Raw genomic sequence first — 130232 nt, 5'->3', positions numbered from 1 at the left:
TCCTGGGAAAAGCTCTCACTCCTCTGACACCATCCCTCTTTTTTAATGCTTTCCGTGATTTTTTTCTGGAAACTTTCTCTGCCTCATTCCCATTTCTCTGCATTCTGCCCATTTGTACTTATTCTGTCTCTTAGGGAACTTTCCAAAGTTAACCTACATTACAGGATGCAACACCCACCTTCTCCCCCCTTCTTCCCCGGAAGTTCTATGTGCTGATTAGCATGACGTTTTCATGCCATGGTTGCTCAAACACTTTTGACTTGATTTAATCCCCTCTGTCCTTCCCTTTTGAGGAATGAGAGCTAAGTTAACTTTCTCTTCTTTGGGGGAGAAGAGATACTTATGTGTCGGAGCCATATCTGAGTCCCAGGGCTCAGTTATGGAGGAATAATGCAAGGACTTCCTCAGTGACACTGGACTGCTGTGTTGAGGATTGAACACAGGTCTAAGCCAGAATCCAGGTGCTAGGCCTGGAGCTTGAGATCAAAGCAAGCTCAGCCATGAAGCAGACTTGATGCCACAAGCCCATGATAATCCTGCTGGGCCGCCATAAATCCTTTTGGCTAAGGACATGCTTGTTCTCAGGGTTGGGGAGTGAAATTATGCTCACAAGTGTGACATAGTTAGAGGGACCTGGTCCTTCTCCTAAGACTTTCCAATCAGTAGAGAGCTCTGGACTATGGAGTCTCTTGATGACAGTGGTCTCTCTCCTTCCATCTACTGTCCAGTGATTCTTATATGGCACCCTGAGGAAAACATTTAGGTTCAAATAGTTTATTTGAGAGCTAATTCCAGGAAACTCAGAGAAGAGTGAAAAACTAACATAGAAAGAAGACAGCCAATAGTGTTTTCATGATCAGATTACTCTTGTGGGCAACAAGGTCTCAGAACTGTTTCACTGAAGGAAAAGGATGAGGATACTGAGGTTTGATCTACCAGTCTCACCCCTCAGAGCCTTCAGAGAAGACTTGTCTAACTCTTCATTCCCCCCAGAATTGCAGTGCACTGTATATAGGTGGTCTGCGGGAAAAGCAATGCTGGTAAAATTTCTTCCATTGAAATGCATTTGCCAAAAAGTATGGAAGACGCTAACATGTTTTATTGTTCTTTTTATTATGTAATGGAGTGCTTTTAAGAAGTGACATGGGCAGATAGGTAGAGGAGAAGGCCCAGCTCCTGTATACACAGCTGCACTTGCCAACTGGGAGTGTGCTGTCTGCTTGATGCTCTCCAGCTTGCAGCATATTTCTATATAGTTTTTTGTTTTGAATAAAATAAATTATTTAATTTTTCTAATTGGTTGCTTATTTCTTCTAATACAAAGTTTTTCTTTAAAAGAATCATATGAATAAGATTTTGATTATTTCTTCAGACAATTGATTCCTGAGCCCACTTTTGCTGTTCATTTTAATCTAAGTGCACCAACATCTCCTGAGAGCCTGATGACTTAACAGGTCATGATGATTTTAAAATTTTTCTCTGCGGGTGGCCGGTTAGCTCAGTTGGTTAGAGCACGGTGCTCCTCACAACAAGATTGCCGGTTCAAACCCCAGATGGGCCACTGTGAGCTGTGCCCTCCACAACTGGATTGAGACAACTGCTTGACTTGGAGCTGATGGGCCCTGGAAAAACACACTTAAATAAATAAAAAAAGTTAAAAAAAAATAATAAAAATAAAATAAAATTTTTCTCTGGTCCCATAAATTTGCAAAATCCTGACCTAACACATGGTCTCTAATGCAGCCAGGTAGGGTCTCTGAGGCTGGAAGATGCTCCAATGACTCCCTAGGTTTTCTGTGAACTGCAATGTTCTCAGGACTAGGACTAGTCTGGAAAAAAACAGGATGGCTTGCCGTCACAGATGGGTAGAGCAGTATCTCTGGGGCATTTTCCTTACTTGCCCTATGGAAGCTAGATCTGAAGCACTAACAACAAGCATCTATCTTCTTAGTTCTCTGCAGTAACCACTGGCTCTGTGGACAATGTCATTTTCCTGCCTGCTCTAGTGCAGAGATCTTCAAATACCGGTTCACAATTTGGATCTGGGCTGGCTGCATCACAGTCACAGAGGGAGCTAGTTAAGATGTAGATTCCTGGACCCTGCCTGCAAAGATTCTCATTCAGTAGGTCTGAGGTGAGGCCCAGGAAGCGTCATTTTTTACAAGCTCTTAGCTGAAGCTGCTGAAAGTGTTGTGCATTTGAGAGGCACTGGAAACCTCTGTGGATGTGAGATTGAGTGTAGGTCAAGGTTACAGGATCAGGGTAGGATCTGATGACTGAATCCCATAGCTCTAAACCTTCAGCGAAATTCTTCCTGGATTCTGGAGGCAGGTCAGAAGCTAGTGTTGGGGGAAGAAGAGACCTGGCAGCAAGTGACGAGGTGGTCTTGTTGAATGACCATCCCAAGAAACTGACTCCTCAGAGGTTTTTGTGGGGACAGTTCTTGGGACCTCTTCCCTTCGATTGTCAGAATTAGGGCAACTGCTGGATAACAACCTCATCAGGAAGCTTACCCTCAGGTCACAGAAACAAAGAGTGGAATTTGGTTGTTTCTGAGGATCAGGCTTTTGTAGGTATTTGCTCTGTGTCTGGGATTGCTGGGCTACAAGAGGACCCGCTGGGGCCATAGAAGCATCTCAACATGGATTTCTGAGCCCTGGTGAGTGAGCAATTTCTAAGAAGAGACGAGATAAACTTAAGGTGATTGAACAGAAAACAGATGTTTCACATTCATTATTTCACTGGTGATGGAAATAGCTTTGCTTGGTTTTTGGTCAAGACCTACAGTCTGAGAGCGCCAGCAGACTCAGGGCTGTTACATGGAGCTGGATATGAATAAAGATGCAAGTGAGGGTCTCCCTGAGACTATAATGGGCAGGGCAGGTGTGATATGATGATTTATAATAAGAAAGATGTATTTGGTCTTTGGCCCTGTTTCTGGTACAGAGCTCCTAAAACCCTTGGAATTTCCTAAGTGATGAGGGCCGTAAAAATGTCTTTTGTTATGTTAATGAGTTGACTTTTGGGACTCACCTAAGGATGGGGGGCTGGTTGCCAATGGAGCCAACCATGTGACTAGAGGGTTAGAATCTTCAGCCCTACCCCAGACCTCCAAGAAGGGGAGAAGGGCTGAGATTGAGTTCAATCACCAATAGCCAATCATTTAATTAATCATGCCTATGTGACAAAGCTGCTACAAAAACTCCAAAGGACAGAATTCAAAGAGATTTCGGGTAGGTAAACATGTGACAGTTGGGGAGACTGGTACCCTCCGAGAGGGCATGGAAGCTCCAAACTCCTTCCCCCAGGCCCTGTGCTATGACTCTCTTCCATTTGGCTGTTCATGAGTTATATCCTTTTATAACAATTCGGTAGTCTAGTAAGTGAAATGCTTGTCTGAGTTCTGTGAGCAAATTAACTGAACACAAGGAGGGGGTCATGGAAACCTTTGATTTATAGCCAGTAGGTTAACAACCTGGGCTGGCGATTGGTATCTGAAGTTAGTGTGTGTGTGTGGGGGGGGGGGGGGGGGCAGTCTTGTAGAACTGAGCCCTTAATCTATGGGCTCTTACGCTGTCTCCAGGTAGATGATGTCAAAATTGAGTTGCATGTAGGACAGCAGCTGATGTATGAAGAATTGCTCCTTTGTGGTGTGAGGAACACCCCTATTTTCCTCCCTACACATTGGAATTGGGTATTAGAACATCTTAGCAGGACAGGGGTCCTTTCTCCCAGCTTCTGTTGTTCTCAGGAAAAATGTCTCTCTGATCACGTAGCTAGTCTGAGTTGGTCACAAAGATGGCTGAGCCTCATGAGAAGATCTACTCAATTCATTAATCCACAGCAACAACAACCGTGGGCGTAATGATCTCTTTTAATCCCCACAGAAATCCTGTAGAGTAAGTAGAAGGTATTTTCTTACACATAAGAGAACTAAGAACCAGAAGCGTCTGTGCTTACGATAGGCTATAAAGATACTAACTGGATTAAACAGGTTTGTCTCTGAGTCTTGTGATTCCATATGCAGTGCTGCCCCATTTCTCGGATGGGTCTGGCTGGCTGGAGCAGCCCTGGAATCCCACTGACTGGGTCACCATTGGACGGCTCTGGGACTTGAGAGAGGCAGAGGCTGAACCGTATAATGCAGACGTGGTGAGATTCCCAGGGCCTCAGAGAACAGCCTCTTTGTTTTCTCTAGCTCGTTGACGCTCTTAGACTCCAATAGAGGACTTTCCCCACTAATACAACATTTGGCTCTGTATGACATATATGACAAGAGCAAACAGGTAGTTATAGTTTTTTCAGAGCCTGATTAGTATTTGAAAGTGTGAGCCCCCTGCCATCCCATGTACAATAACATCTTCTCGTGCTTCTCATGGTTGTCCTCATCTATACAGGCGAAGTTATCATTTTCGTGCAGGTGACTCCTAAATCTGAACCTTTCTTCTGAACTCCAGACCCACTAATCCAAAGTCTTTGTGTATATACCCTTGAATGCTCCATAGACACCTCAACATCATTATTTCTCATGATCTCTCCATTTTCTCCCATCTCAACGTCTCCTCCTATGTTCTCTATCTTAATAAATTGCATCACCAATTTTCTAAGATGGAAAGGTAGAGGTCTTCCTTTATGGCTCCTCGGCCTCAAATCTTCCTCCCTTCTGCCAGACATCGTTTTAGACTCTGTAGATACAGTAGTCAATAAGCTACAGATCGATGACGTTTGGGAACATAAATGTAGCTCTGGGTCTCCGACAATGTTTTTGGCTAGCTTTCCAGGAAGACACTTTCCAGAGGAGAAAAAGACTAAAGTTCTGATGACAACATGGGTAGTCTGGAGTCACATTTAAACAAATATAATTTTCATCTCCAGCCTAGGCCTTTCACCTACATTCTAAATTCTTATATTGAACTGTCCTTCCATCAGTCCTCACCTGGATGTCTGATAGATGTAAAAAGCCTATTAACTTCTTTATCCCAAATGTGCTCTTCCCTTAGTTATCTTCGTTTCAATAAATCAAAACTTCCTCCTGCCGGCGGCTCAGGCCCCAAGTCTTGAAATTTTGGAATTAACGATTACTTCTCTCTCAAATCTCACACTTGGCCCCTCAGAAAATTCCAGTGACCCTGCTTCTGAACTGTTTGCTTCTCATCACAGCCACTGCTGTCACCAAACCACTACCACCCACCTCCATTACTACCGCCATAGTCCAATTCACCATCATCTCTTGCTGGGGCTACTATTAATGTATGTTCTCAGCATGTCTCAGTGCTAGCATTCTCTCAAATCCTTGCAGTCTATACTTTTTGAAGCAATGAGTATGATCCTCTCAGAATATGCCTTCCAGTGTGTTCCCATAAACTTGATCTCTGAGCTCATCTCATATCACTCTCTCCCTTGCTCTCTGCAACCTAGTCCCATAGACTACCTTGCCGTTTCTTCAACACACCAAGAACACTCTTACCTCAAGCTTTTTGAACTTGCTATTATCTCTACCTGGTATTCGCTTCCCATTTATAACCATGTGACTCATTCAAATACCACCTTGTTAGGGAAGCCTCCCCTCACCATCCTTTCCCAAACAGCAACCCCTGGCCACTCTCTATCCCTTTACCTTTCTTCATTTTTTCTCGTAACACTTTTAAGCAACTAATATTAGCATTTTAATTTAATTTACTTACGATTTATCTTCTTCAACTAACATTGTTGCTCCCTGAAACTATGGATTTTGTCTGTTTGGTTAACTGCTGAACACTTAACGCTGAAAACACTGCTTGGCACATACTAGGTGATCAACAAATATTTGCGGAATAAATGAATGAATAAACTCAAGGGATCCTGAATAGGTATGTATCAGATATTTATGGAACACTGCTAGAGCCTTTCATCTGCCACCAGGATAGAGTTTGGAGAAAACAGGACACAGAAAACACAAGTGCCTGAACTGTGAGACCAGGGTGGGTAGAAACTGACCATATCCCACGTTACGAGAAAAGTGTCTTCTCTTTAATAGCAGTTTAAGGCTTAGGGTTCCCCCAAATCCACCCTGATTTGGATACATGTTGTTCTCCACGGTGGAAGGAGAGTATGGTTGGGCTCTCTAGTTCATGTAATGAGCAAGCAAGAGCTAGGTTTAGCACTGGAGTTATTGCTGAGCTCTCCATGTTAATGGGAACATGGAATTAAATGCCCCTGTTTTGGGGGATGTGGACAGATTGGTCAAGACTTAGAGAAGTCCCTGAGATATCAGCATTTCAGATAGTCAGTGATGCTGACATGTGTGTAGCTGAGCTGTCCACTGCCTTGAAACTTTTATTATTAGGTATCTGATTGGAGTAACAGGGCACTGGACATATTGCAGGGAAGAGATAGAGTTTAGAGTAGCTATGCCACTGGGAAAGTGTAATACTCTGTTTGTGATGATGAAAGTAAGACCACACCATCCATAATCCTGCCCAGTAGTCAGAGATTGAGACTTAGCTATCTGTGGCACCAGAAAAATATCACTGAACTGTCTTTGAATTTGAATAGACCTGACTTGCCCCTGGTGCTAAAGGAGTGGAGGCAGGGGAATCCTTGCTGAACACAATTTACCTCCGAATGATCCAGAGATAACAGCTAGCCAATCTGTTGTCCAGGGATGGAGTACAACCAAAGTACTTACAGTGTGAAGGAAAGTGTATGCTCTGCCTGTGGTTCTGAAGGAGCAAGGCAGTGTCTGGGATGGCGTTGAGCTGTCCATGGTTCTGAACAAGAGCTTTAGGTGATGGATGAAAGCTGAGTGGGAATGGTTTTCTGTGGGGCTTGGTGAATAACTGATGTAGTGCTGAATGAGCATACCAAGCTGAAATGCTGAGAATAGCCACGGTTCTGTGAGGGCTAAAGTGGAAGAAGGGAGTAATTCAAGGAAGAAAGAAATCTGCAAGTTTGGGGAAGAAAGTGCCTAAAAGGCATTAAATCAAAACATCTCTGCCCACCCGAATGGAGATCCAAATGAAGTTGAAGAGGAGGAAGGTATTCCTTTCTTAAGGGTCTTTGCCTACCATCTCCCAAACCTATTGAAAATGGGATCCTGAGGAGGGAAAATATTTTTGTCACTAAGGAAGAAAGCAAGTGCCTCATCACATGGTCTGGAAGTGTTGTGGACCCAGAAACTCAGGATGTTTGATTATGTCAGCTCTAGAGACTCTGAGTTATAATTATTCAAAAAAACCCAGAGAGAAGGTGTGGGTTTTATCAAAATTGTACCGTGCTTGGTGACAGGAAGCTTGATTTCTGACACTCACTTGGTTTTTGAATCCCTCTGACCCTCACTTCTATGATTTGTAAGCTACACGTGATAACATCAGCCTGGCTAATCTGACACTGTTTTGAAGAGAATCAAGTAATGTACATGAAAGCATTTTGTAAGCTAAGTGCTGTACAAATGCACAATATAGACTTTAATATTTCCCATTACAATGCTATTTAATAGCCGGTAGCCACTTAGCCTATTTCAATTCCACACCACTAGCTCTCAGCATATAAGCTAAATAAACATATGAGATCATTTGCAATTAAATACAATATAAAAAAACTCATAATATTTCCACTCTCTTTCTCCATCCTCCATCTTTATTTAGTGCGTGAATACCTTTGAATGTATTTCAGCTGCCCAAAATAAAAGTTTATTTAATGAGGTAATACAAATTACAATAGATTCAAGAATTTGAAGGGGATTCATGCTGTAGGTAAGAGTTATTATTTAAGACATATAGAATCTACTTCCTTTCTCCTATTCCTAATACCCTCTCCCAACAGAATTCCTGTCCTATTCAGGACCCTATCAAAATATCCCACTAACAGACCTTCAGAATTCTTGGGAGGGTGACTGGAAAGCATTGTGAGTTCTTATAATTTTTAAAACTGTGGCTTAACATTTTCAGGTTTATTTAAGTTAAGCCAAAGGTTTTGTAAAGATAAAGTGCAAGCTTGATTCCACAAGAATATTGAAATCAGTATATAGACAATTTTTGCCATTTGTAAAGTCCTGGTGGACAATAAAATTTAGGTGGTCAATTTAATAATCAATTAAGGATTTTTAGGGATGCTGGGGTCCCCTAGCATCAGATTTAGCTAAATTTAACTAGATGACATAATATCACAAAGCAGGTGCATGACAAATGCTTCCTTTAATATGTGTCATTACGTCGCAATACTCTAATACGTCTCTCCCAGCCCTTGCACGAAAGCTTTTACCAAGTTATAAATGACCTCCAGGGTACCAAATATAGACAAACTTTTAGATCTTGACTTACCTGACTTCTCAGCAGGATTGGACACAGTTGACCACATACTTTTATTGAAATCCCCTCTCTTTGCTCCATCTGAGACTTCACTGAAGGTTTCTTTTTTATCTGGCCATCAAATATTGGAGCTTCTTGGGGTTCTGTCCTAGCCCTTCTTCTACATCCCCTCGTGGAAATCTACTCTTCTCCCATGGTTTTCCTTCCATGCAAACCTCTCTTCTGTGCCAGACCTGCTCCCTGCTGGTTCTTTTTGGATATCTCCTCCATCGAAATGAGCTTTTTCCCTGTTCCCTGTTTTGTTAAATGGCACCATCAAGCACCTAGTTGCTCATATCATAAACCCATCGACACTCTCTCCCTCACCCTCCACATGTGCTCCAACCAGCAAGCCACAGCCATCTCTTATCTGGCCTCTATGCTTGCTTATTAACTGGTCTCTCTGCATACTGTCTTGCCTACATACATAGCAACCAACATAATCTTTTACAAATGCAAATCTGGTCATATCACTCCTCTGATTATACCTTTGAAAGGCTTCCCAAGCTCTTCAGACAATGTCTAAACTCCTTCACGTGGCTCATAGGCCTGGTGTGATCAGGTCCCTGCCGGTCACCTCCTTCTACCTCACTCTTTCCCTGGCTTTTTCCCCAGTAGTTACCCTGGTCTTCTTTCAGTTTCTCAGATTCACCAAGTTCCTTTCTGCTTTGATAGTTTCACACATGCATTTTTCTCTCTCAATAATACTTTTTCCATCCCTTTCCCCTGACTGTCTTCTATTTCTCCTTCAATTTAGTTTAAATATCACTTCTTCAGAGCAGCCTTTCCTGACCTTCTGAACTAAACTAGTTTTCTTTGTTGCTCATGTGCACCTTTTTCATGGTGACCACTTATTTCAGTAATTATCTCTTCAGTGTCTGCTGCTATGCTAGAGAGTAAGCCGGGGATCCTGTCCCTCTTTTCCCCTGAGGTATCCCTAGTACCTGGGACAATGTGACACATGTAAGTGTTCGATAAATGTTTGCTGAATGAGAGAATAAATGAATGAATGACGCTGGCTCTCAAAGACAGGCTATTTTAGAGCATCACCATGAAGGTGACCCATAACTCTTCAGTCCAGTGTTTCTGTGGTCAATGTGCCTGATTGGGCCTTAGGGGGAAAGCTTGTTCCCACTTCCTAAAGATGCTGAGCATGCCTGGGCTTCTCTGGTGTACAAAGAGGAGCCTGGAGGTGAGAAGACTGAAATGGGGGCGGCGACTGAAGGAGAATTCAGTGACATTTACTAAGAGAGAGTCATTGCAATGCAATGAAAAGAACTATGATTTGGGAGTGAGGTGACCTGGGTTCAGCCCTTCTGATGACTTGTTCTCTGATGTTGAGTATTTTTTGTTTTTGTCTCCGAGAAGCTGTTAGCACACAGGAGAATGACAAAGTGCTCTGAGGTGACATTTGTGAGTTCTGATGCCTTATGAACCTGGAAGAATGCTATGGCTTTGACTCATCCTGAGTCTGATCTTGTTAAGCAACTAAGGTTTTGTCTAACTAAGGGCAAAGTATGTTCCCTAAAGACAGGCTGACTGCAATAACAAACCTCAGGACTGGGTTTGATCATGTACCTGGCAGAAGCATGTCTCTCTAACATGACTGGTCTGTTCAGCAGCCTTCCGGATGCAGTAAGAGGATTGAGGGTTAAGAGGATTACTCTTCATATTTTGGTTCTTGGCTCCCTAGAGAATGAGAAGCAACAGATCTGTGTTCTCTTGGCTACAGTCAAATGTGAACATGGCCTTGTGCCTTTAAATGTTCAGGGGCTTCTCTCTTGAAACTACCACAGCCTGGAAGTGCCCAGCTGAGCTGCTGGAGGTTGCAGGGTGATTCGTGAAGACTTAGCTAATCCTCGTTCTGTCAAATACTCAAAAATGCTTTCGCTCACAGCAATTGCTGAAGGTCTACTGTGCATTTAGCACCATTAGGTGTTGTGGAAGATGGTGTGGCGAGGAGGAATGAGCACAGGGCTAGAAGTCAGGAGACTGGAGTCCCCGCTCCAGGTCTGTAATAACTCACGTTCCGTCTTTGGTATTAGTTTTAGTTTTCTCATCTGTGCAATGAAGGGATTGGTCTAGGTGTAAACTGAGGCCCTTCCATCTCAACAAGAAGCCATGTCAAGAGGCCTCTGAGTCTTCTCAGGGACAAAAGAAACCCTTACAACCAGGAAATAATTAGAAAAACAAAGACAGACTAAACTGTGTGGTTCTGACCACTGGGGGTTAAGCAATAAAGACAAATGCCTCAAGGTTTTGAAGAAGGGAGGGATCAATAAATAGGAGAGAAGCTGGTGAAGGCTTCCTGGAGGAAGCTGTTTGGAGGGTGCTTTTAGCACTGTATGTGTCACAAGATGAAAGCCACAAACTCGAGCTGGGAGAGGCACAGTGTACTCTGGGCTCTGGTTCTCTGAAGAACACTCAAATGCACACCCAGGCTGAAGCCTCCCCCTGGGGCCCTTGCTCTCTCTGTCTGACCTTGGCTGAACACATACTGAAAGCAAGGGCACCTATATCGGGCCCCTTTCCATAAGGCAATTCTATGGTTGTTAATCTTCTTCTTAAACATTAATTATTTTAGAGCCAAATATGTCTCTCCGGAACAATAATCCCCCTTTTTCTTTTTTAAGTTTCTAAAGAAAAAATATGCAAATTCTGACAGATAGAAAAGAATTTTGGACAAGGTTCCAAGGCGAGAGCACTGTGAATATCATGTAAATGACAAACAATATAATGCAGCCCATCAGTTTATTCCAAGGAAGCAAAGGGTACTCCGAAAATCCAGGGCTGCTGCATGGCTCCTGACGTTGAAAAAATCTGTCTTTTGTCCACAAGTCACATTCTTATTTGGCCTTCAAATTTGGCTTCCAAAAGGAAAACTCTGACAAAAATAGTATCTCCTTTTAGGTCACTGCTTACATGTCGCTTCCTCGGAGAGGCTCTCCTTGATTACGCCTTCCCAAGTTAGGGGCCTTCAAGATGATCCCCCAGAGAATCCTTCTCTTTGCGGACATTTAACACAGCTTATAATTACATCTATTTCTGTGTTTGCTTAATATGTGTCTGCCCCACGAGATTGTAAGTCTTGTGAGGGCAAAAACAAAATTTATTATGTCCCCATCTCTGTGCCCTCCATGCCTGGCACAGTATACTGTGTGAAATATTGTCATTAGGTAAAAAGGGTGTCTCAGTGGAATTGTCACATTTTAAAAACGATGTGGCATATGCTTAGTGTTTCCTATCTTTCAAAATGCATTGTGTGATTGCATCTAAATCTTCTTTACACATTTTTACACTGATCACATCTCTCCCCACACAACAAAATCGTTCCCATTGGTTAAGAAACCAATGTGTAGAGAGGCAGCATAGTGCAATGGCTATGTTCTTGGATTCTGGAGCCAGACTATCTGGGTTTCGATTCCCACACTACAAATTACTAGCTGTGTGACATTGTGAAGTTTACACAACTTCTCTGTTCTCAGTTTTATCATCTATAAAACAGGCATAGTAATAGTACTATAAGGTAGTCATGAGAATGAAATGAGTGCTTAGAACAGTGACTAGAGCACAGAAAGCATTATATTACTTTCGTTTGTAATATTATTCCCCAAGGGAACATGATGGTTAAGTACTTGTTCTGGATGTGCGACACAAGCTGTCTGATTTCACATCAAACCATACAGTCTCCCTGGAGTACCGCTATCTCCAGTTGACAGGTGAAGAATCTGAGACCCAGGGAGATGATGGGTCTCACCAAAGGACTCTAGCTAGAAACAGGCAGAGCTGGCACAACCCAGGTATTCCCGTGCTTTTTCTCCTCCAGCACTGATGCTGTCAGTTTCCCCAGAATTCCCTTTGTCTTGTGTTCATATGATATCCCATAAAGCTAGAATAGACTGGAATAGACTGCAGCAGGAGATAGAGTGCAGGGCCTGGGTGAGCACTGAACCAGACAGCCAACCAGGACGTTCTGAGCCAAACCTACCATTAACCCATTTCTACAGAAAAGGCGTTAAACCTTGAGGCTGGCTTAGCCCGGTCAGAGCCTATTGGACACCTGAGTCCTTATCCTTCTCTCTCCTGCCCCGAAGGTAAGGAATAAAAATATTCGCACTGATTATTCTTGGGGAGTGGTATCATTGGTGATTTCTTTAAGAGGGATACACGAAGTGTAGAGTGCACTAGCCTCGAAGTTTATAGCTTGATGGGTTTTCAGCCAGGCTGAAAACCTGTGTGACTGCCACCCAGAACAAGATGTTGAACATTTCCTGCCTCCTAGAAGACCCCCATGTCCCTTCCCAGTGGCTATCCTGCCCCCCTATGGAGGTAACCACTATTCTGACTTCTGTCATCTGAGTCAGCACTTTCTAGGTGTCACTAATCTTGTGTCACTGTGCCTGGTGCGTAGTAACCTCCCCTTCTCTTCTCCATCTATCTAACCCACCCTCTGTTCAAGGATTCCCTCAATTCTCCTCTCCCTGAAGCATCCCTGAATTGTCCTGCTGGTCAGCTCTGTGAGTGCCTCAAAATAATAATAATAATAATAATAATAATAATAATAATAGTAATAAATACTCACTTTACCTCCTTTCTCCTAGGACTGCGTTTAATGCAAGGTCAAGTTCACACTTGCTGACGCATTTGTGTTGGGTTTAAGTGCCTCCGTCCCTCCCTACAGAATGTGAACGCAGTATCTCCAACAGGGGCCCCTTCCTGTCACCTTGGAGCCATGTGGTGCTCAGGGAACACCTTGAATCGTGGGCAGGGGACATGGGTCCTGCTCCTGTGCCAGTAACCAGCTATGTGACTTTGAATAAGTCACTGAAACTAAACTTCAGGTCACAGTTTCTTTATCAAATGAGGGCATCAGACTAAATAATAACAGGAATAGTAACTAAAAGACTGGGCGAAGCCCTTTATACATCCCCCTGTTTAAACCTTGCAATCATCTTGTGAAGTAGGTATTAGTATGGCGATTTCGCAGTTGAGGAAATAAATGGATGGGGGGAGAGTTGCTGAACATGTCAATAAATAGCGTAGCTGAGAGGATAATCAAGGTCCGGCCCAATGCACAGGCCTGTGCTCTTAGCCATTGTCCTCCAGACCTGGCCGTAAACACTGTGACCTCTTCCTGTTCTTCTGAACCAGTTCATAAAACACGGCTTTAGTGCTGTTCGGAGAGCCAGCGAAATGCACGACAATGGATAGTGAAGTAAGAAGAGTGTGTCTGTGGGATCTAATGAGCAAGATGGTCCAGAGCGACAGCCTCCCCGAGGACAAAGAGTTCTAAGCCTCTCAGAATTGATGCCAGCAGGCGAAGGAGAGAACACATTTGCTTGAAGGGAAAGGAAAGAGAAGGCCCTGTCATGTTTGAATCTTCTTCCCATGTGATCCAGACACCAAGCCATGATGTTTATTCAGGAAGCACTTACTGAGCTGCTAATGTGTACCAAGTTTTGATGGGGGTACAAAAGTCAAGGAGACTAAGACCCTGGCACTCATAAACTCACACTGTGGTGGGAAGAGAGACAAATAGATGCACCACTCTAACCGGAGACATGCGTCATACAAATGAACATAAATGAAAAATGAAGAGGCGAGGCAGAAGCAGGGGTAGGGAGAGAGGGCACTGCGCCTTGTGGGAGAATGCCCTCTAACCAGGACTTTGTAGGATCTGGGCAGGAAGTGACGAGGCAGAAAGGGCGAGTCCGTGGATGAGGAATGTAGGCGAAAATGCACAACAATCCCTGAGGGGGAAGGGATAGTGTTTCTTTCATGGGCTCAGGAGGCGTGGGCTCCAAGCTCATGGTATTGGCATGTACGTAGGACCTGAGGACCAGTCTGTGTCCTGAGGAAGGGGAAGCTCATGAGAAGCGTGGGGCTGCTGCTCACTAAAGAAGCTGAGGTCTCATGAGTCTTCTTGACTTGATCGGGCTCTGACAAAGGGATACATGATTGTATATGTGCTCAGAGTCCGTGGTCACTGTTTTTTCTCCTCCTAGAATAGCACTTCCTGGGCAGTATTTATTTGTGAAAGACTCTTTATCCACTATTTACCATCACAGGCCACTCTCAAATTCCTTTTCCATTTCCTTCTGCAAATGATTTTCTCAAAACCATCCTTGCAGATATATGCTCTTTCATATGCCTATGAAAAAATGCTGATGTCATTTTAAATGTTTGTTCATTATTGTTATCGTTACTAGTGCCATTACTTAACTGCCAAGTGAATGGACGGGGAACCAGCAAATTACTTTTTAAGACCACTCTAAAAATCTTCCTAACATTTCAAGCCAACTTTATACCATTTCAAAACAAATTTTTCTGTCAGACTAAAAGCAGTTCATTTCCCTGTGTCATTTCCACCTTCCTCCCACACCATGTGGCTAGAAAACCCAACCTTTTAGCTTCTATTACTCAAAATACATACACGTGGTTGATTCTACCTGTTTATTTTGCAAGTCCAGTAAAGCTGACTCAAACTACGTTTTAAAATCTTTTCTTTTTCTGGCACCAATGCAATCAGATCATCTTAAAGAGGAAATTATGATCAAGAATCAAACTTACAATAAGCAGGCTTGAGCTATGGGAGAAAAAAGGTCAAACAGAGCCAGAACCACAGAAACTTCTGAGTCATTCTTCTGGATTTGGGGCTAAAAACAAAGCCTGGGTGGCTTTGGTCCTGCCTGTTGCGATCTTTCTGAACATGTATAAATGCCCCACTGTAGCTTGGAAAACACCTGGAGCCCTGCGTCTGTCGTTTTCACTACAATCTTAAAATAGGGGTTTCTCCATCTTGTTGCCCATCAGAATTTTCTGGAGAGCATTGAACAATTATATAGTTCCTAGCTGTCACTCCTAGACATTCAGATTCAGTAGGCCTAGGGTGGGGTGCAGGAATCCGTGTTTCTAAAAAGTTCTCCAGTTTATTCTGATGTGTGACCAAGGGTGGAAACCTCTGCCTTCAACCTCACCCTTACTTCTCTAACAAGAGTACTTGTTACCTCGAGTCTGAGGCAAAATTGATCTCTGAAGGAGTGTATCATCTCCTACCCAAAGACCACGGATTCTTTACTTTCTATGTCCATTTTTAAAATTTAGTTTTATCATTTTCATCAATATTCCTGGGATATTTCACCTCTGTTACCAAAATTTCTGAAATCACACCTGCTAATAATACGTCTCGTTATATCAATGAGACTCTTTGAAGAGCATAAACTGGACATTGCTGTGGCATGTAGAAGTTGAGTTTGTGGGTTTAGTCTTCTATACAAATAGGTTAATAGCAATTATTTTTCTAAGAACTATGGGTGTTTTGCAAAGGTCACCTAGTCAAACAGCCTACAAAATGTGCCCCATTTTTGGCTCATACAGAAAACTGGTAGTTCTTCCCATAGAACCCCAAGCATGTATCTTTACACCATTAGCCATAGACCGGGTCCCGAGTCCCACAGCCAAACCTTTGCCGTTCAGACTTGCTTGTCTTCCAGGGAAGAGATCCTCTCTTCTATCCCAGCTCGCCTCCACTGGAAACCATGAGCTGCTGGAACACCCGCTCAGCTTAATTTTCAAGAAACTCCATCCGACGCCTGTTCTGCCGAGAGACTAGTGAGCGGCTCTCGTAGGGGAAGCCAGTCTGAGACCCCCAGTGTGGCGAAGACTTCCACTTGCTCGTCCTCCTCAGTTCAGTAAAGGTGGTGAGGCCTGTCTGATGGGCACCTCACGGAACTACAAGAAATCGTGTTTTCTTGGGTGCCATTTCCATTTCCCGTCGCGTGTTCCACCCAGGCTGTGGGTGCTCCAGAAGTGCACTCCTCGGATGGAAGCAGGGCGGGGGTTGCGGGGGAGAAGCTGATGTGTGATTAGATGGTAAAGTAACAAATGTGATTTTAAATGATCTCATGGGAAATGCTGAAACCTGAGGAAGCAAAGAAGCTGCACTTAGATAACAACGCCTCCCGCATTCACAACAGACTCTCAGCCTGGAGCAAGGCTGCTGTGGACCGCAGGACACGCAGCTTCCTACCAGCCACCGATGCACAGGTGCCGTCCCAGGTCCTCTGTCCACGACAAACATTCATGTTCAGTCAAATGTGTTGGTGCCCCTTCCACAACGAAAACCTGAAATTTTTACTTTTTGACTTTTGGAGAAATTTAATTGAAAACCATATTGGAGTAATTTTCATATTCTTGATGCATACTCAGTAATAGGCCAGGTCTTATGAAACAATAGTTTGAAGTGAAATTACAAAGAAAAAAAATGTCTGAAACCTGAGATTTGTTTTAAGAAAAGAGCAGGAGAAAATAACCCGTGCACATGGCCACGGATGGGACCCAGAGGGAAGGGGAAGTGATACAGAGGGGTCACAACCCATCCCGACACCTCTGTGCCCACCTGGTTCACTCTGGGCTGGTGGCATGGGAGTTTATACTGCAGAAAACTGTCTGGATGCTTGATTGAATTACAATTTATTTATACGAAACCTCCCAAATCAAGCAAAAAAGAAGCTTCTTCTGGTCAGGATTCAGTTCTTATGATTTGTTGACCTCTCCTTGTAGAGACAGCTTTCCAAGGGATGGGCCAAGAGCAGCCAAAACCCCTGCTCCAAGGCATAGCTCAGTGGAAAGGGTAGATAGAGGCTGCAGAGCTCCACGGGGGGTGGGGAGGGAGGACAGTGTTTCTTTCAGTAAACTCTCCACACAGCGGCTAGAATGTTCTTTATAATAGACATCTGATCAGAAACCCTGTAACTATCTGCCCATTGCTGTCAAAATGAAAGCCCAAATCCCAGGAGTGGCTGATGAGCTCTCCGTGACCACTTAGCTTTGTGGCAACAACCCCCCCACCCCACCCCCATTTCTATGCTCCAGTGATACTGGGCTACTTTCAGATGCTTGAACACACTGTGCTCTCTTCCAATTCAGAGACCTAGCAGATGATTCTTCTTATTTGCTTATATTTAATTTCCTCCCCTCCCCTTCACTTTCTAGCCATCCTTCACTCCCCAGACTAACCATCACTTCCTTGTTGAGATATTTCTGGGCCCTTCAAACCCAGGGGTAGATATTCATATTACACCCTCACATGAATTACTTTTTTCATTCATTCCACACACATTTACTGAGTACCACCTATGTGCCAAGAGCCCACATTCCAGTTGGGGAGACAGAAACTGAACAAAGAATTCTGAAAATGACCATGATAATGTGTCTTGTGATGACATACCCTGTAGTGATGCAAATTAAGACAGACAGCAATCAGTGATTGGCTCTCATCCTTGGCAGCTGGCTCACTTCAAGCCTCATGATAATGCAACATATTTTACACGATTGAACTTTTTCGGTCTCACTTAAGGCATTATGGCAGGATTTTACTGGGCGACCAATCGCAACAGGAAAAATAAAGGGAACGAAATACTTGTATCGATGAGGGTATAAAACACTTCTCCGAGCCATTTGTTTAAAGCCTATCTTCCCTACTATTTACTTATTTAACTAGCACTTAATAAGAAACTGCTATGTGTATTGATGAGTGCTGAGATTACAGAAATGCAAAATGAAGTGCTGCTCTCCTGGAGCTTACATTCTAAAGGGGAGGGTGGTAGAATATAAGCAGTTAAAAATTAATAAAGGCAAATGCGATGTGATTTGTAATATATATTTGGTCTTTGTCTACATTCCCGACACAGAGCTCCTAAAACCCTTGAAATTTCCTGTTAAGGGAGTACGATGTGATTTGTAATAAGAAATATTTATTTGGTCTTTGTCTACATTCCCGGCACAGAGATCCTAAAACCCTTGAAATTTCCTGTTAAGGGAGTGATGAAGGTATCTCTTGTTATGATAATGAGGTAACTTTCAGACCACACCTAAGGAGGGGGACTGGTTGCCATGAGAACCAACCACGTGGTTAGAGGGTTGGAACTTTCAGCCCACCCCCCATCACCCACCCCCAGCTGGAGGTTGAGTCAATCACCAATATCCAATGATTTAATGAATCCTCCATAAAAATCCAAAAGGACAAGAGTTTGAGGAGCTTCCAGGTTGGTAAATATGTGGAGATTCTGGGGGAGAGGGTGTGGAAGCGCCACCGTTTTCCCCTACCTTGCCCCCTGCATCTCTTCCATCTGCCTGTTCCTGAGTTATACCAGTGATATCCTTTCACAATAAACTTGTTATCTAGTGAGTAAACGGGTTTCCTGAGTTCTGTGAGCCACTCTAGAAACATTAATAGAACCTCTGATTTATAGCCGTTTGGTCAGAACAGGTTACAACCTGGGCTTGCGACTGGGTCTGAAGCAGAGAGCATTCTTGTGGGTCTGAGCCTTCAGCTTATGGAATCTGACTCTATCTCCAGGTAGAGTGTCAGAATTGAGTTGAATTATAGGACACTCAGCTAGTATCAGAGAATTGCTTGTTGAATGTGAGGGAAAGCTCTCCCCCCGCCGTCCCCCACACACATGCATGTTGGAATTTGTGCTCAGGATACTTTTAGTATATTAGGAAAATAATTATTTCCAGAAAGCAACATATTTTGCAAAGATTTCTTTTGATCTAGGCAACCACAGAATTTTATGACACAGACCAATTTTCATCCCCTTTGACTCAAGCTTCTCGTTTCATGTTTCATCTCAGGAAACTTCCTGTGACAAGTAAAAACACCCATTAAAGTCTTCCCCATTAAGTTACAACCTTCCTTCTATGTTTTGTAGATACATGTCTTGTGTTTCATCTCTCTAAGAAGTAGTGTTTGTGCTCCTGGAGAAAAGGGTGACCATGCTTATTCTGGCCAGCTTCAGAGTGCTGGACACACAGTAGGTCAACAAAGAATCCTTTTTTGAGGCTGGAGTCCCTTCAGGGCAGGGTCCATGACTTATCCCTGGGTCTCCAGCCCCTGGCACCGTGCCTATCTAGATAGAAAGGTGATGGGGAAACTGACCTTAAAATGGTTCCCTGCCATGTGGAACCGACCTAAAATGGTGGCCTGAGTGGAGAGAGAAGTCCCCAGCCTAAGCCCCAGCCCACTTCTGCATAACCCTCTCCAAGCCACACCTTGAGCCAATCACCAGATGACATCTACCCCTTCCCCGACTTAAGGAAGTCCCCAACCCATAAAAACCTGCTCAAAACCTTGCTAGGGGCTCAGTCTTTTGGGAAGGATCCCGCTGAGCCCACCAGTGTAATAAAGCTGACTCTCCTAACTCTCTGAGTGCCGCTTGGGTTCTTTCTGGTCTTGGATTCTGCAACAGAGGTACTGAGCTAAGACTTATTGAAGGAATAAAGGAACTGCTCCTTTTAATTCATCAGCACTTGGATTTATCTAATTCTTTTGAGTACAGGTTATGTTTTCAGCCTGCTATAGTAACAATCCTCCATAAGCACGAGGACTTTATTTATAGCTTACACTTTCCCTTTGAATAATGATACCTGACGACTATCTGGTGGATCAAATTGTCCTTATTTTCTATGCGGGAAAACGAGGCTCAGTGAGGTTGGAAGGCTTCACTAATGACACCCAGCTATGAAGTCTGAGGACAAGGAGAGAACTCAAGTTCTCCTATTCCAAGGCTCTTGACACCAAAAATTTCCCAGATGTGGGCCGGCACAGTAGTTCAGGTGGTTGGAGCTCGTGCTCCCAACTCCGAAGGCTGCCAGTTCGAGTCCCACATGGGCCAGTGGGCTCTCAACCACAAGGTTGCCAGTTCAATTCCTCGAGTCCCACAAGGGATGGTGGGCAGCGCCCCCTGCAACTAGAAACGGCAACTGGACCTGGAGCTGAGCTGCACCCTCCACAACTAAGACTGAAAGGACAACAACTTGAGGCTGAACGGCACCCTCCACAACTAAGATTGAAAGGACAACAACTTGATTTGGAAAAAAGGCCTGGAAGTACACACTGTTCCCCAGTAAAGTCCTGTTCCCCTTCCCCAATAAAATCTTTAAAAAAAAAAAAAAAAAAAAATTCCCCAGATGTGACTCTTGGCTTCTGGGTTACTGCTCCTTGAGTAAGCCATCTGCTTCCAGGCGGTACCCATCCCCAGGAACCATCCCCAGGAACCACTGGGTCAGCTAAGGTGGAAGGGAGAAAATCATTGTGGACCCTCTAAGCCCCTGTCATCCGTCTCTGTGCCCATGATGTGCCCTGGACACAGGCTGAGAGGGCAAGGAGGGGCCTGGGGTAAGGGTGTTCTGTGGAGTCTGGCTCCCTGTCAGAACTCCAAGCACCAGGGAAGTAGAGGAGCTTGGTTTCCATGACAACCTACACACCCGGTCCCTGCAGCTGCAGCCCCTTTTGGGCCCCTGAGGGGAGGGCTGTGGGTGGCCTGAGCCAGCCCTGTGCCCACGTAGGCCCCCACCGGGTTCAGGCCTGAGGCAGGCTGCTTGTTCTGAGCTGGAGCTCTGCCTGACACGGTTCCCATGGGGACGGCTGTGGGCGCACGCTGCTTGTGGTCAGATCCCCAAATCAAACCTGCCCTGCAATTCAGGCAGCTCCTCTGGGGCTCAGAGTCTTTGGAAGAAACATCGAGTTTCAGGTGCCCTAGTCCCTCAACTTACCCCCCCACTCCCAACCTAAGAACTTGGGACTGGGGTGCTTTCTGTGTCATACATGGGGCATATCTTCTGTGCCAGGACCTAGGGACACCCAGAGGACTGAGGCACAGTCCCTACCCTGAAGGAGGGGCGACGAGGACAGCCCATTGAGCTGATACAATGCAGCATGGCCTGGCAATGGTGGAGCACGTGAAACTCGGAGCTAGAGACAGGATGCACTGATAAACTCCTGGAAAATTTCCTCCAGGAGGAATGGCCTCCTTCCTCATTGCAGCTCCCACAGCTGTGCCAGGGTTGCAGGAAGATTTGGGGGATGAATATGTGACTGTCATGCAAATATGGGTCTGTCAACAAGGCATCTCTACCTGCCAGGAGCTCCATGTACCAGGGATGAGGCTGACAGCACACCCCCTTGCCCCACTGACCCATTGCCTACTTAAGCTTCCATGTCTAGGGCCTGGGACTGTCCTCACGGCCTCAGGGCTAGAGTGGTGACATATAAAAGAAAACACACTGCCCTCAGTCTTGAGAAATGCACCCATCTGGTTGACAAGCAGAAATCTGTTCGGTGAAAGTGGGGGAGGGGTGGGGAGTTGGGCTGTAGGACCTGAAGCGTAATTCACTTGACTAATTTTCCTCTGGTGCCTGCATGCCCTTCTCTTCCCTTGTAAATACTGTCAGGAGGTGGACTCTATTTCTTCCTCTCCACCTCCTGACAGCTAATTCCTTACCAATATGGTCATCTCCATTCACTGAGTAGCCTGGACATGACAGGCAAGTGCCAGAAACTCATCTCACCCCCATAACAGTCCTGGGGGATAGGTGCTGTCATCCCCAATTCACAGAGGTATAAATAGAGTCTCAAGTGTATTAAGTCACTTGCCTGGATCACACAGCCATTGTGGGGCAGGACTTGAATTTATACTCATCCATCTGCACAACCATGGTGTTAGGGGATTAGGAGAAGATCCAGAAAAAGGGACCAGCATCACACAAAGACAGAAGGATGTAGTCCTGTGGGCTCCAGCTGGGAGGAGAGGGAAGTTGTGCAAAGCCAGAGGGATGCTGGGGCGTGCTGTTCTGGAAGCCATGGCATGGGGAGCTCCTGAAGCAGAATCTTGCGAGGGGAGTTGTGGAGAGGGCAGTGTAGATGAGCTGGCTTCGCGATAATTACAGGGGACCTTGGAGCAGGTTTGAAAGGCGATGCTGAATGACACCCCACAAGAGACCCGGAGACCTGGTCTCTCGGGTCTACGTCTCAGCGTTCCTTGGTACAAAATGACTGGGGTGGGGGGTAAGGTGAAGATGAAATGGAATGCTTTAGGACAGTGCTTCTCAAACCTCAGTGTGCATTAGAGTCACCCGGAGAGCTTGTTAACACACATTCCGGGCCCCACGCAGTGATTCTGAATGCAGAGGCCACTGGGGTGGGGTGAGGTTCTCCATTCCTAACAAGAGCAGGTGTGTGGGTGCTCTGGTCCCGGCTGTGCTGGGAGGAGCACAGGGTGATGGCTGCTGCGGACCCCTCCCACCCTGGCAATCCAGCTTTCTGAGGCTCTGAGATCTGCTTCCTCAGCAGGGCTCCTCTCCCTAGGGATAGCCACTCCTAACTCAGGCAGGAAACATGGGGTCCCTCTTCCTCCCGGAACCATGACTGAGAGTGGCTGCCTGCCATTCTTAATATGCTTTTTGCGCCCTCTGACTTTATAGATAATAAGCCTGGAGCTCAGGGAGGTGATCCCAGAGGTTACAGCTAATAAGTGCTAGAGCCAAGAGTCCTGGTTAGCTGAGACCCAAGGAGATGACGCATAGCCACTAAGGGGACTTATCTGAGACCCTTCAGGACCTGGACTGCCTAGTACTCTGTGGAAAGTTATAACAGGATATTTTGGGGGGGAAGCCTGGGACTCTGCAGGCATGAGATTCATTGAACCACCTCCCACCCCAAATTCCTGAGACAGGAAGGTCTCTGGGATGAGAGAGAGACACTCTGCATAGAAGACAAAGTCATCTAGAAGGAAATAGACTTTTCGCCTTGGGATTGGAAATGGATGGGCCAAGTGTAGTGAACATCATTCGGATTCTTGAACTTGGCATGAGCAGGTGGCACTAGGGAAGAAAGACACCCTTACAGAGAACAGATCAGAGCTCATTAAAAGAGACATGATTTCATTTTCTGCCCCAAGCTCCTTGTTACAAAAGGATAAGATGGGGGGGGGGGTGGGTGGCAGGAGACATGCACTATTGCTCACATTCTCTTTGGAATAGATTCCCATTCGTTTAAATGACAATTGTTTTAAAGTCATAATTGATACCTGTTTTCATAATTTCGAAGAGAAAAAAAAAAAACAGGTAGAAGAAAAGATGCCTACACCAGCATTGGCAGTGAAATCTGAAGGCGCCATCCTGAGACAATACCTTTCACTTTTCAGAGCGCTGCTCAAAGGAAAATGCATTGCCTGATGTGCATTCAGCAGAAGTTGGGCGAAGAGATTTTTATAAGAAAAGAAAGCATTTGGGATCGCAAACCTCTTAGCCCTCAGCAGAAGGAAAACTCCGGGATGGCTGACAGCAGTAGGGTGTGCACTAAGAGCTGTGCGGTGCCCTGCCCAGGAGAGTCGGAAGCTCGCAATACAACTGAATCTAAATGGACAAAGGAAACGCGGAATGGCTGTTAATGGGTCTTTCAATCCAAGATGAAATAGGAGTCCAAGGAACATTTCAATATAATATATATTTAATTGAAATCAACATGTAGTTCCATGCAGAGTGACAAGTGCTCTGGGACCTTTATTTTCTCCTTTTTTCATGCTGTTTTGGGAGAGAACTGTTACCTCAAGTATTTGCTGAATGAATGAATGAATGAACGAATAAATGAACGAATGAAATTGAAATCAGCAGAAGAGGTTTTTTGAAAATACACTTTTTATTTTTATTAGTTTCAGGTGTACAAAGCAACATAATAGTTAGATATTTACATCCCTCACAAAGTGATAACCCACCGCCTCCAAGCTACTACCCCTTAATATTTTATACAATAGCATTGACTGTCTTCCTTATGCTGTACTCCACATCCTATGACTATATATATTTAATTATAGTTGACATACAATATTATTTAACTTCAGCTCCAGGTGTATAGCACAGTGGTCAGGCATCTACACGGTCTGTGAAGTGATCCCCCTGATAAGTCCAGTGCCCGTCTGGGACCTCACATAATCTTTACGACATTGTTGATTATATTCTCCACACTGTATTTCATATCCCCATGACTACCTTGTGTCTATTAATTTGCTCTTTCTAATCCCTTTACCTTCTTCCCCATTCCTTCCCCTCTCCCGTCTAGCAACCAACAGTTTTTTTTCCCTATATTTCTGAATCTATTTCTGTTTTGTATGTTCATTTATTCTGTTCTTTAGAGTCCACACATAAGTGAGATCATATGGTATTTGTATTTCTCAGTCTGACTTATTTCACTTAGGTCCATCCTTATTCTCAAGGTCCATCCATGTTGTTGCAAATGGTAAGATTTTGTTCTTTTTTATGGCCAATACTCTATTGCATAAATGTACCCCAGTTTCTTTATCCAATCATCTATCGATAGGCATTTCAGGTATTTCTGTATCTTGGCTATTGTAAATAGTGCTGCAATAAACATAGGGGTGCACATGTTTTTTTCGAATTAGTGTTTTGGATTTCTTTGGAAGGATATCCAGGAGTGGAATTGCTGGGTCATAAGGTAGTTCCTTTCCAACTTTTTGAGGTACTTCCAGACTGTTTTACATGGTGGCTGGACCAGTCTGCAATCCCACCAGCAGTACATGAGGGTTCCCTTTTCTCCACATCCTCGCCTACACTTGTTATGTGTTAATTTATTGATGATAGCCATTCTGACAGGTGTGAGGTGATATCTCATCGTGGTTTTTATTTACATTTCTCTAATGATTAGTGACATTGAGCATATTTTCATATGTCTGTTGGCCATCTGTATGTCCTCTTTAGAGAAATCTAAGTCTCTTCATGTCCTCTGCCCATTTTTTAATAGGGTTGTTGAAAATACACTTTTAATAATGCAGTTCATTTCCTGTGCTTCCCAGGTTTTCTACTGTGAAAAGATATTACTTTGATAATTAGAATAAGATTAGAATTAGGTAGGGGAGGGACTGGTTAGGAGTCTGTTCTCTTGGGGGAGAGTTTCTGAGGGGGCAGTGAGGCACCTGCTCTCCTGGGTCCTCCTGACCCATAAGCCAACCCCGGGGTGAGAGATGAAGACAGATGCTGGAGAGTAGTGCTGGGACAGTGAACCAGCGGGGACCGAGTCTCTTTGTACCAGCTGTGCACGGAGCTGGCATTCCAGGGGAGGGCACTCAGATGGCCTTTCCCTCGACAGGCTCACGATTTGGGCTGTGAAGGTTCATGCACTTGGCACATGTAATTCTAGAATAACCTGTCTGTACCTGTGACCAATAAAGATGGCAGTGCCAGAGCAGAGCTGAAGGATAGCTGGCAGATGGGTGGGAACAGTGTCTGTTGAGAAACTGCCGTCAATGCAAAGAGGTGGACCTCCTGGCCCACGACCCTGGTCAGAAATGACTGGAACATGGCAAATTGTCTCAGAGCTCCCTAGGGTACACTTCCTGGCACTCAAAGCAAAAGATTCCTCTGAGGATTTCACTGGAGGGGGGTTAGGTTGGACTGGAGCTGCATCTGGGCTCTTCCGAGGGGGAGGATGGAGAGTGGAATGAAGAAACCCAGCCATGGATGGGCAGAAGGGCAGCCAAATGTCATGGGCAAGAGTACCCTGTGTAGTAGCACCTGTGAAACTTCGGGAATTGCCTGGGATGGTCCTAAAACGCACAACCCAGACCCATATTCCCAGCAAATATTCTTTCCTTTTTCCTCTCCTACCCTTTCTTTTTCCTTTTCCTTTCTTTTTTGGGGGGGCAGGGGGTAAGTTCGGAGTTGATTCCGATCATCTGTTTTTCATACGTACTCTGTGTGGCCTGACGCCAGTGGTGAGCGTTACACTTTGGATACCGTATTCGCATGGGCTGTCACAACAAAATACCACAGGCTGGGTGACTTAAATAACAATCGCTGATTTTCTTATGGTTCTGGAGGCTCCAAGTCAAGATCCAGGTCCAGCAGGATTTGGTTTTTTTGTGAGGACTCTCTCCCTGGATTACAGACAGGCACCTTCTTGCTGTGTCTTCATGTGGCCCTTGTTCTATGCACACACAATCTCTGGGGTCTCTCTTCCTATTCTTTATAAGGACGTCAGTCCTATCAGATTAGGGCCCCACTCCTATGACCTCGTTTAACCTTAATTATCTTCTTTAAAGGTGCTGTCTCCAAATATAGTCACATTGGGGGCTAGGGTTTCAAACTATACCTTTTGGGGAGACGCGGTTCAGTCTGTAGCAGGTCGCACTGCTGTGAAAGGAGAGTGGGGCCTGAGTACCTGGCAGAGGATGCTCAGTGATGGGGCCAGGATGCTGGTGAGGGATCCTGTGCAAGGTGACAGATGCCAGTGCTGTTTCAGATCATTTCAGGATGTGCATGTAGCCGGCAAGGATTTCACTGCACCACAATGCTCAGGGGCAAGTAATACTACATCGCTTTATTTTTGTAAAATCAAATGACATGTCTCTGTGATCCGCCATGCCTCCAGGGGATGAGAACTCCATCTCAGTCATCCCTGGGGCTCTTCCTCTCTCCACCTCCTCCCAGAGATGAATGAAGCTCTCCAGGCCTTCCTCACAGGGTCAGGAATGCTCTGGAAGGCACAATAGTCATGCATTCACGTTGCCACTTGATGCCCTGCTTGGCAAGACATCTTTTGCAAGGGCTGGGGCGCCCAGGGCCTCGAATGCAGCTTCCCTTTAATATCCTGAAACTGTTTTGCACTGGTTCTGACCTCTCCCGTCAACACCTCTATACTCCTAGCTCAGAACTTCTCTCCAGCCAAACTAAATAGAGTGCACAAAGCACCGCGGTCTCTGGCAGGTAAAAAAATCCACTTTCTAGTTCCAGGGAAAGTCTACTTCATGCTTAGACCTGGCAGCTGATCTTGCACCACCCTGTGCCTTCCAGATCCCAGACTCCAGCAGGCCTGTGATGGAGCACTGCTGACTCTCCTGAAATACCAGTGCTTTTATCTTTCCCATTTGAACATCAAGGCAACTGAGTTAGGGACAAACTTTTTCAAGTCACAAAGAGAAAGGCCAGGAAAGACACTGGGGTGACTCCAATGCCTCTGCACTGTCGAATGCACTGGAGAAACCCTTTGAGAAACCACCTTCAGAGTCCCTGGGGACCCTGGGATGAGGACTCCTGGGAGAACATCCACCCAGAGGCTTGTGGGCCTGGGCCCCAGGATACAGGCTCACCCATGGGTTCTTTCCATGGCAGCATCAGAATGATTTCCTAACAATCAAACACATACAACAGGAAGGAGACCGGAGGTTCCTTGAAGGGGTGGGAATAGGACTACTCTTTTATCATCTTTGTGTCCTCATCTCGACTCTTCAAAATCTAGCAAATATATGTACACTAAGTATTTAATGCATGGAAATAAAATCAGTACTAATTAACCTGTATCTCCTCTAAGGATCGCAACTACCTCAAGAAGTAGGTGTTGTCACCATTGTCTCCATTTTATTATTATTTTTTAGATGATTAGAGCCTCTAAGAGACTGACAGATGGGTCCAAAGTCACCCTGCTGCTATTTGTTACTGTGGATTTGGGACCCAAGTGGCCTGCGTTGCCTGCCATGTTTTCAGCCCCCAGAGAGCCTCTGCCAGCATCCTTGCAATGAGGATGGTACAGGGCTAGGAGCAGACGCACTCACAGACCCAGCAGCACCCTCTGCAGCTCTCCCTACCCAAATACATCCACTTCTGGTCATTTTAAACCCCATTTAAATTCCATTATTTCGTTCTGGCAATGGAATACATTGCATCACCCTTCAAGGTTGATGACAGAACCAGTGTGTTAGTTAGAAATTTCCCACAATTGTTTGAAACACAGACTCATTAAAGAGTGGCTTAAAGAATACGTGGATCTTTTCTTTTCTCTTTTTTGCTAACATAACATGATACGTAGAAGTAGGTTGTTCAGAGCTCGTGGAGCAGATCCATGATCACAGCAGCTGTCACACTCTTTCTGCTCTGCCAGCATCAGGGTGTGGCTTGCATTCTTTCGTGTGCCTCCCAGTCACAAGACGGCTATTGGAGCCCCAGCATTACATCTGCATTCGGGTAGGAAGAAGGAGAAGGTGGTCAAGGAGAAAACGGCATTTATCAACTGATTTGGCCCCTTCTTTTAGGGAGCTTTTCTAGAAGCCTCATCCAGTAATGCCCACTTAAAACTCATTGGCCAGAACTTAGTACAAGTCTACTCTTAGCTTCAAGGGAGGATTGGAACTATACTTGTTTTTTTAAAGTGAGCACTTTGAAGCCTCTACTAAAATCAGATTTCTTTTATGAAGGAAAGAGGAAAGTAGATATTGAGTGAGCCCCGCACCCCTCTGTGATAAATTTCCTTTGCCTTGGCCTGACTTTGGTCCCAGTAGTCAAGGCAGCCCTGAGGCATTTTCAGAGAGACCAAGCTGTAAGTGGATTAACCATCAGAAACCTTGAGGTGAGTCTGGTCCTGCTCTCAATTTGACGCAGCAGCCTCCACAGCATAGCCTGTCTCTGGGCTGGCCTCAGGTAGGAATGCACCTATATATGGGGAGAATAAGTGCCTTTGGCGTGGCTGTGCCCCAAGGCTGCTGTGAGCCTCAGGGGATTTGATGCAAGGAATAGTACCTAACAAACTGTGATGTACTAGGCGCATGTCTGGGATCTCACTACTAAAATGGGCTTCAAGAACCAATGGTATTGGCATCATTTGGGAGCTTGCTAGAAATGAAAATTCTCAGCCCTACCATAGCCCTAGTACACCAGAATCTGCATTTCACCAAGGTCCCAGGTAACTCAGGTGCATGCTGAAGTTTAAGAAGCACTTTCCTGAACAGCTGTGGGCCTGTAGCCCAAGGTGATAAAAGACAGGTAAGCTCACCTGAGACACTTACTACATCCTGGCTAAGTATTTTGGGAAAGTCACTCTTCCCTTCTGGGCTCAATCTGCCCACCTGTTATGAAAGGGGTGTGCCCTAGATCCTCGCTCCATAAAAGTGGTCTTGGACCAACAGCAGCAGCATCTCTCTGTTAGGAATGCAGACTACCAGGCCCCACCCCAGAGTGACTGATAAGAGTCTGCATTTCAGCAACCTCCCTAGGTGATGCATCTGTACCTTGAAGTTTGAGAAACCTGCACTAGATGCTCTGTGTGCCTTGAACCCAGAGAAATCCAAGTAATTTGGGCAGCTGGTCCCAGGGTCCCAGACTGTGATGTGGATGATGGGAGATCACTGATTCTTGCAGCTGCGTGAGTCGGGTGGAGTGGAGATAAACTCCCTTTGAAAGCTCAGTGACTGGCAGCCCAGGGTCAGGGAGCATGGTGAGCCACTTGGCTGGTATTGTAGATGCCAGGGCTAGGTCTGGAGTAGGGATCAGGCTTGGCGAGTTCCTCATCTGACGTTTCTCCTCTGGAACGGGATGGGTGCCTAGACACAGAAGCAGGAGCTGCAGGTGGGACCCTGGCAATGGCTCTGAAGCATGCCTTCCTCCTCCCTTCTCTGTCCTCAGAGGTGCGCTGGGGAGCTGTGAGCGTGCCATCAAGCCAAGGCCGCTGGATTTCAGCAGCAGAAGGAGGCAGAGCCTTCCTTACCAGTCTTCTTGCCACAGAACACTTGGTTATTAAAAAGAATCCTTTAGGACTGGTGTTTTGGACTAAATAAAGCTGTACTCCCCACTCCAATTGAGCTTATAATGGAGTCTAATTTTATAAAAAGGCCAATTAATGGCTTTGTAAATATAAAAGAATCCTTGCTTTTTTTCTTGACCAAAAGGCCCCAGAAGTTAGTCCTAGAAAAATGTCAAATCTTGCTTTAAAGAATGGCAGGATTTCGCTGAGCAGAATAACAGGAAATGACTCATGAAGGGTACCCCAAGGCCACTCAGCTGTACAAAGGGGCCCCCTGTGCAGTAATGTGAGGCTGCCGGTGCCCTGTGGGGTGGAAAGTGCCCCGCCTTTGAAGGGGAGCTGTCTTCTCTAGGCTGGGGCTCTCTGTGGGGCCCAGGGACTGCTGGCATGAGGACTCACAAAGACAGAACAGCACGCTGAAGCTGAGAGTCCAGCAGTCGGGATTTGGCATCGCAAGGAAAACTCACCTAGAACTCATGCTAACTTAACCACACAAAACTGTCAGTCCAGGGGACTCTTCCTTGGACTAGACTCGCCCTGGTTCTCACCTTGATCCCATCTGATGCGCAGGTGAAGACTGGGAAGATGCCTCTCTTGGTTTCTTGTGGCCTCTCAGGCCTGCGTCTTCTATTCTGCCATCCAGCTTCCTATCGGCCTCCCCCTCACTTCCCTGCTTCCCCTCCCCCTTCTTCTACCTCTGTCCTATTCCCTCCTCAATCCCTAGGTTTGCCCTGTCCAAGGCCCTCACTCCTGGATCTTCAGGTGATGGATGGGTCAGAAGCTATTCAGAGGGAACACGCCAGTACAATCACAGCACTGTTAAGATATTAAACTTTTTTCATGTCAGTTGGTAAGTGGCAGCTGCCTTGAGCCGCTGTTAGTCAGGAAGCAGAAGCCACCTCAGATGGTTCAGGAAACATAAATGATATAACTGTTTACAAAACTATGGATGTAGTTGTATCAGTTATCTGTTGCTGTGTAACAAATTACCCTGATATTTTTTTCAGTTTAAACCAACAAACATTTATGACCTCATGTAGTGTCTGAGGGATGGGAACCTGGGGGTGGCTTAGCTGTGTGGCTCTGACTCAGTGTCTTTCATGAGGTCGCAGCCACGTTGTCTGTGGGGGCTGCAGGGTCTGCTTCCAAACTCATCCAGGGTATTGTGGGCAAGCTGTGATGCTGGCTGGCTACTAGTTAGAGACTTCGGGCTTTTTTGTCATGTGGGGCTCTTTGTAGGGCTGCCTCCCCCAGAATGAGTGACCCAGGAGAGAGCAAGGCAGAGGGAACTCAAGACAGAAGCTGCAGTCTTTTGTAACCTAATCCCCAAAGTGACATACTATCACTTCCGCTGTGTGCTATTTGTCATACACAACAAACCTGGTATAACGTACACAGGAACTACTCAAGGGAATGAATTCCAGAAGGCAAAGATCACTAGGGGCCATCCTGGAGGCAATCAGACCAGCAATGGCAGAAGCATTCCCAGCCTTAGTCATGAAGGGGCCCCGGGAAGCTAGTTTTCCTGGAGCACAGGGAGAGCTGGACTTACGGAAAGAGAGCGTAACAGGAGCTGTGGCATCAGAGGAATGCAGCCGCTGTTAGAAAGAGTTCAGAGTGAGCACAAAGCACGGAAAATGCCCTGACTGCTTCCTCTTCCTTCTCTTCAATCTCCTGCTGGTGCCTCTTGCTGGTAAAGCCAACTGGAAGTCAGGTTGCAAGCAAGTCTCACTGAAGCAGCTTGAAAGGACCCCAGTCAGGGACGAGGGCAGAGAAGGGATCTGAAGTGAGCGTGTGGGTAAATGGATTCTAACCAGTCCCCCCAAATGTTCTCTGGCTGCCCAAGCTGCCCTGCCCCTGTCCCTGTGACCCCCATCCGCAATATGTCCTGTGATCCAACAACTAAAGGGTCGCACTGGCCATACCTCTAATCCCCTCTCCTGCATACCCTTTGACCACGCCCAAGAGCCTCTCTGGCACTCGGTGACATCCCTTCTGTCTGGTCAGCACCCAAGCCTTACCAGATTACATATTTTGAATACCATCTCTAGTCGGAATAAACAACAAAGGAAATAAAATGTGAACCAAAGCAGAGGAAGATGGCCCAAATAAAATTAAATGAGGGTGTTCTATCTAGAAAGGGGGGAACCCCTAATTCACATACCAGGAGCTGAGTTGGTCTCTTGTGTCCCATAGGTAAGGGCTCCCCTGTCTCAAAAGAGCCGCTTGTTGGATTTGGAATGAATCTCTCAGGGCCACCAGAATTTTTAGGCACCAGTGGCGTGATGGGGGCAGGGTACAGACTTTGGAGAAGCAAACAAAGCCCAAGTTTCTGGACAGAGCCTCCTCCACATGGTGTCCAAGGTTTTTCCTGCATAGAGATCAGATAATATAGGTTTTGAGGGAGGGCAGGAATCTTCTAAGTCATCTCCGAGTGAAGGGAAGCAGAGAAGCTTCCAGAGCTACTTTGGGAAGGGAACAAGAAGGGGAGAGCATCCCAGCGGAGGGAACTGGAGGGAAGAGGATGTAGGGCCGGGAACCACCAGGATGATGCAAAGCCCAGCCTGAGGGATGGCAGGCCCTGGATGGGGAGTAATGAGTGGGTAGATTAGAGGGAAATTGCCTATCACCGCCTGCACGGGAAGACCCGCTCACCTTCGTTCTTTCTCGCCCTGGGGGCTGCCCGAGCCATTAGCCCAGGCCCAAAGCCAGCTGTGGCACACCTGGGGCCAGCTGATAAAAGGTCTGGAATGGGGGTGGGTGCAGTTGGGTGCCTACAGGAACGGTGGCCAGGTCACTATAATCTGGACTGCGCGTTGCATAATTCTTTGCCAATGTCAATTAAAATGTGTTTATTCACTCTGTGAACAGAACCCATCCAGCATTTCTCCACCTTTTCCAACACCTCTGTTTTTTGGCATTTCTGCCCCGGACCATTCCCCTACAGACCTCCTACCTGGATGTGGCCTTCTGTTTTTGCTGTGTTCACCCAGAGACGAGGGACTGTGAAGATGGGCAAGCCTAGCACAGGCCTCAGAGAGCATCTAAGGTAGCCCTTCCATTTTATTAAGGTCAAAGTCAGGCCCATAGAGGGGAATGGGCCTCTCTCAAGATCACACAGCAAGTTGGTGGCAAAGCAGAGATCAGGCCCCCACTGTACTGTGAGGAAGGGCAGGAAGGTTTTCTCAGCACAGGATAGAGGGAGCGGGAAAGCAGCTGCAGGCCTGAATAGCTTTGAGAAAAGGCTGTTGTAGGGCTCATCAGAGCATTCTTCAGCATAATTGACTTTTAGGCATTAAACTTTTACCAGAATGAGCTCACAAGGTCTGTAGGGAGAAGGAAAGTGCCTGGCATTTCCTGCCTCTTGGGGCAGAGCCTGGGGTGCAGAAAGCCCATCCTCCAAGCTGCAGGATGGTGCCTTCCCCTGGGAGGGAAAAGAGGGGTGAGGCCCCAGGAGAGAATGCAGGCCAGGATACAGAGTGTTCAGTGGCAAGCTGGTTCTCACTAATTCTGGGTGGGTGGGGACACAGAGGCTAAGACCACCCACCCAACAGCCTGTGCCTTTGCAATGAGTGAGGACTGCAACGGTAGATAAGAGACAGAGAATTAATTCAGTCCCTGTTCATAGCATTCCTCCCCTCTCAGGACAATGCTCACTCATTATTTTGTCCCTAAATCTGTCCTACCATCAATCACAGGCCTTGTTTACATGACTACCAATCTCTGAGCATCAGTTTTCTTGTCTGTATGAAGAGGGGCTGGGCAAGATGGCATCTTGACATTTTTTTGAGCTTTGTCACTCCCTAATGAGGGAGTTATCCCAAGTCTTCTTCCAAGGGCTTCTTTCCTAATATTGAGGCAGCCTCTGCTCACCCCCAGGCAAGGTATTACCTTTGTTTGATGTGTCTCCCTAGGTAGGTGGGCGGGTGCCATGGCTTAGCTGCCATCTCTGTAAGAGCAGCAGCCTCTCCCTTCATACTTTAGTTCTAAAATAAGAGATCCAGAAGCTTATTGCGAATTCCATTTAAAAAACTCAAGGGCTGGACTTTTTTTTACAGGCTTATTGAAAGATAATTGACACACCATGATCTGCACATATTTAATGTATACAATTTGATAAATTTTGACACGTATTATTCATTTACTAAAAAAAAAAATCCATGAATACAATCAAGGTAGTTAACATATCCATCATCCCCAAAAGTTTCCTAAAGCCCCTTTATCCTTTTTGTTTTTTAAACAACACTTCCCCCATCCCCAGGTTACCACTGATTTACTTTCTATCACTATATTTTAGTTTAGGTTTTCTAGAGTTTTATATAAATAAAATCATACAGTGTGTGCTTGTTATCTACTTCCTTTCACTTAGCATAATTTTTTGAGAATCATTCATATCATTGCATGGACCAGTGGTAAATTCCTTTGTACTGAGTAGTATAGCATTGGATGGACAACCACAATTTATTTATCATTCACCTATTAATGGACATTTGGGTCATTTGCAGTTTTTGGCTATTAAAAATAAAGCTATTATTAATATTTGTGTACAAGTCTTTGGGAATATGCTTTCATTTCTATTGGTAAATACCGAGGAGTAGAATGATTGGGTTGTACCATAGGTGTATGTTTAACTTCATAAGAAATAACCGAAATGTTTTCCAAAATACCTGCACCATTTCATACTCCAACCAGCAGTGTATGACCATTCCAGTTGCTCCACATTCTCACCATTACTTGGTGCAGTTAGTCTTTTTCTTTCCTCTTTTTTCCCTCTTTTATTTTCTTTTAGCCATTTTAATAGGCATATAGCAGTATTTCACTGGGTTTTTAATTGCATTTGCCTAATGACTAGTGAGGCTGAGCATCTTTTCCTGTACATTTTTTGCCATCTCTTCAAATATTTTACCCATTCTTTTATTAGATTACTTTCCTTCTTGTTATTGAGCTGGAAGAATCCTTTGTATACTCTAGATAAAAGTCCTTTGTCTGATACATGTTTTGAAAATATTTTCTCCTAGTCTGTGGCTTGCCTTTCCATTAACAGTGTCTTTTAAGAGCAAATGATTTAATTTTGAAATCTGAGAATACCATACCCAGCAAAACTATTCTTCAGAAATGAAAGATAAGACTTTCTTAAATAAACACAAGCTAAAGGAGTTTATCACCACTAGACCTGACTTACAAGAAATGCTAAAGGGAATTCTTGAGGTTGAAATGGAAGGATGCTAAGTACCAACATGACAACATATGAAAGTATAAAACTCACTGGTAAACACATAGTCAAACTCAGAATGCTCTAACCTTGTAATGATGGTGTGTAAAAAACTTTATCTCTAGTATAAAAGTTAAAAATCAATATTATTAAAATAACTATAGTTATAATAATTTGTTAATGGATGCACAATATAAAAAGATGTAGAGTTTGACATAAATATCATAAAATGTAAAGGGAGGAGAAGTGAAAGTATGGAGTTTTTTATATGATTGAAGGTAAGTTGTTATTAGCTTAAAATAAACTGTTATAAGATGTTTTATGTAAGCCTCAGAGTAATCACAAAGAGAAAAAACTCTAGTAGATACAGAAAATATAAAGGGAAAGGAATTAAAGCCTATCACTACTAAAAATAAATCACAAAGGAGGAAAGCAAGAGAGAAAGAAAGGAACAAAAGAACTATAAAACAGTCAGAAAAGAACAAAAGGGTAATAGCAAATCCTTACCTGTCAATAATTACTTTAAGTACAATTGGATTAAATTCATTACATTCTCTAATCAAAAGACCGAGTGGCTGAATGGATTAAAAGGAAAAAAGATCCAAAAATAAGCCACCTACAAGAGACTTTAAACACACACATAGGCTAAAAGTGAAGGGATGGAAAAAGATATTGCATACAAACAGTAACCAAAAGAGAGCAGGTGTGGTTATACTTATGTTAACCAAATACACTTTCATCAAAATTGGTCACAAGAGACAAAGAAGATCACTATATAGTGATAAAGTGGTCAATTCATTAGGAGGATGTAAGAATTGTAAATATATATGTGCCCAACATTGGAGCACCTAAGTCTTTAAAGCAAATATTAACAGAAGTAAAAGGAGAAATAAATAGTAATACAGTAACAGTAGGAGCTTTCCACACTCCACTTTTAACATTGGATAGATCATCCAGACAGAAAATCAATAAGGAAACAGTGGACTTGCATAACACTATAGAGCAAATAGACCTAACAGACATATATAGAACATTTCATCCAATAGCACTTGAATACACATTCTTCTCAAGTATGCACAGAACATTCTCCAGAATATATTATATGTAGGGACACAAAGCACGTCTTAACAAATTTAAGAGTGAAATCATATCAAGTATCTTTGTGAACCATAATGGTATGAAATTGAGAGTCAAGAACAGGAGGAAAATCAGAAAATTCACAAATATGTGGAAATTAAACAATGCACTCCTGAACAACCAGTGGGTCAAATAAGAAATCAAAAGGGAAATAAAAAATTATCTTGAGACAAACAAAAATGGAGGCACAACATACCAAAACTTATGTAATGCTGCAAAAACAGTTCTAAGAGGAAAGTTTAGAGTGATCAATGCCTACATTAATAAAAACTAAAGATCTCAAATAAAACCCGACTTTGCACCTCAAAGAACTAGAAAAAGAACAAACTAAGCACAATATTAGCAAAAGGAAGAAAATAAAGATTAGAGCAACAATCACTGAAATAGAGCCTAAAAAGGTAATAGGAAAAAAAAATCAACAAAACTAAGAGTTGGTTTCTTAAAAAGATAAACAAAATTGACAAACTGTTAGCTGAATTAACCAGAAAAAAAGGGAGAGGACTCAGATAAATAAAATTATAAATGAAAGAGGAAACACTACAACTTATACCACAGAAATGCAAACCATCATAAGAGACAACTATGAATAATTATAAGCAATAAATTGGATACCTTAGGAGAAATGGATAAATTCTTAGAAACATGCAATCTACCAAGACTGAATCATGAATCAAGAGAAAATCTGAACAGACCAATAATTAATAAGGAGATTAAATCATTAATCAAAAGTTTCCCAACAAAGGAAAGTTCAGGATCTGATGGCTTTAGTGGTGAATTTGACCAAACATTTAAAGAAGAATTAATGCCAATCCTTCTCAAACTCTTCCAAAAATTTGAAGAGGAGGGAACACTTCTAAACTCATTCTAGAAAAGCCAGCATTATTTTGATACCAAAGCTATACAAGGACACTTCAAGAAAGAAAATCACAGGCAAATATCTCTGATGAACATAGATGCAAAACTCCTTAATAAAGTACTAGCAAACTAAATTCAACAGCACATTAAAAGGATCATACACCATTATCAAGTGGGATTTATCACTGGGATGGAAGGATGGTTCAACATATGTAAATCAATAAACTTGACAAAGCACATTAACAAAATAAAGGGTAAAAATCATGTGATCATCTCAATAGATGCAGAAAAAGCACTTGAAAGATTCCACAGCCTTTCATAATAAAAACTCTCAACAAATTATAGAAGGAATGTACCTCAACAGAATAAAGGTCATATATGGCAAGCCTACAGCTAACATCATACTCAATAGTGAAAAGCTGAAAGCTTTTCCTTTAAAATCAGAAACAAGACAAGTGTTCCCACTCTTACTATTTCTATTCAACATAGTATTGGAAGTCCTATCCAAAGCAATTAGGCAAGAAAAATAAATAAAAATCATCTAAATCAGAGAACAAGAGGTTAAATTATCTCTGCAGATGACATGATCTTATGTATAGAAAATCCTAAAGACTCCACCAAGAAACTGTTAGAACTAACGAATTCAGTAAAGTTGTGAAATCAAAATAGAAAAATCAGTTGTGTTTCCACACACTAACAACAAACTATCCCAAAAAAATTAAGAAAATCCCATTTATAACATCAAAAACAATAAAATACTTAGAAATAAATGTAACCAAGGAGATGAAAGAACCATACACTGAAAAGTATTAGACATTGATGAAAGAAATAAAAGAAAACACAAATAAATAGAAACATCCTGTGTTCTCAGATTAGAAGAATTGAATTAGACCCTATCTCATACCATATACAAAAATCAACTCAAAATGGATTAAGGACTTAAACATAAGACCTGAAACAATAAAACTCTAAGAAGAAAACAGGGGGAAAGCTCTTTGACATTAGCCTTGGCAATAATTTTTTGGATATGACACCAAAAGCAAAGGCAACAAAAGTAAAAATAAACAGATGACACTACATCAAACTCAAAAGCTTCTGCACAGCAAAACCAAAACAACCAACCAACAAAACAAACAAAAAACCAGAAAAACCCAAACCAACCAACAAAAAGTAAAGGCAACTTACGGAATGAAAGAAAATATTTGCCAACCATATAACAGGTAAAGAGTTAACATCCAAAATATATAAAGAACACACAACTCAACAGCAAAAACCCAAAGAATCCAATTTAAAAAATGGGCAGAGGATCTGAGCAGATATTTTTCCAAAGACGACATACAAACGGCCAACAGGTACATGAAAAGATGCTAACATCACTAATCACCAGGGAAATGCAAATCAAAATCACAGTGAGATATTAACTCAAACCTATTAGAATGACTATTATAAAATAAACAAGATAAAACAAGTGTCGGTGAGGGTGTGGAATAAAGGGAACCCTTGTACACTGTTGGTGGAAATGTAAATTGGTACAGCCATTATGGAAAACAGTACGGATTTTTCTTTAAAAATGAAAACATAGAAAACCATACAATCCAGCAAACCCACTGTTGGATATAGTATATCCAAAGGAAATAAAATCACTATTTTGAAGATACAGCTGCACTCCAGTGTTCATTGCAGCATTATTCATAATAGACAAAATATGGAAACAACTTCATTGTCCATCAATAAATGAAGAAAATGTTATATATACAGAGAGTGCCAAAAAAAGTATACACATTTTAGGAAAGGAAAAAGCTGTATTAAAATTACGCTGTGATGGTAACCACTTTGAGCACCTCTTGTAATCGCAGAAGTCAAACATGACTTGTATTCATCTTTTGTTATCGGTATATATTGAGTATTACAATTTTAATACAGTTTTTTCCTTTCTTAAAATGTGTATACATTTTTTGGCACCCTCTGTATACATGTATATAAAGAAACTGTTTTATATATATATAACCTGGAGGATGAAACTGGAGGATGTTATGCTAAGTGAAATAAGCCAGACACAGAAAGATAAATACTGCATGATCTCACTTATATGTGGAATCTAAAAAAGTTTAATTCATGGAACTAGAGAGTAGAACAATAGTTAACAGAAGCTGGGGGTTGGGGAAATGGGGAGATTTTGGTCAAAGGGTACAAACTTTTGTTATAAGCTGAATAAATTCTGGTAATCTAGTTACAGCACGGAGACTATAGTTAATCATACTTTATGGTATACTAGAAGTTTGCTAAAAGAGTACACCTTGTTTTCTCAGCACTTCCCCCTCTCCTCCCCCCCAAAAAAGTATGTGACATGATGAATGTGTGAATTAACTTGATTACGGTAATCACTTCACAATGTACTCGTATATGTATATCAAACCATTATACTGCACACCTTAAACATGTACAATTTTTATTTGCCAATCATACCTCAGTAGAGCTGGGGGGAAAAATAGAGTATGAGCCATCAGTGTGATTTGGCTCCAGAAGCAATTTTAAAATATAGAAAGCGCTTAGAGTGTGGAAAGGAGATAAAGGGATTTGACGCTGTAATGGCAGAGCCGACACAGTGTTTCTAGTTAGATCGTACGCTCATTCAGGGTGACTTGGGTTGAGGGACTGATGGAGATTAAGGGAAACTAAGTCGGCGTCCCCATCATGCCGCTCGGTACCACCAGTGTCACACTAGCACATTTCAAGTTTACGTGAATAGAAGTATATTGTCCAGAAGGGACGGATAACTCCTCCAGCCTCCTAGGTACCAGGCGCTAGAGGAGAAAGATGAACCAGAGTTTGCCTGGAAAAGAAGGTAGCGAGTGGTAAAATGATGGAAACTATGGCAAAATATTAGGGAACTGAGTACGTCAACAGAACCGAGGATGTTACATTTGGAGAGAAAGCACAGCATCTCCCCATGTAGAGGATGTTTCCACAAAGTCAGAATTTTGAAAGCAAGCATTATCACCAGAGGAAAAGAAATGGATGGTGAAAAGTGTGCAGAGATTACCAGGAAAACTCTGCACCCTCCCTTCAACTTTGATCCCACTACCCCTTTTCATCTGGGGGCAGTGCGGTGTAGTGATTGACAGCTTGAGCTCTGGAACTAAACTACTCGGGTTCGAATCCTGCCAGGGCCATTTACTGGCTAGGTGGCCTTGAACAAGCCTCTTATTTCCTCTACATGCCTCAGTTTTCTCATCAGAATAACGAAGGTTAAAAATCATCTACGTCTAATAGAGCCGTTGTGAAGATGAGGAAAGGAGGTACCACTGGTAAGTGGCTACCGAGCCCAGAATAAGTGCTCAGTGAACGTCAGCACTTGATTCCTCACCGCCTCTCTGATTACTCCTTGTGCCTTAATGGACAGGATTGCCCACTGAATGACCCTGGAGGTTCTGTCTGGGTTGCCAGGCAACAAACTATCTGGAACTAGAGGCTCTCCTTCCTTGAGCAGGAGCAGCTGTACAGGATTTCAACCCCTGCAAGGGCACCACTGACATTCCAAGACAGCTCCTGGAACAGCTGGCTCCTGAGCCTGGGTCCTTTATAAGGCCAGCCCTCACCCTGGCTCAACGCAAAGGTAGAAGAGCAGGGAGTGGGATCCTTCCATGGAACACAACCACACTGCTTCTTGGTGGAAGGCACGTAAGGGTGGGACCGTGTATCTATCTCATCTTGTTGGCTGTGAATTTTTCATGAAGCCTGCTCTGTGGCTATACTGCGTACTGCGTGCTATGGTGTTTACCTTCAGCTACCTCTCCACATCCTCCTCTGAACTGCCTCACTCCTTCTCATCTCTGTCCTCTGAGAGCATGTCCTCTGCTTCCTTCTAGATGTGGGTAGGCTTGTTGCTGTACGATTTCATCTGCTCTTGGGCTGAGGACTCCTGTCTATGCCATGTCCTCAAGTTCCAGGCCTGGCCGGACACTGTCACTTCGACCTGGCATATTAAACCTTCAAAATGATCAAAACTGAATTAATTTTTAAATTTTCTTTTCTCTTAGCCATGAAAATAAACATACATACATACCTTGCCCTTCCTATACTCATTAACTTGGTAACTTGTCCTGTCCTCTATCTTGTCACTCTGACCCCAAATCTTAAGGTTCCCCCTAGACTCCTCCCCCATGGCCAGTCACTTGGCACAAGCCTTCTATTCCCTCCACATTGCCCTCTGCCTCCTTCCTTACTCAGTGTCTCTTCCCCACCAGGACCAGTATTCTGGGCTCTTCCTCCTCTATTCCACCCTGCGTCCTCTGTCTGATTAATTTCCCTCCTCTGTTCAACCACCTTCAGTGCCTCTCTAGTACCTAAATATGTTCTAACTCCTCACGCTGGCTTTTCAGGCTCTCCACACAGTCCATGTCTAAGATTTCCGCTGCTGCTGTTCCACTATCTATACTCTAAGTCCAGTCCACTGGGGAGCTCGTCCTTCACTTTCTCCACTCCGGACACTCCATGGACTGTCTCCTCCACGTTGAAGACCCTCCTGCACCATCTCCCCCCTGGTACAATCCGACCCATCTACCAAGCTCTCCTCAGAGGCCCCCTCTCTCTTGTGAAGCCTTCCTGTGAGCCTGCCTCCACTCACGCTCTCAGAGCAGAGGTGTGTCCCTGGTTTATGGCACTTGTCATATTGCATTGTATTATCATCACATAAACACTTATCTAATTTTCCTCACAAGTAGCACACATGCTTTTGAGGTGAAGGGCCGTTGGTTAGGAGCAATTTACACAAGGTGGTACCACGTGGGCCTCGGGAACATGTCTGTGGATTGAATTGAACAGGGGCTGATTGGCCTGGAAAAGAGAAGACAAGAGGACAAGGGGACTGACTTCATGTGCCTGTGGGGCTGTTTGCCATGGATGTTTAGCATGTCCTCATGAGGACACAAGTTCAGACCAACCTGTCTCTTGTGGGTATCCTGAGTCCTTGCACAGTGCGAGCTATCTCTGGGGAGTATGAGCTTTCTAGCACCCATCCAGGGTGTCACCACTTCCTGCCTTGGTTCTCATCGCCTTCGCCCTCTGTCTCTTTGAACATTAGGCTCACCCACAGATACTGTGCAATTCTCGGAAAAGAACATGTCGGGCATTTGCTGCCATCTAGTGAAGGAAGCACGGCTCAGCTTCTTGCAAAAGCCAAGCAGATCCTGTGCTCTCCCTAGGAGTTGGCTCCAGGAATCTAGCCCTGGCAAAAAAGGGGAGGGGGAAACAGTTATGTGTGGGAAGGGCCAAAGCTTTAGCACAGAACAGGTCACATCCTAGCCCCTAAGTTGTCACCTGGAATGGGCAAGACCTCCCCTATCTCCAGCCAGGATGTATCCCTACTGGAATGATGGCTAGTCATCTTTTTCGGAAAACTTGGCAGGGATCCATAAAACACCTAGAGCTCATAATCAGAGGCATCTTTTAGGGAAGACATAGGTCATCCCAGTGCCTTAAGGAGAACTGCTGATTTCCACCAGGCCCTTGCAGCCCTACATGGGAGCCCCATGTGGTTGGGTCTTGAAGGATTCCTGCTTCTGGGACACCCACACCCCCTCTGTAACATGGCACAAAGGCTCAGTGACCTCACACGCCCTGGGTTATTGTGAGGTATAAATGAGATCATTCATGACAAATGCTTAGCCAGTGCCTTATGCACAGCAACCAGTAAATAAAACTTAGATGTTGATCATAATTAGATAATAATATTATTACAAAACTCACGAAACTCAGGCCCTAGACATGAATACATCGAGACACGGTTCGATCTTGTACACATGGAAAATGATCACCCCTCAGTGCACTACTGCCCTCGGCACTGGCCTTCCTTCCAGGACAGTCAGGAGCAGGTCAGAGGCTCGGACCTCAGAATCCAGGCTGCTGACATGCACATCAGCTCCTCCAGCCGGTGTAAAGACAGGATTCCAGGGCTACTTCTGCAGGGTTTCGCCCCATGCCTAGATAATCACAACGTAGGTTCTTTGCCCCCACTCCCGTCTTTGGGGGCTGACAGCCTAATGTTTTGTTTGGCCTCTGAGCATCTCCAGTTTTTAAGGAGGTCCTGGGCTACTCCTGGGCCCAGGCCCCCTTGATAGGCCTCGGTTGTGCTCTGGCTGCATTTTGTGCAGACATTCAGCCAGAAGTGAATGCAGGGCTCATCAAATAGCTAAGATCACTGGCTGACCAGTATGTCCTCTGACTCCCCCACCGTGGGGTCCAGGTGCTGCTAAGCGGGTGCTGTATCCATCGAAGGTGCCCACTGCAGATTTTTAACCAGTGTCAAGTGAGACCTTCCTATTGGTTCCAGCCAGTGGTGTGCTGCAGCCAGCTCGGGCCCGTTCACAAGACCTGATGGTAGAAATTGCTTCCCAACTCCATGTTCAGAAACATCATTTCGGTAGCTTGAAGCACACCCCTGGCTTCCACCTTTGATTCCAAGCAAACCATCGCATTTAAACCACTACTTACACAATCACCGAACAAGAGGATTTTTAGTGTAGTATCTGAATAAAATGCTAAATGAAAGTCTCATTTATTTATTTATTTTTTCCAAATATATATAACAGAGACTGTAGGTGGTAAAAGATAGGGTAGTAACTGACAAGATCATGCTTTTAGGTTTGAAATAAACCTCAAATATTTAATGTTGGTAAAAACATCTGCAATAAGGTATTTATTCATTGGCAAGTTTTGAATTTTCATTCAGCATGCAAAAGAGTTATATGTGATAAGCCACATACTTGCATTGGGGAAAACATTAAATAAACATATTGGATAATGTACCTAGAAACGTGGAAAAACATAACTTAAAATTTTAATTTTTTAAAAAGTCTTTTGACATAATTTGAACTGTGTTTCAATCCTAACATTAGTGTGTCCTCTACAGCCCTTTCTAGCGTCTTCTTCCTTATTAAAACAGTACCAGTGGTTATAGTCAGGCAGGGTTATCTTATAGCTCTATAAAAGTCATTTGAAGTGAGCTTTGAAATATCCCTTCTTTCAGCCAGAAAAAAAAAAAAAAAGGAATAGCTAGTTCAGTGAGTCCACTGTCTGTTCATACACTGAGCTGTGGATCCCTGGAGCTCAGAGGCTGGAAGCAAGGCTGCGAGGCTGTGAGGTAGGGGTGGAGGGGAGGGGCTCAGTCATAGTGGGCCTTGCCCTCCGCCACCCCGGAGCCGGACAAATCTCCATTGCAGAGTGTCTGGAGTGGTGTATGAGGCCTGTCTTCCAAAACACTCATGGTCATCTTCAGGTACTTTCGAAAGGCCTTTTGAATAACAGCGGCACATCTCTCCTCTTCCTTCCTCTTGGTGGTGGTGACGATGGGTTCATATAACTTCCTGAAAGGGTTGGCTTCCATGAACTTCTCCTCCATCATTGTTTTCATGTTATCCAAACCATCGGAGTCACCGAGTACCCTAGTGGTGAAAGCAAAAAGAATATCCAGGCAGTGCAGGCGATCTCCAGTCACCATGGGCAAGTCCATCACTAGAAACTGAAATTTATTTGGCTTTGCCACACGCAAAGGCTCAGGCAGGGCATCAGCAAAATCAGAAAGGGAGGAATATTTGATAAACTGTGTTGCTTCTGGGTCAAACTTTTCCCAGACTTCATAGAATATTTCGAAGTCATCTTCCCCCAAAGGGTCCTCACTCTCTTCAGTGGCCGTATTAAAGTTCTCTAAAATCACAGCAATATACATGTTGACAACGATGAGAAAGGAGATGATGATGTAACTGACAAAGTAGGCTATGGCTATGGTAGGGAGGTGACGATTCTCTGTGTTGGAGTTACATGACCTTTTTGATTGCAGCATGGGTTTGAGGAGGGTATCCCAGCCTGCTGACGTGGTTATCTGAAAGAGACAAAGCAAGCTGCCTGCAAAAGTTTTGAAGTTGAATATGTCATCAATTCCAGAATCTTGCTCCACATCGCAAAAAGAGCTCATACCAAAAATGGCATAAATAAACATAACCAGAAAGAGCAGAAGACCAATGTTGAATAGAGAGGGAAGGGACATCATCAGAGCAAAAAGGAGAGTCCGGAGTCCTCGTGCTGCCCGAACAAGCCTCAGGATTCTGCCGATCCGAGCTAAGCGGACAATTCTGAAGAGTGTTGGAGGGAAAGGAATGTGCTCCTGTTTTTCCAAGGTAGCAACCATTGTACCTTAGGAGAAGGAAAATAGTCAATCAATTTCTAGCAGGCACAGTGGTTTCAGACCCAGACTGTGTCTCCTGCCTTGGATCTTAGTGGGATCAACTTTTATCAATACTTTTTTTTTTAAGATTTTATTAGGGAAGGGGAACAGGACTTTATTGGGGAACAGTGTGTACTTCCAGGACTTTTTCCAAGTCAAGTTGTTGTCCTTTCAATCTTAGTTGTGGAGGGCGCAGCTCAGCTCCAGGTCCAGTTGCCGTTCTTAGTTGCAGGGGGCACAGCCAACCATCCCTTGCGGGACTCGAGGAGTTGAACCGGCAACCTTGTGGTTGAGAGCCCACTGACCCATGTGGGAATCGAACTGGCAGCCTTTGGAGTTAGGAGCACAGAGCTCCAACCACCTGAGCCACTGTGCTGGCCCCAATACTTTTTTTTTTTAATTAAAGTTTATTGGGCTGACAATTGTTAGTAAAGTTACATAGATTTCAGGTGTACAATTCTGTATTACATCATCTATAAATCACATTGTGTGTTCACCACCCAGAGTCAGTTCTCCTTCCATCACCATATATTTGATCCCCTTTACCCTTATCTCCCCCCTTACCCTCTGGTAACCACTAAACTATTGTCTGTGTCTATGAGTTTTCGTTTCTCATTTGTTTGTCTTGTTCTTTAATACTTTTTAATTTAAGCACAAAATTCAGAATTTTATTTTTCCATGTAAGGGAAAATATCTATCTGTGCCTTAATTTGGAAAATAATTTCGAAGGACCATAGTTTTAGATGGGACTTTAGATGCAATAGGATGTCTAAAATATTAAAGACTCAAGTAAAGGAAAGAAAATGCAGCTTATGAAAGGCTATTTTGTGAGTTATCGCATGCACTTGAAGTACGTTATCTACGTTGGGCATTTAAAGTCATTCATGTGGTAACAATATAATAGTTTTTCATATTTATTGCATATGTAAAATGGAAAACAGATAAACTGTAGATGGTGTCTTTTAGAGTAGAAGGGGAAATTTCTGCGAATGAAGGTTGGGCTCTTACTGGAAATTGTGGAACTCCTAACCTTGAAGTTCCTTAAAGGGACAGACTCGTATAGAGGCATTTGAACACAGCCTGCCATGATATGGTCAGGGCTGAGGGAGATGGCAGTTAATATGCTCGTCTTTGGGCTAAAGGTGCCACAGAACACTCATATTTGTTAGTATGTTCATTCTAAGGACTTCTCAAGTCCAGGCTAAAAAAGCTAAGGGACTCAAATGGAGATACCTTCTCTTTTGTTGCAGACACCCCAGAAATGGCATCTCAAGCAGAGGTTTCTGGAAGCGGCTGAATATTTGGCCTAAAATGTCACCCTATTCTCTCATTAACTGCAGGCAAGTGAAACAAAGATGTAAAACAACTCCCATTTTGGCCCAAATAGTACAGAATGGCAGGAACATATTTGCCCTGTGTAGGCATGGCGTTGTTCTTGCCCTGGGTGGACGGGGTGGGGGGGGGTCCCCTAAAGTCTTTTGGAGTGATAGACAGCCAGAATTATCTGCCATCCCCTAATGATTCAAGAGAACTAGTTGATGATATACTCCACCTACTGCCCAATTATGCCAAAGAAGTTTAATTCATATGTTAATCGGGCAGCCAACCTTGACAAGATGTGGAATTTATTAAGTAGGAATTCAGCAACAACAGGAGGAGGCCCACCCTGTAAGGACCTCCTCCATGAGTCTTTCCTTGAGCAATCAAGGCCCCAGTAATCTGTCCCATCTCTGAGCTCAGTTCTTCCGGGTACCATGTGATTTGGTGTTCAATTAATTTCTCTATCTTGTTCTGGTTCTTTAAACTGGATTATTAAGTCCTGGAGAGATTCATATGGACACACACTCATTTTTGTATTTCTCTAAAAGCTTAGGAAAGAGCTTGAGGAAGGGCAGACACTAATTATTGAATGGCAGACCTACTCGCAAAGGCATATAAAAGGCCAAATTGGTGAGTAGGATTTGGTTCCATGTGTGTATTTCCTCAATCACTGGAGCGAAATGCTATCCAGGGCTATGCAGTGTAACTGCAATTGCCTAGTATCTGTTCAAAAGACAGAAGTCGGAGATATTTCCACAAAGTACGATTCCTGGCACTGCCTGGAAGGAGTTCATTAAATAGTGGAAAGAATTAGCTGCTTTCTGCACATTGGAGGAAGGGCTCTCTAAGTTCTCAGAGGGCTGCCCCAGATGCATCCAATACCATTTTCTAACGTGATTGCTTCTGTCAGTTTCACCAAGATTTGTGATTGGAATTGACTAATAAAGGTTACAGGTCTATTTAACTGTAAGCATGTGGAAAGATCTATTTCTAAATTACATCTACATAAACTTTATCACTTAGAAACCAGAACAGCCTATGAACTATACCATTTTCTTGCTCTCTGTAACATCTGCATTGCTGCTGTAGTGATAGGAACCAAAATATTTTGATCCAATACATCTGTTTGATGCATCCTGTCTGAAATAAAACAAAGGCTTCCACCTGTGAAATCAGTTTTCATTGTCTTCATTGTGTTTTGAACTATGAGAAGGGCCCCTGGGCAGTTTTACATAATTATAAAAAGTTCAATTTTCAGTTTAGTGAAAAGCAGACTTCAAAAACCCAGAGTATGGGCTGACCCGGTGGCTCAGGCAATTGGAACTCCATGCTCTTAACTCTGAAGGCTGCCGGTTCAATTCCCACATGGGCCAGTGGGCTCTCAACCACGAGGTTGCCAGTTCGATTCCTTGAGTCCCGCAAGGGATAATGGGCAGTGCCCCCTGCAACTAAGATTGAACATGGCGCCTTGAGCTGAGGTGCCTCGCGGATGGCTCAGTTGGCTGGAACATGTCCTCTCAACCACAAGGTTGTCGGTTCGACTCCCACAAGGGATGGTGGGCTGCGCCCCCTGCAACTAACAACGGCACCTGGACATGGAGCTGAGCTGCGCCCTCCACAACTAAGACTGAAAGAACAACAACTTGAAGCTAAAGGGTACCCCCCACAACTAAGATTGAAAGGACAACTTGACTTGGAAAAAAAAAAGTTCTGGAAGTACACACTGTTCCCCAATAAAGTTCCCCTTCTCCAATAAAACCTTAAAAAAAAAAACACCCAGAATAAACTCTTATGCATGAAGAATAAAAGTATATGGCAATAACCCTCCTTTATTCCTAGTATTCTTTTATAAACATTATAATTAATCATACCCGTGGTTAGGGAAAATATACTGATTATAGACATGCTGGTCCAAGCAACTGAGACAAGCACAGTTCACGCTGTGGTTTAAGTTAACACAGGATACAGAGTAAAGAAAAAGTACTGCTTGGCCTATGGCACACTGTGGAAGCCCAATCTAGGATGGGCCACAGGGGCCTCATACAGGAGGTGAAGGAAGGCCTGACAATGTCACAGGGGAATAATAATTGTGATCTGACATGCACCTGGATTTTGAACCAGAGAAAAACATGGGAATTAAATGCCAAATCCTTAAAACTATAAAATGTTCATTAGGGCTTCTAGTTGCAAGGGAAAGGTAGAACTTTGACTCAATTACCTGATAAACAAGGTGTCCCCACAGAAACCTTTAAGCCATCTTAATTTTGTTTATCTCCATTGAATAAATGATCTACCTTATTATTTAACTCTCTGTTTTAATTGTGCAGACAGTTATGGGCACGGAAATGACTCTGTATCCCCTAGCAACTTCCCAGTGGAGAATGGCAGTAGGTCTGCTGTTTCAGAAATCATATTTGTTGCTTTGCAGAGAGTTTGCACGTACTTCCAAATCAGAAGATTTACAAGTTTCCGTCTGATGAAAACCCGTCTGGCTGCTGATTTTACTTACTAACAATGGAAAGGACCACGATCACACAATCAAATAAATTCCAGCCATTGGTGAAGTAGTATTGCCTCAAAGCAAAGATCTTGATGAGACACTCAATTGTAAAGATGACTACAAATGTCAGGTTGAGACAGTCAAGGATGTACGTCACGGCTGCAGGCTGATCAGACGACTCGGCCATCATGCTGACCATGTTGAGCAGAATGAGAGCAATGATGACGATGTCAAAGACCTGGTGTGTGACCAGGTCAAACACGAGGCCCTGGCATTTGTTCTGAGGAGAAAAGAAAAACAGAAGAATCACAGATCATTCTGAGTTGCAAGGATGAACTCACATAAATAAAAAAAAAGGCATAGACAACAGAATGCATGCGATTATTCTCTTGAAAAATGCGCGCAGACCCTTTTCAAAGGGCAAGAAATTCTTGTGTACATATTTTCCTTTGCATTTAATTAAAATCACTGATTTTCAGCTGTAGGCTTATAGCTTTTATTTTAAAATGAAAATGTGTACATAAAAAAAATTCTTAGTAACAACATACCTTTGATGTGGTGGATGATGCTTTGCTAAAGTAAAACAGCTCATGTTGGATTTAAAAATAAAAAGATAAACTTTGGTCTCTATGTTTCATCTGTTTCTGTATTTTGACTTCAATGACATTAATGCAGAGAAAACCTGCTCACGTAATTATGTTGGACAAAGCGGAATCATCATCTCCAAGGCTCCATTTGTCAGAATAATCAAACCTTATACTTAACCAAAACTCCATATTCAAGCAATTCTTAAATGCCAACTTTCTAATTCTTGTTCACTTGAAGATAAAGCTAGATAAATGGGATTCTGATCCAATGATTAGAAAAACAGACACAGAAAAACTGATTATTTCATATTATCACTGATGGTGACCTTGAAAAGTGAGTATGTGCTAACAGCTCTGGTGTAGATTCTAATTCAAGTTTGTATGCCTAACCTATCCTGTGCAGTGAAACGGATGAATTTTTCTACTATTTTCTTTCATCTAACTGCTGTGAAGCAGTATTTTGTTTTTTACCTAGTAGAAAACTGTTCTTAAAAACAAACTCATACACTGATATTGTATGGTATTCTTGGCTATACATTGGTTTTTAAAAAATATGTTGTATATATTATATTATCATTTAATCAAAGTATACGGACACTATTCTATTTAGAGAAGTCATAGAGAATTCATCCTTAGGACCCCAGGCATCAATTATGGTAATTCAGGCAACAGATGATGTTGGTTTGTGGTGGTTAACTGTGGAGAAAGACTTAAGCATTTTGATTTAAGAGCTAACGGAGTCAGGGAGTGTTTGAATGGAGGGGCTACAGGACAGTTAAGACGGAAACTATATCCTTTCTGGTTGGTGGAGCCATTCAAACAGCTAGAGAACGGAGGATGAGAAATTTTGGAGGGAGATGATGAGATCTGTTTTGAGCATCTTGAGTGTGAGGTGCCCGTGGGGCATCTAAGGACCCTGGGTAAGTAGAAGTGTGGGTTTGGCGCTTAGGTAGAGAGCTCGAATGTAGATGTGACGTTCATTGGTATCAATACTGATATGAATTAACACCAGGAAAGTGAATGATATCGCTCAGGGAGATCCAGGTCAATGAGAAGAAAGAAGGGACAGCCTTGGAGCAGCATTACATTTACGTTAGTATCTTTCAAACTTTGTGCCAGGAGCCCTACAGCTTTTAGCAAGATGTCTAGAGAAGCAACTTGAAAGTCAAGTGCATTTCCTATGTGAGAATGCGTCCAGAAAGTCAGACAGGACCTGGAGAAAAAAATATTTTTAAGGATACTCTGCGGGGAAGCAGAATGAGGGGTGACAGTAAACATGACAGAGGGAAGCCATTGGCCTTACAGTTCAACTCTAATATGTGGACAAATGGAGGAGATTAAGAGTATAAGTTACCTAAAGTGGTGGACGATCAAAACTATTCTCTGTCACTTTGGAATGTACAGTGACCCCTAACACCTCAATATGATTTTTAAACCCAGTAATGAAGCCACCTTGTAGGCTCGCTTCAGGAAGAATCAGAAAGGATTCCAATCCCTTGCTCTACTTACTGCTGGAAATGAAATCTGTCACTGCTCAGGTTCAAACAGCTGTATCCATCCTCCTTCCATGCAACTATTATTCATTTGTTCCAAAGGTCAAAAGATAGTATTTAGGTTATAGGGATTAAAAAAAAAATCTTTGGGGAGGTAAAGTTGTGAGTAAAGAGCTAACAGCTGATGTGAAGTCTTAGCTCCAATTCAGGGACATCTGGGGATATGATGCTGGATTTATTTCATGTAACACTGGAATACAGAAGTTAAGATAAATGTGCAACATTAATTGGTGAGATTGTACTCGGTTGTCGGAATCACTCATTGTGAATCTTTGACTAATGACTGATAGCTACCCAGGGAGAGCTATAACGTGGCACCTACTCCCAGATGAGCCACGTGACAAACATGCTATAAAAGGTGGTTTAAGGAATGGAGGTGGCAGCTTCCCTGTGGGAAAGCAGTCTATGTCCACTTCATGTCCAATGCAGTGGAGAGGCCTAGAAGCTGCGTCTGTGTCTGTAACTTCTGTTTGGTTGTGTGCTACATTGCTAGCTTCATATCCTTTATTAAATAAACTGGTAAACATGAGGGACCGTATTGTGTCTCGAGAGTGTTACTTAATTCCAAATCTGGGACCAACTGGTGTTGAGCCAGTGGTTGCATAACATGCTCATGTAAATACAAATTCTCATTGTCTTTTTTGTTGGCTCAAGTTCAGACAAGAATTTCAAAGTGAAATCAGTACTAGAAAGTGAGACTGGTACTTAAAAGCTAAATTTGACTTAGGTAGATTAAAGTTTCACATTCTGTTGACAGATGAAACCTCCCCGGATATAATTTTATCATTAACTCCTTGGTCAAAAATTCTTAATTTTATAAATTCTAAACACTTGGCCCTGACATTCACAGACATTTTTAGTGCAAAGCAAGTATTTAATCCTAGTGGGATGGACTCTGTGTGTATCCTAAAACTTATTCTTTCATTTGAGAAAAAAATACACAGAACATGCTGTATGCCAGGCTTTATCCTGAGTGCTGAGAATAGCAGTAAATTTAACACACTTTTGATAATTCTGGTTCTCAAGTTTGAATGACAATCTCCAAATCCTCCACATGCTTCAGATACCAAGCCCTTCTCCCACACTGCTTTCCCAGACTTTTTAGCCCCCACTGACTCTCCCTACCTTGAAATCCTTCAAACACTTGTCAGAGCTACCAACGGTACCTGTTGTATTACTTTATAATCTTATGCTTTCACATCCCAGCTCTTCATTTAAACTGTAAGCACAGAGCAGCCCTCTAATGCCTAGTAAAGGAGGATTCGTAGAAAGCAGAGGTTAGTTAGCAAACTATGGCCTGGAAGCCAAATCTGGCCCACCGCGTGTTTGTGTAGCCTATGAGCTTAGAATGGATTTTACATTTTTTCAAACGTTTGGGGGAAAACTCAAAAGAAGAATAAAATTGTGACATATGAAAATTATACGAAATTCAAACGTTAGTGTCTCTAAATCAAGTTGCATTGGAACACCGCCATGCATGTTTAGTCTATATTGTCTGTGGCTGCTTTTGTGCTACAAGGGCAGAGCTGAGTAGGGGCAGGAGAAACCATATGGCTTGCAAAGCCTAAAATATTTACTGCCTGACCTTTTTCAGAAAAAGCTTGTCAGCGCCTAATATAGAAAGTTTATCATAAACGCTTGTAAAGTGGACGTGAGTAGGCATGACCTCAACTTCGCAGTAGGAAAAGTTGACAAAAGACATTATACATATAGTTTAAACTGGTCAGGATTAGGTTAAAACAGACTGTTACATTCACGTCACTGCAACAAGTATATACGAAGCACCTATTGTGTGCTCACTAAGAAACAAAGTTGTTGACCAGGCTCCTGCAATGGAACTTGAGTGTCTAATTTTCCGAAGGACTTGAGCCAGACGTATATGGGAGTTTACTGAGTTCTTGAATAATGTCTGTAAATTTAAAAAAGCAAATGAGAAGGGCACTGTAGACATCTGAGTTCATCATAACCCCTTCACGCAGCTATGTATTTAGAATCAATCAATTGCTCTCACCAGGGGCCTGGGGATGGGCTTCAGAGGTTTTTTGGATCCTAATTTTTTCATTGCGTTATAGTATTTCTTCTGTTCTTCTGTCATAAAAATGTCTTGGCCACCTAAGTATATGAAGAAGATGATAGTTCATTATTAACAGATTTTTGGAAACAAGTTCTGAGTTGTCAGAAATAGTTTTAAAGTTGTATTACACTTCTGTCCCCGATTCCTAAAATTCCAATGGGAAGCAAAAGAGGCTGGACTCTAGGAAAGGGATGAAAAGAAATAGCGTTTAAATTAAGGAATAAGGGAGAAACGTTACTTTTATCACTTGCATTTCCACTTTTCATAATATAAACAGAAGTTCTTTGCAAACATCTACATAATCTTTACAAAACTTGAATATATTTCAAGTTGCATAAATCAAACCACAATGCAACAAAAACAGAAATTAGTAACAAAAAAAATTTTTTTTAATAAATTTTATTGGGGAATATTGGGGAACAGTGTATCTCTCCAGGGCCCATCAGCTCCAAGTTGCCATCTCTCAATGTAACTGTGGAGGGCGCAGCTCAGCCCCAAGCCCAGCCGCTGTCTTCAATCCCAGCTGCAGGGGGCGCAGCCCACCATGCCATGTGGGAATTGAACCGGCAACCTTGTTGCTAGAGCTCTGCTCCAACCAACTGAGCCATCCAGCCGCCCCAGTAACAAAAATTTAAACAACAAAACATCCCACAAACTGGCAACTAAGATTCTCCTAAATAAATGAATGCATAGGTCACTATTATTAAAATTTCATAACAGCTATCCAGAGCCATTCTCTAAAAAAAAAAGAAATTAGAGACCTTTGAATGTTTTCACTACTGAACAAGAAAGAATAGAAAAATGAGCTAGGATTTTCATGTCTGGAAATTTGGGGGGAAGTGAAATACCTGAAAATGCTAGATAATAAAATAGAATAGAATTTCTTTAAATGTATAGCTGAACTTGTACAAAAGTAAGGAAAATCAAGAGAAATTAAAAAAAGACAGAGCAGTAAGTTAGCCCTGAAGCCATGGTTGGCCTAAGATCATTTGCTAATTTCTGCACAAACTAGAATCTTGGGCTTTAATAACCACAAGGGGACATGGGGGGGGGGGGGGGGGGGAAGGCAGTGGGTTTATGCCAAGATCCCTGCATGAATCAGGGACTCTCCCAGTGCTGCCATTGCAAGGGTGATAAAGAAAGCAGAATCTGTCTGTTGGCATTGAAAGACAATTAGGAAACTGTCTCAGTCTGTACTATGGGTAAAAACCCAGTCTTCCCTGATAGTTAGTGAATCCAGGACTGCCTTGATGAGGGTATGGGGTTTGAATTTACACTACCAGTATGGACCAAAAATATACAACCCTAGGACAGTCTTTTCAAAACATGGTGCTGGGAAAACTGGATATCTCCATGCAAAAGAATAAAGGTGAATCCTTACCTAACACCATATATAAGAATTAGCTCAAAATGGATCAAAGACATAAATGCAAAATCTAGACAACAAAACTCTTAGAAAAAAATGTAAGACAAAAGCTTCATGACATTGGATTTGGCAATGATTTCTTGGATATGACACCAAAGGCAAAAGAAAAAATAAGACAAATTGGACTAGTGCATCACTGAAGGACTCCTCAGTTGTTTCCATGTCTTGGCCACCATGAATAATGCTGCAATGAACTTAGGAATATATATATATCTTTACAAATAAATGTTTTCAATTTTGGGGGGTAGATACCCAAAAGAGGGATTGCCAGATCATATGGTAACTCTATTCTTAATATTTTGAGGAACATCCATACTGTTTTCCCTAGTAACTGTACCAATTTACATTCCTTCAATGGATGATTGGCTAAAGAAGATGTTGTACATATTTGCAATGGAATACTACTCAGCCATAAGAAAAGATGAAATAGTGACATTTGCGACAACATGGATGGATCTTAAGAATATCATGCTAAGTAAAATAAGTCAGATGGAAAAAGTCAACCATGTGATTTCACTCATATGTGGGATATGAAACAGAAAGCAACAAATGAACAAACTCAACAAATAAACAAACAAAAAACTCATAGATACAGACAACAGTATGGTGGTTACCAAAAGGAAAGGGGAGTGGAGGAAGGTAGAAGAGGGTAAAAGGGGTCAAATATATGGTGATAGAAGGAGACTTGACCTTGGGTGGTGAACACAGAATGCAATATATAGATGGTATATTATTGAGTTGTATACTTGAAACATCTATAATCTTATAAACTAATGTCACTCCAATAAACAAAATTTTTTTAGAAAAAGAAAAATGTAGTGCATCAAAAGGCATTATCAGTGGAGTAAAAAGGGTAACCCAGAATGGGAAAAAATATTTGTAAGTCACGTATCTGATAAGAGATTTATATCCAGAATATATAGAGAATGCCTAAAACTTAGCAATTTAGGCATTTTTGCTAATCAGGTTGATTCAAAACAACCTGATTCAAAAATGGGTAAAGAACTTGAATAGACATTTCTCCAAAGAAGATATACAAGTGACCAATAAGCACATGAAAAAATGTTCAACTTCACTAATCATGAGGAAACTGCAAATCAAAACCAAAATGAGATATTACCTCACACCCATTAGGATGGCTACTATCAAAAACAAAACAAAACACTCCCCCCACCGCCATCCCACCCCACCCCACCCTCTCCCCAAAAAACTCAGAAAACAAGTGTTGGTGAGGGTGTAGAGAAATTAGAATCTTTGTAAACTGTGGGTGTGAATATGAAATGGTATAGCCTCTGTGGAAAACGGTACGGAGGTTCCTCAAAAAATTAATACTACAGCTACCTTATGACCCAGCAATTCTACTCCTGGGTATATACTCAAAATAATTGAGGTCTCAAAGAGATAGTTGCACCACCATGTTTGTAGCAGCTTTATTCACAAGAGCTACAATGTGGAAGCAACCAAGGTGTCCATTGACAGATGAATGGATGAGCAAAATGTAGTATATTCATACTATAGAGTATTATTCTGTCTTAAGAAGAAATTCTACAGTGTGCTACAACATGGATGAACCTTGAGGACATTATGCTGAAATAAGCCAATCACAAAAAGACAAATACTGTATCATCCACTTATATGAGATACTTAGAGTAGTCAAAATCGTAGAGACAGAAAGGTGGTTGCCAGGGGCTGGGGGTGAAGAAAAATGGGAGTTACTGTTTAATTGGTATAGAGTTTCTGTTTCACAAGGTGAAGAGTTCTGGAGCTGGATGGTGGTGATGGTTGCACAACATTATGAATGTATTTAATACCACTGAACAGTATACTAAAAATGGTTAAGATGGCAAATTTTGTGTTATGTGTACTGTACCACAGTAAAAAAAAAAGAAGGAAAAAACAGAGCTCTAGAAGTTAACTAGGTTGTTTCAGGATGCGTGGCAGACATAAGTGTCTTCAGTAATCGCGCGCATTATGATAGTATTAGTACTATTATTCTAAGACTGTCCTATGTTGTGTTGTAGGATAAAGAAAAATCAGTATTTATGGAAAATTGCAGTGCTATCATTTTCCGTACCCATGAGAACCAGGTTTCTCAGTGTGACAAAGAAGAGATACAGTTGTAGCGGTTAAATGAAAATCTCATAGCTCAGAATCTGAATGATCAGTATTCATACTTCCCCGTGTATCTTTCCCAGAAGTCTAAATATTTTTTTTTTTTTTTTTTTTTTTTTGAGGAGGGTTCAGCTCACAGTGGCTCATGCGGGGATCAAACCGGCAACCTTGGTGTTATCAACACCACGCTCTAACCTACTGAGCTAACCGGCCACCCCCAAGTAGTCCTAAACTTGAGGTAGGTCTATCTGCTGTTAAAGCCTTGAAGCAATAACAATGAGCACCCAGACTGTGCTCTTGGAACGTCATCGCACGTAACAAAACTAGTCCTCCTTAGAGAAATGGCTGATTCCAGATCTGGGGCAGGAAAGGTCTGACCTCAGCCTGGAATGGCTCATCATCCAAAGAGCAAGGAATCTGTCACATGGGAGGATCTTATTTGAATCCTGATTTGAAAAGAAACAAACTTTAATATCAAGTCATCAATCAATGGAAGAATGAATTAATAAAGTATTTGAAGAAAATGAAAGACTGGAAGACATTTGAACATGGACTGGGTATTTGACAAATTTAAAGAATTCATATGCAACTTTTTAGGTGTGATAATGGAATTGTGGTTATGCTTAAAAAGAGTTCAGTTTTCATATATCTGTGGATGAAATGAGATGATGTCTGTGATTTGCTCTATATATTAAAAAAAAAACATCCAGTGGCAGGATTGGGTGAGGGCATAGACGGCATAGGTGTTAAATCAGTAAGCGTTTTGATGGGTGATAGGTATTTGGGGTTCATTTTAGTTTACTCTTGTATATGTTTCAAATTTTCTGTAATAAAAAGTAAAACAAAATTGTTAGGGGCTGATCAAAACAGTGATTTCAAATGTAAACTGAAACCTAAAATCACAAGGCCTGACATCCAAATGGCAGGTACTGATGGCAATCAAGTTGCGTATTACAGAAGTGACTCCACATAGCACACCCCCGGGTGACAGCAGTGATACAGCTGTATATGGACAGTGACTGGCTCTCCCACAGACAGCAGGAAGGCTCACCAGGACCAAGATACATTTGGGATGGGCTAAAAGAGTTCCACAGAAAAGTGGAAAAGAGCCACAAAAAAATCAGAAACCAAAGGTGAACGTTTAGTTCCCTAGTTTTAGGTTGAAACACACCTTCAGTTCATAAATGCAAGAGAAGTCAAAAAGGACAAGATTCGGAGTTTTGACTCCATAAAAAGATGAAATATCTACAAGTCAAAAATGTCATTACAATCATGTCAGAAATGAGTCACAAATTGGACGTACTATATACAAACATAAGAAAAAGATGACAATCTCGATTTTAAAAAGAGACAAAAGCTAAAGACATAATTCTTAAAGGAGAAATACTTATGGCCATCATCCTGTGAACCTCACAAATGATCAAGTAAATGAATATAAAACAATGTGGTAATAGTTTTACCCACCAAGCTAGAAAAGACAAAAGATTATAAAAATCAGAATGATGAGAAAAGCTTTTAACAAAGAGGCATTTTCATCTCTTATAAAAGGAGGGTACCCAACACCGTATTTCTGAAAGGTAATTTCACAATATATCTTTAATGCCTTAAATTCCAAGAACTTATTCTGAGGAAATAATCAGAGATACACAGAGAGAATTTCAGGAATGTTTGGGATAGTTTTAGAATAGCAAGAAATCTAGAAATGACCTAAACGTCAAAAAAAGGCGGGGCACGGTGGGTAATGCTTAGGATAAATTATGATCTATCCATAATATGGGATGTAATTCAGCCCTGACGATTCCTACAACAAAGATGAGTTTATGACATGGGCTTATAACTAATGGGAAGGAGGGGAAGCTACAAAATTAAAAATATTGTGCAATATCAACTGTGTAAAAGGAATACATATTTAAGTAGGAAGTAACCGGAAGGGATTGTACCAAAAAGGTGAGGCTTAATTCAAAATGGTTATCATTTGGTGATCACCTTACGGGCGATTTAAATTTTCTTTTTATCTTCCTTTATTTTCTACACTTACTATGGATGATAGAATCAGAAAAATAAACATCTGTTTATTACAATGCTTGGGGTGAGGGGACATCTCCCGAAAAAACCTGCCTCTTCTCCAACCGTCTTTTTTCCAAGTAAGTTCGATAAATCTGCTCTGCTGAGATTTGGGTGTTGGGAGTCAGGATACAAGTTTGCTGAAGGAGGAGAGTTTGTTCTTTGTATCCTGGGTAACAAGGTACGCTTGAAAGGTCACTAGAATACGACTATAGTGTCATAAATACTAATCCTGGTGGTCGCTTTTTCATTAAGTTTCAACAATGTCCTTTGTGGAAGAGGGTAGAACAGAAAGGAAAAACTGTGAGTTAATAAAACCCAGCTGTTTTCCGTACTTTCTTCAGCCACATCTTCAAGAATCTTCTCCAGGTCGCTCCCTTTTTGTTCTCAGGCAGATGGAACATCTACTTTGCACAACAATCTAGACCAGAATTATGTTTCACTGAAGCACTTTGGAGAAGAGAGGTAAAACACCAAATCAGGACAACCCAATACTTATCTTTTTCTGCTGTTGGTTGAAGTTATCAATAATAACACCAATGAAGAGATTCAGGGTGAAGAATGAGCCAAAGATGATAAAAACTACGAAGTAAAGGTACATGTATATGTTCGTCTCAAACACTGGCTGCTCTTCCTCCTAAGAATTTTTTAAATGAGAAAAGAAAACAATTACCAGAGAAACATATAAGCCATATTAACTACCTTATCTAGAAGACCACGTGTTTCTCAGCTGCAGCATTAACTTCTCAGACTCTACCAGCCAGCCATGGCACCTGCAGGGAGCCCCTCTTTCAGTTTCCCCTGGGGGGGACGGGGGTACCATGCAGTGGGGAGGGAGTGTGGCAGGAAGATTAGGCTTTTTCTTCTAAGCAACAGAGAATCACTGAAGGTTGTAAGAGAAGGGAGGGGCATGACCACATGTGTCCTTTGAAAAGGTCTCCAGGATGTCGATATGGACACATAATTGGAGGGAGCCAAACTGGAGACGAGGCCACCAGGGGAGGGCATGTTCACCTCAGGCAGAGGTGACTAACGACCAACTCTGGTCCACTGACTGCGTCCCTCATACGGAGCCCACGTTTTATTTAGTCTGTGCTTGTGTCCTATCATTCTTGAATCCCTAGTGCCTAGCATACCTTGCGACATGTAGCACACCTTGAATGAAGGAATGTATGAATTCATGAATAATCAAGCTCCAGAATGGAGACGAATGGACTACAATCAAGCTCCCCCAGCTCAAGGTGTGACCAAAAGCATCAGAGGCCGGGGTAGCATCATCAGACAGAGAGAGGTCTCTCAAACCTTTTTCATTTCTCTTGCCATGGGGGGATTAGTAGCAAGGAATGGGAGTAGACTGTTGGGCCAGCGGACCATGTGGCGAATATGGCAGAGAGTCAGTATTTGAGGCCAGGAGTTGTTGAGGGGGGAGAAAGGCCCATGTTTTAACCAGTTGTAACTTCCATATTTGGAACTAGCAGGAAGCTCCGTGACTATACAGACAAGGGCCATCGTGCTAGAAGCCAGCAACACACCAGCTAGAATGTCCCCGGACCAGCACCAGGACAGGTGCCTGATACGGGAGTGATATGTGGGAACCTATGCAAGCCACACACCTCTCCTATCACACATCGGCATGGGATTTCCTCCCCACCCCCCAGCTCCCCTCAAGGCAGATGGATGCCCAAGGTAAACTAGGGTAAGAGTCTTATACTCAGACCAAAAAAAAAAAAAAAAAAAGATGAGCACAATAATATTTTAAAGTATTTCCTTTGTTATAAATTGCCTCTACTGCTGCACCTCTACTCATACCAACTCTACTGCTCCTACAAGCTCACATGTACCAAACACCTACTATGTGCCAAGCATCAACTCTGAAGACTCTCAAACAGAACAACACACACGAGTGTGATGATAGGAAAAACAAACAATGCTGATTCCACTCTTGATTCAACCATTCGCTCACACCATGGCTTTGGGCAACACTCTTCCTTTCTATTCCTCTGTCTTCCAACTAGGAAATAGAAATGGACTAGACTGCTGAATATTCTCCTAACTTTGGGAATCCATGGTCACTTTTTATGTAACTAGAGTTTAACAGTTGACAATCACCAGAAACCCCTGTCGTCTCTAGGGCTTCCTGGAGCCTGCAGCCACGGGAGGTTGCTCTTGCTCACACCTAGTCCAATCTTAAGGTTTTCCCACAGCCAAGGGCTGTGAAAAATGGCTTCTGCCTCTCCATCCATTTGGGAAAGAGGTGAGAGAGGAAAATCAAGACATCCTGTGATTCTGTTTTTGCTTCTGGCTCCATCTCCTACATGAGTGGTTTCTCTTTGGTCACTACGGAGAAGGAGGACTGGACTTTGGAGCATGTTAGGATGGGATACTCACAGGAGGATGAATAAGAGCGCTTTTTAATCCGTATTTCATAGTGTTTAAGGAAAACAAAAGAACCCCGGCCACTGGAATTATGATGCAGGAAGCTCTGGACGATCCATGTGGTCACAATATCCCTGATTTGACCCTCGCACTCTAGAACATGGTGGAACATAAGCTCACCTCTCTGGCATCGACAGCTGCATGCATAATATCCGTCCAGCCCTTAAATGTTGCCTGCAACAAAAGCAGAGAAACATGAACACAATTAAAGACAACATCAACAGACAGGTACCAGGCAAAAGCAAGCAAGTTCAGTGTGCAGATGCACGTAACGTGATGCCCCGCCCTTCCAGGACAGAATGTCCAGATAAAAGAACTGTAGAAGGGAATTCAAGGATGGGTGTCTTGGATTTTGTTTTAGCTTCTTCCTCATTTGCACAAGATAAAAAGTTTAAAAAGAAAAGAAAATGCTGCCTTAAAAATTCCTAGAGAAGCTATGGATCAACTGCTATTAGGTCGGTGCAAAAGTAATTGCAGTTTATGAGGTTAAAAATAATTACAAAAACCTCAATTACTTTTGCACCAACCTAATAGAAAGAGCCTGGTTAAGGCTCTTTCCTAATGTCCGCACTGTCTGTCCAAGACCCGGTATCTGTGGTTTGACCTGGGACTGACTTCCGACTGGGAACTCTTACTAACAGTGTCACTTGGCATCTGAGGCTCCACTCCTCTCTGATTGGAGCTCCGGAAAACAAGGCACCATATTAGGACAGGGTGAGATATACAGACCCTTACAGGGGTATACCCCTTGGGGGTTGAGTCTCAGGAGATGACAAAGTTGGAGAAACTCAGTGCAGAGCAATTCCAGAGAGCATTGGCTCTACATGTGGAATTGGGATGTGATTTTATTATCTTCAAGGAGTCACAATATTTTTACTAGTTGAGAAATAATGTATCACTCTCCTCAGAGTGGAAAACATGCCGACAGCACTTACCACTTGCAGCAGGGCAAGGTAAGCCATCCCCACATTGTCAAAGTTGACTGGCAGGATGACCCAGGATAAATTTGTCATTTTACATAGACTTCGATTTGCGATAATAGTGTAATTCATTAAGTTCGAGTCATTTGTTTCATTCACGCATTTTCCAAATTTTCCAGAAAACAAGTTTACCCCCAGGATACAAAATATGAGCCAGAAAATGAGGCAGACAAGCAACACATTCAGAATGGCAGGTATGGCGCCTATGAGAGCGTTGACTACCACCTTAAGGCAAGAAAAGAGAAGAAAAACACAGTCGATGTGAGAGGTTCACCCAGCGCTTCATCTTTCCAGGAAAGGCCTGATGGGTGGGGCTGGATCTCTCAGAGATCGGTCTTTACTCTCCACTCCCACCCGACACCGTAACTCTCAGCTCCATACGTAATGGGTCCTTTCTGGTGCCACTGAGTATCACTTGAGGCGTGTCCTCTGATTTGGTGTCACAGACTTACGGGACACCTGCCCTAGGATTGAAGGGAAGCCAAAGCCCACCCCAGCTGTGGCAGAAGCTCTTTTAGGATGGAGAGTACATCTTAGACTTTTCTCCATCTCTCAAATTCTAAGCAGTGGGCTGGACGGTACAGGAAAAACTTGGTAATTTCAGGGCAGCCAGTCCAGGGAGAAAAGCTCCGCCTTTTCCTGCTAGCTGGACTTCCTCCCATTCACCCAAAGAATGTACCTTCATTCCTTCAAATTGGGACAGAGCTCGCAAGGGCCTCAGTGCTCGTAGAGTCCGGAAGGACTTAAAGTTCCTTATGTCGACGAGAGTGGGCACAGACACCTGGTGGGAAGAGAAGCCACAGTCAGTGGACCTGACTGGGGTGCTGAGAGGCCAGGTGGATTGTCCAGACACAGAAACCAGCCAGACACTGCCGGCAGGTGGAGAGGCTCTTTCTCTCCTTGCCTGGCAAATCTATAGTCCACACAGGTGAGAATGATGTATTTACATTCTTTGTTTCATGAAAGACAAAGAAAAGCTGAGAAATTGTTCTGAATTAAAGGAAACCAAAGAGACATGGCAATGGTATGGCACGTGGGGTCCTGAACTGGATCCTCGATTGCGGTGGGGTGGGGTGGGGTGGGGTGCAGACGGTGGTGGGCGGGTAGAGAGAGGTAGCCATAAAAGACTTTGTGACAATTGACAAAATTTAAAAATGGATGTGTGTTAAATTTCCTAAGTTGAATAATTGTACTGTGACAACGTGAGACAATATCCTTGTTCTTAGCAAATACACATTTAAATGACGAGGGGTAAAGAGCCTGGTGCCTGCCACTTAGTCTCAAGCAGTTTAGGAAAAAAAAGAGAACATGCCAAAGCAGGTGAGGTGAAATGTTAATAATTGGTGAATCTGGGGAAAAGACAAGAAGGGGTTCTTTTCACTATTTCTTGCAACATTTCTGTAAGTTTAAAATAATATCAAAATTAAAAGTTACAAAAAAATAATAAATTATTTGTTTGCTGATGTTTCCCCTCACTCTAATAGCTCCTTTTGGGGGAATTAAATCCTTTTTTTCTCTCCCAATATACTTCTTCCCAATAAGACAAGACTAAGAATTGGAAAGTTCTGTAAATACAGTAAAACTTAATTTTAACAAAATTAAACAAAGATGCTGAGCTTAAGTTGAAGACCGCTCTTTGCAGATCTTCAGCCATTCTTACTAGTTAAGCAGAGCGTTCAGTAGCTCACCTTGAAAGGGGAATTGCTCAGCAGGACAGGAGGCGAAGTACGACACTGTTGACTAAACTGATGGCAAAGTTCCTTATTATCTAAAACATACCCCACTAATCCTGCCAATCTCCTTGTGGTCGTAAAATATTTTCAAATTGAGAGATATTAAGTGAGTTCATGTGACAGTAACCAGATTTTAAAATTTTAATCAATTTCTTAAAATAAAGACAACAAAAAAACCCATTAATTCAAACTGTTTTTATTTATAGTCTCTTTCTTTTTTTTTAAATAGGCTCTTTGTTTGTACTAGTATTGCCTGTTGCGAGAGCAGCTTCTCCACAAATACTTGTTCGTAGCCAGACGGAAAAGGAGGGCAAAGTTTAGCAGCCATTCAGCGTTACCAAACGACTATTATCATTGGTGGGGAAGAAGTGTTCCCAGAGGGACGCTATACACCTTTTCACCTGGAACCTCACCCCCAGTCTCTGTTTCACTAAACTGGGAAGCATCAATGACACACGCAGACGTGAAGACACCCACATTCTTCCCCACTCCAAGCATTCTTCAGGGTAGGAAGTCTTCCACTAGTTTTATCTTTTTTTTTTATGTCTACCTAACTTTCACTTAGCACTCTGCACTATGTTTTTGAGATTCATCATGTTGCTATGTCTTCTTACAGTTCGCTCATCTTAACTGTTGTGGAATATTACAGGATATAAATATTCATATTTTATGGATTCATTCCCCCTTGGTGAACACCTAGGTTATTCCCATTTCTTTGCTATTATGGACAACAGCAAACTAGACAGATTGGTGCAGTTTTTCTAGGCACATACGCAAGAGTTTTCCTTAGCTGTATAACTACCATGTTTTCCCAAAAATAAGTCCTAGCCAGAACATCAGCTTTAATGCGTCTTTTGGAGCAAAAATTAACATAAGACCCAGTATTATATTATATTATACCCAGTCTTATATTAAAATAAGAGCAGGTATTATATTATATTATACCCGGTTTTATATAAGACTGGGTCTTATATTAATTTTTGCTCCAAAAGTCACATTAGAGCTGATGGTCTGGGTAGGTCTTATTTTCGGGAAAACACGGTAGAAGTGGTATTTCTGGACTGCACATTGGGCTCATTTGTAATTTTACTTAATGGTGCAAAACTTTCCCCAAAGTGACTGTAACCAATTAAATTGTTAGCAGTGATTAGAGATTCCATTTTCCTACATCTTTTTTCAATGTTAGATATTCTCCAACTTTAAAATTTTTGTCAATCTGACAAATAAAAAGAAGTTTCTCATTTTAATATGCACTCCTGTGCTAACTGGTGATATGACTAACTGTGTTTCTTCACCCATTTATTAGCAACTCAGCTTCCTTCTGTGACTTGCCTGTTTGCATCCTTCTCCCATTCTTACATTGGGTTATCTTTGTCTTGTTGATCTGCAGGGAGTTTTTATACACTGTGGATAATAAGTAATGGTTATGTCTACGGCAACAGCTGCCCCTAGGCTCTGGCCTGTCTTTAACTATAATTATGGTATTGTTGAATAGAAAAACAAAAGTTTTACATTTTGATTTAGTTGAATTTATATATATTTTTTGTAGTTGTATCTGTATTTTTCTACGCCAAAATTATAAAGATCATTTTATACAGCCTTGATTAACAAGCAACATGAAAGGATTATTCACATACAGTCTCTCATTTAATTCGCACTGTAATGTCCTGACTTAAGCATCATTCTATGTCACCTACCACATTACCACCTGAAGCTCAGAGGATCAGCACCATGTTTCAGGTGCATTTGGGATTCTCACCTTGGTCTTTATGATGCTAAGGTCAGTAATAGTGAGAGTGGACCACACTTGCCGAGGGTTTTCTCTAGGATTTATAAAGACGCATAATTATAAAATTGTTTTCTTTTCTTGTTCCACTCATTTTTGTTCTATTCATTTTGATATCAAGGTTATACGTACTTGTCTCATTAAATAAGTTTTGAAGCATCCCCGCTTTTTCTATTCTTTGTAACAATTTAAATAAGGTTGGGGTTTACTTCTTTTGTTAGTCAGGTCAGGCTGCTATTAACAGAAAACCTTAGCCTGGGTGGCTTACAAATAACAAAACTTATTGCTCACAGTTTGGAGGCTTGGAAAACCTAGGATCAAGGCACTGGTGAGTAAGTGTCTTGTTGGGGTCCAACTTCTTGGTTGGTAGACAGCTGTCTTCTTGCCATGTCTTCACATGGCAGAAGAGGTGAGGAAGCTCTGTGGGGTCTCTTTTATAAGATCACTAATCCCATTCATGAGGGCTCTCCCCTTACAGCCTAATCACCTCCCAAAGGCCCCAAATACTAACATTGGAGATTAGATTTCAAGATATGAATTTTGAGGCGGGAAGATTGACATAAACATTCAGTCTATAGCATTGCTCCTTGGAAGTTTGGAAAACTTGTCTGTAAACCCATCTGGTCCTGGTATCCTTTTTGACAGTGTGGTATTCGACTGCTGTTTTGATCTTTTAAATGGTTATTGCTAGATTTATGTTTTTCATTTTGCATCCAGTCAAATTTGGGCAATTTATAATCCACACTCATTGTTAACCATGTGAAAACTTCTGCCAAAACCTTAAGCACTTTGCTTAAGGTTACACAGAAAGAGAGCAGACATGGGATCCGCTTTAGGACCAGTCTTCTAGGTTTAGGCCAATAAACCCCAGGTCCATAGAATGGAGACACAAATAACCTGACAACTGTCTTATGGATTCTTCACTTAGGTCTAATATGATAATGGGTGCAGAGTAATTTGTACTCTGGAAACTGACAAGAATCTACACCACAAGGGTGTGGGTGCTCCCACTGGAGCTCCTATGGCATCGAGGCCTTTCCAAAATGCCTGAACCACATGACCTACTCGTGTCCACCATCAAAATGACAGTTCTCCTGTGGGGTATGCTGACCTCATGGCTTATGTGTATGCATTTGTCATACCTACCTCTTTAAATAGCATGGACAAGAGTCTAACTAATTAGCTCTTGGTAGAAAGGATCTAGATGTTAAAATCAAGGGCTTTGGAGTGAGACTTACTAGGTCTGAGTCTCACCTTCACCCTCTCTAGCTGGGCAATCTTGAACATGTTTCTTAGCCTCTCTGTGACTTAGTTTCCCCCTATGTAACGGGAAAAATTATAGTACCCCTGGCACTTGGAGTGGCTGTGATAGCTCAAAAAGAGAATGCGTATAAAGCTTAGGGCAGAGAACCTGGAACAGAGCAAGCACTCAAAAAAAGTGATCCACTTTTACTGTTAATGGCCTTGGCACCGTACAAACCAAGCTGTGAATCCCAGTTTCACTGGAAACAAGCTGCTGATCATCTGAGTTTCAGTTGTCCTTGTCTATAAGGTGGCAGGTGATGTATAACTCCGCTTAACGTGAGACCTTGTTGTGCAGATGAAAGGAAGGCGTATCTGTGAATAATCCTCTTGTGTTGCTTTTCAATCAAGATGGAGACTAGCCTAGTCTGTTGGCTGCTGACCTGCTTTGAGAAGTCTTGAAAAGAAATGGAAAATTGAAAGAAGGGTAAATGGGGGAGACTCAAAATTATTTGAGGTATACATTGGGCATAAGCAGTGTTTATGGAAAGAAGTGGATGAGTGCCATCATGGAAAGCATTGGGGTGGTAAACACACGAAGTGCAGTGTACAATAAATGGGACCCAGGAAAGACAGGGCTGCTGTTACATAAACAATAATTACTTACAAGTACTGTGAAGGAAAACATTTTAGAGAGGCACACAGAAAATGCAGCTCCCGTATGATCCCCTCTCCCACTCCCCCCCCACCCCTGCCTGCATGGGACACAGAGATGGTAAACTTACCATCACAATGACGAAATCGAGCCAGCACCAGGCACTGGTGAAATACTTCCTAAATCCTAAGGCCACCCATTTCAGACCCATCTCCAGGATAAAAATGTATGTGAAAATACAGTCGGTATATGCAAGTAATGCTTTGATATTGGGTTGTTTGTTAAGGTTAACATCTTCAAATATCTGAAATGATAAAGCATAGCAATAGGTCAGGTTGAATATTTGCGTAGAACTCCTTGCTGACTCTACTTTTTCTTTTTCTTCCTATTTGAATAAACTAATATCTCTCTTAGTGATGAAGTGTTGCTCGCAAGGTATGGAAGGCTGTTTTTTTCCCAATGGAATCAATGCCACTGCTTTCCCACTGACTAGCGCAGGGCTTGGTAGACACCAGTTACCCTTTGTGGAGTAAATGAAAGAACCTACCACTTGAATAAGAGTAGACAGCCAGGGAGACTATAATTATCAAACAATTACAGGGAACCAAGGGCCAATGATTAGCAATAAAAATTAATCAAGGCCGTTCTCTGAGATCGTTTTAGAGAAATTTGCTTTTTTGTTTGAGGAATAATTTACATCGCGATAAGAAGATAAATGGGGATGTCTGTTGTCACAGGCTCTGATGGGCCCCAGTATGTGCTCAGCATCTTTCACCTAGAGATCGCACAGGTGTAAAGCACTAACCAGGGAGACATGGGTGAAGAAGGAAGACATTTCCTTGTCCCTTCTATTTGCTAGCAACTTATTGTGAAGTGTTCTTTGACTTTAAATCAATAAGGAGGAGCCCAGGGCTCCATCCATAACAGATAGTACAAAAAAACTTACTCCTATATTATGATCATTTTAAGGGGAGATGCAAAATAGAGCGGGAGCGGGGAGAGAGAGAGAGAATATGAAATATGTAGGTGATAAGAGAGAAAATACTATCACCCAAGGGGAAGATAAAGGGGGCAAGAAGGACCAAAAGATGAGAAGAGAGCAGGAAGGAGTTTATGACTATACGGCTATGGAGGCTGATGGATTCAGTTATTTCTAGACCTCACTGGGACACACCACACTTCGATTTGGATGGATCTGTCATGCACATAAAGAAGTATCTCTTTGTCTCTCCTCTCATGGGATCATGAACGATGGAAAACACCAAGGTAACTTACTATATCCTACTCTGCTCCCGGTAGCATTCTCCTTCTAACATTTTACCTTTTAGAAAGTAGCATTATGGTCTTCAGGAAAAGAGAGGGTAGGAGCACTGCTGTCTAGAGGAGAAAACAGGTAGGATACAGTGAAAATGTCTAGAAATCCTCCAAAAAAAATGGACAGACCTAGGGTCAAGGGCAAGACTCCAATAGCCACGTTAGGGTGCTGGTTTGGGTCATGCTTCCCCATGGGTAAAGCGCCTTTGGCTTAGGGATTTCCCAAGCATGACTCCAGAAGTTGTTATGCAAAATCCTGTCCCCTCAGGGGAAGTAGCAGCAAAGATCTCACTTCTGCCTAGTCTCCCCATGTTCATAGTCCCATGAGGGGTGAGGTCATAATGCAGCTCCCCCAGCTGCCTTGTTCCCGAATGTCCCCACAAGACATGACAATTTACCAGTGCCCCACTGCTCAGCAGAATCACAAAGATAATAAAGCTCTCAAACCAGCTGTGTTTCACTATTTGGTAGCAGGTTTTCCGCAGTTTCCACCAAAGCATCCAGTGGAACTTTCGCTTGTTCACAGCACAGCATGGAGAGCAGCAACCCAGGCCTGCAAGGGATGAGCAGAGGCACTATCATTAGCATCTGCAGGAAACGGCATTAATAGCCCAAAGCCTCGCGCCTTACCATGTGACTTTGCAATCCCTCCCACTAAAGAGGGGGAGTCTTTTCCCAACCCCTTGAATCTGGGCCCAGCCATGTGACTTGATTTAGCCAATAGAGCAGAGTGAAAGTCGCAATGCGCCAGTTCTGAGCCGAGATCCCCCTAGGCCTTGCATGTTTTCACTTGCTTTCCTGCATGCTCTGCATAAGAAAGTTGTATTCAGGTCAGCCCACTGGTTCCAGGAGGATCAGCATGTTACACAGAGCCACGCTGCATAGTTAAGCCCAGGCTAGCTCAGCTGACTTGCAGTCGATACCACTTACATGAATCAAGCCAGCCAAGATCAGCAGAGACAACTGGCCTAGATGAGCTGAATCAGGCAGACACCTATTTATTATTGCATGCTACTGAGGTTTTGTGGTTGCTTGTTATGCAGCCATGGTTTTTGGCTGTAGTGAACAGTGTCCTAAGGATTGCCCAGAATGAGGCAGGGATGGGTACAGGCTTTGTCAACCACCCAAACCATATGTGGAAGAATCTGATCAATTGTCAAGATGTTTATAAATAGCTGAGCATTTGGTCTCAACACACACACACACACACACACACACACACACACACACACACACATACACACACACCTTCAGCATGAATCACATCACCCCTTACACCTTGTCTCTTTCTCTCCTCCTCCAAATGTTGTGGATGCTTACTTCGTGATGATTACAACATTCCACTCCTTTTTCCATCATCTTCCAGGAGGCACTGTGAGCTGTCCTCACTCTGCTCCTGACCTTTCTTCATCTTTCAGAACGTCAATAAATTACTTTTCCTACAAGTCTGTGTTTCTTTTATTGCACTCCTCCCTTCTTCTAGAAACACTCCTTTCTTCTCCACCTCCACTGTTGACATCCTGTGCACACCTCAAGGACCAGTCCCAAGGGAAGTCAAGAGAATAGTAATCCATCCCTCGCCTGACCTCTGACCCCATGGGCAGCTTTAGGGCTGTCAAACAATGTGGAATGAGTTTAAAACCCATTCTTTTTGAGTCCAGTCTAGTCTCAAACTTACGGATAAATTTTTAGATTCATTTGTTAAGTTACTTATTTATGTATTTATCAACATTTGTTGAGCCTATAATCTGGGCCAGGTTCTATTCTCACATAAGAGATACAATATTGATTAAGTCAGTGACTTTGTTTTTAAGAACCTTGTGGGGGAGACAGACACATAAATTCCCCACAATGAATCCAGGAAATAATGAAGGCATGTAGGAAGGAACCACTATACCCACTCAAGGAATTAGGAAATGCTGTATTTATTGACTGCTTATTATGAGCCAGACGCTCTTCTAAGTGATTTACATTCATGCATGTCATACCCACACCAACTTTTTGCAGCAGGTACTATAATTATACCCATTTTATAAATGAGGCACAGAGAGGCTAAGGAAATTGAATAAGTTACGAGCTAGTAAATGGAAAGGCCAGAATCTGAGCTCAGGCAGCCTGGCTCCAGAGATGAAGCTCTTAACTGCAATGCTGTCCCGCTTCAAGAGAAACATATTGAGGGATGAGTTGAAGGCCTGTCAACCCCAAACTTATATTCAAGTTCTCTTGGTCTATGACCTCAAGTATATCCTGACAGTTGATATACTGCAGACTATACACAATGGCAGACATATTGGCCCAGTGGGCTTTCTAGGCAAGTTTCCTGGAGTTTCTACCCTGGTTGTTGGCCTGTGTAAGCTGAGCCTCCCTGATTCAAGAATAGCCTGAAATCCCCTTTGCTTGGACCTAATTATGGCCCCAGGAATCTATGGGTGAGCTCTCTTCCCTTTTGTCTCCAGCAGAAATAGAGAGAGGGCGTGAATCAAAGGCACAGATCTTCAAAGAATAACAGGATCCCATCCAAATACTCTGTGAACTGGATGCAGAAGTACTGCCACTTACATTTGGGCAAACATCTCTCTGGCTCCTTTTGGGTAACCATTTCAGGGACCCGCCTAAAGGGGTCTTGTAGATCGACGGTGCTGCATTCAGAGCACACACTGGTAGCATCAGACTTCTGCGCATCAGAACAAAGGAAGGAAAGAATCATTTACTGGCATTCTCGCTCACCGTGGTGGTGCCTACTACCTCATTCTATGACCTTTTAGGTATGGAACTAACTAGGCAAAAGCTTCTAGGTATGAGGGGCGGTCAAGAAAGTGTCCCTCTTGTTGGGTCATTTTCTAAATGCTCTGAGCAGCCCTGACTTCAGGAGAAAATTCTCTAAGGTCTCTCCCCTGGTGAAGACATAGTAGCTCAACATTTTCCTTCCTACGGATCCTATCCTTGATCAGCTGCTTCACCCCAAATACGGAAACCATGTGATGAGGAGAAGGCTACTTTAGTGAGACTGGAATTTTCAGCTATGTCAACTCCTGGAATAAGAAACCTACACCAGTGGTTCTCATTGGTTTTGTCCTCCTGGAGACATTCTAGCAACGTCTAGAGACATTTTTTATTTTCACAACTGGGGAATGCCACTGACATCTAGTAGGTAGAGGCCCAGGATGCTACTAAACATCCTACAATACACAGAATGGCCCACCACAACAAAAAATTATCCTGCCCCAAATGTCATAGTAGAGAAGTTGAATAACCCTGGCCTACACCTTTGCTATAGAGGTGATTCCAGAAGTTTTCTGCACACTAATCTTTATGTTTTTCTGAGAACATCCTGAGAAAATTACCTTTCGGGGATTCTGTACTGACAGATAAGCATCATCTTCAGGGAACACATCAATTTCCACACTTGGAACTCTTGGGCTTCTGGACTTGGCCTCCTGATGGAGCTCGTGGGCCTGACACAGAGAAGCACAGAGTAGAATGAATATTCCTCCTGAACATCTCTCTTGAGATGAAACACGTTTGAATTCTATTTGGTTTTCTGTTTGTCATGAAAATTGTGACATTATTCCTCTTTTCTTTTTACTTTTTAAAACTGCTTCTGGAACAACTCAACATAAAACAAATCTGGGTTACCTACAAATCTGGGAAACAGATAACAAAATTTATTCCGAAGTCGTATAATCAAAATAATATGGTTCTGGTACACAATTCACCAAATAATTCAGAGGTAGAGCTTACTGTGTCTTTTCATTTCAGTGGCTAAATAACAAATTATTTAATAAATGGTACTGGTATAATTATCTTTTCCTGAAAAATTAGCCCAACGCCAGAAAAATCATGAAAAAAAAAATCCACAGTTCTGGTATATAAATAGATGAGTAAATCCATTAGAAGAAAAATTTGGAAAATGCATATTTTTTTATCCTTTGTGGTATAAAGGGTTGACTTAGCAACATAGAAAAGGCATACAGAAAAACATGAAAATATATCACTACATAAAAATAAAAAATAATTATTTTCTGATGACCTGCAGGGATACCCAAGAAGGATGTGTGAAGTCACATTTTAGGTGAGGGTTTTCCAAAAAACTGTGTGAGGGTTTCTGACATTGTAAGGTCATGACTTAAAAACACTTCTCCCTTTTGAACACGTGCAATAACACAGATACACACACACACACACACACACACACACAACCAGATAAATATACCTATGGAGCAGACACAGAACAGAAATATAAATTAGTAACAATTTAAAGCACATAATAAGTAATGGTGACTAAAAGTGCCCCATGTGAGGAGGGGAACCACAACTATGTCCCAGGCTTAAAACTGTGGGCTGGGTTGAAATTCTTGCACTTAAGAAAGAAAGCCAAATTAAGCTGTGGCCAGTGCTTGGAATTACGATCATACAAAGTTGCATACCTAGAGAAGCAGGAGGAAAAACAGCCTCAGAAATCGGACCTGGACAAAGATACCCACTGGTTCAGTGACTGGATAGGCAATATGCCTAGTATCCTTATTCGAGAAGAATAATGGCAATATAAAACTTGGTTCCAAAATGTATGCCTTCGAAGAATCCACTGAAGACATGACAGAACTTAGACTGCAAAGAGAGTGGCAGATCTTCCCACCAAAGATTAATTTTCAAACTAACACTTCAAAATATGGGAGGAGACAAACATAAGTAGCCCCTCCAAAATTAAGTACCAGGAGGTGAATTTACTCAAGAAAAAAAGGAAAGTTATGTAATAACCCAAAAGTATCTTTAAAATTTATAAGTTTAGGACCTAATAAGAAATATATAGAGTTTCACTTCCTGGATGTCAGTGTAAGGAGCTCAGTGGACATGGTCCCCAGGAAAATCTGCATGAGTGGTAAAAATATATATATATATTTAAAAAATAATCATTTAAAGTCTCTGGAAATTGTCCTAAGGGCATACAACAAATGAAGAAACATTTATTTAAGATAATCTACAAAATTCAATAATAAAAACAGGAGTCCATGGCACTTGAATGACCTGCCCTCTCCCTCCCCAGCTCTCCACCCAGATCAGTTTGATGGAAGCTCCACTGCAGGTAGATGTGACCAAGAAGATGGGGCTCCCTCTACCTTCAGCTTCTGTTCAAGGGATATGTATTTCACCAGGAGGTGCAGGTCACCAGCTTTTTTTATCCCCTCCAACACTGAGTTCGAGGCCAAATTCCTGGTGAATGGAGCCAGGATGTTGGACTCCTGTTTTCAATCCAGCCTCTACTCATAGGACAGAGTCTCTATTCTAGGTTCAACAGCCTGAGAACAGAGTTCCTGATCATCTTCATTCGAGCTAGCTTTTAGGGCATAGGTTTCATACAGAAAGAGAGAAGCTGAGAAGATGAGAGACTACTGCCCATCCTAGTAGCTGGAGTAGTGGCTAAAAGATTTTGCCCAGAGAGGGAGGCAATCCATAAAAAACGAGAGCTCTAAAGCTCTCCATAAAAGAACTGACTTTATTTTAAACACAATGTGAAGAAGTTCAAGACTAAGGGTGCTCTTGAAAACAATGGAGATTTTGATGGTAAGTAAATAAGAAGAGACTGGTACCATCTCTTTATTAAAAGCAACAGACTAAACCATAGGTCAGCAAATTCACCACAGAGAACCATGGAAAGAGACAGCTAAGAAGAGTCTCCCCGGAGTCAGAACAAAACTCAAAGACTGGCCTTTAAGTACCCCTTCCTAAATTTAATTAGATCACACTATGGAGCAATTAATTCCACATGGTATTGTCAAAAACAATAGAGCAGTTAGTCAACTTCACTAGATATCAGGGAAATGGAAATCAAAACCACAATAAGATACCACCTCACACTTGTTAGAATGGCTATTATCAACAAGACAAGTAATAACAAGTGTTGGAGAGGTTGTGGAGAAAAAGGAACCCTCATACACTGCTGGAGGGAATGTAAATTGGTATAGACATTATGGAAAACAGTATAGAGATTCCTCAAAAAATTAAGCATAGAATTACCATATGACCCAGCAATCCCTCTTCTAGGTATATAACCCAAAAATTTGAAAACATTTATCTGTAAAGATATATGTACCCCTATGTTCATTGGGGTTGAGCATTATTCATGGTGGCTGAGACATGGAAACATCCAAAGTAGCCTTCATGATTTGATAAAGAAGATATGGTACATACTACATATAATGGAATGTTACTCAGCCATAAGAAAAGATGAAATACTGCCATTCGCGACAACATGAATGGATCTTGAGATTATCATGCTAAGTGAAGTAAGTCAGACAGAAAAAGTCAAGAACCATATGATTTCACTCACATATGGGATATAAAACTGAAAGCAACAAACAAACAAGACAAACAAAAACTCATAGACACAGACAAAAGTTTAGTGGTTACCAGAAAGGAAAGGGGCAGCAGGGGAGGCAGAAAAGGGTCAAATATATGGTAATGGAAGGAGATCTGACTTTGGGTGATGACAATGCAATATATAGATGATGGATTATAGAATTGTACACGTGAAACATATGTAATTTTATTAATGAATGTCACCCCAACAAATTAAATAAAAAATAAAATAAATAATTAATAATAATAAAAATAAATATAACAACTAAATAGAAGATCAGTGAGAAAATAGAAGACTTAAAACAACATTATAAATCAATTACACGTAACAAATGTCTATAAAACACTCAACCCCAAACAGCAGAATACATATTCTTCTCAAATGCATACAAAATACTTTCAGGATAGACAATATGCTAGGCCATAAAACAATGCTCAATAACTTTAAAAGCATTGAAATTGTACAGAGTATGTTCTCTGATTACAATGAAGTAAAATTAGAGATTAACAATAAAAAGACATTTGAAGAATTAACAAATATGTGGAAATTAAACAAGAAATTCTTACATAACCAAAAGTCAAAGAAATAAAAAAGTTAGAAAAGACTTTAAGATAAATGGAAATGAAAATATGCCAAAATTTGTTGGATACAGCTAAAGCAGTGCTTAGGGGTAAATTGATAGCTATAAGTACCTATAATTAAAAAAGGAAACATCTTAAATCAATAACCTAATTTTCCACCTTAAGGCACTAGAAAATGAAGACAAAACTAAACTGAAAGCAAGCAGAAAAGGATAGGTACTTAAGCAAAAATTAATAAAATAATAGATGAAATCAATAAAACCAAAAGTTGATTATTTTAAAAGATCAACAAAATTGACAAAACTTTAACAAGACTGATTAAGAGAAAATGAGACAAGATTCAAATTACTAAAATTAGGAGTGAAGGGGGGATGTTATAATATTATCAACCTTACAGAAATCAAAAGGATTTAAAGAAATGCTATGAATAATTGTATGTCAACAAATTAGATAACTTCAACAACAGACATATTTCGAGAAATACAAAATCTAACACAACAGACTCCAGAAGAACTAGAAAACCTTAATAGCCCTACAGCAGGTAAAGAGATTGAACTTAAAATTTAGAAATTTCCCACAGAGCCTTCTAGTCTCTAGTCTGACAGGTAAGAAGCATAGAGGTCTCCACTCGATCCTAACAAGTAAAAAGTTGGACAAACTGGAAAATCAAACAACTCTTCTTAGATCCATAAGAAAAGTGAGGTCCAGGGCAAACTGCTGCCTCCCCCCCCCCCCCAAACTGAGAGATAGGCAAATCCAAAGAATCACAAGTTACTGGAGCAGAAACCTCCATAGGCACCGGTGCCAGGGTAAGGAAACTTGAACTATAATTGACAAATTGCTGGAGGCTGAGTATGGACAACCCTAAGAGATAAAAGCTCCATGGGACCCAGTTTTCAGAGGGTCCCAACATGTATATGAGTTTTACTTCTTGGAGCTCTACTAGGTTCTCAAATGAGTATCGGAGAAAAACCCCCTCATGCTTCTGGCAGGGGGAAGGGAAAAGAAATCATTTTGAAATACATGAGAGCATTCTATTCTGCTTAACAAGACTTGCCTTCAAGAGAAATGAGTTAACCAGAGCCTAACTTGCTGGGGTTTTATCAGGGTCTAACTGACCCGGGGGAAGGGAAATATCCAATTCCAGCCAGATCTAGATTTCCACATGGAAGGAGGGAAATACCCAACTCCAGCTCACTGTAGCCATTCTGTGCCACCTAAGGGGCAGGGGTACTGAGAAGCACTGTGAAGTTCGGAGTCCAGAGGCACTGGCTCATGAAAAGACAGAGACCTAATCATAGAGGAAGGAGAGGGAGAGAATTCAGCTGCATCCAACAATTTTGGCATATTATATTTTCATTTCCATTTATCGTAAAGTCTTTTAAATAGTTTTGTGATTTCTTCTTTAACTTGGTTATTTAAGAATGTTTTGTTTAATTTCCACATATTTGTGAATTCTTCCCTCTCTCCTTCCATCTCCCATAAAACTCTTCCATTCCCCCTCCCCTACCTCACATTACTAAATGCCAATTTACAGCAGTTCCATCTACCCAGTACATCATATGCAACTGTAAAGAAAAAATTACAGGGAATACTAAAAGGCAAAAGATACAGTTTGAAGAGACAGAGTAAGCATCAGAACCAGACTCAATATGGCAAAAATACTGAAATTATCAGACCAGGAATTTCAAACACTATGATTAAAATGCTAAGGGTTCTAATAGATAAAGTAGACAGCATGCAAGAACACACAGGCAATTTAAGCAGAGAGATGGAAAAGCTTAAGAGAATAAAAAAGAAAGGCTAAAGATAAAAACAACAACATTGTAATAGAAATGAAGAATGCCATTGATGGGCTTATTAATACACTGAACAGAGCTGAGGAAAGGCTCTCTGAGCTTGAGGATATCTCAATAAAAACTTCCAAAACTGAAAAGCAAAGAGAAAAAATGTGGGGGAAGAAAACGCAGAACAGAAAACCCAAGACCTATAGGCAACTACAAAGGTGCAACATACGTGTAACAGGAATTGACAGCCCTCATTTCCCACCACTTCTTACCCATGAGCCCCCCAACTGATCCCTGCAGAGATTGAGCTTGTTCCCACCACTGTCTCTTTTTGTGTGCTATTTGCTGCATTTTCCTCACTCCCTTTCATCCAATCCAAATTATTTCAGGGCTTAACCAAAGGCACTTGATTCCCCTGTTGCCGCAGACCACTCCGGTCTTGCTTCCCTCTGAACTCCTCTGACACCTCCCAGCTATGCCACATGTGCAAGACCACGGTTAGAACAGCCCGGGGCTGTGCATGTGGGTATTGAGGGGCCACCACATTTTATACCCTTGTTATCCCTGCATAGTGCAAACCATACCCTGGGGCAACTCTAGCTCTGCACAAACTCTGAACCTTCGTACCTGTTTTCCAGCCTTAGGTTGTGCATTATCTTCATCAAAAAAGTCAGTATCTTCTTCCTCTGCAAGTGGGGCCAACCACGTCCTATCCAGCCCAATATCTAAGTTATTTGGTGCAGAAGTTAGTATACGGAACTCCTCCCAGGTCTCTGGGCCTTTTTTCATCTCTGTGACCAGGGGAATGACGTCTTTGTTCTCTGCAGAAGAGCCTCCTGTCACCTCTTGTTGCTTTGGTAAGTTCTGCCTACTGCACCACTTGCGACAAAAGTGCCCAAGAGTGCATATCACAAAATGAAAAGCATGGCGGAACCGGTCCAGGGCTAACTGGACTTTGGTTTTCCTGACCTGTCCACCGTTTCCATCTCTCTCTTCTTTGCTGAAGGAATTGAGCAGCAAGGCAATGAATAGGTTGAGTACCTGGGGAAGGGCGCGAGGAGAATGGGAAATTTAGCAAAGGAAAGGATACAGTAGATTTCTGGAGCAACTTCTCCCCAAGACCCAAATCCAAGTCAAACAAGAATTCTATGTCCTTCTACCTCCCAAAAAAGTTCGTATGTAATATAAATAAAAGGAGAGAAGATTGAGGAGTAACAGAGATAGCAAGGTAAGACAAAAAAAATTGAAGTTAAAGGGTACAAACAGACAAATCCAGTTTATCTGCATATAAGCAACATGTAGTGGAGACTCTGGCCAGGGTAAGCAGAATGGTGTAACTATGTGGCAACATCAAAAGTATGTATTCCTCAGGAATCAGCCAGACTCATGAGCTTGGATTTTTGTTGGAATTGCCCACAGGGATATGCGTCTGATGTCTAAGACTACTGTGGGGTCTCTCCTGTTCCCATAATTTGAGAGATGGTGTATTTTGTGCAGGCTGTTTAGGTCCCACTGCCCAAACTGCAGTGAGTGATTGGGGCTGAGCCAGAGGGGTTTGAATCAAATTTCCAACTCTTCTGTTGAAGCACATATCACTTTATTTATTTATTTTTTTTGGAGTGAGAGTGTTGTTTATTATTGTTTGTGCAAACTTGGTAAAATGAACAAGAAAACCTCTCTATCCTATTTTTATGATGATCGAAACAATTTAACTCTAATTTTTTTAAAAAAATCGTATGTCTAGGAATCACATGTTAAAAGTGAGTTTAGTGGGGAAAAAATGTGTTGTTTGGAAGGTTCAAACATTAGTCCTTCACTTAGGTTAAAAATAGACTAATGAGCTACATGGAGAATAGTTTTTTGTTTTTTTTAGATATAATTTTATTAGTTTCAGGTGCACAAGACAAAGCAAAACTTAGACGTTTATCATTTATATCCCTCACACTGTATGAATCCCCCTCCCCCCACCCACTATCCCTCTGACATCACACACAGCCATTACATTTCCACTGTCTCTATTCCTAATGCTGTACTCCGCTTCCTGTAACCATATCATATCACTTTAAATTCAATGGCTTCCTAGTTAGGATTTTTGCCTACACTTACATATCCCTAATTCATCATCTTTACCTCTTCAAACCTCTGCTTGTGACTCTCACCAGCTCAAACATGTAAAGCCTTTGGGGAGAAGTGTCTTGTGGGTGTGTATGGGTGGAGTTGCTCTTCTTCAAGAAGATGAGATTCGCCAAGTCTGGATCTTTGCTCAAGCTCGCCTCTATCTGCTAAGTCCTCCTTGCCTCTTAAGTGTCATTGTCAAGTACTGTATCTTACACAAATCCTTTCTTAATGCTCCCTTCCCACTCCCGTTGATGATATCTTCTGAACTTTTGTATCATTTCTTGTCTATCTATCCCACTTATTAGGTACTTAGGATAAAACTACTGTGTGCGGATACCTAAGTAGATTTGCACCACAGCCCCAACTCGATTCTGAAGAATCTTGTGCTCAGGTGTCCTTGTTTGTCTCCTGTCTCTTCATACCCTCACAGGTGTACACCTAAACATCTGTCTCCAGCTGCAAGTAACAGGCTCAAGGCAGCTCACATAGTAAGAAAATGTAATGTAACCAGAAGTTTGAAAATAAAACAGGGAGCTAGTTATGACATAAACATAGGTTTGTTTCACCTTTTCACTCTACCTTCCTCTGTTCTGGCTTTGTCTTAGACTGGTTCTTATATTTGCATCATGTTTGCAGTTTTACCAGGAGTCACAGTCATAAAACAGCCAGGAGCAAGTAAAAGGACCAATTTTTCCCCTCATGCCTTCTTTTTTTTCTTTCTTTAGAATAAGAAGCCTTCCTCAGTGGATATCCCTTTACATCTTATTGACCAAATTAACTAACACACCCCTACCTCAGCCAATCACTGGCAAAGAGAATATGATTATCTTAGAATAATTACCTGGAGTAGAATAGCTATTGGGGCATCAGTCAACATGAGCACTATGTGACAGAAAGGTTTTGTTTCATGCTTATCATACTTTCCTCAAACCACATTCAAATACAAATTATTAATATTATATTAATATTATATTAAACTATATGTACCATAAGAATTTCACTAGTGAAGTGCTGCAAAAGAAGTTAATACATTTGTTCAGTCCATGTATTTTGTTTTAAAAAAATCTACGACACTCACCACAAGTTTTCCTATCACCATGATCAACAAAAAGACAACAATGCACAGTGGAATTTCAGCTGCTTGCATACATTCCCACATGTTTTCGATCCATTCCCCACAGAGGATGCGGAATACCACCAGAAAGGAGTGGTAGAAATCCCCCATGTGCCAGCGTCGTAAACATGGGAGGGCAGGGTCACAGGAATTTGTATTAGTCATTGTAGAATTGAATTTAGAGCCAAACAGCTGCATGCCAACTACAGAGAAAATAAAGACCACAATGGCTAGAACCACGGTCAGGTTTCCAAGGGCTCCCACGGAGTGGCCAATTATCTTAATCAGTGTGTTTAAAGTTGGCCAAGATTTGGCTAACTTGAAGACCCTCAGCTGTAGAAACAGACAATGAACAAAAATGGAAGAAAAGCCAGTTAAGGACAAGTTCTATCCGTTAAGCTATAAAACAAATGACATGTTCCCAAGTCACAGCATTTATGACTTTCAAAAATCTTTACAAAGCCAAATCCATCCTAAACATAGCCACCAGCTCCATGTCCCAATCTACCGTGTTTCCCAGAAAATAAGACCGGGTCTTATATTAATTTTTGCTCCAAAAGAAGCATTAGGGTGTATTTTCAGGGGATGTCTTATTTTTTCATGTACAACAATATACATTTATTCAAATACAGTCATGTCATCTTCTTCTGGAACATCGTCATAACGTACTAAATGCGTCTGTCTGGCTAACGATCTTAACCTGGGCTTATTTTGGGGGTAGGTCTTATTTTCCAGGAAAACCGTAATACTTACTTGTGTCTATTTTTTGTTTTTTAAGTGGAAATATTTTGTTCTAATTATTTTTAAATGATAAAGACTATGGGATTATGAAGATGGAATTGAGCATACATATTTATCATATAAAATATACAGCAGGGGTCAAAAACTCAGGCCTAGGGGCCAAATCCATCCCATGCCTGTTTTTGTACGGCCTGCGAGGTAAGAATGTTTTTCACATTTTTAAATGGTTGCAAAATCATCAAGAGAAAGATATTTTATTACACATGAAAATCATATGAAGTTCAAATTTCCACATTCATAAATTTTTACTGGAACACAGCCACACCCATTCTCAAATGTCTACGGCTACATTTGTGCTACAATGACAAAGCTGAATGGTTTTGACAGAGACCATATGATCTGTAGGGCTGAAAATATTTACCCGCTGACCTTTTACAGAAATAGTTCACTAACTCCTGCATTATGTAACTTAGGTAAGAAGTTTGAATCTAAACTTTATGACCACGATGAGTGTCAGATGATGTTTTGTACCCAGAGGTGAAAAAGCAATCGGCTATTCAGGAGACACACACTTTTTTCCAAAGAGAAATTTTCTCATGAAAACTTACAGACATTTCAAGAGACAATAACCTTAGAGAAAATATAGCAACAAGTTTCATAGGTTATTTCTTATATTAACTTTCAATGCAAACCAATGGTTTAACTCCAAAGTACCATCCTGTTAAGTATCAACTATTTGGGGATGGAAATACTGCATGTAAATAAGTCTTTTGTCCCAAGAGAAGGACCACCACTGTCTATTTAGAGTGGAGCTGGAAGAAATTGCGAGTCTGTCTCCTATGTAGACAATGCCACAGAATTCCTCGCTTCAGCACGTGGCTATAATAAGCCCAAACAGCAATAAAATGAATGTAATTTTGCTCACTTGAGCACCAGTATAACTTTAGGAGAGCAGCCTAATAATGCCTGACTTTGAGTGGTATGCGCTCCTAACACATCCCAAGTGTCAAATGCACACTTAGGTAACTGAATCAAATGTCTTACTCTATAGGCTTAGAAATCCTATCCATGCCAAATTAATTTTTGAAAGAGGACAAAAGGCCACTTTTTGTGGTTTTCCAATTCCCCTCTCAGATGTGATTTGTCTATAGCTTTCTATTCCTATCTCTTGTGGGCTCGGTCGCATTCGACTTTGCCTCATGGTCATTTCTGGGCCTGTCTGGAGTCATCCCTGGACGACAGACTTCTTGAACACAGTGCTCTCCTCATCTCTGAGCTTCCCCTGTGTCAGCTTATAGCAGGTACTCTGCAAAGGTTGCCAGAATGCCTCCATGGTTACTGATGGAAGGCGAAGACTACAGAACAGAAACGTGGCACTGGCAGCAATGAGGACGGACTTGTGAGACAGCATCTGCCAGTAGCATCTGTCCCCTCCTGGGCTCTGTAGTCTAAGCCCCCTTGGTAAGCTCAGGGGTGAGGGTGCCTGGCTCAAAGCTCTATAGGGGAAGAAATCATTGGAGCAGTTGTACACAAAGGAAGGAGCAGCGTCCTGACAACGTAAGACACAATTTTACATCTGGTTGCGTAAAGGGTCATCGTGGCGGGGTGGGGGTTGGGGAGGGAGTAGGGGTTCTGCTAAGAGAAGACCCCTCTGGGCCTCCCAAGGGTATTAAAGACCTGGATGGGAGGAGGCATGCAGTTTTGGTTCTCAGGTTAAGGTAAAATGAGTTAAAGTTTAATCCAAAATAGCCACTGAACTCACTCGAGACTCTTTTCAATCCTGGCTGCTAAGTCATTCAGGAAAATAAGAAAGTAAGTGCCTTACCACTCTTAGGGAACGGAAAACTGTCACACTTTTGTTGCTCAGCAGCACATCTATAATACTGAGAAGAGCAACAATGCTATCAAAAATGTTCCAGCCTCGGCGAAAGTAGTAGTAGGGATCGAGCGCAATGATTTTTAGGCACATTTCTGCCATAAAAACGCTAGTGAAAACCTACAGTGAGACAAAGAAAAATGAGAAAAGGAAGGCACCTCTTTTTGGACATACACTTTTAAGAATGGTCCTAGGGAATTACAGAGGTTACAAAGAAATAAAATATACTCTCATGGCTGCACAATAACCCTAAAATCCACATAAAATAAAAAATCCATCCATCCACCCATATGTACCTACTGCCTGGAAATAATCTGCAATGCTAAAAATGATCATCTTTGCTAGTAGGACCATGGGAAATGAGTTTCTTCTTTGTATTTTCCCTTATTTTTAAACTTCAAAAAAGCATGTTATGCTTTTTAAATTGGAAACATAAAATAAAGCTTTATGAAGAAAGGGTTAGACATTCCAATAAGATTTGTAGTCCATTAACTCATTAGCTTATTAGGGTAGAACACGCAGTGGGTAATTATTTGTTATTTCTGATATTTGGGAGACTAATTTTCCCTTGGGGAAAAAAATGCCTTCTGCAGGAACTACGCATTAAAGTGAACAGTTCTTGAAAAGTCTACTCTTCTAGCTTAGTTTGCCCAATTTAACTGGGACTAGATTCATCCAATAAGAAACAAATTGAAGCAGGCTCAAATCTGGAACCCTATCCCTGCCCGCCTCTACCAGCTCCAGACACCCCCTTTGAGGAAAGTGAACCTCCCACAGGTGCCAGGCCTTGACTCGTCTTTCCAGGAGAATAATACCTAGTAACGACAGCCACATTACTTTGTGACAAATGATGTCATCAGGATCACCAGGGATCGTGGCACTCGTTACCACGGGCCTCTGGATAGAGTTAATGTTTTCTTAATTATCCCAAATAGCTGACCCTTTAAGATGTCTGGCTTCTGGCTTACCACTGGATGACACGTTAATCATCTACTGGAAGACTAGAAAGACAGCTTAACAGCCTAGACGGGCTGACACGGGGCCCATGGAAAATTACTAGGTAAAAGCAAAACCCTAACCATCATCTTTTCCCTCTACTCCACTTAAGGGGACCAAAGACCTGGTTAGGTTGGGCCACTCACGAAATGTTTCGGCTTTGAAAGAGTTAAATTCAAAGTTTGAAATATATTTTATATTTTAAAAAGCCTAAAGTTACCAAATTTCCTATAGACAACATTTGCTTGAAACTTGTGTCCATTTTGTGATGCTCCAAGGCCAAGAAGACAGTATTGATTATGATGCAGATGGTGATGGCCAGCTCAGTAAAGGGGTCGGTCATCACGGTTCTCAGGACCTTCTTAAAGCATAGCCATCGGGGACTACAGTCCCACACGAGGTATTTGGATGCCAGGTTTCCCCCACATGAGAGGCAAGGCTCCTGGGATTTTTCTTGTTCTGGAGGAGAACGAAAGAGCAGTTGAGGAGTTATCTCTGAACCAGTCTGACCTCTCTCTGCCTGAATGCATTCCTTCCTCCCTCTTCCCCAGGGTCTCTTAAGATACAACATATCAGTCAAGAAGGGCACTGACTGGTGTAGCCAGAAAGGTTTCCCACATACAACTTTCATGTGCTAATAGTCAAGCACATGGAGACTTTATGCTTGCATTGAGCATCTGGGAACTGGCTGCACAGTTAGAGCTATAGGTGGGTAAGTAAATGTTCTCTCTCTTTCCCATGTGAATCCATGAGGGAGATAGACACAAGCCCAAATTATGCTCACTCAAGGCAGACGATGCTGACAGCTCTAAGCGGCCCTGGGAGCCATCAGGGCTCAGGGGAAGGAGATATATTCAGGCAGGGGCATCTACATGCACTGAAACAAACAGCATTCTGTCAGCTGGTTGAGTTCAGGCCATAAAGCAGCTACACTTCTGACTTCCATGGCACCATTTCAGGGACTCATGCTGTCCAAATGAGGTGATGCAATAGGCTCGAAAGTGCTAAGCAACCCATCTGACCCCATCCTTACAGGGACTTGAGTCCTGCCCTTGAACAGCACCCCTCCACCCGCCCCCTTTAGTTGGATCCCTGTTACCAACTGTTTATCAGGTCCAGATGGAGCCAGACTGTCTACACAGGTCTTCTACTGTCTATTCCAGATTCCTAAGTCTAACTTCAATGACAACTGCTACCTACTGAAAACTTCTGTCTTCCTTTTCTGACTCTCATTTTCACTGAGCTCTCCTATGACTGCCTGCCTAGTCATGAGGTTCTGTCTGCACTCTTGGTCCCAAGACTAGCCAGTTCCCATACAACCCAAGTGCCAGCTCTGGGTGGGCCTACGGAAGACCCACTTCTTCCAAACCACTTTGTTCCATGTTCCAAAAAGGCACCGAAAAGTACTCTTTGTAAGAAGTACAGTGGGTTGCAGGGGTTTCTGTGGGGCTGAAGAGAGGGAGACTGGAAGGACATCATTGAAGTAGACTCTCCATGGGCTGGGAGGCAGAACTTACCCTGCATAGTGATGGTCAGGATGCTGACAGCACTCAGCGCCCTCTGCCTTTGGAAGGGGTCGCTATGCTCTTCACGGAGGTCAACTGACAGGTTCTGGGACAGCCGTTTGGTTTGCTCTAGGAGGCGTGGCTATGAAAGAAAACATGGTGGACCTTCTAAGGGAAGGAGCTCATTCTCCTCAAATCTTCACAAACTACTTTGTTTCGATGCCACATGCAGCACAGATGTTCAATATCTTGTGTAGGTTGAGTCATTTCAACATCATGGCATGACAAATTTTCTGTTTTCTTAGTTCATATTTAATAAATACAAGAAGTATGGGTTGGCCATTCATATTTCTTATGTATGCACATTTCTAGAGTCCTTCCTACATAATTTTTTTTTCTCTGTGATTGATTCATTATCAACAAAGAGAGAACAAAATTTTACAAAAACTCCTGAGCAAAGGTTCAGGGTATGAAAGCAATAAAAAATCTAATTTGGAAACAATGTTTGTGAAAGGCGGAAGTGGGAGATAAATTTAGAAAGATGGATTGGGGCCAGAAAGTGAAGTGTCTTGAACAGCTAGCTGCCTAAATAGATTTTGAAACAGTAACTGAAAAGAACAGCCAAAATAAATATTACAAAGTCTACTACGTACTAAACCTCAAACACTCTCTCAGGCTGTTCCTAAGAACTTATTGACTCTACCTTACGTACAATTCTGAATTCTCTGGAGATTAAAGGACATAAACCTTCAGCTATCTGGGAAACTCAAGCATCCAACATGAGCTATTTTACAAAAGTTCTGACCAACCAGGGCCCCAGAGGGAAATATCCTTTTGTGATAAGCTATTTTAAAGGCAGTGTGTGATCTTTCTATAACTATTTCTATTCTACTTAAAGGGAAAAGACACTTTATACTAGGTATGTCTGTGTCTTTGTGGAACAAGGAGAAATTTCCAAAATGTTAAAAATATGTATATATTTGCAGTCTCCTCAATGGACTGCTATGGTCTGACAGCAAAGAAGGCTCTAGAGCACCAGATGTTTCCATCACTGCAGCAGAGAATTGCTAACAGTGGGATGTGAAGTCCATCCATCTACATCTGCAAAGGTCCCTCAATTCCCTTTCCCCACCCCATTCTCAGGTAGGCATACCCGCTACATCTACCTCCTACATCAGGAAAGTGGCTCTAGCCATTACTCCTGGCCTCTGTCTTCAACGTTTTTCCTTCTTCTGACTTCTTTCTCCACAATTAAACATGTTTAAACATCTCCCACCGTAATGATAAGAAGAGCTTTTTTTCCTCCTACTGAGCATCTCACCCCACCCCCCATATCTCCATGTCTGCATAGCTTCATTTCTGCATGCCAACTGGCTACTTGATATTCCTGCTTAGATGCCCATAGGTACCTCAAAACTGGCATGTCTAAAACTGAACTTGCCATCTTCCCCGTCCCCAGAACAGCTGCTCCTGTCTCAGTAAATTACCCTTTATAAAGTCAGCCACCCAAGCTACCAACTGGGCATCATCCCCACCCTCTACATTTAGTCAATTGCCAAATTTTATCCACTGTAGATCACTGTAAGCTGTTAACCTCCCTTTAACCTCCCTGCCCCAGCCATAGTGAAAGCCATTGTCATCTCTTACTTAGGTTACTGCAACAACTTCCTGATTGGTTGACTCCAGTCTTGCCCTCCTCCAATCCTCTCTCTTCAATACACCAGGATTTAAAAACATGTAAATCTGGTCATATCACCCTTTATCTTAAAACTTTTCAATGATGCTTAACCCCTTGCTCTCAAAAGGTGAATTCCTTAGCTTGGTTTCAAGACTTTTTGTGATGGCCCCATCTTACCACTATAGCTTCTTGTTACCCCTCCAACTTCCTCTCTCTCTCTCTCTCTCTCTCTCTCTCTCTCTCTCTCTCTCTCTCTCTCTCTCTCTCTCTCCCCCCCCCCCCCAGGGTCATATTCTCCTTCTCTCCTTTGCTTCCAGGCCTTTGCCTTCACATGGTGTTCTCTCTAGCTGTCGTGCTCCCTTCTTTCTTTTGCCTATGAATTCATCCTTTAACCTTAGAACTGCTTCCCCTGGGAACTCTATTCTAATCTACGGCTCTCCCTGCAAACCCCACCAAATCTGGTTGGTTGTCTGAAGTGGACGCTGTTGTTGGCCCCATTCTATGTCCTTGGGTTTTACCCGAGGGTTTTCTCTGGTGACCCAAACCCCCTCTGCCCTAATGCCCAGGAAGTCAGAAGTAATACAGGAAAAATATTGTCTCCTGACCCCAGCAGTCTTTAACTAATGATGGACCAAAGTTGGTATATAAATACTCTAGTGCCTACAGTCCAGGGAGGTTAAACACCAACTGGCTTGATCATGCACCCCTATTGGCCACCTTTTCTCTCATGCATCACTCTTTCCTCCCTTCTCAGTGCTTCCTGGGATCACTTTCTAAGTAATCTACTTGCACGCTAACATCTCAGCAAATGCTGTGGGAGAACTAAGACATTGCTCTGTTCTCCCACAGCATTTATCATGTCAGTCATCACACTGAGTAGTAACTGACTCCTCACTAGTGTGTCATCAATTGTTTGTCTTATACATCTTGTGTATCCCCAGTACCTACCCCAGGGCTAAGCCAAGAGCAAACACTGTCAGACAGATACATGTTTAAATGAATGTTTGTAAATAAATGGGTCACTGAATAGACACATGGAGGCAGGAAAGTATGTGCAAATGGATGAGTGGATAATGAGTAAATGAATGAATGAATCCTTTCAATTAGATTGATGACTTGACCTACCCCCCCGAACAGTGATATGGGGTCATTAATTCCTTGGCCAATACTTACTTTTATTGGGGTATCTTCATCAGAATCTGGTACTGGGACCTGTTCTTTCCCAGACTCTCTGAAAAAAAAGGACTTCCTTTTCTTGGTACCAAATAATTTTCTCTTCTTTGGGGAAAAAGATGATGCTTCAAGGGAATTCAGCGAACTTCTGTCAATTCCCATGGCAACCAGAGCCTTAGAAAGTGAAAAAGGCAATTAATGAATGGATTGTACCTCCCTGTCGAACACTGCAAATGACCTTGACCTTAGTGAGCATTCTCTCCTTTTTTCCATTGTACCATGTACATCGCTCATCACCTGTTTGGAATATGCTCGCTTTGTCATCATTTATCTGGGGAACAGGTTTCATTTGTCCACAAGAATGCAGCTCTAAAGGCAGGGGGCACACTCATATCTCTGTATTACTAACCCTTACACAATATCCAGTATGTGTCAGGCACTGAATAAATGTTTGTGTCAGATGATGCAGGTAATAAGAACTTACAATGGACTCTCCCCCGACAAATCTCTGTGGAGGGTGAGAAAATGTATTCAACATGGTCCCTGCCCTGAAAAGCTTAGACTTGAATGGGAAAAATATAAAGATATCCTGGAGCAGAGCCTCGATTTACGTGTGTGTGTGTGTGTGTGTGTGTGTGTGTGTGTGTGTGTGTGTGTTATCTTCTAGCCAGCAATTTGGAATCTGTCTTAGAAGCCCAGGTTTCAGAAAGTCGAAGAGCAACAAAACTCAGAATTTCCTATTCTCCACAGCCCTCTGCCTGGATATCTTAGGGAGACATAGCAGCAGAGCCAGTCTGCAAGGGGCTTAAATTTGCAGAAAAGCACCAGCAGAGCGAGTGCTGTGAGCAGGCGTCCTCCAGCAGCCTGAGCCTCAGCAGTGCCTCATGGCCTCACAGTGCCTCATGGCCCCAGCAGTGCCTCATGGCCTCAGCAGTGCCTCATGGCCTCAGCAGTGCCTCATGGCCTCAGCAGTGCCTCATGGCCTCTGGAGTGCCTCATGGCCTCAGCAGTGCCTCATGGCCTCAGCAGTGCCCCTAAGCAGAGCCCACTGTCTGACGCCACCAGCCCATACCTCCTTCTCCTCCTTTAACAGCTGCTGGGCTTCCTGGAACATCTTCTCTTTGGCCTCAGTTTCTGCAGCTACGTTCCTGTTCTGCTCCTCGTAAGCCATGGTGACCACGGCCAGGGTTAAGTTAACCAGGTAGAAAGAGCCCAGGAAGATGACCACCACAAAGAAGAAGACGGCGAAGGGGCCCGAGGTGCGCAAGGTCTGCAAGGGACAGAGCACAGGCCTCAGAGGCCTTCTTCCACGGAGGGCCGAGCGCCATTTCAAGCAGAAATGGTACAGTACTGGTTGGCTCAGCTGCCTACAGCATCATCCACCGCCTTCCCAGTCACCCAGGGACTCGGGATGCGTCTCTCAGGGAGGATATGCCACCTATACGTTCCCATGGAAGTCTCGGTGACTTTACTATGATTTTCTTCAGAGCATTTGCATTTTAAAATTAAAAGGGCAAGAGTAATATCAATGCCTCATGAAAACTAAAGCGCTCGTGGTGAGACTTCAGATGTTTCTAACAGAATTTCTGAAGCAGAATTTGACAGCATGACTGTTAAGAATGAGGAATAAATGACAAAGATGGAGAACAGATGGTAGGTTATAAATAAATAATAGCTAGGTGTGGGGGGGGGGCGGGGGGGCGGGGAGGTAATAAGCAAAGAAGATGACCTGTCGATAAAGCTTCTCCCAGGAATCTTGGGTCATAAGCCGGAACATGGCAAGAAAAGACCAGCCAAAATTGTCAAAATTTGTATAGCCATAGTCAGGGTTGATTTTGGTGTGGTTGCATATTGATGTGTTAAGACAGGCACTAGATATGGGAAACAAGGGAACAGAGAAAGAATAACATTCCATACAGCCCAGCTTCCATTTTCCCCCTCATGGCACTGGTTCTTCCAAGGGCCACGTTCTCACACCCCAACGTTCTGGGTGAAGAGAGTATTTGTAGGGTGGCCACCCCCTGTCTGCCAAGCCACCCAGCCTATACCTTAATGTGGGCACCCACTGACTCTTTCCAAATTGATTGATTAGTAATTTCATATTTTCAGTTTTCCATTGAAAAATTAAGTGCAGTGACATAGTGAACAATAAACAGTAGAAAAGGGCATCCAGTCTCCCTCTCTCCCACTTCCTAGAAGCAGCAGTTGAAGTTACTTTTGTAACTTTCCAGAAGTCTCCTATGAATATAGAAGCACAGATCTACATCAAAAACATGGTCTATAATACAGAAATGGGAGAATTCTTTAAACCCTGTCATGCACCTTGCTCTTTTCTCAGAACAATACAGCTTAAAGGTTTTTCCTTATCAGCATACAGGGAGACAGCGCCTTTCTTTTCATGTCTTACAGTCCTATCATTTCTCTAACTGCTTTGCAAATAATGAATATTTACATTTCAGTTGTTAACAGTCATTTGGCTTTACAAACAGTTGGGTTTTATTCTACAAACTATGGGCATCTTGCACAGAAGGCTTTGTCCATATCACCAAAGCACAAAGCATCAAGTGTATCTATATGATATACCAAGCATATGCACCTTCATGATTTTTAATAGAAAATGTTTATCAAAGTAATACCTGGGTGTGATTTTAAAATCCCATGGCAATGAACACCATTCCATCATTTTTTTAACCATCATTTACACATCCCCAATGCGGTAACTTTAACTCGTTTGCATCCACATCACTAAACATAACGCTTATACTGATATTTGATTGATCAATTTTAGTCCTTGTTGATTAATGCCCTGCCATGGTAGTGAATCCCATCCCACTGCCTCACACTTACATCATTCTTCATAGAGAAGTACTGTGGTCTGTATTGATGGCTCTTCTGGGTCGAATACATTTTTTTCTTGGTGCTTATGTATTGTTCTTTCCAAGTTTTTTTACTCCCTCATTTTTCTGGAGCAAATCTCAAATAGCTTCTTCAGAAGATTGGGTGGTCTTTGCCTATATGAATATAATTTTATTCTACCTTCACAGTTGATTGATAGTTTGGCCAGAAATAGATTTCTGGATTGAAAAGCATTTTTCCTTAAAAATATAAAGACACTGCTCAGCTATTGTCCTGTGTTGCTGGTGGGAATTCTGATGCTGCGTTGATTTTGGTTCCTTTGTGGATGACCTGCTCTTTCTCTTTGGTTTTAAGGTCTTTCCCCCCAAAGGTTCTGAAATGGCGTGATCCTGCACTTGACATGGTCCCTTTTCATTCATTGTGTTGGGCAGTTTATGGGACTCTAAGGGTCTCACATCCTTAATCCGGGAAATTCTCTGTATTATTTCTTTGCTAATTTCTTCCCTTTTGTTTTCTCTGTGCTTTATTTCTAGAATTCTTACTACATCAACAGTTGGAACTTCTGGCTTGATATCTATTCTCACATTTTCTGTCTCTGTCTTTGGTTGCTATTTTCTGGGCTATTTCCTGAAGTTTATCTTTTAATTCTACTATTGGTTTTTTTGTAATCATGCTGCCAAAAAAGATCTTCCTTGTTCTTTGTTCTTTGACAGTTCCTTTTTCAAAACAAGCTATTTTTATTTTTATGTATACAATATCTCTTTAAATTTCACCACGGACCCTATTTAAAGTTTTAAAAGCCCTTGGTTCGTGTTTTGTCCATAGTCATTTTGTCCACGTCTGTCCCCTCCAAATCGTATGTTGAAATCATAACCCCTAACGTGATAGTATTAAGATGTGGGACCTTTGGGAGGTGACTAGGTCACGAGGGTGGAGCATTTATAAAAGAGACCCGAAGAGAGCCCCTTAGCCCTCTTTCCATCGTGTGAGGATACAAGCAGAAGACAGCCGTCTACCACATGGCAGAGGCCCCTCACTAGAACCCAACCATACTGGTGCCCTGATCTTAGACTTCAGTCTCCAGAACTGTGAGGAATGAATGTGTTGTTTATAAGCCACCCAGTCTGTGGGATTTTGTTATAGCAGCCGGAACTAAGACGAGGATTACTTTTTCTGTTTCTTTATCTTGGCATCCTTTATGCCAAAGGCTTTCTTCAGTTGCCTGGGAAGCCTGGGCTTTCAGTCACATTTAATCAGAGGTCCTAACAAGCTGACTGGGCAGAGTGGGATTTGGTCAGTGGTAGGTTTTTGCTTTACGAAGACTCGGAAGGAGGACGTCTCACTAGACCTCGATGAAATTGTGTGATGTTTCAGTGCCCTTATCTTCCAGGAACTTATTGGGGTGGAATCTACCACCATAGTTCATTTCCCTCATTTTCTGGTCACCATTCAAAATAAGCTTATTTTGCCCAATCTCCCATCTGGATACGCTTTCCCATCAACCCATGCAGGAGATTAAGTCTCTTCTCCAGTGTTCCCATCTCAGGCATCACCAGTCCTCACACCAGAAACAAGAGGAACACCTATAATAGTTTTCTGTCCTCTGCACTTCCCACCGCTACCTTACGTGGGCACGTGCGTACATATATACACGCCAACACTCCTCTCTAATTCACGAGTCTTGTTCTTTCCGTTTGCTCAACATCTTTGGAATTCATCCATCCACTTCTTTTCATCTCCACTGGACAGCTTCATGACTCTTCTCTGTACTAACATAGGCTCCTAACTGTCGGCCTCGTCTACTCTATCCTTGAATTCTCCTCATACCGTGTTCCCCCAAAAATAAGGCGGAGCTGGACCATCAGCTCTAATGTGTCTTTTGGAGCAAAAATTAATATAAGACCAGGTCTTATTTTACTATAAGACCAGGTCTTATACAATATAATGTAATGTAACGTAACGTAACGTAACGTAACGTAACATAACATAACATAACACCGGGTCTTATATTAATTTTTGCTCCAAAAGATGCTTTAGAGCTGATTGTCCGGCTAGGTCTTATTTTCGGGGAAACACAGTAGCAGCCATAGTGACTTTTAAAAATATCTAATGACTTTTAAAAATATCTAATCTGCTCAAGTTTTGTGTCCTTTGTGATCGAGGTCAAAATCCTTGGCACTGATGGACTACTAAGTCCTGCATGGTTGGTTCCTGTCTCCTGCCCGTCTGCGTAACAAGCTGCTGGGCTTCTTACCATCCCCAACACGACCCGAGGCCTTTGCCTTTGCTGTCTGTACTGGATGGTATTATTTTCTCGATCTCCTCACCTACCCGAGTTTTCCACTCATGCTTCAGATCCACGTTGTAGTGACCAGTTCGTTAGTCCTCAGGGAAGGAGAAAGTGAGCAAAGATTGAAAACCAGGCCCGGGCCCTGAACACAACACAGCCTGTCTGGGAAAGTGACCTTGGATCTGCCCTCTCTTTGAAAACTGCCATGTTATGATCAGTGTGGAAGGACGCTGGAGTTGGTTTACTATAAAACTCCTGAGCTTTGAGACTATACCTACACTGAGAGAAATGTGACTGTGACAGAAGCTTAGAGAAACAAGGACACTAAAAAGACCAGTTGGAAACTAAGGCTGCTGCTTCTGTGTTTCTAGGTGGCCCACCCCATCTTGGATTTTACCTACAGTAACCACACCTGCCTTGCGTGGATGAGGAGTCAAAGAAGCACTGTATGTGACAGCTGTTGGGTAACCGTGGGTGCAGTATGTCTTGTTAAAAATCACTCTAGAGATCTCAGTAAACCTGTATGAGGTTAAAGCCTATTATATCTTGTGAGTTTGATCTAATCTGAACCTGTGGCCACCATAAGTGGCATTAGAGAAGCCTTCCCTAATTTTACAGAGTTACAACCCCTGGTATCTCTCTCAGTATCTGCACATCTCTTATAACACTCATCACACTTTCAAAGATTTACTCTATATCTCTCTTCCCTGCGAACTGTCATCTCAAGAAGGCAGAGCTCCCTTGTTCACACTTGGTTCCTTGGGCCTCATACAGAGCTTGGCACACTGTAGCCCTTGGTGCCTACTTGTTATTGAGGAATGACTGTAGTCTGTTTCATCACAGTGCTTAGCATATTACCTTAATTTGAAATACACTCAATAAATCTTCACTGAATTGAGTCTCTCACCACAGAGAACACTGGTATGCTTGATGAAGGAAGGGCATCCCCAAAGGTCCAGAGAGTTACCAGTTGTTGGGATGAATGTGGAAGCACCCACATACAACTGTGTGCCTAGTGAGAGGCAGTCGTAGGCAACAGATCAGCAAACAGAAGAAGCACGCTCAGATGGCTTTGCCCCAGGGTGAGGCGCTGGACAGGAAACAAGAACTTCATGGGCTCTCAATCGGAATATCCTTTCTTACCTTTGAAAGTCTTGAATAGCCACTTTATCGAGTCAAAATTTCACATTTTCAGTAGGTTTCTGATAAGTTACAAATTCAACATAATTCGGGGGAGAAAGCTGCTCTAAACATTTGGAAATAATTTTTAATTTAATAACGCATGTCTAAACTTGCTTAGACACATGAAATAATCAGTACTGTTTGACCACTACCATCGCTGCTTCCACAAGTCATTAGATGAAGACTGTTGGCCACGTCACTTTGAAAGGCCTAGAGTTGCTCTGCTTGGGAGACAAATGGAGAGCATCAGCTCCTTACCTTGTACCCAACCAGGTGCCACAGAGTCTGAATTCAGTGGAACTTTTCTTTTCAAAACAATAGTCTGAGAAGAAAAGAATCATAAATTCAGATAAAACACAAACCACTGAAATGAAAGAAAATAGCAAATATGTCAGATGGCGCAGAACCCTCTAAAATGCTCAATGTGGGTGTCCAGAGAGGAAGCAGAGCCTACACCATCTGAAGGAGCAAAGAAAAGGAGGGAAAGGAAAAAGAAAATGGAGAAAGAGGAGGAGGAGGAGGAGGAGGAGGAGGAGGAGGAAGCAGTGACACCGCCACCATTTTGCCTTTCAGTGCAGAAAACTGAACTACTGTCCACCTCCCAGAGAAGACAGACACGGGCTCAGCCCACGAGCAGCTCATAAACCAAGACAGACATGGAGAAAGTGTAGCCACGTGAGATTCAGGACACATGCAACTGGCCTAGGGTCAACCTTAGTGTGGAGAGGGTGCAGTGTAGAAAGAAGTGATTTCATTGGAGAAAATACTGGGGTTGGGGGCTGGGAAGCTGCTGGTTCCCTTTGGCCAAAATCCAGGCATTCAGAAGACTTTTGCAAAAAAAAAGAAGTGGACAGAAATCTAGGTGGGAAAGGAGGGGAGCTAACACTGTTCTCGCAGATGTGACCCAAAGAATGAGGCAGGTCTCTAGGACATGCACCTGCCTGCATGAGAACTTTGGAAGGATGAAGTCATCTCTTGCTCCTAAAAGACTCTGTAATGCAGGTTGTAGATAGTACAAGAGGGGATAAAACCAAGTGAACCACGCACAAACCAAGGAATAAAAGGTGGGATATTTACCGTCAAATTTACTGTGATTCTTACAGCTCTCCTGGACACATATCTGGTTTAGATTTCCCATGAAGAGCTGCTGACCTACCAGGGCGAAGATGCTGAGGCAAAAGAGAGTCAGGATCATCACGTCGACAAGCTTCTTCACGGAGCGCAGCAAAGCCCCCACAATGACCTTCAGACCTGAGGAGGAGGACAGGTGTGGGGAGAAGCGCCCGCTCACACACACCAGACACAGGCAGCGGGCAGATCCAGGAGGGAGCCGCCAGCGCCTCGGAAGCTGTCCTAGTGCAGCTTGGAGTTGGAAACTGGCCTGGCCTAGGATTCTGATGCGTGAGTTCTAGTTCCAACTCTGTACCTCACAAGTCGTGCATCACCAACGTGGTCCACCTGTCTAGGACTCGGCTTCCTCACCCCTGCCCTGTGTCTGCCGGAGGGTTGCTCTGAAGAGCAAATGAGAAGACTCTGAGCAGAAGTCTTCATGAGTAATTTGATGACAGCCGTGCAGGCACCTCCACAGCTGGGGGTCACGTGTGTCACTAAAGCCAGAGGGAGGCCACCCCAGAAGAGGAGTCAGACCTACATTTCACATTCAGTAGTCACTACCTTCTACAAGGTACATGAAGTGTCATGAAATATAGCTAAATTGGAGGACAGGAAGCTGGAAGGAGGAGCTTTGTCTGGATTCAAATAATGAGGATGTCCACGAGTAACAACAGGGATTTTTTTTCATTCATTCAAGAAATATTTACTAAGTACCTACTGTGTCCATGGCAGGCTACCAAAGTTACAAAATAAGAAGAACATAATTTTGTGGTATGCTGGCAAATATTTAAAATCAGCTGTCTGTGGGGGAGGGGTTGGTGAGGGTGCAGGAAAGTCTTCATCTGTAGCATTTACAGATTCCCTTGTTTGCTGAATTCTGCAGTGTAGATTCCTCTTCTCCCTCCATACACTCATATCCCCCAGTTGGTTTCAAGCTACCAACATGACGTTGCTGGATGCAGAGTTGGGAAAAGATATGCACCGTCTGCTGGGGATGCCCCAGCACAACACTGAGTCATGGGCTGGGCTCTCAACACAGCTGGAGAGATAAACAACCAGATGTGAACTGCAATGTGTGGGATGACACTAAGAGGCACAGTTGCCATTGATTGGTGTAAACTGTGATGAGTAGACTTGAGAATACAAGGCAGCAGGAGCCCTCAGGGGATGACCTTCCCACAAAGTGTGGTGTCACATGGGGAGGAGCCTTGAGGCCAAGCTATGTCCCCCTTTACTATGTCCCCAATTGCAACCAAACAAGAAATTACTACAATCTCGTCCAAGCCCGAGTTTAATCTATAAGAGGCTGAGTCTTCTCCAAAGAGATTTGAATGAGGGAAGATGGTTGTGATTCCTAAACAAGGTTTACATAGTTCCTAAAAGATTGTACCTCACACCCTTACTTCCACAAGGCATCCAGGGATCTCACGTGTTCATGAGTCAAAAGGGAGACTATGTTTATCTACTTGGAGATAAAGAAGGGGATAGGAAAGCTACTAAGTGGCGGCCTGAATGTACATTTTACATGCATGAAAATACAAGGTACTCAGTTCATGCAGAAAGCCCCTAAATGCACTGGGAAACCAAGGTCCACCTTGTAAAAAAGGAAGAGGAGGAGGAGGAGGGACAAATTCTACATAAGTGTCCGCTGACTGCCAGTTTTTTGTTTTTTTTTTTATCACAATGCAGTTGTTATTCTGGAGTTTCAAAATAACCCACTGCCCTGTTTGAAAAGAGCCAAATTGCCTGTACTTTTGGTATTGGAGCTAAGCCGTTGATAGAAGAGACTAAAAGGGAAGGGAAGAGGGAAAGGACATCAGAGAGACTTTTTAATAAAGATGTTTTTTGGAAAGGAAAGAGAGGAAAGGGGAAGAAAAGGAGAAGAGTGTGCCATAATAACCTCGCTTTTTTTTACAAACTGGAATCCATATTCACAACCCAACCTTGACTTCATCTTGATTCACAGAGCACCTTCCTTACCGGGCTTCAGGAGATCACTTTTGTCTTCCCTCCTATTTAACGGGTGGCTCCTGCTCACCTCCTTGCCTAGTTTCTCCCCTTCTCCCCTACTTTTTAAGGTTGTAGTGTCCCAGGACTCAGACCTTTGCGCTCTTCCATTCTCCATCTACGCTCACTCTTTGGTGATCTTATCAGATATTATGGCTCTAAATATGTCTAGGTTCATAATTTCCAAAATTACATCTCCAGCCCAGATTGCTGCCCAGAACTCCAGACTCATATACAATTGCCCGCTTGAAACTTTCACTTGGATGTCTCACAGCCATCTCACATAGGACGCGTCCAATGCTGACTCCTAATCTGACCTCCAAGACCTGTTCTTCTCACAACCTTGCCTGTCTCAGCCAACGACAACTCCGTCTTTCCAGTCATTCAGGCCAAAAACCTCGACTCATCCTTGACTCTCTGCTTTAGCTCACACCAGCATATAATCGACCTATCAGGAAATCCTACTGTTTCTACCTTCAAATTTATACAGAATCTGACCACTGTCCACCAACGCCTCTGGCACCATCTGATCTGAGAGTACCACCATCTCTTGCTTGGATTACAGCAGTGGCCTCTTGTGTCAGTTTAGGCTGAGAAGCAGATACTCTGGGACAATATGTGCAAGAGATCTGTTGAGTGGAATGCCTGTGAAGAATAAGGGGGAAGGAGTAGAGCTGGCAGAGAGCTTCAGACTGTGACACAGGGCTGACACCTGGAGAAGCAGAGCAGGAAGGAAACAGGATTGGACAGGAAGAGCCTCAGACTGGAGTGCTGCTGTGACAGTCTCAACTAGGTTGCTGGGGAGCCCCTGAGTCAAAGTCTCCCAATAGAGGAGTCTCATAGCCTTCAGGAACAGTGTCCCCAACATGTAGAGAAAGTATGATCTTGGCATGAACATGAATGCAGTGGGGAATCCAGAGAGGTGGCAGCTGGGACCGTTAGTCAATTATGTTCCCAGCAGCAGGAGATCTGAGCGGCATATTTCCATGGTGCCCACCATACCTCCTGTCTGGGCTTCCTGCTTCTACCTTTGCTCCCCCACATTCTAGTCCCCACATAACCGCCAGAGTAATCCCTTCAAAACCTAAGTCAGATCATGTAACTCCTCTTCCGTAAGACCTTACATGGCTCTCATTTCTCTAAGAGCAAAGCCCAAGCCCTCCCAGCTTACAAGCCTCACTTTCACCCATGTGGTCCCACCTCCACCACCTGGCTCCTCACTCGGTCTGCTCCAGCCTCATCTGTATCCTTTGTATTCCTCAGTCTTTAGAGTGACTGTTTCCTATTCTCAGCACACTCTTTACCATATATTTGCTTGTGAAACTATCAGCGCCTTCAAATCTGCTCATATCTTACCTTCTTAATGATACCCATCCTGACCACGTTATTGAAAATTGCGACTTGTTTCCTTAATCCCTGTGACTTCCAGTAGCCTTCATGTTGTTTATTTTTCCATGGCACATATCACTTTCTAACATGATAGATAATTTACTTACTTATGATAACTATTACCCGCACCCCCATCTAGAATGTAAAGTCCATGAGGGCAGGGCTGTTTGTCTGTTTGCTCACTGATATATCCCAAGCAGCTAGCACGGAGCCTGGACAATACATATTTGTTGAACGATCAAATGAAAAGTAAAAGCAGTTTGTATTTTTTGTTTTTGGTTTACATGACACGTAGAGACATTTTAAATATAAAAGAACATTCTCTCCCACTAAGAGCCAACGTTGAAAGTTAGAGTGACTTACCTGAAATGACTGAAATGGCTTTCAAAGCTCTGAACACTCGAAAAGTACGTAGGGAGGACAGACTGATGCTGTTGCCTCTGACATTTGGTAAATAGTAGACAAACCTACAAAACAAGGCACAGGGAAGCCTGGGCTTGCTCAATCCTGCAGCTGCACTGCACACGTCCATAAAGGCATAAGTAAGCACAGCCTGGGCCCTGGGCCCCCCCAGGTGAAATCGAGGGCCTCACCTCCCCAGGCCCACCTTCCTCTCAAGGTCTCAGAATATCATTCGCTATTGCTATGGACCATAGATTGCACAGGAGGCTGTTCTCAACTAATCTTTATATTTAGACAAAGGTGAGGATTCCTTGAAATAATCCATGTAGTTGGGGCTACCTCCAATAATATAAATCAATTGAAACATTTATTGCCTGGCTACCACGTTCCAGGCCTCAGTGACCTTCCCGAAGGTCTCACTATGGGGCCAAACCCAGAAGGGACCCAGGCAGTCTGATGCCAGGGCCCACCCTCTTCAGCACTGCACTACACCGCCTTTCAATAACCAACAGCACCCAACAGTTGAACTTCAAATGTACAGCTGTGAAATTAATAGCAGATGCTATCTACCTCAAAGGGTTATGGATATTACATAGGAAAATATATGCACGTGCTTAAAATAATGGCTGGCACACATTAAGTAATGTTAGGTTTCTTATTACTGTGCTGACAATTGTTCTTTTTGCTTTTTGTTTTGCTGACTCCGTCTCATTATGCGGATACCAAATCGATGTCCTTTCCTTTAGGAAGAACTTCAATTCTCACCTCATGTTATATACACTGTACACAATAAGGAACTCAAAATGTCCCACAGATTTAAACATAGGAGCCCAAACAATCAAACTTCTGAAGACCACATGAGAGAAATTCTTTGTAACCTTGTAGTAGCTAAAGATTCTTTAGTCTCCTTGGTTCCTCTTATGTGCTCTGACAGTCCGATACATGCTCCTACCCTAGCATGCACCCTACTGGACTGTAATAGTCATTAATTGGTTCTGTTTTTGTCTGGACTGTGACCTTAAAGAGGGTGAGAATGATGTCTGTTTGTTTGTTTTTGTTTTGTTTTGTTTTTTCATAATCACAACCCCTGTATCTTGCACAGAACCTGGCCCAAAATAAACCAGTGTTTAGTGAGTGAATGCTGAAAGAATGAGAGCATGAGAGAATGAAAAATGAATTTGTGCATAGAAGCCTCTGGTCAATTAGCTGTACGGTGCTGTTCAGGGCCAACCAAAACTGTACTCAGAGTTCTAGGCATTATCAGGCCACACTCAGCCACTCCAGTGGATTCAGAGCCCTGATGTAAGACAAGGGGCTTCTTTCCCACCCCAAGTCTCTTTAACAAAAACCTTTAATATTCTTACGCTGTTGCAATGACAACGGAGTCCAGCCAGTTCCATGGATCTCGAAGAAAAGAAAACTCATCCAGAATAAAACCTCTTGCCAATATTTTTATCAGAGCTTCAAAAATATAAATCCCAGTGAAGACATACCTACAAAGCAAATCATTTAGAACAAGAAGGAACGTGATAAATTATATGAAAAGCAGAGAACCCACCTGTCTTATCTGGCCTTGATATGGTCTTACCCATTATGATGTAACATCGAACATTCTGGTCTTCAGTAAACCAGAGTTCAGAAAGGCAAGCTCCTCTAACAAATTCTGAAAACAGAGCCATGGATAAAGTTGTAAAACTGCTTTTCAGTGGCTGGCTTTCACAGCCATATTTGTGACGGAAGTTTCAGCCCACGTGGATCCCTAGGACTGGGGATTGTAGTTTGTCACTGCTTTTCTAGAATTGTTACTCTGATGTACAGAAGGGGATGACAGCAAAGGAACACAGAGAGTAAATGACAAGGCTAAAAACTGGATCTTTCTACATCTCATGTTCACAGATTGGAAAACAATATTGCTAAGATGTTCATACTACTCAAAGTGATCTACGGATTCAAAACAATCTCTATCAAAATCTCAGTGACACTTTTTTGCGGAAACAAAAAAAATCCAATCTGAAATTCATATGGAATTTCAAGAGACCACAAACAGCCAAAACAACCTTGAAAAAGAACACCGTTGGAGGTCTCACACTTTCTTATATTAAAACTTATCACAAAGCTAATGCAATCAAAACAATTTAGTACTGGCATAAAAACAAACATATAGTTCTATTCTATACTAGAATAGAACAGAAAGCCCAGAAATAAGCCCTCACATACAGTCAAATGATTTTCAACAAGGATGCCAAGACTCAATAGAAAAAGGACAGTCTTTTCAACAAATCGTGTTAGAAAAGCTCAATATCCACATGCAAAAGGATGAAATTAGACCCTTACCTCATATCATGTAAAAAAATTAACTCAAAATGGATTAAAGAGCTAAATGTAAGACCAGAAACTATAAAACTCCTAGAAAAAAATATTTTCAAATCATATACCTGACGAGAGGTTAATATCCAGATTATATTAAAGAACTCCTATGACTCAAAACAAAAAATCAAATAATCCAATTTAAAAGTGGTCAAACTACTTGAATAGACATTTCTCCAAAGATGATGTACAAATGTACAACAAGTATATGAAAAGATATTCAATATCACTAATCATCAGGGAAATGCAAATCAAAGTCACAGAGAGCTATCCCCTTACATTCATTGGGATGGCTACTATCAAAAAAGCAAAAAAATAGCAAGTATTGGCGAGGATATGGAGAAATTGGAACCCTTGTGCACCACTGGTGTGATTGTAAATTGGTACAACCACCATGGAAAACAGTATGGAAATGCTTCAAAAAATTAAAAATAGAATTACCATATGATCCAGGAATCCCCCTTCTAGGTATATACACAGAAAAATCAAAAGCAAGGTCTCAAAGAGCTAATTGCATACACAGGTTTATAGCAGTGCTATTCACAATAGCCAAAAGGTGGGAGCAACCCAAATGTTCATTGATGGATGAATAGATCAATAAAATGTGGTACACACAATGGAATATTATTCAGCCTTAAAAAGGAAGGAAACCCTGTCACATACTACAACATAAATGAACATGGAAGTCATTATGCTAAGGGAAATAAATCAGTTACAAAAAGACGAATGCTGTATGATTCCACTTATATGAAGCACACAGAGTAGTCAAATTACATGGAGATAGAAAGTGGAATGGTGGTTGCCGGGGAATGAAGGGGAGGGCAGGATGTTACTGTATAACAGGTACAGAGTTTCAGTTTTACAAGATGAAAAGCGTTCTGCATGTGAATGGTGGTAATGGTTTCACAACAATGTGAATGTACTGAATGCCACTGCACTGTACCCTTAAAAATGGTTAAGATGATAAATTTTATATAATGTACATTTTACCACAATTAAAAAAAAAAAATTCCATTTTCTTCCCTGAGTCCTTCATCATGTCTATCCTTTATTTCCCTTCTTCCCCTTCCTCCTCCTCCAAACAAAACAAAACACCATACCCTATCTCTCTTGTTATAATCCCAAATTGTCAGAAATTCTAGATCTGCACGTGTGCCCATGCACGCACGCACACGTTCCACTTTGGGGACCAAAACAATCAAGTCAAACAATCTGTTAGTTCAGAGTAAAAAAGGCGGACCTTTTCTGATAGAATATCCAGCCATTGTTAGCCCTCAAAGTTAAAGAACTAAGGTCTTGAGAACTTGAAAAATCCCAAAGCAGCCACGTCTAAGAGAAGAAAGGGCCATGACGCTGCCCAGGCAAGAGCTTCTCTCTAGTTCAGCCTTTTTCTAACCTGACCACCTTTTAGGTGACAGATGAACTCAGCAGATTAGTTAATGTCTGCTCTGAAATGCCACTTTTTAAACTCAGGCAAAATTTATCACGTTGCTGGTATTTGGGGGAAAGGCTGCAATTACAGATTTGTGAGATTTTACCAGTCTTCCTTTAGAGCTCAAGCCAAAGAGACAGCAGCCCCTGACTGCCATCTCAGTCTGATCATCTAGCCTCCCACCTCCCACCTCCACCATTCTCTTTTCAGCAGAAGCCTGGCCGATGGTGGGACAGGCAGACCAAGATGACACTTGATATGGAGTAGAGCCATGCCCACCAGTAGGCAGCAGGGCTTTGGAGCTCCCCGGTGGGGTGACCCCAGCCCATCAGGCAAAAGAAGCCCTCTGGAGCGTGTCACTGTCAGCTCAAGCACAGTTCGGGGATGCAGCAGAGCCGTGGTAACATCCAAGGAGGTTGACAGACACCATTACTTGGTCCTAGGGAACTGTTGCATTCATTCTCTGAGAGTTATTAAGTTGGATACAATTTCCCCATTTAAATGTTTTCTAACTGAAGAACACTGAAGAAACTGAAGACACTCTCCCCCCACTCAGTTGCATGTGTCCTTTTATGAGGATATTTTCAACAGCCTCCTCCCAGCCCCACTTTCATGCACCCACTACAGGGTCTAAATGCCGCCAGGGGACAGCAGCAGCTTCCCCCACTTCCCACCTCTGCCTCCAGCCTCTCTGATTCCATAAAGCCTAGACAAGGGTGTTTTCATATCTCTGCCTTATGGGTCTTTTAGTAGTGAAAATGGCCTTGAGCAAATTAGCTTCCAGTTGGACCACTGCTTCCAGTTAATGGGAAGAGAGGACTCATTACATCTTACCAGAAGTGCTGGGCAGGGCAAACCACTGCTATGGGGGCAATGCCACCTCCTGGAACTGTCTCCTCCACGGGTCCCACTCTTTTGACCACAAAGGCTTCCAGGGAGGCTGCTGTACACAATGAGCAGCAGCCTCTGTGCTCTAATTCAGTTCCTCACATGGAACAGCCAACTCTCCAAAGGGGAGACGTTTTCCCCAGTGCCACTGCCAGGATGGTTTCCATTCCCAGGCGTGTCCATGCCTCCCTACTCCAAGGCATAGCCCCTGAGCTGGCTGGCCTTAACCAGATTCCAGGGCCCACCCAGCAACAGAGAGGCACAACCACTAAAAAATCATGCAAAGAAGTAAAGCTAAAAAGGCAGTAGAGGATTCCAATGAAATACTAAACATACCTGATTAACACAAACGAAGACAGGAAAGGAGGACCAAGAAACACAAGAGCCAAAGGAGACAAAAAAAAAAAAGATGAGATCAATACAAAACCAAGAGAAAAACAGCAAACCTAAATTCAAGCATATCCAAAATCACATTAAATGCAAGTGAACTAAACCTTCCAACAAAAGGCAAAGATTGGATTGCTAGACCACATAAAAAACAAAAACCAACTATATGCTTTTTACAAGAGCTACAGTAAAAATTCAAAAACACGAAAAGGTTGCGAGTAAAAGGATGGAAAAGATACACAATGCAAACAATGATCAAAAGCAAGCTGAAGTAACTATGTTAATATCAGACAAAACAAATATTAAAAGGAGTACAAAACAAAGAGAAAAAGGACATTTCATAAAGATGAAAGAATGCATACATCAGGAAAATGTAATAATCATAAATGTTCATGTACCTAATACTAGTGCTTCAAAATACATAAAGCAAAATTTGGTGAAAAGACAGGGAGAATGGACAAATCCACAATCATAGAAGGAGATTTCAAGCCACTCTTCACTAATTCATAGAAGTATTAATAGGAGAAGTAAAGGTATGAAAGATGTAAATGACACTACCAACCACCCTAACTAACCAACTATTTACAGAATATCAAACCAAACAACTGCAGAATTCTTTTCGAGTGCACGTGAGACATTCCTCAAGGTAGACCATAAAACAATTTTCTCTTGATTTCAGAAGAATGAAATCTTACAGAGCAAATTCTCTGACCACACAGAATTAAATTGGAAATCAATAACAATAAGACAACTAGAAAAACATGAAATATTTGGCAGTTAAAAAACACACTTCTAAACACATGGGACAAAGGAGAATTCGCAAGAAACAATAGGGCATATTTTGAACTGAAAGGTAATAAAAATCCAATGTATCAAAATCTGTGGCATGAAGCTAAAGCAATGCTTGGATGGAAATTTATAACTTTATACAATTGTACAAGAAAAGAAGAAAGATCTAAAACCAACTATTTAAGTTTCTACCTTAAGAAGCTAGAAATAGAGGAGCAAATTGAAATCGAACTAAAGTAAATTGAAGGAGCAAATTAATATGGAGCAAATCAAAACTTCCACACACTACTGGCAGGAATGTACAACAGTGCAGCCAGTTTGGAAAAGTCTGGCAGCTTCTTACAAAGTTACTCATATACTTATCATATGACCCAGCAATTCCACTACTAGGTATTTATCGAAGGAAAATGCAAAATCTCCTTAAAAAAAGGCTTTCATACAGAAATGTTCATGACAACTTTAATTATAATAGCCAAAAACAAAAACAAAAAAACCAACAACAACCTGGAAACAACGCAAATGTCCACCAACAGAATGAGAAAACCAATTAACACAACTCAGCAAAAAAAGAGGGGGAAAGCTAGTGCTTCATACAATAGGATGAAGCATCTCAAAGCATTACAGTAAGTGGAAGAAGCCAGACAGCAAAGTATGTTATCATACGTGCCATATTATTCCATTTATGCAAAATTCTAGGAAAGGCAACACTAGAGCGATCAAAAGCAGATCAGTATTTGCGTGGGGTGGGGAGTGGTAGGCAGGGGATTGACTGCAAAGAGGCATGAGGAAACTTTTGGGGGTGGTTGGAATGTTCCGTATGTTGATTGTGGTGGTCTCCATCACATAGCTAAATGTGTAATAGAAGGAAATGGTCTCACATTAAATAACATGAGATAAATTCAATGTATCATTGAATATATTCCTGAAAGACTAAAACTAGGACAACACATAAGAGACTATTTATCAAAATATAGATCATTCTAAATTAACTTGTATCTCTGAATAACCAATTAAAAATTACAAAAAGTTAATATTTTAGTTGTCCAAAGAACTCACTCAAACTGACCAGGAAGAAAACAAAAATGAAGCATAGGCAAAAATGGAAATGCACAACTCACAAATAAAGATAGAAAAAAAGCTCAACCCATCTGGAAATTAAGGAAATGCAAATATCTTTAATTCCATAAATTAAAGAAGAAAAAAATGCAATACTGGCAAGAACTTAGTACGACTGGTTATCAGAATATACTGCTGATGGCAGAGTAAATTGCTACAAACTCTTTGGAAAACAGCTTGTCAATATATATATATTTTTAAAAGCATTCAAATGTACTTTTTGACTTAATAAACCCATTTCTAAGACTCTATCCTAAGCAAGTAATCATTTTGAAAAAGTAGCTTGATACAAAAAGATGCTTGTGGCAATGCGATTTACAGTAGTAAAATCACTAGAATAGTTAAATAAATTATGGTTTATTCACCTGATAAAATATCATCCAGCCAATAAACAATTCCTATAAAGCCTATGTAAGCAGAAAGAAAGTCACTTCAGAGCTAGACATACAATTTGTCTGTGTGCTGTTAATTACCAATATAATTTTAAAAGGCCTTTAAAGACAATTGTAAAATACGTACATATACACAAAAACAAAGTTGACTCTGCCAGCATTTGTGTTGGGGAACTGGGATGACAGGTGACTTTTTCTTTCTCTGTATTTCTAAACTCTGATTAGTTATCGTTCTTCCAGGTGTATTTGTTTAAAACCTTGGGACACACACTTACTCAGCATTGTCGATGTATAAACCGAGGGACCCCTTCCCATGAGTTGAGGCCATGAACACACAGTTGATGACGACAGTGCAAATGATGAACATGGTAAACAATGTGATCGGCATCCGTTAAGGCAGGTACACTGCAGGAGGGCACGTGTCATTACTGACTGGAGCAAAAGGGCTGCGGGGGGCCTCCAGGTCCCCTTCTCTGCAGGTGCACCCGTCTCAGTGTTGGCTGAGAACAGCTCACAGCGGTCCCCTTCCCTGAAGAACTGTCCTCGGCTGAATGGCAGACGCCTCTCCTAGAGGGTTACAGCTCCCTTCCATGTTTTACTGACTGACACTTACAAACAGTGGGTCCCTTGCTTCCAGGTGGGCAGCTCCCTGTAGGCTCAGGCTGACTCAGACCCTGTCCTTGCTTGCCTCCTCCTTTGGCTCCATCCTGTTTCCCTTCTTCCTTCTACGGAGAGCACTTCTCTACTCAATCACTTAAATGAAAATCCCCATCTCAGTCTCTGCTTCTAGGGAATACAACCTAACTAGTTATTCCCTCCCCTTCTCCTCCATATTCCATTATGTCTACCAAATGTCTTTTTCATCCCCCCCAGTCTAAAACTGCCTAGTGTGTCACCACCCCCCACCGCACCCCCACTGCACGTATCAGAAGTGCTCAATGATTCCTGTCTTCCTCTGTTAAGCCTGAGGTTGCAAACTCCAAGTCCTAAGAGCCTGGCAAGCCACATAACTGGGAGAAGGAGGCTGATGTTGGGTCTCAGGGACGCGTGGAGATGTGGCAAGACAGAGCCTGCACTGGTCCTCTAAGAGGGAGTGGTTTCTCACTACACTGATTTGCCAGGTAGGAGCGCGGGCCAAGCCTTGACAGGTTCCATTTTTCAGAAGAAGCTGGAAACCTGGACTTTCAACATTAGCGAGTGTTTCCAAAGAGTTTTAAACACACGAACACAATGCATTTATCGGCTAAATACAGTACACAGGTTGACAGTTCACAACCTTTGTTGCAGTCTCCACTGAGTTGTTCCTTTCTCCAGGAAGCCATCCCTGATGGCCCCAAAGTACAGCGGTGCCTCTCCATACTACCATTTCCAAACTGCCCATCTCACTAAGGAAGTCACCCCCCTTTGACCCGGCTCATTCTGAGGCCACAGGCTCCCAGAGCAGGGCTCAGGCCGTGTTCACATCCTGCACTAGCACGACCCTGCCATGGAGCAGGAGGCACTCAGCCAGTATTTGTTGAAAGAATGAGCCGTTTCCACTCAATAGATATGTGAACACCCTGAGGCTCAGCTCGTAAACTCTTCACACGATCTGGACTTAGTAAAAGATGCAACAAAAGGATATGAATGGACGGAGATCCTAATGGCTAAACTTCGGATTGAATTGAAAGGCCCCAAAATGAACAAAGCACGCTTGGCACTGAAGCGGTAGATTGTTCTCTTTTTGTTCAACACCATAAATGTCTGCAAAAGACCAAACACAACAGGAATTACATGCAGTGACAAAACAATATTTATCATGAGTGCATTTAGAGAAAATTCAGTGGAACCACGGATTGAGGTACAGCTTGGCTTATTACGATAACTACAGCTTCTGATTGGAGAGTTTTCCCTCTGAAGCCCGAGGTACTTTCTGACCAGCCAATACTGTGACTCTGGAAGCCTGGGTCTCACTCAGAGGCCCAAGATAAGTGCTGGGATGTGGACTGTTCACCCAGTGGAATATTCTCGAAGCCCCAGAGATGGAACACATGGGTCCTGAAAATAAAGAAAACAGGGATGAAGAATAATAACTGAAATAATAATAACAGTAAAGCAAAGCTCTTTGTATTGTATGCCGTGGTATGTATCTACGGAGACAAGAACTATTATAGAAGAGAACTTGGAGAGATGGAAGTAGAACTGAACGTTCATACTCAGCAGATTATTTTAAACTGTTGTGATTACTACTTAAAATTTGTAATGAATCTTTGAATAGTCAGGGACAGAGAGAGTCCATAATGTTATGCTTGAGCAGTTCTACATGAGATAGCCTGTCAATCAATTCTAACCCTGAGGATCTTCAATTAAAAAGTCATCAAGGTTCCCAGACTTGCTCTTCCATTCCCCCCTGGACATAGGGACAAATCTGCCTGTGGTTTTCAACTGGCAGGGGAGGGCCTACAGAAGCATCTGGAAAGGCCTGCGGGTGCTTTTCGTTGTCTGTCACAATGACTGCAGCCTCCACTGGAACAAACTGCCAAATGGTGCACTGTCCCCTCCATAGTACCCAGCTGTGCTCCATTGAGGAACACTGAACGAGTGCCCATTTCCTCTTAGCACGTCTTCCTGGACTCTGGGAAGGAAGCAGGCCTGGACAACAACCTTCATTCACAGGCTTCTAACATCAGCCTCCAGACCTCCTTCTTTCCATGTAACTGTACTCTAGCTGTCCCTTTATGTGTCCTTAAGGCTGTTAGTTACAAAAGCCTTCACAGAACGAGGGTCATTCCTGTCTCCCTATGCAACTGTTCCTTTCAGATTTGCAAAAAGTACTATTTGACACGTAATCCAGAAGGTTCTCAGACAGGAAAGACAGGCCTTGTCACCAAGGCCCAAGACAGCAGTGCAGGTGCCGCCTTGGCTGAAGTACCAGAACTTCAGCCACTGCCAACCATCAACCTTCCTTCCCTGCGGTGCTGGAACTTACCTGTCTGCTGACCATCTGGCTGCAGGGAAACCCGTGGATGGGGTATTTTCCATTGCTTCCATAACAAAATTAAACGAGCCACAGGGTTCTTTAAAAGCTATGAGTTCGGGAGCCCAAGCTCCACTCTGGGAATTCTGTGCCCTTCCTTTGGATAGAAAGACAATATTAGGGCACAGAGCAAAACTCTCCTTGAGGTGGGTCACTCCAAATTAATAGGTGGCATGACGTGGCTCTGTTTCTATGCCCTTTGATTTTGATATTTTATTAATGCCTCCTCTGACTGCTTTAAATATTTCAACTAATGGTGTATTTAACTACACTTGCCAGGGTTTTAATGATTAAAATGATAGGTACCAGCTCTTTCTGTCTGCTTGCTGACACATCTCCACCCTTTTCTCTGCAGCTCTTCAAAATGGAAGTTTCTAAAGAGAAGAAGTGTCCTGCGACTATAGAAAGAGCCTTTGGGTTTGAGTCCCAGCTCCATCCCTGACTAGTTGTTTGACCTGGCATAAACTACTTCCTTATCTAGTCTACGGTTTCCTCGTCTGCAAGGTGGAGTGTTAACGGTTACCATACATACCTCACATGACTGTTGAGAGCACTGATCATGGGTGTGCAGAGTTCTAAACAAGTATCATGTCTTCTGATTTGAAGGGACAACCCAGGCTGAGAAGAGATGGTTCTAGAACATCCACCCAGGCTGGAACAGAGCCCATCCTCCCAGGACTGTCCACAACACACCAAGCTGCTACCTGCTGGGTCTCCTATCCAGCCTTGAGGAGGCCTTCAGCAGGTAGCTCACATTCAACAACTCTGCCTCCAAGAAGCCCCTGGAATTCTGGGGCATAGGAGAAGGAGAAATACCAGAGTATTTTTGCACCTTCTTCTCTCTTCTCCTTTCTTATCCTTCCCACTCATACCCTATTTTCCTCTATACACATGGTCCCCACTTTGCCTGGTAACCCTAAGTCAATTCAAAGACATACAAACCAGGTAGTCTTTCTTTGGAGAGCTCAATTTCTCATGGTTGCCAGCAAAAGATGCTCTCATCCTCCCATGTTTTCTAGGACCTTTCCCAGACCCCCCAGCCTCCTTCCTCCCTGATCTCAGTCTGGTGAGGTGGGTTTTCCATTCTCTGCTGGATCACACAGTAAGATGATGGTGGCAAGGTCTTCTTAGCCTTTCCTGAAAGGGGATAACTGTCCTCACTGCCCCAGGCTTTCAAACAGCCATCAGGGGAACCCAGAGCTCATATTGCCTCACTCAGAGGCTCCTTTAAGGAACTGTTATTGGAATTTCCCTGCAAGAGCTATATTTAGGTAGATGAAACAACAAACCTATCACAATATTGGCATGGGATTTACATATAATTTGCATGTGCCCACTTGATTACCATATTCTTAGACTTTGTTTATTGAGCTCTGATTATGTGTCAAGTGTTGGCTTTGACTGTCGTAAGTCTAAAATAGCCTAAAAAGCCTACTTCCTGAGGCTTTTTAGAGGTAAACTCTGTTTCAAGGTAAACTCTTGTTGCTGAACTGGATGTTTCTGGAGAGCAGTATTACTCCTTCATATCAGTACAATGCTTTACAGTTTATAAAGTACTTCCATAGCATGTCTATGTTGTAAGGTAGGGAAACCAGGCATTCCTCCCATTTTACAGATTAGAAAAACGAGGATTAGTGAAGTGATTTACCCTAAGTCATAAAGCCAATCATTTGAAATGGCCTACATCCAATATTTCTGACTGCTAGTACAGTCCTATTTCCTGACACCATTTTATGTTCTCTGTGTTCTCCTTTTAACCTTTCTGCTGCTCCTACTCGTCACGTCTTTCTTCATGACATGCATTATAGAGAGAAAATGAGGACAGAAAGGGGTTCTCAGGAATACAAAGGAATAGTACAGCCTGCCCTCTGCAAACCCCAAGATGGGTTTTTGGAGAGCCTTATAACACCAGTTATAACTGCATGGTTAGAACACCCCAGTCACCCTATGGGACTACCTTATGATTTCTGTAGAATGGGTCCAAGTCTTCCAGGGGCTTCGCTACCAGCTCCCGGGGAATATCACCATAGAGCTTGGGTAACTTCCTGGAGGCCTTTAGGTCAAGCTGAGGTCGAAGTTGGGGTTCTGCTGCTGTCCCGTCTTTGAGCTTCTTCTTCTCCTTTTCGATGGCAATCCGCTTCTCAATTGCAGCCAGAGAGTCAGAAGTGAAGGGGCGGAAATTCCGCGAATCTGGGAAGATCACTGGGTAGTACCAGTCATCCATCTTCACCCTCGGGACAGAGATAAGGAACAGATCCTCAGAGAGTTCCGGGAGGTAGAAATCACACAGCCTGACATGGGATTCCACTCTCCAAGGACGATGTCATGGGGCTCCACAAGAGTTCAGACTGAGGTGAGGGCCCTTGGGAGCGTACTGGTTATGGGACAGGTCAGAAATGGCCACCACTGTGAATGTATTAGGAACTTTGGGCACAGTCAAGACTAAAGCAGGGCGTCCGTTCTGGAGGATCTGGGGATAGGTGGGAAGTTGAAATCAGGAACAAGAGGCAGAAGCCCAGTCTCTAAAATTAAGACCCAAGCATGGAGCAAGACAATGGAACCAGATGAACTACTGAAGTGAGGCCTGCACATGGTAGATAAGTGACCACAGTGTGAACAGAAAAGGAAGGAGCAGGGAATCGAGTGGCCCGTATCTATGGGTTGCAAAATCAAAACTAAGTGCATGGGTCTTTTCTCACATTTGGTCAGCAAAGTTCTTCTTCCCCCCCCCCCCCCCCCGCATTCTTCTACTTCTCAACCCCCCACTCCGGTTCAAGCCATTGTTTCTCAGTCTAGTTGTGTAGGGCACAGCTCCCTGGCCCATGCTGGTATTATGAGCCTTGCGCTCCCCTGGCTGAGGCAGTCGGTTGCCTGTCATTGGTCTGCCGCTCACAGCAGCTCACGGCAGCTCTCACCAGCTGCCGGCCACTCACGCTGGCCACCAGCCGTTCACGGTGGCACACGGTAGCCCATGGCAGCACTCAGCAGCCCACTGCGGCTCACAGCAGCCCACGCCAACCTCGGGCTGCTCATGGCAGCCCAGCTCTAGGGAGAGCTGTTGTTCACAATCTTAGCTGTAGAGGGCGCAGCTCACTGGCCCATGTAGGATGGAACCGGCGACCTCGGCGTTAGGAGCACTGCACTCCCACCCGGCTGGCCCAACAAAGTTCTTCAAGTATGATGGGATAGACACGAAAGACCCACGAACACAGGAATGAATATTTGTATGAACACCTATGATCCTATGCCAGCTCTCTTACTTCTGAGACCCAGACTTCGCAGAAGCAAGATGCCAAGAAAACAAAAAGGATTTGTCAAAGCATCACTCTAACATGGAATGACACAGCTCTCCCAGCCCCATCCCTGGCAGCCTCTTCCACAAGGACTTTCTCTATAGCCCAGGCTTCAAACTAGACTAAGAAAAAGCACCAACCTGCAAGTTGAATGCCTTTATTCCCCGTGTCAGCCATCCTCTCCTTTCTTACTGACTGAATGCCAGTCTGGGATTGTCCCCCAAACCAGTCCAGGGAGCTATGACGGGGACTCCAACAAGAGACTGAGGATTCACCACGGGTTCAGTGTGTTCTAGGCACAGTGCTAGGCACTAATGGGGAATAAGCCAGTCCCTCCTCCTGGTCCTACAGCTATCCTGCCTGGGGTAACGGGGAAGACAGATGAAAGACAGGAGATCATAATGGAGTAAGACAAATGCTGCTATAGGGAGAAGTAGAGGGTGCTATGTCTGTGCGTAGGCTAGGCAGCTAACTAATTTGGGGCAACCAGGGATGGCCTACCAATGCTTTAATCTCCTAGTTGAGACCTGAAGGGGCTATCGGACTTAGACAAGAACAAAGGGGACATTAGAATGTTGCAGGAGGAGCAAACAGCGTGTATAGGGGCCTCTGGGTGAGAAAGAATATGGTGTCCATCAACAAGCTCTCTTTCCCCGGAAAGAAGATTTTGTGGCATGGAATGGTCAGACAAGGCTCCAGTCAGCATTGTGCGAGCACGTGGGGTCCTATAATCCTTAGTAAAGACCAGGGACTTCACCCTGAGGATAACGGGGAGCTGCTAAAGAGTGGGTTGCTGTTGTTGTTATTGTTGTTGTTATTATTATTATTCAGAGTAACACTGTCGGGCTTGCTTCTTTTGTTAATATCCCTCTAACCGGTGAGAAGGAATAGGGCTTAGGATGGCGGATGAAAGAGATGGGGAGGCTAGAATCAGAGAATGACCTTGAAAACTATTGCAATAGATCACAGCCACTGAGGATGACCTAATGCAGTGGATGGACTTGACAGTCGTTTAAGAAATAGCCTTGACAAGTGATTAATTGGAAGCAAGGGATTTGAGGGACAGTAAGGAACCAAATTTCCTGGCTTGGACAGCTGGGTCAGCACTGCTGGCACGCACTCATATAGAGAGCACAAGGAAACGAGGAAGGTTTGGGGGAATCAATTCTGCTTAAAACACATGGAGTGGAAGCTGCTCGTGGCACCTGCAAGTGGGGAGAACCAGGGGGCACTTAAAGATGGAGGAATCACAACTCACACACACTAGGCTCTGAAAACAGCACGTAAGAAAGAAAAAAACACAAACAAAAACATTGTCAAAACTTCTCTTGACAATCCCTCAGGATGGCATCATATTGAAGAGGCATCCCAACTCATTGGTCAACAAACTCAACACAGCCTGCTTTTCTCCTAGTGCCAGAGCCCATCACTCTTTCTCCAGTTAATCCCCAAAGTAGTTGGATTGTGTCTAAGGGACATAATGCAGGCAAGGTGTGTGTCTTTAAACCCACGAAGGGTGATGCGATATTCACAACGTGTGAGCTCTATGTCGACTGAAATGAGATGTGGAATTGTAGATTCACTGCATTCTGTCCTCTTCATTCAGGGTTGAGGTCTTCATGGATGTACCTGGACGATGCAACTGGCCGTACTACTTAAATTACTCTGTCTCTCCTCCCATCCTCTCCATTCCTCTTCCCTTCCATTCCACCCCTCTGTCTCTCATAAACATACATAGCCGAATTTGTATAAATGAAGTGGGCATATAATAAGGCTCTGTGGTATTTGGCTCTAGAGCTCAAGAAAGACATTTAAGATGGGGATGAAGTCTTTTGCAGTCAACCGCACATGGATGTTAGTTGATCCTATAAAATGGATGAGCTGAGAAAGACCTTGGATGCAAAAACTGGACCTTATGCTGACTTACAGCAAGGAATCCAGGGGAAGGCTGCTGCCATAATAATGAGACTATTAAAAAAGAAACTGGACACTCTGACCCTGCTGTTCTGACGCCGAGAATATTTTGCCTGGGATTTTGAGGAAAAGAGATTTGATAGAAATAACACAAAATGAAACTGACACCCCCTGAAAGTGCACATATTAAAGTTTGTTATAGATGATGAAATAACTGAAGAACCACATCTTGAAGGTAACATTGAAAATGGCAAACATTGACCCAGGAAAAAGAGGACTTTATAAAAATTGTCAACTCAAATAAATCTGACAAAATAAAATCACATGCAGGAAAATTTTCTTATCAACTGAAAAAAATGGATGAAAGAATCGACTATTTTTAATAAAAGGAAAATTGGGCTGTGGAAATAGAGGTTGCACATGCAAAATTAACTAAATTAATAAAAAATAAATATGGAACATACTATAATTGGTAAAATTGGGGGTGATTCAAATTTTCATTATGAAATTTATACCCAAAATACTTAATTTGGAAATTTTTCTGTACAGAAAATAGATTGCATTGCATGGAAAATTGGCTGAAGAATCAAATTGGCTAAGTGTAATTATTTTCCAAGACTTACCAATAATCGAGTATGAGGGCAAATTTTTAAGACACTAAATGACTCTTTACAGAAATAATTATTTAAGTGTATGCTCCCAAACTATGGAGAGAATCCAAAAAAATGGAGGATGCATGGAATCCAAGACACAGTGTACCGAACCCAAGAGTGCAATAAAAAAATTCTAGGGTGACTGCATTTCTATTGGCTTAACCAGCAATTGATTCAACTAGAATTAGAAGTCAGGGTGCCCTCAGAAAAACCCTCAAGAATAAGGTAAATTCTCTATACCAAAGAATATGACTAAGAAACTGGTTTCTTGATAGGTAAAAAAAAAAAAAATGGTAATTAGAAATTCCATCAGAACAATTCATTCTTCAGAAAGTCATGTTTTACATATGAAGCCAACTAAATGACTTAAGTAGCTGACACAATATAAGAATAGGAAAAAAAAGAGTCCACTTGACCTTGACACTTAGAACGTTCTCCATGCAGCAATAGGTTAATGATATCAGAGTCTGTCCCTTTCTCTATGGGTCCAAATACGGTACTTGGTTTTAAAGACTAGTAGCTACAAAATTATTGTGTCATAAAAGTTTTATGTTAGGTTTTAATTTTAACAATCATCCTATAGATAAAACAGAATTCATTACCGTTACAGAATAGAATTCAAATGTGACAAATGTTATGAAATTTTGTTGCAAGCTAGAGTTGGAGAAAAAAGACAAAGGGAACCTCGAAGGCACCAAGTTCCTCATCCCAAACACTTGGACAGTCAAGGCATTCTAAGGAAGGCTGATGGATCAAGGAATATACGTATAAGTCTATCCCTTCAAATTGTGCAGATAATCATAGCAAAACCAAATTTAAAATGTAAGTAACAAAAATGGAAAGGGTCATGAGGACAGCAGAAGGATTAATGTCAGTAAGCTAAATCCCTCATCTCACATAGGGGCGATTCAATAACTTCTAGTTAAACTTGATAAATCAAGACACAGAAGTATAACTATGGTTAGGGTTAGGGTTACGGTTGAGGTTAAGTGTGGTTAAAAGACTGAAAAACTGAAATGGTTAAAAGTGGGACTGAGTATATAGGTAAAGATGGAGACATTTTATCTTTCATGTTAGATCCTTCCCAATATATTTTCGTTCTGAGCTATTTGATGTATGTGCATGTATGTGTTACTTTTATCGGAGTGCAAAGGAATGTAAAAATCCTTCAAGGGCTCAAAACATTCTCTGAGTCAAAATGTCAGGTACAGTGACAGGCTCGAAATCTCCTTGAGTCACAAAGGAAGGAAGCATAATCTCAACTTGTCGTCCTAAATCAGGAGGCCGACGACATATGAATTATGATTTAATGTAGGAAATCAGAGAGACGGGAAGGACCATGCTGAGGCGCTGCAAGACAAATGCTCCCCTAGGAAAGAGGGCCAAGGCCTCACTTCCCTAAGCAGAGAGCCTACATTCCTCAGGAACTGACTTGCAGTTCACATTAGGTAGCTCTAGGCCTTACTTTAAATCTATAAGCTTCATAGAAATATTTAGATCAGAATTCCAAGCATTCATTCCTTCACGTGTTAGGTGCTGGGGTTGCAAAGTGATAATAATACACATTTTAGTCCTCAAGACTCTTAGAGTGATGTGGGGAATCAGGTAAATCAAGGCCAGTGGATGAAACCACACAGAGTATGGCTGCACTAGGGGAAGCATTGGGTACTGTGGGAGCCCAGAGCGCGTGGTTATGAAGAATCAAAAGTCATTGAGCGGGGAGGAGAAAGGAAAGTGTATGCATGTGTGAAAGCACTGAGGGTAGGAAAGGGCTTTTGGTTTCTTATTTATGACTTTCCCCACAATTATAAAAGTGACATAACCTCACTGTACGGGACTTTTTCCGTTTGCCCTACAGCTCTCTCCCCACCCTTATCCACCCTGCTCAGTGCCCGTGAAGCTGGTCTATATGAACCCCGCATTGGGGTCCCTTGAACTCTGCCTTCCAGTTGAGTTTGGCCAATGGGAGGCACCAGCAACAGACCCAGAGAATGGTAGAGAGTGAGGTCAGGGTTTTCCTCCCCAACTTTCTCCTTGATGGTGGCCATGGGCCACATTTCCTGTCAGGTGGCCTCTCCACACAGCTCTCTCTCCAGTCATGTCACACCTCCTTCCCTTTGCTCCTTCCGATGTAGGGTGTAATGACACCCACTCTCACCACACTTGAGAACTGCACCCTCACTTGTTTCTGTTGGACCTCTGCCCATATCTTTGTAAAATGTCCCTTTAATAAAATATCCTCAAAATGTCCAGTTTCCATGTGCCATCTGTTTCCTGCCAGTGCCCTAGCAGAGTCATCCATTAAATAAAATTTAGAAAACAGAAAAGGAAATGATCACCCAGAAGCCAAAGCCACCCAACACACAGAGGTTTTAACATCTTGGTATATTTCCTCTTGTACATAGTTACATATGTACATTGCCATGCATGCGCAATTTTATGTCATGAACTTTTCAATTAACGCATTATCACAAACATTTCTACAATGATAAGTATCATTTAATGTTCATTTGAAATTAAGATGAATTATTTGTGACCTTCTCTTGAGAGACAGAGGTTTTCACCTTATACCTTCCTTGACTAGTGTTTCTCTGTAGCTTTCTCGCTCGGTGAGGAGCAAAACTGGACAACCTGATCCTCACACTTTTCCATAACCAGTGAGCGAAGTCCCTGGGGAAGTCACCAAAGGTTTGTAACTACACGCCCAGAACATTTTGACAGGGATCTGGTCCACACAACCTGAAATACCAAAGGTCCACACTGAGGTTACTAAGAGCTATAAGCTATAAGTTAAGCCCGTGTCAAGTGCTCTAAATGGATTATCTCTCATAATTTCCCAAGAATACATGGTCAATATTATTACATCATCCACATTTTACCAAATAAAACATTAGGGCTTAGAGAAATTGAGATACTTGCCTATGATCACATACGTAACTGCTAAAGAATTTCAATCCCAAGTTACCACCACTCAACCCACCTACCTGTCTAGTTCTTCATACTCAAAGCTAAGACATCCCAAGGAAGTGAGAGAATGAAGTCAGAAAGAGAAAGCCGCACAGCTTCCAGCTGGGCTGGGTCTATGGCTCCCTCACTGTGTGCGACATGCTTCCCCGGACATCAGCCTCACTGCCACCTCCCAATCATATGTCACTCGCATAGGCATTCCTCTGGCCCTACCATGACACCCTAACCATCCTTCCAAGCCAGACAGCCCAATGGTAGCTACACCCTAGGATGCCCCTTGGTCCATTTCAGGTGGTGGTCTGAACAATAAGTTCTTAACTTTGGTGACACATAAACCATGTTCATTAATATGGGTTGTAAAAACTAATATCCCTTTCCTCTTGCATAGATCACATAAGAAAATCGGAAAGCAAATGAACATTAACAGACTTTAACACAATTGATCTCAGTGCAAAACCAATGCCACAGTTTGCTAGCTCTTCGGGGGGAAAAAAGTATACATTAATTTCTGACTATGTTAATTGGCCACAGGGAATTCAGAAAAATAATTGGAGGATTTGCACCATAGCCTCAGATGGAGATAGGACTTGAGAACATATTTACTAGAAAAGCCCAATTCCTGACACAAAGTCCAGTGTTGCGAGCCCTTATCAGGCCGGCCAGCCAGCCATCTCCTGTTCCCTTGCCCCCATGCCCCCCACAGAGCATCTGAAAAGAGGAGAAGCACCTGATGGTCCCTGTCACTGAGCCACATATCTTGTACCTGGTCTCTGCCTCTGATTTGAGCGAGAAATGTTTACAAAAGGCCTGTATTCCACCTTGATTTAAAAACAAAAACAAAACATACAGAGCAAGTTCCATAGTGGCAAGTCCAGCCTTGAAAGGATGGCAGAACAGGGCTGCCTCCAGCCCAGAGGACTCACCTGCCCGACAGCAGCCGTGTGGTCCGTGGTACCTCTGGACGCTCTCCTCGGAGCAAGTCTCCCACAGAGTCTGAGCTCCTGCTGCTGGCAGTCGAAGCCCTTTTGGGAGGAGCAGCTCAGAAGCTGGGTGGAGAGCGTGGAGGAAGGCAAATGGGAAGAGAGCCAAAGTGATTTTAAAGAATCGTGGAGGAAACCCTGTAACCGGAGAAGTGACTGAGATGGTACTTACATTTATACTTTGGAAGCATCTGCCTTTAATCAGTGCTTAATCTATCTGCAGAAAGCATCATTAATAAAGAAACAGGTTGTTGTTTTTTTTCTCTGGCCTCATCCAAGTGGTTGAGAGAATACAGAAAAGTCTATGAAAGCCAGGCTGTACTTCTGCATTAGCTGAGCCTGCACGCCACCTGGCCTGGGGGACCAGGGTCTCACACCCCAGGACCTCCTGAGACCCATAGTGTGAAACTGTTCACATTATGAAACATGGCACCCATTCAGCTCCCCCTCCTTTCTTTGCTTTTGTGCCATCCCCACAGGGGGTTCAGACCAAGGAAAATACACGCTTGCTTATGCGGTTCTCATTAAGAACACCAAGAAGACCCCTTGGACACCCAGGCATCTCCACATTGGATCTGTCACCAAACCCAAACTCCCTCATGTAAGCTTCTGTTTTGTTAATTCTTGGGGGAACATAAAATCGCTCTGGGCAGTGTCACCCCATAAGCTATTTTCAGCCATTGTCACCTTGCCAGAGGCTCGCTGACAGCCAACTGTGATAAAGGATACAAGATGGATGTATACAAAAAGGCAGAAGGTAGAAAGTAAGTGATCAAAGGAGTGTTGGATGGAATCACAGGTAGATTTCGGTCCCGCCAGAAGGGACACTAAATACTAGTCAAAAGAATTGGCCTAGGGGTGTGAAGGGGTCCCGACCCACTGAAAATGCTTGTGGGCGTTTTACACTCATTCTTACGCAGTGCCTTTTTTTAAAAAAAATTTTGGGGCAAAGTCTATTTCATGAGATTCACAAAGAGTTGCAAGACTCCAGAAGACTTAGAATCACTAGTTTAAAAGTCAACTTATACTTGGGAACATTTTAGATGATTTTGTTCAAAAATCTGTGTCCAACAATGGAGAAATGGTTGAGTAAGTCATTGGCCACTCATGTAATAAAATATTAAATAGCTATCACAGATAATGCTAAAACAGTGGTCACAGCAAGGAAAAATTCCTATTACATGATATTAAAGAACATTCATAATTATCTCATTTACTCATTACTTAGAGTAAATACTTGGATGAAGGAATTAAATATTTGTAACATGTTGGGCATTGTCCTAAGCTTCTTTATAAACAACTCAAGAAGTTGTTAAATAACATCACTCTTAGTACTTGGATGTTTTCTATTCCAGCATTGGTTTTGGTTTTGGGGTTTGTTTTTTTTTAGGCCTTGTGTCAGTAGGTGGGTGGGTTTGGCTTCTTTTGCAGCATGCTCTGATGTTGTACAAAGGGTCCATTTGTGACTGTCTTTCATTGTCATTTAATGTTGTCCCATATCATTTTTGATAGTTGCTTGGCGTCCATCATCTGGCGTGCCAATATTGATTCGACCACTAGCCTTCTTCTGTTACATACTAATATTCAGTTCTGTTTTGCAGCAAATATTGTGCACACAGCTTTGCACACTGTTATTTCTCTGTGCTCGGGCTTATTTATGTGCTGATAATGGAGCACAGGACCCGCTCCATCTAATTTACAATCACATCTCACCTGTTAACTCAAGGCAGGGTCCACAAAGTGGTGCCCACCAAGCCTTGAGTAGGACTATGGGGCTGTTTGTGAAAAAGAAAAAAGAAAAAAAAAAGAATTGGCCTTAGTCCCAGTTCTACCACTATAGCTGAGTGATGTTAGATGAATCATTCCATTTCTGAGCCTTAATTTTCTCCCTATAAAATGGGATAATTCTTTCAAACATCCTTAGTCTTAAGAAGTAAATGTGATAATAGCTATAAAAACACGTTGCAAACACTAGAAAAAAGATCAGTTAATTTTTAAGAAGGAAAAGGTGCGGTCGCTTTTCTCCCTGTGCTGACTAAACACCAACATCTCCCAGAGAGGTACTGAAATCTGACCTGGGCTTAGTACCTAGCCTGGCACCTGACTTTTGAAAGCAGTGATCAGAGAGTCTAAGCCCTTGTCTGACTTCAGGGTGATTCTCAGGATAAGAGAAGACGAAAGAATAGGAGAAGGACTTAGATTAATAAACATTTTTTGCATGGATAGAAAAACAACAATATGTGTGTTTAAAGAAGTAAAGGAGACCTCTAAATCCGTTATCTTAAAAGGCTGTGACCTTTTAAAATATAACCTCTTTGCAGATATTATTTTTCTAAGCTATTATGTCATATGCAGACTTCCCACTCTGAAGTTTCAGAGAATCTTTCTAGTTCCATCTTTGAGATAAATGTGAATGATCCAAAATGTAAAGACTTAAGTGACAAAGAGTAATACACAAACACAGGCCATCCAAGCAGTATGGGTTTGCATCCAGGACTTGCCCCAGACTTACCTCTCCTTGCACTTGACAGATGGAGCAAAGCAACTGTGCTGAGGACTCATGAGAAGAGAATACCAACGTCAGAGCATGGTCAGGATGGCCCCACATTTGCATCTCTAGAGCCATACAGCATCTTCACCCTCAGATGCTAGCAGGCAGCGAGCCCTACTAGTCTCAGTTCTGCCATCTGATAAGTTGACCAGCTTCAATGTCAGCGGCCAAGTGAGGTGCACCAGCTTTAGCAGAAGCCACACCTCCCATCTGTTTATTTAACAAAGATGACATTGAATCTCCACTATTACAAATCACCTGGAAATACCAAAATAAGACCTGAGCCCTTGAGGAGCATGCAGTCCATTGTACGACAAAGACAGGTATACAAAGAACTAAAAAATAAGAACGAGAGCATCAAGAAGCTGCAAGCGAGATGCTACCAGAGGCCTTTACAGCATGGAGCAAGGAGCATCTCCTTCTGAAAAGACTTCCAAGAAGAGATGGGATTTGAGCTGAGGTTCACAGGATGACTGTGAACTCAATATGAGGAGAAAGTAGGGATGGGCTTTCCAGGAAAAGCATGAGCAAGGACACACCAGCCTGGAAGGACAGGGCATGTGTAGAGAATCTCAAGAGATTCCAGGATGATGGAGTATTGACAAGGGGAGGGGCACAGAAGAAGAGGAGGCTACACTGAAGGGATGCTTTGCATGGCCTTGCATACCACTTGAATACCACTACGGAGTTTGAACTTGAACTTGTATTGAGTCACAGACATGACACCGGCACTGTCTCCAGCTTTTAATTATTTATGTATAACCACCAAGCCTTCTGTTTCCCTAATGTGCACCACTGCTGACATCTCACTGACAATAAGACCTCCATGTAAATAAACAGATGTTAATGGGTAATGCTGAGGGTATGATGTATGCCACAGCAGAAGGTGTAAGTAGCCAAAGTGAACAGCACGTTTTGTGGGAGAACTGGCTATGACTGATTCTGGGACACAGCTCTGAGGAAGCGCAGAACCCATTTCCTAGGAAGCACTTGCCTTCACAGTTCTAAGAGAGATTCCTTGGTAGAACCTTATAGAAAACATGTTTTCGAAGACATAGTTTCACGATCTTGTTCACTGCGATGGCCCCATGTTTACAACAGTACGTATCATTTAACAGGTTCTTAATCATTATTTGTGAATAAGTCAAAGAACTGCTAACTTCCTCTCAGTCCTTTCTGAAACCCAGCCCTGGCTCCTCAATCCTATACATCTGGTTCTGGAAAGGCAGCCCTGGCAAGGCCTCCTTTGTGAGGTCTGGCTCTTCACGCTCACCTTCATTTCCAGCCAGCCTCGCCTGCACAAGCCTTTCTCACCTCTCATCTAGACTGTCACAATGGCCTTCGCCATGGGCAGTCTGTCAGCCCCTTCCTGCTAGGCTGTCCCACACACTGACTGCTCCTGCCCCAGCCACATCCTGGTTTTCTCTGTGCCCTACCCTGCTCAGGCCCTGAGCCCACTCTGAGTATTGCTAAAGCTGCCTCCCTCTTGCTTTTTCCCTCACTGCTTTCCCAATCCCTCCATTTCCTATTGCTTCCATGAAGACTTTCCTGACCATGCTATCCCTCCGGGAGCTCCCTCTACACAAGCAATCATCAATATTCCAATAGCACAGTGCAATGTATACTTCTCACCGTTTCAAAATTATTTTAGAAATTACCTTTGTGTTTTGGTTTGGGTTTCTCCAAAAGCATTAGACAAGCACTTCAGTGCAGGAGTCTACTTGGGAGTGACCACAGGAAACAGGAGTGAGGGAAAGAGGAACGGAAGGCTAAGAAAGAGAAGTCAAGGAAGGGTGTGCACTTGAGATGATTGCTGTTCTGGCCAACTGGGGCTCGCTCAGCCTCTCTGGGGAACCTCTGAGGAACCACGCAGAATGTACTCGAGAATTAGGAGTTTGGACATTTACCCTCTGCGTACATCCTCTATCACTTGACGGCTGTCCACAGGGACATCCTGATACCCAGCCTCCAAGATGGCCCCAATGACCCGTATCTCTGATATTCACGTTCTTATGTAGTCCCATTCCAAATTGAACAGGGGTAACCAACATGACATTGCAGAAGTGACAATGTGTAATTTCTGAGGCTCGGTCATAAAAGACAAGATGGTTTCTTCCTTGTACTTTTGGATTGCCACTTGAGAACAAGCTAGCCACCATGCTGCGAGAACACTCAATCAGCCATCTTGGAGATTTCATGTGGGGGAGGAACTAAGACCTCTTGCCAATAGCCCACACCAATTTGTTAGACATGGAAGTAAGTCATCTTTGAAGCAGATCCTCCAATCTCAGTTAGGGCTTAACTTCCCTTTGACCTCCAAATCTCTGGGCTATGCTTGCTCATGGCCTGAGAGTTCCCAGGGCTTTGGAGAAAGCACTGAGACAGAAAAGCCAAGAGAAGCGAGGCTGACCCTTGAGGTGGGATGCTGTTAGAACGCAGAAGCTGTCCACCATAGCTTTAGCTGACGTCAGAGGTAGGCTAAGTGAATGTGACAGGGGTAACAAAAGCATCTGCTATACTTGGAAACTTCCTAAAAGATGGTTCCTGTGTATTCTTCCCCTTCCACAGGGTTTGCCAAAGGGCTGCACATACACATAGGTACTGAACAAAGACTTCAACGTCCAGCCGATGAGGTCTCTTGCAACACAACAGTGAAACATGCTCCACCCTCTCACTTCCACAGTTTATAACATTTAGTTCACTCTGCTTCCATTTTCTGGTATGTATTATTGGGGATTCTTTTGGCTGCAAGGAATCAAAATCCTAACCCTAGCATACAGTATTAGCAAGGCAAGGAACAGGGGTGTTATACAGAAACCAAGGAAAGAGACCCTCGTGGAACAGAACCAAAGACTGAAGACCTGCAGGAACCTCGGAAAGTTCTGTCTCTCCTTGTCTCTTGTTTCTGCTGTCATTCCCCGGCCTCTCTGCTCTCCAGCCTTATTGTACGCTGGCTTCCTCTGGTCCTCACTGAACTGACAGGAAATGGCCACTGTCACTCACCACGTTTACATGCTGATCCCTTTCATTCTCAGACACAAAATTCCCAGGGAAGGAGCTGAGTGATCCCACCTGCCTCGGGGGCCGGGTTCTAAACCAGTCAGTGAAGGTCAAGTAGCTCTGACTGCCAACCTGGGGATAGATCTGGGAGGAACAAATTCTGAAGAACTCCCAAACGGGGACAGCATCAAGATCACAATGTTTTAAAGAGAAATCAGGCAATAGGTATGAACTTCCCTTTGTCCACCCGTCAACGTTATACAAAGGTACAACAATTTTTGGGTTGTTTGGAAACCAGGATAGTGTAGAAGGGAAACACACACACAACTTAGAAGTCAAAGACCCACCACAACCCCAACCACATTTAGCTCCACCAAGTAGCAGCTACAGCAGGTTGCTGACTTACTTGTGCAGGAGGGAGGGGGGAAGAAGTAGTGGGAAGGGAGGAGGGAAGGAGCAAGGCAGGCATGCTGCCAGCCTGAGGCTGGGATAGGTGGCCAAGTCTATATGGAAGCTCAGTGAAGGGACTGGCCAGAAGTCAAGAAGGATATAATTAACTTAGGAATCACTATAAACTTGTAGCCACGCTTAATAGGTTTCAAATATTTTCTCAATTTACCCTGGCTTCATTCTTCTCCTGTGCCCTTGTTAGGGAGGGAGGGAAGGGAAAAGGGCATGGAAAAGTCTTAAAGGGGCAGCAGGTCCAAGCTTGTAGAAGAGAGGATGTGGTCTGGGCTCTGAACAAAAGCTCAGGGACCTCCACGCCGCCAGTAACTGTGCTGCCTCTCCTTAGAGAACACACAGAAGAAGGAAGTTCCCACAGGAAGGAACATATCTGACCTGACTGTGAAGCTGCTTTCCCAGACTCCCCGCCCTGTCCCTCCTCCCTGCCCCCCTCCGTCATCCCTTAGCAGCTGAAGGTGGTCCAGGGGCTGTGGTTCAGTGTCCCCTAAAGATGAATGCCTCAGTTCATCTTCAGTGGTCATTTCAGCTTACTCTGCTTCTTCTTGGGTAGGTAGAAAGTGGATGTTGGTATTTTAGAGCAAGTTAAATGCATCTGGAAATGAGTTCACAATGTGCATGGAAGAGAGGCAAAGTCTGCTGAGATCCAAGTTCAGAAACAGAATGAGTGGGTGTCACAGGAGAAATCAGAAGACCTCCCCCCTCAGTTCGCCACATGGCCTCGGTGGGGTTAATGGCTTCATGCCAAAACCTAATCTTCATGAGGCTCAGTTCTCTCCCTAAAACCCTGAGCACAAAACCTCCTCTGACTACCTCCATACTTGTATACAAGTAAGGAGGCCCAACCAAACCCTCAGGCGTGCTTGACACTGTGGCCACTGGTCATCATTAAAAGTATGTGTCCTTTCATCTGCAGCACGCATGTTATCTACCCATCCCTCTGCTTGTACGCGTACCCACTCCGGCTGCCCTGGGGCAATCTCGCTTGGTTTTCCCTAACCCCACTGGACTCCCAACTCTTTATATTCACCTCTATTTCCTACCATCTTTCCTCTTAGGAATGAGGCAAATTTCTTTCAACGCCTTCAGTGTATCAGTTTCAAAGACGTCCCCCTCTATTTTTTTTTATTTTTTATTTTTTGCATGCCTGAGCTTGGGGACTTACCCTCCATCTGAAGAAATTCATCTGAGTATTTCTTTCGAATAAATAATATGCTCCCCCCAAAAGAAATTTTAGTAAATACGTGTGTCTCCACATCAGTGAAGTGCCATACTTTAGAATTAAAGCTAATAATATCTATTTTTACTGTCAATTTTATGTTTAATTTTAGAAATTAAAACAGATACCGGAAATCTTAGTTAATGTTGTTGTTGTTGTTGTTGTTTGAGGCCTCATTTTTAAGACATTTTAGTCAAAAACCACCTTGAAGTTTTGAGCATTTGTATACAGACCCTCCATAGCTCTCCCTCCTCAGCTCCTTCTCGAGGATTATCTGTGCCCTGGCCAGTCCCGCCTGTCTGCACCTCTGCTCCTCAGAAGCCAGTGAGTGGCCCCTGCCCACAGCACCCAGCGAGGTATTTCCTTCTGAGAAGGGATGAAAGCAATGGGCTGTGGGCACACCCTGGCCATGCGGCCTTGCTCGAGTGGAGGGGCCTACGTGGGTGCTCCCTCAGCCCCTCTGAAGGCCCTGGCTTCCTCACCTTCGCATCCTTGGGCCCATCCCCCACCACAGGGAGCCCAATAGGCCTTGAGGTAGAGATCAGGGCCCCTGTGGGGAGCCCAGTGTCTCAGAGCATCAGTGACTCAAAGCTATAGCCTCTGCTGCCCAGTTCTATTATTACCTCCCCAGCCCCAAATCCAGAAACACTAGTGTCTGATGGAGATCCCTGAGAGCCCAGGTGTGCATTCACACACACACACACACGCACACACACACTCACACACGCACACACACGCACACACACACTCACACATGCACACACACTCACACACACGCACACTCACACACACAGTCCTGTAGAACCAAGCTGTGAAAGTTGACAGACCCAGAAAGTCTAAAACTTCATTGGGGCCATGACTTGATTTCTTTTGTAAAGTTGAGCTCCCCACACCCCAAAAACCATGGAATTAAGAAAGGGACGCTCATAGGCCAGACGATCCCAAAGAGGAGACCAACTAGCAAGCAGGGGGACAAAGGGCCCCCCTACCTGGCACTGGCCTGGTTCACCTTCCTGCCCTCACCTCACCTGCTCGCACGCTAGGTGGAGGCTCATGCCCAAACGCACGCCACGCTCCTACCAGGTCCCTGCATGCGCTGCCCTCTCCTCTACTTCCTCCCCAAGTTCACACCAACACTCAGAACTCAGTTCAAGTCCTGTTTTTCAGGGAGCCTTTCTCACAGAAAGGTCTTACGTTGCTGGCAATGACAAATACTGCCCCTTCCTTCCTCTTCTGACCATTTCATGTTGGATGAGCCTCGTTTACTCAGTTAGACTGAAAGCTGGTCCAGGGAAAAGACTGTATCCTCTTCCCTTGCATCTCTCAGCACCCAGACTGGAGTTGATGCTCATAAATTAACATTCAAGTCCTCTGTTAAATGGGATGAAAGATGCCAGATGGGAGATGGCTCAGCTGCTTCCAGAAAGACACTTGTGATTCAAAGCTCAAGGAAAGCAGGAGGAGGGCAGCAGAGAGGGAGACAGGGAGGGAGGGAAAACGCTCACTAAAAGCTTATGGAATACACAGAAGAGCTGAGCATCAGAACAAAGTCTCATTTAAAAGGGCAAAGGAAACATTAGATGGCTGTTAATGGTGAACTGAATATGATAAATTATTACTTAAATCACTTGGTTTCACTCCTTGTTGTTATGCACAGTTAATTGGAGGGAACAAAATGCTGGGCCTGCCTGAATGGGGGTGGGAAATGGGAGCAATCTCAGGCTTGAAGCTTCTCCATGACTACAAAGCCATCGTGTACAAAGCCAGATGACAAGCACAGGCCAACCTCACTCCCGAGCCTCTTGCGGTGGTCAGGTCCCCTTTACCCACTCTGTCCCCCTTGAGCTGGAGTTGTTGGCAGCCAGGCGGCCTAAGGGGTGGGCTGAGTGGCAGGAAGTCCCCCAATGATGCCCCAGGCTCTAAACACCCACCTTGCCCCCACTGGGCCCAACTCAGATGTCTCTCACCCTCAAGAAAACCAGATGGCCTCAACAGCAGATTTTCATCTCCCTTCAAAAACTTGGATTTTGACTTATTTTTTTCCCTATGTTTCTATTTATTCACTATACATATCCTGAGCTCCTACTAAATTATAAAACACTTAGTGGGGAAGTGAGGGGGGGGTCAAAGGAGACACAGATAGAAGTAAGACAGAGCGTCTGCCTTAAATCAGTTGGGAGGACAGATACATGCATATTGAACTCAGTGTGGGCTGCATAGAAAAAAATCTTTCTAACGCTTAGTTTGAGACAAAGAATCTGTTAGAACCTGGGATTTTATTAACAATCCTGTGGCCAAAGGGAGAGGAGGCAGATAAAGCAAGCCTGAGGACACCATCAGCCAAAAAAGAAATTGAAAAACATATAGCACTGCTACAGACCAGGATTTCTCAAGGAATGTTTACATGACAATTAATTAGCAAGGCTTGGAGAGTTATAGTTACATGATATGGGAGACAACATTGAAGTGTTTAAGTCTACATGTCTACAAGACCATTTAACGAACACTACCAAGAGACATGTACATGCTTACCAAAATAGAAAAAGAGGGTTATAAGACACAACACAGGTCTAAGTTTGAAGACCGTGTCCCTTTTCCGAAACTTGCACTTAAATTTATACTTAATCTTATATTTAAGGACTAGTTTCAACCTTCAGTTTTAGCACAAGAAAAAGTTTTTAATTGCTATTCTCCTTTCAGTGAAGCTGGTGTGTAAATAAATGTGATCTCAAGAGAAAA

General features: G+C 42.9%; 1 protein-coding gene across 1 annotated transcript; it reads right to left on the bottom strand.

Annotated features, from left to right (window-relative positions):
* Nucleotides 1-43442: 43442 nt before the first annotated feature.
* Nucleotides 43443-120360, bottom strand: SCN11A (sodium voltage-gated channel alpha subunit 11). The gene is made up of 27 exons (XM_088798256.1): nt 120205-120360; nt 112412-112685; nt 109063-109181; nt 107714-107815; nt 101432-101560; nt 100029-100132; nt 96234-96407; nt 95415-95478; nt 90558-90699; nt 89901-90098; nt 88829-89002; nt 85990-86119; nt 84693-84931; nt 83426-83596; nt 80824-81192; nt 78255-78668; nt 72246-72356; nt 71461-71575; nt 69300-69454; nt 67718-67891; nt 62851-62952; nt 62127-62396; nt 61312-61365; nt 59251-59392; nt 53091-53191; nt 48949-49219; nt 43443-45088 (listed from the first exon to the last, which is right to left on the bottom strand). The coding sequence occupies exons 2-27, from the start codon at nt 112676-112678 to the stop codon at nt 44061-44063; spliced, it is 5319 nt and encodes a 1772-aa protein (XP_088654382.1). The 5' UTR covers nt 112679-112685; nt 120205-120360; the 3' UTR covers nt 43443-44060.
* Nucleotides 120361-130232: the final 9872 nt, after the last annotated feature.

This window comes from Rhinolophus sinicus, chromosome 5, assembly GCF_057876585.1.
Source record: "Rhinolophus sinicus isolate RSI-liver-muscle chromosome 5, RSI-T2T, whole genome shotgun sequence".
NCBI lineage: Eukaryota > Metazoa > Chordata > Mammalia > Chiroptera > Rhinolophidae > Rhinolophus > Rhinolophus sinicus.
This window is presented reverse-complemented; position numbering and strand designations above follow the sequence as displayed.

Excerpts from the sequence above, each read along its gene's own strand:
- SCN11A (XM_088798256.1), bottom strand. The coding sequence starts at position 112,678 with ATGGATGACTGGTACTACCCAGTGATCTTCCCAGATTCGCGGAATTTC. Across the intron at positions 90,099-90,557 it reads GGGAGAAGCTTTATCGACAG|ACCTTGCGCACCTCGGGCCC; the intron begins GTCATCTTCTTT and ends TGTCCCTTGCAG. Across the intron at positions 72,357-78,254 it reads AACCTAAGGCTGGAAAACAG|GCCCACGAGCTCCATCAGGA; the intron begins GTACGAAGGTTC and ends TCTCTGTGTCAG.